This window comes from Anabrus simplex, chromosome 7 (genome assembly GCF_040414725.1).
Source record: "Anabrus simplex isolate iqAnaSimp1 chromosome 7, ASM4041472v1, whole genome shotgun sequence".
NCBI lineage: Eukaryota > Metazoa > Arthropoda > Insecta > Orthoptera > Tettigoniidae > Anabrus > Anabrus simplex.
Window position 1 is genome coordinate 311,694,825 of NC_090271.1, and position 144,179 is coordinate 311,839,003.

The following is a 144,179-nucleotide window of genomic DNA, read 5'->3' on the forward strand; positions in this document are numbered from 1 at the left end:
CATCGCACCAACACAGACAGGTCTTATGACGATGATGGGATAGAAAAGGCCTAGGAGTGGGAAGGAAGCGGCCGTGGCCTTAATTAAGGTACAGCCTCAGCATTTGCCTAGTGTGAAAATGGGAAACCACGGAAAACTATCTTCAGAGCTGTCGACAGTGAGGTTCGAACCCACTATCTCCCGATTACTGGGTACTGGCCGCACATAAGCGACTGCAGCTATCGAGCTCGGTGGTTGGATAAGGAGATATCAGTAGAAGAGTACAAGCGGGAAATGAAAGGGACCTGTTGTAGAACAGAGAAGTCTCTATGAAATGTTAACTTGAACTTTGACATCAAGAAACGTGAGTAAAACTGGGGCCAGTGAGATGAAGTTCCTGAGGAGTATGGTAGGGAAAACAAGGAGAGACAGAGTAGGAAATGTTGAGGTCAGCCAAGAGATAGGGGTACAAGAACTGAGTGATAGGATGGAGAAGAATAAATTTGGATGGTTTGAGCATGTTATGAGGATGGAGGAAGGGAGGATACAAAAACAAGTGTTGGAGGATAAGATAGAAGGAAAGAGGGCAAGAAGCCCAGGGCAAGTTGGATGGACTCGGTCAAGAACAATATGAGAAAAATAAGATTGGACTGGAATACAAATACTGAAGGGGAGTGGTGGAAGGAGAAGCAACGGTGGAGAAGTACCACCAACACTCTGACATGGCAGGAGATGGACAATGTGGAAATGAAAATCATGATGATGATGAAAAATGGTATATTAACTGATAAACGCCAACATGCTGTGAGGCAACACGGGTTCCACTTACAGGAAGTAAGAACTATACCGATGACAGCAAACCGACATCATTTCGATCCAAACCTAAAATATTATTCTGGGAAGTAAAAATCTTGTCCGCCTCTGTGGTGTAGTGGTTAGTGTAATTAGCTGCCATCCTAGAATTCTCGGGTTCGACTCCGGATCTGTCACGAAATTTTCGAAAGTAGTACAAGAGCTGGAACGGGGTTCACTGAGACTCGGGTGGTCAACTGAGTAGAGGGGGTTCGATTATCTCCTCAACCTTCCACGAAGTGGTTTCTCACTTCTCCTCCAGGCAAATGCCGGGATGGTACCTAACTTAAGGCCACGGCCGCTTTCTTCCCTCTTCCCTGTCTATCCCTTCCAATATACCCGTACCTTCGCAAGAACCCTGTTCAGCATAGCAGGTGAGGCTGCCTGGGCAAGGTACTGGTCCTCCTCCCTACGGTATCCCTCGACCAAAAGTGTCACGTTCTAGGACACTGCCCTTGAGGCGGTAGAGGTAGGATCTCTCGCTGAGCCTGAGGGAAAAGCCAGCCCTGGACGCTAAACGAATTATGAAAGAAAAGTTTAGGAATCTATATAAATAATTCGTTATAAATGTTAGGAAGTGCATAAAACAAATGTTATTAAATTCCTTCTTGTGATATAATTTCAAAGTCTATTATTACAGTAGTTGTTCGGCTCTGTGGCTAAATGGTTAGCGGGCTGTCCTTTAGTCCTAGGGTCCTGGGTTCTATTCCTGCCAGGATAGGGGATTTTAACCTTCATTGGTTAATTCCCATAGTTCAGTGTCTGTGTGTTCATGTCGTCTTTATCATTAGAATTCATCATAGGTAAGGCCTAAACTGCATAGACGCGCTGGTCGTCTATACGTTGTCAACTCGAAAGACCTGCACAGAGCCCTTTCGGAGGCCACACACTATTATCATGACTACAAGATTTCATGAGTATTATTTCTTTAACTAGAAACTTTGGAATTATATCAGTGGGAACATTAATGAACAACATGATACACTGCGGGAGGAGCCCACGGGAACATGCTGCTTGCAGTGTAATAAAAATTGTATCTTTCGCGAGAATCCAAACATTTTCAAGTGTGAAAACACAACAAATATAATATTTCTGTCATTCACCGCACCATAAATTTGACATGGATTTGTTCAACAGACTAAACAAAAGTATTTGATGTATTCCGATATTACTTTAATTTTAAATTAACAATAAAAGTAAAATTAATATTTTTATTGTTATCCCTTTAAATCTGTGAATACATCATATGTGTAAAAATTAAATTTTATAACATTTCCTACCTGTAAAAGTAATTGCAATGGGGAGACGAGATACAACGCAGTGACTTAGCTGGTAGGTTTCCGCCTGGATGGCTGACTTTCGGGACCTGTTCCATCCTAGACCGAAATGTTCACTTGAAAGATCACGTGACGTCACGAATGGCATCCGGCCTTATAACTCCTGTGAACATCAAAATGAGCTTCGAGGTTGACCTTGAAAATACCTGCGATAAGCTGAAGAAAGTTGAAAGGTGACTGAAGTCAGGGCCCGGAAGTTTGCGAAAATGTATTTATTAAATTTGGTATGGTGATTATTTCAGTTTAGAAAATATTTTTCTTAACGTTGATTTTGACATTTTTCTGAATCCATTTTGAATTTGTTAAAAAATCAAAATCGGTTTTTATTTTAAATTTCTTTTCTTTTGTGAGACTTGACTTGGAGTATCCCATATTCATTACCAGAACGAGTATCCTAACTGAAATATGAAGACCTCCACTGTGATCGTTATAACATTTTATTTGTCCTGTTAAATTAGGCCACATTTGTACATGAAATGGCATGTAACACTCCTATATAGAGCACTTTCTACAGTTATGTTACAATATACTTCTATCACATGGGTAGTGAAATTATATAGCGGTGAATTCGGGAGGGTGAGGGGGTATATAAAAACCACCAACGGGGACAGGAGGGGGACGGGAACAAAAGTGCGAACACACAATTACAAGGACAATCTCCAAGGCGTCACACACTATTTTCTTCTACATCATTTCCATCATTCCATACTTTTGGGGCAAATTAAATCTGGCCATCATCGAAGTGCTCTGTATCGTAGAGGGTGTGCGGGGAATTATTTCGAATTTGCATGAATAATTTAGGAAGCGTTTCGGCTTAACTATGAATCTAAGGCATGAAATGGTACTATCTGCACTAAAAAAGTAAGGCCAAATTTTGTACAATCATTTTTGTCTTTAATTGTAGCATAAACTGTACATTTTGTGTATTATTTAACCAACTTACGAGTATATAGTCTTACAGGCTACCTTCGTTTGAAGGCAGTATTTCCCAGTAAAATACGAGATTAATTTAATATATCTTGCTATAATTATTTTTTGCTAGGGGTTTTACGTCGTACCGACACAGATAGGTCTTATGGCGACGATGGGATGGGAAAGGCCTGGTGTGAAAATGGGAAACCACGGAAAACCATCTTCAGGGCTGCCGATAGTGGGATTCGAACCTACTATCTCCCAGATGCAAGCTCACAGCCGCGCGCCACTACGCGCACGGCCAACTCGCCCGGTTTGCTATAAATTAACGAAATACATTTAAGGCATTTGAGAAAGGAACGAGATTTGTTGCAAAAATAGACCACAACTTGCCTAGAATGAAACATTCAACACAATTTGTTTTTTTAACTCAAGTTATTGTCGGAGTACAAATGTCATTGAACACAGCTGTTAAACTCAACTCTAAACTTAATTGAACATGAGGATGACAGACTTTTAATGAAATTGTTCCCGCACAGACGCTTTGCAGTTCATAACATTCTCCGAGCTTTATATATATTTCATGTCTGCGGGATTCCCCTGATGCTTATTTAATCTACGGATCACGTCTCTGGCCCATAATCGAATCTCCAATTCACGTTTCAATTTACATTTCGTAGACTGCTTATAAAATATGTCCGGAGCTTCTGTTGCGCGCATTGTCACATACAAGTGGGATTCTTCCTACACGCTATTAGAGAAGTGACATGCCTGTAATTGTTAACGGGTTGAACGCAAATCACACAGCAAAGACCATAACTTACTGCTTTATTCAAAATATCCGAAATTAAAAACATGACATGGAATATGCCTGTAATTTTCTTCGCTCCAGCACTGGGATACTTGGTAATAATCCATGTGTCCCAAAAATGTGTACATCATCATCATCATCATCATCATCATCATCATCATCATCATGTACAAAAGGCGCTCTCCTTACTTCCCTTTATTTCCTGTATTTCATCATGTTCTTCAGGACTTCCAAGTATACTTTTCGGAATCTTCCTCTGCCTTTCTTTTGCGGCACTTTTCCTTCAAAAAATAATTTCATGAACCTAATACGTCTCAGCGGCTGCCATCAAGTTTTATCTAAACAGTATCCTGCTTTCGCCGACCTCTTTTAAAACGCCAAGGTTTGACTTATCAGTCCACCTCGTTTTGGTGATTCATCTCTACAACGAGCGAATTATCCGTACGGTCAGGGCACGTAGATGTCCGCTTACTTTCAGGAGATAGTGTGCTCGAACCCCACTGTCGGCAGCCCTGAAGATGGTTTTCCGTGGTTTCCCATTTTCACGCCAGACAAATGCTGGAGCTGTACCTTAATAAAGCTCATGGCTTCTTCCTTCCCACTTTTAACCCTTTCCTATCCTTTCGTCACCATAAGACCTATCTGTGTCGGTGCGACGAAAAGCCAATTGTAAGAAGAAAGGAAGTAACGAAGTTTCCCCTCCATATCCTCATCTCCAGTGACACTAGTTAACGTCCGTCCTTTTTCCTGCTATCCAGATTTCCTTCAATAATTTATGAACAATAAGTAGAGAACCCGCGTAGCTCCGCAGCATTCGTTATAAATAGGTCAGATAACTCGCCTTGATACGCCTCTCGTAGTCGTGTTGCTTTGCCTGCCCTTTTCAATAGTTTTGTGAATATCTAATAAGAAGCACGTTATTGTATGCCGCAGTTCATAGTCGCAATTCATCCATTCTGACGTCATCATGCCATATATTCGTTGTTTTATCCAGCAGTAGCTAGGATATCATTCGATAGGTGTTCCCAGATAATGTCTAAAGCGTATGTCATGATGGGGTCTGTTTGTAGGCTATGTCGACTTTATCTTAGCAGCACGTAAGTTACTAAGAACGTTCTGCCATCTGTTTGGAAGCTGGGAAAGCTTAGAGAATCAAATAGTATCTTCCGTGATCAGAGGAAATGTATACTCTCTGGCTTGACTTGAAAAGTAGTAATGAAACCTACCTGCATACAATGACATTACTAAGGGTGAAAATCACGTATCAGAAAGTTAATGGGAGTGTTAGTCGCCTAGCAACCTGCTAAGTACAGAATGTATTGCGGGTTAGGGTAAGCCTTCGCCTGCAAGTATTGGAGTCATTATTTAACGATTTGATTTTACGATTACTCGAACTTGACCAAACTTATCAGTGCCCCATGATTCAGCGGAAAGTAATCCGGAGGGAATAAAACAAAAATGAAGCAGATTGGTCAAGTAGAACGAACGGATGGATTTGCCAAAAAAAAAAAAAATTAGTAAACTTTTTAATATAGAGATAGCTTATGTATGTTGGGTATTTAACTCGAAGGCTGGATTGATCCCCAAAAATTCCATTAATAAATGTCTAGGCCTCACTGAAGTGGCACGCTAGGGAAACGAGGTTTGAGATAGTTTCCCGTTGCTTTCCTCGCCGAGCCATAAGTTGCTATTACATATCAGTCTGTGAATCCCACTGTAATTTACGCACCAACCAACCCTATGAGCGACATTTTCACACAAATCATGACACGAACTGGCTGCATGAGGTATCATGTAAAAATTCAATAACTGGGTTGAAAAGAGAAAAGGACGAAAAAGGCTTTCAAAGTCAGGGGGTGTAACAGTGTGCGGCGGGTGAATCAGCCACATTCTGGTGAAATCGGATCTCGGTGTGTGCGGTAAAATTAAATTAAAATAAAATTAATATACTCGACGTGATAACACATACCACGAAGTACAAGCACTGGATAAGTTCCACGATAACTCGACAAGGTACAAAAGGAAAAGGCATGATTTGTTGTGTGTGATTTCCGACAAAAGGGTAGTGTTACGAAAATTTTCGAAAACATTGGGCTGGGAAGACTTGTGAGTAAGGAGACGAGATGTTCTAATAAGCTGGATGTTCCGAAATATCAGTGGAGGAATGGCGTGGAGCGATAGTAGTAAACAAGTAGGACGGAGTGGAGCTTTTAAACTAGAAAATATCAAAATATGAATATAAAGTGCGAATTTAAGACGACAAATTGAGTGAAGAGGAGTTAGGGGATGGAATAATTTATCAAGGGAAACATTCGATAATTTTACAAGTTGTTTGAAATCATTTGAGAAAATATTAGGTAAGAAATTGACAAGGAATCTTCCACCATGGCCCCAATTCTAAACGCAGATTCTATAAAGTAAAGTGAAAGCAATTTTTATATAATTTTTGTGCAAATAAAGTCGTTTCGCTAACTTCTTTTGTCCTTGGTGCTGGGGGTAAAAGTGGGGGTGGGACTGGGGGGGGAAAGGGGCCTGTTTCCACATGCGAGAGTTCTCGCACGGGAATGGCAGTGGCGCTTAATTACACTTTGTCCACTCAAATGGACATGCCGGAAATACAAATAGAATTAAGAAAATTATTATGTTCAACGGTTATATTCCCTTAGAAGTTCGGATATTTTTAATTAATGAGATTTCTTCCACTGGGGAATAAATCAGTTCTGGAAAAGTTAACAAATTTTGTTCCGCCGGAGTTCTTTTCCGTGCCAGTAATTCTACCGATACGAGGCTTTCAAATACCACCGCTCTGAGTCCGGTTAGAACCTGCCTCATTGGTGTCAGAAGGCCAGCCCCTTAACCGTCTGAGCCACTCAGCCCGGTCAAACACCAAGTTAAACATAAAATAGAAAGAGAAAAAACATTCCGTAAATTGCCAAATTCCTAAACGGTCATTTGAGTTTAAAAAAATTATAGCAAGAAAGGCTCCTAAGTACTTACTGCATTTACGGTTCATTCTCACAGGACTGTGTTCATCCTATTACAACTCTTGTACTAGGGCTGGAGGGTGGCCTAAACTAAGACCTAACAATGTTATTGGACTTGCGTCCCAATAGCTGCATTTACGGTTTTCGAAGACGCTGAAATGTCAAAAAATTGGACTCACTGCTTTACATGCCAATGGATATAGTGGCAAGGCACATTCAAATTCCTGGGGGCTGAGTCTAGATAGAAACCAGCTCCTTCAGCTCAGAGAACAAGCAGATTCGGGCTCTTCTAAACAAAGCTAAAATGGATTACATCGCACTGATTCGTGGACAAGGTCAAGTGGCTCGACGACTACAGTCATTGCGGTTGCGAGATCGGTCCTAGAGGAGAGTCCGGTAATTGAAACATCTGAGAGCGCTATTCACGGAGGACTTGTCATGCGAGGTAGAAAAGAACGCCAGGATTCAGGCAGGAAACTGATCTTTCTACAGCTTAACACAACTGCTTCGCTCCAAATGTCTCTCAAAACAGTTCAAGATTCGGTTGTACAAAACCCTAATCCAGCCTTTTGTACTAAATGGCTGTGAGATCTGCAGTATCCGAAATCAGAACTTCAACAAATTTGAGAGAATTTTATTGTGAAAGATCTTCGGTCCAGTGTTGGACGCAAACACGGGTGAATGGAGGATCAGGCACAGTTGTGAGCGAGAGGGTGTGTGCCGAGATTCCATCTCAGTAGGACCATCAGGAGCAAGTGACTGAAATGGGCTGGACATGTGGGAAGGTCGAAGACCAGCGATGGCCACTGAAGTTCCTGGATTTCATCCCTGCAGGAAGGAGACCCCTGGGTAGGCCAAGGAAGGTAGGGTCTTAGCCTCCATAAGGACCTACAACAGTCAGTGATAGATAATATAGACGGGTGGCGACTGGCAGCAATGGATAGAATAAGATGGAGGAGCGGCGTGTGGTCCGTTGGACCTGATCGCTTAAAATAAAATAAACTAATAAACAACGAGCTTTACCAACATTTAGAGAGCATAACTTCAGCCATGAGAAATAGGTGACTTATCTTCTACGGTCACAGACAGAATGGGTATGAAGAGACTGAACTCAGGAATCTTCAACATCCTTTCTATAGGGAAGGGGACAAACGCTAAGTGGACGACACTGGTTCGAAAAGACCTACAATGTTCAAAAATTGATCTCAAGGATTCAACATTGATAAATATAGAATGCTAATCAGAACATCCAACACTCTCCTGTCACTGACAGCTAAAACATTGCGTCCTGGAGTGGGAATGAAGTGGACAAGGGAAAGGGAAGACATCCACGGCGCAAAGATGAAGGGATACTCGGCTATGAAGAAAGGTCACAGAGTTAGAAACCACGTGGTCCAAGGGGATTCCGTGGGTGAATTCTTCATCGACACAAGAAGAAGAAAATAAATGCACTAGTAATAAAACAGGATGGTGCTTTGAGTACAGAGTACGTCGGTATAAAATTACTTTCCTCATTTCCAGCTCTATTTCAAAACTTCGAACATTTTACAAAAAGCAAAAAATGTTTCCATAGTCTGGTTTAAATTTATCATAAGAAAATCAATTTTTTCCTTACATGCATTTTAGTTGTTAGAAATTAAAATTTTGCTATTTAGAAACGTATCGACGTATGTTACTTCATGGTACATTAAAACTGCCTTGATTTATTTAACTAATATTTGCACTGCAAAATGGTCTTTTAATCCCTGGCAAGTTTCAACATGAAAGTCTTCTAATGAAGTGAACAGACACTGAAGTCAGTGTGGAGGACGCACACGAGAAGTCGAGACTATAAGGAGTTAGTGAATATTAATAAACGACCCCTGTTTATTACTAAAGTGAAACACGAGCAATAATTCATGTCGGAGTACTTTGTCTTCCAAACGCTTGTGTCAAAATAAATTTGCAGTCCTAAGGCTCCTGTCTTAACACCCCTTCCTAAATTAAGGAGCAGATATCTCACTTGCTGGCTTCCTTTTATCAGCAGAACGGTGATGGGAGAGGCTAATGTAATTAACAAAATTTCATTTTTGCAAAATGTAGAACTAGAAAAAATGCTTTAGACAATTTTTATAACGTCAAGTATAAACGCGTGTGAATTTTCAGAAGGTATATTCAACTGAGGAGCAGGGGCGTAAGGTTATGGTCTGTCCGGCCCGCGGTGTAGGGGGCAGCGAGCTCGTCTGTCACATGGCGGCCCCGGGTTCGATTCCCGGCCAGGTCAGGGGTTTTTAATTTAAATGATTAATATCCCTGGCCTGAAGACTGGGTGTTATGTGTCGTTATTAACGTCCCTTTCCTCACATTCAACACTCTAGACTTCCGCAACTCGAATTGCAAGCAGGTTCATATCACATGGTGCAAGCAGGGGCAAGCGCCACGAACAAATATCACTTTGAAAAGAAAAAAAAAAGGTTAGGGACTGCAGAGCCTTCAAGGGGCCCCGCAGACTCCGAGCAAGGAAAAAAATATATGTATTTAGCCTAATGTGCACGAAAATCGTCAGAAGATCACATCACGACGAAGTAGCTTGGTTCACAATTCGTACCTGGAGGAATTGCCGTTTGGTTATCTCTACCTTATAATTGTGTTGAGTGTAGCAAGTGTATGCAATGCTCGTCCTAGCCGTATTTCGCAACACTGCGATACTCTCCTCACTAAATACCGGCATCACATTATTTAGAAACAGAATTACAACAATGAAAATTGTTACCGAAATATATTTCATTTTGAAAATGTTACTTTCTTGATGAGTAGTGCATCTGAGATCGTATTATGCACAAATGTTGTTTATCACCTGAGTTTTTCAAAAACTGTGCTCGACAACAATGTATAATTCCAACAATAACTTGGTGCAGCAACAATCAGTCAAGTCAGTTTCGAACGAGCTCTCTTTGTGCGAAGGTAATAATATGGTGAACTTAAAGCATCAATAATAACATGCTTATCAGTTGTGCTGATTGATATTTTTCAAGCTTCATCTGAACAGATTTTGATTTAATTTTGTTCGTATATGTTTCTGTGTTGTCTTTCTTTCTTTCTCTATTTATTTCTTTTTTTCTCTCTTAATCCGTTCACCCTTCAGTGTTGGTTTTTACCTCGGAGAGAGAGATCCCACCTCTACCACCTCAAGGGAAGTGTCCTGGAGCGTGAGATTTTGGGTCTAGGGATACAACTGTGAAGGAGGACCAGTAACTCGCCCAAGAAGAGTGAAGAAAGCGGCCGTGGCCTTAAGTTAGGTAGCATGCCGGCATTTGAGTGTAGAAGTAGTGGGAAATCACAGAAAACCACTTCGAGGATGGCTGAGGAGAGAATCGAACTCACCTCTACTCAGTTGACCTCTCGAGGCTGAGTGGACCCCGTTCCAACCCTCATACCTACCACTTTTCAAATTTCGTGACAGAGCCGGGAATCGAACCCTGGCCTCCAGGGGTGTCAACTAATCACACTTAGCAGTACACCACATAGGCGGTCTTTCTGTGTTGTACTCGAATACATTAACTGTGAATTCAGTATAGGTTACAGAGTGTATTTCTATAATTACTGAAAAATGTATCCAATTTTAAGTGCGGGTACCTAAGTGATTGTTATGCCCCTTAAAACAACAAGCATCATCATCTAAGTGGTGTACGGTTGCGTTCAGCAGCCTAGTCGTTAAACCACGGAGCCAGTCAAATAAAACATGTTAAAAATACCACTTTTTAATAATTTTTTAATAATGTATAAACCATTTTTTATATAATTTGACAATATACATCATTCGTTCTACTTGTTTAATTACATACATTAGTTATTCATGTTTCATTTGTGGGGGCCTGAATTTTATTTTGGTAGGTGGGCCCCTATAACATTCGTGACGCCACTGCTGGGAAGCTTGATTAACTTATTTAGATGATTTATTTGTTTCCATCTTATCCCAACATATCGTCAACCTCTGACCAAACTTTTTCTAGAGTTCTTGTGATATAGCTAGATATAATCTACAGTATATGATGATGGCATTCTCTGAACGCTTCCTACACGTAATTTTCATCTCCAGGACTACGAAGTTGATGTCCAATTAATGATATCAAGAACTATCCAGGCGCTCTTTTGAAAAAGTTAATTTCTAATACATGAAATAATTGAATGATTGCTCATATTCTGTAGTTAATACCATCTCTCTCCGAAGCTGCTCCAAGTAGGTTTATATATCATCATGTACAACCTCACTCCTCTCACCCACATGCATATCTCTGAAACGATGAACTGAAAGTTGTGTGCGCTCATTTCTGTTTATCGGCAAACCATGCATCTTGTGTTTTATCCGTCTAGACTTCTTCATATTATTCAGAATTTCCAGTGTTGGTGAATTTGATATGTTCACTGAAGTGACACTGTCTTCAATAGACATGCATAAATCTGTGGTCGTAGCTTGAAGATTTAGTCCTTCCATCTTTCTGTCTTTAGGGCTTACGTATTAATGATTTCGCTGGGTATGTCTACTTGTTTCAGTTTCTCAATCATTCAGTCAATGAATCAATCATCACTGATCTACATTTAGGTTTTTCACCCAAGTGTAAGATTTCCTAACAATTTTTGCCTAATCTTTTCTTAAATGATTTCAAAGAAAGTGGAAATATATCGGGCATCTCCTTTGGTAAATTATTCTAAAATCTAACTCGTCCTACTATAAACGAATACTTTACTCAACCAGTCCTCTTGAATTCCAAATTTATCATCATATTAACCAATTTTAAGAAATCCATTAAACTTTTTCGTCGACTGATGTCAATGCACACCATCTCTCATGTGACAGTTCGGAATGTACTGCTTAGTAGAGCTCTCACCTCCTTATTTCCATGATTTTCCAGCCCAAAGCTTGCAACATGGTTCTAACAGTACTCTTTAAATGGTAACCACCCAGACCGAATCATGCAACTGTTTCAGAATTGTAGAAGTGTATTTGGAATTTTAAAGTAAAGCAAACTGATTTATAAAAACTGGTAAAGTGAAGTAAGGGTGTGGTGTGGCACCCGGAAACTATAATTTGGTTCATAAAATATTGTGTGATTGCAGATAAAATTAATCTGTTATAAAGGCAAAAAATAATGGGGGAAAATGTATACCAAAATCCAAAAAATCTTCTTCTACTACTGCTTTTACCACTTGTGGGGTCGCGGGTGCGAACCCTATGGCATATGTGGATTCGGCCCAATTTTACGTCCGGACGCCCATCCTGAAGGGATGTGATCACTATTGCTTGTTTCTGTGGTGGTTGGTGGTGGTGTAGTGTATTGTTTGAATATGAATGAGAAAGTGCAGGGACAAACACAAGCAAGTCCGCGAGCCATAAGAATAAATCAGACGCAATTAAAATCCCCGACTCGATCGAGAAACGAACTGAAGGCCATAACGCTCACCATTCAGCCAATGAGTCAGCACAACATCCAACAAATGTGTAAGTTACAAAAAAATGTCTTAACTTAAATATTTTTGTAATATTTTACTTGTAATTTGTCATTATTTTCAAGCGTGAAAATAACGTTGTAGGGGTCCGCTCTGTGTAATTTCGTCTTATTTTCCAATTTTTCAGATTTATATCCGTTTTAGGTCAATTAAAACCCTATCGGTGGTTTTTTAGCTTTCGTGTTTGTTTGTCCGTCTTTCCGTCTGTTCCACCATCACGGCGAAACGACTGGATAGATCTCGATCAAACTTCATATCTAGATTATACTCATCAAGGAGCAGGTTTGTGTATGCATATTGATTAAAAATCACTGAATAGACTGGGGGTTTATACGAAAACCACAACGGGCTTTATTCAATTTTCTCTTCATACTATTGATTTTCTGTAAAATCCGTAGACCATATGTGAAACATCTCTTCAGTTTAAACAATAATTCCATGTACATAATTTCACTTAGTCTTCAAATGACGCAGAAAATTACTACTTTCTGTGGGTTTCATGCTCTGCATTGAGTGACCGATACCCACACAGCCAGACAACGAACGTATCGGTTACCATAGCAACATCGCTGGCTGCTTGCCAGCGGGGAAGTAATGTAATGCCATTCTTTCTCAATTTTGTTCTTCTTTATCGTAATTCACGTGACGTTCTTTTAACATGTCGTGTAAAACATTTGAATACCGGCAAGTAAATTCACATACATCATGAAGAAAATCTGTATCCTATTACAAATTCCCGTGCGAAGAACTGGTACAAATGCTAGCATAGGAATATTTTTCGTAATCATTGTGCCGTCGGATCTGAAAGGGATAGATATGAACCATTTTAACCTATCCGTGATTGAGAGAGTGGAGTGTTGAACCACTCATGAATGCATGAACACAATCCAATCAATCAATCAATCAATCAATCAATCAATCAATCAATCAATCAATCAATCAATCAATCAATCAATCAATCAATCAATCAATCAATCAATCAATCAATCAATCAATCATGCATGTATACAGTCATTCGGTTAATTCATAATGTCTACTGTGAGCTAAGGATACCTCTGCTTAGACTCGCGATATAAATAAATACTTGCACTAATACAAATTAATGTTATTTTTGCTAGTGGTATTACGTCGCAGCGACACAGATAGGTCTTATGGGGACGATGTTACAGGAAAGGCGTAGGAGTTGGAAGGAAGCAGCCGTGAACTTACTTAAGATACAGCCCCAGCATTTGCCTGTTGTGAAAATGGGAAAGCACGTGAAACCATTTTCAGGGCTGCCGACAGTGGGATTCGAACCCACTATCCGCACTAGCCGCCAACGTCTTGGAAAGGTATAGCAATCCAACTGATGAGCCCACTGCTACACTGGGGCGAAACGCTGGTAGTTTCACGATTGAATAGGTCTGAAGAGGTTAAATGATTTTAACAACAGACTTACTTAGCAACACACAATTTTTTTGCAAATCAAACGTACGAGATCAAACTAGTACAAGCACGTAGAGAATACCTCACTGAATTAAGATCACAAAATCTGCAGGATAGAACTGTAACCACGAAAGTTGTCCACACGAGGGGATTTGAGAAAGACGAGAAGAAACCAGCACGACGTACTTGATCGGAGGAACATAAATTACGACAATCGGTGAAAATAAAGAACTATTGGGCATGGAGGAAAGCTCAACAAATGTTTATTATGCGTGCTCCATTCGCGCAGAAGATGAAGGAGAAGAACAACATCGCTCTCTTCCCAGTTCCTGGCTATCCGGAACTAGGCTATGGGATTATTCTGTTCCATTCTGAACTATTTTAATATGCCGCGATCTGTTGCTCAGTCCAGCCTCAATGAAATAACTAACAACGTTTTGAGTGTTCTCTATTTACGTATCTGAGTAACACCTCCAAGTATTGGATCATTATTATGTGTACGGGCAGGATTTGTGGCAGATGAAGCCACTACTCGGCACTGTGCGCCATCTGTTCATTGGCCACTATTTCAAATCACTTTAGTCCTATTGTCATCCATCGTCAATTCACCGCCGATCATTACGCTCTGGTTGGCAAACACAGACTACTACTATCATACTACAACACGAAGTCTGTGCTAAACTCGGTCTCGTGGCAGAAAAGCATGTTAAACAGAGCGTTAACATCATGTTTCCTTTCAATTTGCTCCAGTAGCTACAACATTGGGTTTAGTAATTAATAGATGTTAATTAAACGAAAGAAACTTCTCCAAACGAATTCTGTATTACTGGATTTGTTTTAGAGAATTATTTGTCATTGTACATTACTTGCGGATTAATGAACAAGTGAGCTTCGAAAAATAAGACGATACCCCCTTCAGATGGCGTTAGCTTTAAGGGAATTGTGATATATTTATTCCTAAATTGCAAAAGGATTGTTTAGTATATTTGACGTATTCGCAAGATTTCGGAAGCGAATCCAGGCACAGTCGGTTTTAACGTAGACTTACGTTCGTCCATAACAGGTACGTAGAAAGAAAAAATTTAAGAAGCTTTTAGTGTTTGGGTAGAAGGCCTATATCACCGAGAGTATCTAACTTACGGTTATGTTTAATGTCTCAACTCAATATTCAATATTCTAAAGGCTAATGCCTTGTCGATGCAACCACTCTTTTCTTTCATTGGCTGTTCGTGTCAGTTCCATGTAATTGACACGACCTAACCTCTTCTTGATGTCGTCCAAATACTTCATCCTAGGTCTTCCTCTGCCTATCTTTCCCAGCACTTTCCCTTCAAGTATGTTAGTGATGAAAGTATTGTGTCTGATGATATGTCCAATAAATTTCAATTTTCTGTTTTCCATTTCGTTTAAAAATCTTATCTCTTCTTTAAATTCCCTTAAGACTTCCAGGTTGGTTTTTCTTTCTGTCCAGCTCGTTCTGGTCATTTTCTGTCATATCCACACTGGTTTTTCTTTCCATCCAGCTCGTTCTGGTCATTTTCCGTCATATCCACATTTCAGCAGCTTCAAGTCGATTCCTTTCTAATTTACCCAGAGTCCAACTCTCCTTTCCATACAAATGATTTTGCAAAGGATTTTCTGATATCTATATTCATGTGTGTGCTAGTTAAAATGTTTTTCTTGCACATAAATACCTGTTTTGCCAATGCTATTCTTCTCTTTACTTTCAGGAAGCATCTATTATCCTCTGTTATCATACTACCAAGATAAAAGAATTGTTTGACCTGACGTCATCAATTTTGATATTGGTTTTAATTTCTTTCACATTTTTCCGTACTACCATTACTTTCGTTTTCTGTTTGTTTACATTTAATTTCCATAGTTTAAGAGTGCCTGAGAGGACTTTCAGCATTCTATTCAATTCTTTTCCTGAGTCTGCAATTAATACGAGGTCATCTGCAAATCTGATAAAATGTATCCTTTCACCGTTGATTTTTATTCCCTTTGTCTTCTCCTTCATGATCTGAATAGCTTCCTCAATGAACATATTAAATAAATACGGTGAAAGGGGTCAACCTTGTCTAACTCCTTTCATAATGCTGGCCTTTTCTTCTACCTGATTGATGATTATTTTTGTGCTTTGGTTCAGACACAGTTTATTAATCATTCTTCTATCCTTACAGTCCATCCTATTTTCCTCATAGTTCTAAACAGTAGTTCCCAGTTCACATTGTCAAAAGCTTTTTCTAAGTCAATGAAGGTAAGATATGTCGTTCTGTTCATTTCCATCCTTCTCTCCAATAACATGCGTAAGGTCAGAATCGTTTCTCTCGTTCCTCTGCCTTCTCTAAATCTAAATTGGTCTTCTCCAACATACTTACCTACTTTTCCTTTTATTCTGTTCTTAACTGACAGATAAAAAATAAAAAATAAGCACTGAAAATCTGAAACGTACTTTTTATGAAATAAAGTAAGGCAAAAATGTGTGCTAATATGTGACGTCACACGCTGGAGGAAAGGCCACGTAGGAGGGGGTATATATTTTTGCCAAGGTCATGGACGCTGGGGGATGATTCACCCACTTGTTGTACGCACTCCGGCGGTCTCTTTAGTGTCTGTTCGTTTCTTAGTGTGTAGTCAAATACCAAATGATTTTTAATTATATAATCACGCCGTATTTTAATTGTAATACATGTATAATATTGTTCCTTTGGTGAACGTTTTATTGTATAGTATTGAATCGAAATCTCATAAAATCTATTAATACCCCACTTAAATTGGTAAACGAAATACTCTCACCGAGCTCGATAGCTGAAGTCGCTTAAGTGCGGCCAGTATCCAGAATTCGGGAGATAGTAGGTTCGAACCCCACTGTCGGCAGCCCTGAAAATGGTTTTCAGTGGTTTCCCGTTTTCACACCAGGCAAATGCTGGGTCTGTACCTTCATTAAGTCCACGGCCGCTTCCTTCCCACTCATAGCCCTTCCCTGTCCCATCGTCGCCATAAGACTTATCTGTGTCGGTGCGACGTAAAGCAACTAGCTAGAAATACGCTCCGAGATCATACAAACTTACAATTTTGAAGCTTATTCCTCCCAGTTTTGATGTATATGCTCCTCCCTCTGTGTTGTATCCCAAAAACTAGGATATATTTTGTTGTCTGTGCTTCCTTGCCCCACTCTCTTCTGACTTTAATCGCCGCTCTGTAGTTGTGTTTCATCTTAAAACAACACTCACCACGACATATATCAGGTGCTGTTAGAACGAAAAATGGGAAAATATCCAAGTAATCAAAATCCGAACTGAGCATGAGAGAAGCATATTATTATATTTGTTAAAATGAAGCACCTAATTAGTAGCCTCAACTTAAACCTGTTGCAGTAGTAGCATAAATCCTTTCTGAGTTGGTGGGACGTTAAAACTATAGCACAAAGGAGAGCTACAAAACAAACATCAAGTCGAGAGCGGGATACACACTAAGCATGATATAGTCAACATGCAAATCGAGCGGAAATATTCGAGCGATAAATAGTTGTCAAACATTATGGTGGCAGTATTTGCAAATCTAAAGTCAGTCAGAAAAGAACATGCATGATAGATATAGCAGTGGCTTGTCGGTCTCAGAGGAGTTGTGAGAGTAAAAAAGAAAACATGACAAGCGTTTTTGATGATGTACGGTGTACCACTAATCTGGTCCGTCCGCGCTGATGAGTTAGTCGTGTTCATAATTTATATTCATCATGCTTCATTAGGGAGTCCCTGCTGCACAGACTTGTGCTCTGTCCAGAGTGATACAGATTGGCCTAGTGTTGTACGTTCTAACCGCTATCACACGTCTTCCTTGAACAGGTAATTACCGTGATATAAGAATATATTTTCATTTACTTACTACAGGGAGTTATTTTTTCATTTATTTATTATTTTTATTTTTCTACTTATTTACTACCTGTAGTAGCCGTGGTGGGCAATCATATTACATGTGCAAAGATATCTAAATCCCCAGCTACTTTCCGCCAATATTCAGACAGTCTGTTTTACTCGGGACGTGGCGGTAATTCCATCTATCGGAGATGAGTGGCAGCAGAAGAGACAAAGCACATCAAAACAATGGTCAGTGTAATATCATTGTTGATCAGTTTTATGAGCTTTTGATGTCGTAGGCATTTAAATTTCTTGCGAATCAGGGATATGAGGGAATCTAATATAAAGGGAGTTATTCCTTCTTTCATGAATACCACTTGTCCCTTTACAGATTTTTCTCATTTTTTATAATCATCTTCACACCATTCCTTCTCGATATAGACCAATTACCACGCGGTTTTACACCTTCAGACAATCCTTACAAAACCCATCATCAGTTAACACGACTGAGAAATGTTAGCAATGGTCGGCGTTGGTATGGACGAGGCAACACAAGTGTAAATGCATACATTATATTATGTAGTCGGTTAAGTAAAACTTTATAAGCCATAAATAGTCTGGAAAATTCTATTCTCAATAACTTTTTTCATGGAGGATAGGACCAATAGGAAAAATAAAATAGGTATTCAAAAGTTAAATGTTATTCTCCCTTCCTAAACTCCCATTTTATCCAGCGTGAAAAAAATATTTATATCCTAGACTGAAGAGCATCATTCCCTGACTTTACACACCAATTTTCATTCAATTCTGTTCAGCTATTTTCTCGTGGTTTGGCGTGTTGATATGGACTTAGCAATCAAAGTCGAAATCCATGAATATCTCTGTTATCATAGCCTGTAGGATAAAATTTTTTAAGACATAAATGATCTCAAGTGTCATTCTATATAAATTTAATCATGTAGTATTTATCGATAAGACCACTAATTACATAGATACTTGCGAATTCAAATTTAGGCCTACCCATAAACTACCATTTCACTCACCGCGCACAAAATTATTTCTAGCCGAGATAGTAATGTCCCATTTTCCGGATTTACATACCCATTTTCACTAAATTATCTTCAGCCATTTTGTCGTTATGTGCGTACATACACACAAGACAGACCGACCGACAGATTTGACGGAAAATTAAAAAGTGCATTTCCTTGTTACTGTGGACCGTTCGATACAGAAATACCATTATTTTTAAACTAGAGGACCCGTACTGCTCCACAGAATTCCTTATAAACAGCTCAGATAACTCGTCTTGATATGCCTGTCCTAGTCATGTTCTGTTGCCAGCCCTTTTCAATGGTTTTATGAACATTTACTAAGAAGCCTTTTGTGGTATGCCACAGTTCGTAGTCAGAATTCATCCATCCTGACGTCATCATTTCGTCTGTTTGGTAAAAATCTACACTGACTGACAGTGACAATGAAACACCAAGGAGGAGTGGTTCGAAAGGGATGAAAGTTGGGGAAAAAACAGAGACGGCACGGACAAATAATTGATGTTTATTTCAAACCGATATGCAGGTTACACAATGCGCACGGCATCGACTCAGTAGGATGTAGGACCACCGCGAGCGGCGATGCACGCAGAAACACGTCGAGGTACAGAGTCAATAAGAGTGCGGATGGTGTCCTGAGGGATGGTTCTCCATTCACTGTCAACCATTTGCCACAGTTGGTCGTCCGTACGAGGCTGGGGCAGAGTTTGCAAACGGCGTCCAATGAGATCCCACACGTGTTCGATTGGTGAGAGATCCGGAGAGTACGCTGGCCACGGAAGCATCTGTACACCTCGTAGAGCCTGTTGGGAGATGCGAGCAGTGTGTGGGCGGGCATTATCCTGCTGAAACAGAGCATTGGGCAGCCCCTGAAGGTACGGGAGTGCCACCGGCCGCAGCACATGCTGCACGTAGCGGTGGGCATTTAACGTGCCTTGAATACGCACTAGAGGTGACGTGGAATCATACGCAATAGCGCCCCAAACCATGATGCCGCGTTGTCTAGCGGTAGGGCGCTCCACAGTTACTGCCGGATTTGACCTTTCTCCACGCCGACGCCACACTCGTCTGCGGTGACTATCACTGACAGAACAGAAGCGTGACTCATCGGAGAACACGACGTTCCGCCATTCCCTCATCCAAGTCGCTCTAGCCCGGCACCATGCCAGGCGTGCACGTCTATGCTGTGGAGTCAATGGTAGTCTTCTGACGGACGCCGGGAGTGCAGGCCTCCTTCAACCAATCGACGGGAAATTGTTCTGGTCGATATTGGAATAGCCAGGGTGTCTTGCACATGCTGAAGAATGACGGTTGACGTGGCGTGCGGGGCTGCCACCGCTTGGCGGCGGATGCGCCCATCCTCGCGTGCTGACGTCACTCGGGCTGCGCCTGGACCCCTCGCACGTGCCACATGTCAGTGCGCCAACCATGTTCGCCACAGGAGCTGCACCGTGGACACATCCCTATGGGTATCGGCTGCGATTTGACGAAGCGACCAACCTGCCCTTCTCAGCCCGATCACCATACCCCTCGTAAAGTCGCCTGTCTGCTAGAAATGCCTCCGTTGACGGCGGCCTGGCATTCTTAGCTATACACGTGTCCTGTGGCACACGACAACACGTTCTACAATGACTGTCGGCTGAGAAATCACGGTACGAAGTGGGCCATTCGCCAACGCCGTGTCCCATTTATCGTTCGCTACGTGCGCAGCACAGCGGCGCATTTCACATCATGAGCATACCTCAGTGACGTCAGTCTACCCTGCAATTGGCATAAAGTTCTGACCACTCCTTCTTGGTGTTGCATTTGCTCTGTCAGTCAGTGTATATAGAACGGTTGTCTGTGAGCTCATAGGTTAGTATCGAAGGAGCGTTTTTCCAGGCAGAGGGCTTGTTAAAATATATGGCCTTCACCCTTTCTAGTGTAGCTAGGTTATCCTTCGGTAGGTGTTCCTAGATAATGTCCAAGAAGTATGTCATGATCGAGTCTGTTCGTAGACTTTTCTCTTAGCAGCATGTAAGTTATTAGTAACACTCTACCATCTCTTGAATATATATGGAAGCCGAGAGAGGTTGATACGGATGATGTTAATCTCTATAGAGTAATAAATAAGTTACAAGATTGTGAGCAACTGCAGCGTGACCTCGAAAATGTTGTGAGATGGACAGATGTTGATAAACGGGGTTAAAAGTCAGGTTGTGAGTTTCACAAATGGGTAAAGTCCTCTCAGTTTTAATTACTGTGTTGATGGGGTGAAAGTTCCTTTTGGGGATCATTGTAAGTAACTAGGTGTTAATATAAGGAAAGATCTTCATTGGGGTAATCACATAAATGGGATTGTAAATAAAGGGAGCAGATCTCTGCACATGGTTATGAGGGTGTTTAGGGGTTGTAGTAAGGATGTAAAGGAGAGGGCATATAAGTCTCTGGTAAGACCCCAACTAGAGTATGGTTCCAGTGTATGGGACCCTCACCAGGATTACCTGATTCAAGAACTGGAAAAAATCCAAAGAAAAGCAGCTCGATTAGTTCTGGGTGATTTCCGACAAAAGGGTAGCGTTACAAAAATGTTGCAAAGTTTGCGTTGGGAGGAATTGATAGAAAGAAGAAGAGCTGCTCGACTAAATGGTATGTTCCGAGCTGTCAGCGGAGAGATGGCGTGGAATGACAATAGTAGACGAATACGTTTGAGTGGCGTTTATAAAAGTAGGAAAGATCACAATATGAAGATAAAGTTGGAATTCAAGAGGACAAATTGGGGCAAATATTCATTTTTAGAAAGGAGAATTAGGGATTGGAATAACTTACCAATGGAGACGTTCAATAAATTTCCAACTTCTTTGAAATCATTTAGGAAAAGCCTAGGAAAACAACAGATAGGGAATCTGCCACCTGGGCGACTGCCCTAAATGCAGATCAGTATTGATTTTTTGATTGATTGATTGATTGATTGATTGATTGATTGATTGATTGATTGATTGATTGATTGATTGATTGATTGATTGATTGATTGATTGATTGATTGATTGATTGATTGATTGATTGATTGATTGATTGATTGATTGATTGATTGATTGATTGATTGATTGATTGATTGATTGATTGATTGATTGATTGATTGATTGATTGATTGATTGATTGATTGATTGATTGATTGATTGATTGATTGATTGAGAATTAAAGAGTATCCATCAGGAAATAGAATTCCTCCGTGATCATAGGAAGTGTATACTCGCTGGCTTGACAGGTTGTAATCAAACATGGCTGGATGCAATGGCATTACTAAGGACGAACATCATATATAAGAGTATTAACGAAAGTGTTAGTCGCATAGCAACCTGCTAAGTACAGAATGAATCGCGAGTTAAAGCAAGCCTTCACCTGCAACTATTGGACTGATCACTTAACGATTTGATTTTATGATCACTCAACGTTGGCTCAGATTAGAGACCTATCAGCATCTCATTATTCATCGGCTGGTAATTCCGGAGAGAATAAAAGTAAAATGAAGAAGATCGATCTAGTAGAACGGACGGACGGTCCAATAGTGTCCCATTTCGGTATACATGCATACCATTGATGTGTGAGTAAAGGATTAGATTTACAAGAACGCCCACCAGAGTGTATTCGTGGTTGCACCGTCCTGTTGTCGATAAGTTGTTACCAGTCAACTGCTGAGAGTCAGACAGTTAAACAAGACGTCCAGAGAGGACTACGTACAGCACGAAAAACCCGCGATTCCTCGCAGACGCGTTAGACAAGCTATCCACCAACTGACAGCATTTCACAGAGGTTGCATTGTGGGTGAGCCTTGCTGCTCGTATTGTGCAATTCCCAGGCATGAGAGCCATTCATGTGGCACAGTGGCCCCATGTTGGACTCATTGGGTAGATGAGATCACCCAATCACGTCGTGAAGATTCGGGTCGATCAAGAAACACCACCCCGAGGGAGGCCCGTCGTATGATGGCCAAGCATTTCGGTATCGCATAACTTCAGCACCCGCCATCCACGAACATGTACTGGAGACTCTACAACATGTTGTGAGTTCATGCACAGTGTCTCGACGACTCGCATCCGCCATACTGGAGTCCTACCGCCCCGTGAGTCGGTTGCCATTGACACCAGAATACCAACGCCTGCTTCTTGACTGGTCCCTTGCCCAGGGGGCATGGACAGAGGACGACTGACGTAGCATCATGTCCAGTGATTACTCCCGCTTCTCCATAACCTCCGATGACCATCGTGTGCGATTTTGGTGGCGTCGAGGGCAGAGGGCAGATCCTGCCCATATTGTGGAAAGATACGCAGGCGGAATCCCTGGCATCATGATGTAAGGAGCCACATGATATGCGTTCAGGTAATCACTAAGAGTGCTTTGGAAGACTTTGAGAGCACAGCGATACGTCACAGACATTCTGCGTCCGCACGTCCTACCCCTTATGGTACCCTGGGACAATGTTCCAATGAGATCATTCACGACCACACAAAGCATGTGTCTCTATGGTCTGCCTAGTGCATGTTGAGGTCGTCCCGTAGCCAGCAAAATCCCCGGACCTCTCCATCACTGAACACGTGTGGGATGATATTGGAAGAGGGAGTCCGTCCAAGTAACAACCTGCTGGATCTGGAGGGACAGCTGCAACAACTGTGGACGAACTTGCCTAAGGAGAGGATCCAAAGGCTGTTTGACACCATTTCGATCCGTATATGGGGGTATAATTTGCGACCAGGGGTGTGCGACAGCCTATTGACCTGGCGCCAACCTTCCATCTGTAATTGCTAATGACCCTGTCTCTTTCATCCCATTCAGTTTATTAAAGGCACGTGGTCTTTCAGCATAAGTAGTTTCATTCACATTCAGCTACTCCTTCTGAGTGCTTGACTTTTTTCGCCAGGCAGTGTAGATTCTGAGCAATGTACAGACAGATATCTGTCTTTTAAACAGAGAGATCTTGCCTATCGCTTTTAGTTCCAGAGGTACCCGTGGACGTGTTAGGCTCGACTGGTGCAGGGATTTATACTTGACGCCCATGAGCGACCTTCGTGGCTGGGTGTCAGATAATGAAGTAGGTTCAGAGTGATGTGAATACTGCTCAGGGGTTTAGAATTTTGTACGCAGGGTTTTCGGCACGCAATCTAGTGATTAGAAATTCTACTGTGCCGGTGATGTTCCTATGGTGATCTTTTTACTACCAACGGTATTCGAACCGGCTAACCATGGTGTCATAATTTACGCCATGCCCACCAGCTGGACGATAGGGGTGGTAATAATCTAAAGCAAAAGCTTTAAACGGGTGGGTTGTCGAGAAATGGTAGAGAAAGCAGCGATTGATATTTTAACAGTAGCATGTATCTCAATATTATTTCGTTATCAATGTAGTGTTCAGTCCGACAGCTGATTGTATCCTCAAATAGCACCACGAAATTTTGTACGATTACCAACAAACAAAACCCGATTGTGGTGCCTTAGAAGCATACAAGGCTTCCCGATGAGTGAAGTAGTTTGCTGTGGCTTCCCTGACTGGGCCAGAAATTGTGACCCAAGATAATCCAATTGATATAAAGGGTCATGTCACATACAAACTTATATCTGTAGACATGATGTGGGCTTTTGTGCTTGTTCCGTGTCAAGGAAATAAGGTGACACTCCTTACGTTTCGCAGAGAAATTTTCTGCGCTTCTTCAGAAGAAAATCATTCACGAGGAAGTCTTCTACAACAATCAGGGTTTGTATTTAAGAATGCTTTACAGTTGGAGCTGTAGTGGTACGCTCGTTCGTCAACAGGTGTCTCGCTGTATGCTGGCACAGCGCTCCAAGCGGGAGCTGGCAACAACTTTAAGCTCCAATCACACTGCGTGTGCGTCAGAAGTATCAAAGAGGACATCAGACGAATCAGGGATGAATGTGGTAGAAGGGATAACTAGAAACTAATAAAATGAAAAAAATGAAAGACACAAAAGTAGACTAGAACAGAGCTGAAGATGTATTGTAGAAGTCATCCTCGCGAACAATCGAGATTTTCTTCTGAAGATACGGATCAAAGTTCTGTGCGAAACGTAAACAGTTTCAATCCCAGAAGCCCATATCATGTCTACAAGTCCGGGCCGTGGAAGCATCAGTGCTAACAAGGGTATATCTGTTTGCATTTTCAATTACACATTCTATTTCTGACAGTAACATGTGTCAAATACTTAATTTGATAGAAAGTTTTATCAGACGTTACAGAAAAGTACTTATACAGAAAATTAGATGGTTTTATTTTAAATGCCTACCTATCATAAAGAATAAATTTCTGTAAAACTAACTGATGTTCCCGTGCTTCTCTACGGAATTCTACAATGTATACAAAATTCTAGGTTAGGTAGTGTACACGTTGTGAGCAAGATTGTATTAAATTGCATAGCTCTTAACATTACGGTACCTTAGAAACGCGAAGGGGAATTCACCAAAGGTCTTTTCTTATGTGAAGACTGGCTTAGGGAATTCCCATTGTAATTCTAGGCCCTCTTGTCTACCATCAGTCATAATCAAGTTGGGGAGTTTTCATTATAATGGCACACACTCGCTCTCCACCTGCATTTTTGCATCCTCAGAAAGGCTGTCTTAGTATTTTTCCCAACTGAAATCAACATAGATCAGTACAATAACTCCAGTAGGAATGTCGCGATTAAAAGCAATGCTATCATGTGACATACTCGATCAAATTAAAAACCTCACATTTCCCCACTTTTAACGTACAGTACTACGCTGCCGATCTAACAAACCAAAGTTCCAGAGCTGGAATGACCAGACCGGAGACAGTCGTGATCCGTGAACATTCTTTAACTTCTGGTGGCAGTGGGAGGAGGGGTGAAGGCGGGGGGGGGGGCTGCGAACAGTGTAGAGTCGCAGGGCTTAAACTATGCCCGCTTACTCATCTGTTTAATAGGAGTACCCGATGAGACGGAAAATCTCAATTCACTACACTGGCGACGGAAAATCTATCTGACTTAGAGGCAAATTTTTCCTCCAAGTCAGAGGAGAAACCCACTTTTCACTAATAATTTGGAATAAAATGAATGTAGAATTTAATAAAAGTGAAGAGGAAGAAGTTTTTCTTAAGACACGGCTCTTTTCAGGGTTGACTTTTGAGTTATTTAGTGTATTGTGGTGCTGTAATTTGGAATAGGCCTAAATTGTAATTCTAGACCAAGTCATACTACTACTACTACTACTACTACTACTACTACTACTACTACTACTAAGTGATCCTCTGGCTTAAGTATGCACACGACTCATTCTAGACAGTGCGTCAGAGTAGGGATCGAATAGCTGGAATACTATGGTGAACCAGTGTGATATGTACCGGTACCAGCAGTATCAGAAAATGTATGAACCAGAGGTATGGCATACTAAAGAAGAAGGTTTTCTAACTCTCCAGCTATGTTCCGCCAATATTCAGTCAGGCTGTCATACTCGATACTCAGCAGTAATCCCATCTATCGTGAGTTGAGTAGCAGCATAAGAAACAAAGATTATCACAACAAACGATGGTCAATGTAATGTTATTGTTGATCGATGTAATGCGCTTTCGATCTTGTAGGCCTTCACATTTAGTTTACTTCCGACTCTGAAATACCACTCTTATCATAGTCGGTACGGTAAAACTGAATAAAACATAAATGATAGGGAACTGTATTCTCTATATCTCATGTTCTGTAATACTTTTAGATATGACCAATAACATAAGTATTTAAAAATTAAATTTTAGGCGTTTCCCCTAAACTAAAATTTCGTCCAAGGTTAATAAAAATTGTTTATAGCTTATACTGCATTTTATTATTCCCCAACTCTATATAATGATTTTCATTAAATTCTGTTCACCCTTTTTTCTCGTGGATCGGCATTGATATGGACTTAGCAACAAAAATACAAAGTCACGAATATCTGTGTTATCATAGCCGCTACTTTAAAAATGTATAAGACATAAATGATCGGAAATTTAATTGTATATAACTTTCGTTATGTAGTATTTATCGATACGACCACTAATAACGTAAATATTTGATAATTAAATTTTAGGCTCTCCCCTAAACTACCATTTGACTCAGTGTGAATAAAGTGATTTAAAGCCTAGATCGTAGTAGCTCATCCCCCGACTTTACATACCGATTTTCATTAAATTCTCTTCAGCCGTTTTCTCGTGATGCGTTGAAATGAAATGGCGTATGGCTTTTAGTGCCGGGAGTGTCCGAGGACAAGTTCGGCTCGCCAGATGCAGGTCTTTTGATTTGACGCCTGTAGGCGACCTGAGCGGCTTGATGAGGATGAAATGATGATAAATACGACACATACACCCAGCCCCCGTGTCAGCGAAATTAACCAATTATGGTTAAAATTCCCGACCCTGCCGGAAATAGAACCCGGCACCCCTGTGACCAAAGGCCAGCACGCTAACCATTTAGCCATGGAGCCGGACTCGTGATGCGTTTACATACATACACACACACACACAGACAGACAGACAGACAGAAATTACGGAAAAGTAAAAACGTGCATTTCCTTCTTACTGTGGACATGGCGGATACAGAAATACCATTCTTTTTAAATTCTGAGCAATGTACAGACAAAACTACAGCCCAAAAAGGCCTTGGCCTATCAAGTGACCGCTGCTCAGCCCGAAGGCCTGCAGATTGCGAGATGTCGTTTGGTGAACACGACAAATAATCTCGGCCGTTATTTTCTTGGCTTTCTAGACCGGGGCCGCTATCTCACCGTCAGATAGCTCCTCAATTGTAATTACGTAGGCCGAGTGGACCTCGAGCCAGCCCTCAGATCTAAGTAAAAATCCCTGACCTGGCCGGGAATCGAACCAGGGTCCTCTGGGTAAGAGGCAGGCATCTTACCCCTACACCACGGAGCAGCTACAAAATAGACAGGCTATTCTTTACGTTCTGTGCACACTAAATGATTAGTAAAAGAATCTGAGGTTTTATACTCATGGCATTAGAAACTTTACTCTCATCTGTGGGTTGTTTTGACCTTATCATACTGTAGTAGTCAGGTGATTAAATTCCATCATACTAGTTAAATGTTCATGCAATAATCAACCACTCTATCAGCCTGGTGCGTGCGAATGCAGAATGTCACTTGAAATTCCTCTCCTCAATTAATACGAAATGCATTCATGACAGACTTCACTACGCACAGAATACAGAAGGAGGTCGTTGACCACGAAGCAACAACAATAACAGTTTGTTTTCTATGGGCTCTCATCTAATTGGAGGAGTTGTTTAACGTGTCCCGGAGAAGTGGAATATGCAGGAAGTTAAGCGAGCAAGAGGGGTTAGAGTCTGGTAGCCCCTGAAGCCAGCGCTAAGTTATCCTATTAACAAACTTTGCGAACCCCAATCCTGGTGTTCAGGATTTCCAATGTTACCCACTGGGGGCTTGCAATGCGTCACATCTAGTTTACTTGGTTACCTCTCTCTCCCTCTCGACACAACAACTATGTTCCTTATATAAGCAATCTACTTAATGCGATGGGCCGCCACTTATCACCTACCTGCCGGCCACTTCTCCTTTCCTGCCGTGCTTCCAGTCTGAAAACAAAAGGAAAACCATGAATATTCCATGAATGAATACTAATTTGGATAGTTAAGCTGGTTGACAGGCACAGAAAAATAAAACAGAGCAAGTCACGTCATGTTATGCGATAGTGGAATGAAGTAACACATAATTGAAGAAATAAATACACAGGTAAAATAGCTTTATTATCTCAGAATTCCATCATGATGCTCTGGCTCCATAGCTAACTGGTTAGCGTGCTGATCATTGATTTGGTCACAGGGGTCTCGGGTTCGATTCTCATCAGGGTCGGGAATTGTAACCAACATTGGTTAATTGATCATCATTCACCCTCATCACGATGCGCACATCGCCTACGGGAGTCAAATCAAAAGACCTTCACCTGGCGAGCTGAACTTGTCCTTGTACATTCCCGGCAGTAAATGCCATACGCCAATTGATTTCTTAAGTTTGTTCTTGTCATTAGAAATACTTTTCTTGTAAACTAGATACTCTTTATGTTATATCCACAGCAAATAATTAGTAAAAACCTGAGGATTTTTACTTATGGCATTAGGAAATTTACACAAAACGTGTGCGTTGTTTTACTCGTATGAAAGTAGACTTGAACTGTAATTCATCATCATCATCATCATCATCTGTTTACCCTCCAGGTTCGGTTTTTCCCTCGGACTTAGCGAGGGATCCCACCTCTACCGCCTCAAGGGCAGTGTCCTGGAGCTTCAGACTCTTGGTCGGGGATACGACTGGGGAGTATGACCAGTACCTCGCCCAGGCGGCCTCACCTGCTATGCTGAATAGGGGCCTTGTGGAGGGATGGGAAGATTGGAAGGGATAGGCAAGGAAGAGGGAAGGAAGCGGCCGTGGCCTTAAGTTAGGTACCATCCCGGCATTCGCCTGTAGGAGAAGTGGGAAACCACGGAAAACCACTTCCAGGATGGCTGAGGTGGGAATCGAACCCACCTCTACTCATTTGACCTCCCGAGGCTGAGTGGACCCCGTTCCAGCCCTCGTACCACTTTTCAAATTTCGTGGCAGAGCCGGGAATCGAACCCGGGCCTCCGGGGGTGGCAGCTAATCACGCTAACCACTACACCACAGAGGCGGACCGTGAACTGTAATTCCATTTCTAAATTTGATGTAGATTTTATTTACCATTTCTTACTTCTGCTTCTACCTGGCGTAATTGAATACCTCCCCGTGTATCATCACGCCTCTGTGTTGTGGTGTTATCTTATGTCTTACATTTGAACTTCAAGCTAGTTTACTGTCAGCAGAACTTTGTCCTCAGTACCGAAGAATGGTACATCAGTCAAGATGGTACACAGTGCTTGTGTTGGTTCATCACCAGGTGTAAGGCCATAGTCCGCCTCTGTGGTGTAGTGGTTAGCGTGATTAGCTGCCACCCCCGGAGGTCCGGGTTCGATTCCCGGCTCTGCCACGAAATTTGAAAAGTGGTACGAGGGCTGGAACGGGGTCCACTCAGCCTCGGGAGGTCAACTGAGTAGAGGTGTGTTGGATTCCCACCTCAGCCATCCTAGAAGTGGTTTTCCGTGGTTTCCCACTTCTCCTCCAGGCAAATGCCGGGATGGTACCTAACTTAAGGCCACGGCCGCTTCCTTCCCTCTTCCTTGCCTATCCCTTCCAATCTTCCCATCCCTCCACAAGGCCCCTGTTCAGCACAGCAGGTGAGGCCGCCTGGGCGACGTACTGATCATACTCCCCAGTTGTATCCCCCCGACCAAGAGTCTGAAGCTCCGGAACACTGCCCTTGAGGCGGTAGAGGTGGGATCCCTCGCTAAGTCCGAGGGAAAAAACCGACCCTGGAGGGTAAACAGATGATGATGATGATGAAAATAGCTTTATTATCTCAGAATTCCATCATGATGGTCTGGCTCCATAGCTAACTGGTTAGCGTGCTGATCATTGATTTGGTCACAGGGGTCTCGGGTTCGATTCTCATCAGGGTCGTGAATTTTAACCAACATTGGTTAATTTCGCTGTGTCGTCTTGATCATCATTCACCCTCATCACGATGCGCACGTCGCCTACGGGAGTCAAATCAAAAGACCTTCACCTGGCGAGCCGAACCTGTCCTTGTACATTCCCGCCAGTCAGTAAATGCCATACGCCAATTGATTTCTTAAGTTTGTTCTTGTCATTAGAAATACTTTTCTTGTAAACTAGATACTCTTTATGTTATATCCACAGCAAATAATTAGTAAAAACCTGAGGATTTTTACTTATGGCGTTAGGAAATTTACACAAAATGTGTGCGTTGTTTTACTCGTATGAAAGTAGACTTGAACTGTAATTCCATTTCTAAATTTGATGTGGATTTTATTTACCATTTGTTACTTCTGCTTCTACCTGGCGTAATTGAATACCTCCCCGTGTATCATCACGCCTCTGTGTTGTGGTGTTATCTTATGTCTTACATTTGAACTTCAAGCTAGTTTACTGTCAGCAGAACTTTGTCCTCAGTACTGAAGGATGGTACACAGTGCTTGTGTTGGTTCATCACCAGGTGTAAGGCCATAGTCCGCCTCTGTGGTGCAGTGGTTAGCGTGATTAGCTGCCACCCCCGGAGGTCCGGGTTCGATTCCCGGCTCTGCCACGAAATTTGAAAAGTGGTACGAGGGCTGGAACGGGGTCCACTCAGCCTCGGGAGGTCAACTGAGTAGAGGTGGGTTCGATTCCCACCTCAGCCATCCTGGAAGTGGTTTTCCGTGGTTTCCCACTTCTCCTCCAGGCAAATGCCGGGATGGTACCTCACTTAAGGCCACGGCCGCTTCCTTCCCTCTTCCTTGTCTATCCCTTCCAATCTTCCCCATCCCCCGCAAGGCCCCTGTTCAGCATAGCAGGTGAGGCCGCCTGGGCGAGGTACTGGTCATACTCCCCAGTTGTATCCCCGACCCAAAGTCTGAAACTCCAGAACACTGCCCTTGAGGCGGTAGAGGTGGGATCCCTCGCCGAGTCCGAGGGAAAAGCCAACCCTGGAGGGTGACCAGATTAAGATAGAAGATAAGTAAAGGCCATAGACGAAATAACATTAATATTTTGAAATATTTTCTTGACATGCTATTATTGTTATTATTATTATTATTATTATTATTATTATTATTATTATTATTATTATTATTATTGTGCATGAATGGTCCCTTTCGGAACACACGAGGATTCAGGATGCTTTCATCTGTTGACTGAAGATCCTCTTCCTTTCTTCCGTCCACTTGGTACCTGCTCTTTTTGGTACTTCATTCTCTGGAGTAACTTCCCACTTGTCAAATTTCTTTCTATATATATTTCGATTCAAAATTTCTTCCGGGTGAATTTGTGCGTTCTCCATGTCCGATTTTGTTATTTTTCTTCTTCTTCTTCTTCTTCTTCTTCCACTTCGTTTTGCCTCATGACTGAGGCGTCGTGACTATCATAATATTCAGCCCTCTAGCCGATGAACCATACTCCGCCATTCTTCCCTATCTAATGCTTTCAATGTGGTTGCTCTGAGAGAACTCTGCAGGGGGCCGTTCACCACGTCAATCCATCGCGTTGGTACTCGTCCTCCTTGTCTGGTTCCCTGGACTTTGCCCTCAACAATCAGCTTTTGAAGACTACCATCTGGGCGCATTATATGTCCAAAGTAGCGTACAATCCGCTGAGAGACCTTACACGATAGACGAACTTTTATCCGAAGTTGGTTCAGGATTGATGTGTTCGTGCGATGAGCTGTCCAAGGAATCCTTACCATTTTACTCCAGCACCACATTTCAAAGCTTTCTATCCGTTCACGATCACGTTTGAGGATGGTCCACGTCTCTGCGCCATACAAGAAGACTGAGAAGACTAGAGATTCAACGAGCTTCTTTTTTGTATTGATGGTGATGTTACTATCTTTCCATATCTTCCTCAGACGGTTTATCGCTACCTTTGCTATTTCAATTCTTCGCTTTATTTCATCTTTGGAACCACCAGTATTGGATAGTAAGGAGCCTAGATATACATACATTTTCATTATTATTTTATTTTATTATTATTTTCCAGATGAAATCCTTGCTTGGCTTTTGCCAATTAAAAATGGCAGCGGCACTTTCTCCAACACATAAGTGTACGCGCCGATTCACTCCGCTTCCGTTGACTCAAGAAATGCAAGATTTCTGCTGTACTATTGAGACAATTTGAAAGACTGAATGAATGTATATGTAGAGTATTGTTGAAAAAGGGATATTTTGAACACAAATGTAAAACTACATATCACCCCTTTTCACCCCTTTGAAATCGGAATTTTTAAAATTTTAAATAGTATTTAATATATATGAAAATAAATATCTGAATGAATATAAGTACAATATTTTTCACAGAAATGGAGAAATTCAACAAAAAGTAAGATCCACTTTCACCCCTTTTCACCCCTTTAAAATAGGAATTTGTAAAAATCCTTTCCTAGTGCGCATCTAAGCTACGGTAGGAATACGTCCTCAAATTTTCATGCATTTATCTCCAGTAGATTTTGCTGTGCGTTGATTACCAGTCAGTCAGGACATCTTGCTTTATATATATATATATATATATATATATATATATATATATAGATTACACTAACATTATATGCTATAATTTGTTCCAAGTGCATGTATACGACTTCTATTCTGTGATATACAATTGTAAGAAGTTCGTACAGACGATTTTCAATTGTATCACCCAAATAATACATTATTTTCAAAACCTTAAGTTATAACAATATAATATTATTTAACAGATGAACTCATTTGTACACTTGCATATTATGTAATTAGTTCAAGTAGAGTATACCATGAAATAATCTCCAAAAATAATTTTCCTCCCTCCTGAAAAATTACTGATTTCTGGGTTACATACTTATTACGGGGAGGTCCCTAATTCCGAGGTCCACATTTCGCCACTTCGCTTTCTATAGCTACGGATCTTTGGTGTCAACCAAACACATGTCCTGCAGTAGTGCGTCAATGTATCACTTCCCCACAAACATTTAATTGGAAGTGGCCATGTGCAACTCCTACTCACTACTTTCCAGGTAGATGAAGTAATATATAAAGGAAATAACTTAAGTTCCATAGTAATGGCCATTTCCAACCTGTATCTGTGTAACCTTTAATTACTGTCAGCAAAGGAAAGACGTGAAGGTTACGAGGAAAGTGGAATACAAAGCTTATTACGCAATTTGTTTCGTGGGATAGTGTAACCGTCTTCATATGCAGCTGTCTTTTACTTCCACGAATTAATCCATTCCAGTCTGGTCCTGAATATCCCTCACAAAGGCTCTGAATTGGGCATTTCAAGCGTTAAACAAGTTATTTCTCTCTACCTATAGGAGATATTTGTTGGTCCTTTTTTCTTTGTGCTTGTTTGAGCATCTAGTAATGAAGAATATTGTTTGTTTCACGTCAGGCTAGTACTCGAGATTTTTAAAAACTATCTACTAAGTAAGTACAGTTTTCTCAAGTACTTTTATATTTACCGTTTTGAACATGTAAAATAAGTATTGCGTCCGCCTCTGTGGTGTAGTGGTTAGCGTGATTAGCTGCCACCCCCGGAGGCCCGGGTTCGATTCCCGGCTCTGCCACGAAATTTGAAAAGTGGTACGAAGGCTGGAACGGGGTCCACTCAGCCTCGGGAGGTCAACTGAGTAGAGGTGGGTTCGATTCCCACCTCAGCCATCCTGGAAGTGGTTTTCCGTGGTTTCCCACTTCTCCTCCAGGCGAATGCCGGAATGGTACCTAACTTAAGGCCACGGCCGCTTCCTTCCCTCTTCCTTGCCTATCCTTTCCAATCTTCCCATTCCTCCACAAGGCCCCTGTTCAGCATAGCAGGTGAGGCCGCTGGGCGAGGTACTGGTCATACTCCCCAGTTGTATCCCCCAACCAAGAGTCTGAAGCTCCAGGACACTGCCCCTGAGGCGGTGGAGGTGGGATCCCTCACTAAGGCCGAGGGAAAAACCGAACCTGGAGGGTAAACAGATGATGATGATGATGAAAATAAGTATTGCAGTATATTATAAAACAACAATAAGAATATAAATGATATGACAATAATAATCGTTCAACAATAATAGTAATAACAATGACTGGAAAGAGCCTCCGTGGCTCAGGCGGCCTCTCACCGCTGGCTTCCGTGGTTCAAATCCCGGTCACTCCATATGAGATTTGTGCTGGACAAACCGGAGGAGGGTCAGGATTTCCTCCGGGTTCTCCGCTTTTCCCTGTAATATTTTATTCCAGAAACACTCTCCAGTATCATTTCATTTCATCTGCCATCCATTAATCATCGCCCCAGATGAGTGCGACAAGCTTCGGCATCCGGCACAATTCCTATTCTTGCCGCTAGATTGGGGCTTCATTCATTCCATTCCTGACCCGGTCGAATGACTGGAAGCAGGCTGTGGCTTTTCAACACTAACGAAAATGGGAGTGTTATGAAATGTCATTTATATAGTAGCATACACGTGCGAGAAGTCTCGCATGTGGAAGTCCGCCTGCCCACTCCCACGCCCACTTTCTACACACATCCGTATAAAGAATGAATTTATTTCTGACTTATTAAGCTTCTTTGCATACAACGTTTGACGTAGTACCATTGGTATCAAGTACCATTTAACAGTAACTACCCAGGGGAATTATGCATGCCTTATGCGTTAAAACAAATATAAGTCACCTTTTTCTATAAGAACATCATAGCTCACCTAACCAAGCATAGGTCAAATATATTCGGACACTCAATCACAGGTCGGAAAATAAGACGATCAACAGATTTTCATAACTTGTCAGGCTAAGTTTTGAAGCACTCACTATCTTACCTTACTGCTGATTCCATTCAACATAACACGATAGACCATGCCAAGCTCGGTCCTACAACTGCTAAGACTTGATGAAAAACGTATACTTGAGCACATTCGCATACATCCATAATTTTGGTCATATTGGACACTCTGATTGGGACTGAACAATAACTTATATGCCATCTAGATTGTCGCAGTTCCTCTCAGGGACATTGAAAACTATGGATTCTTCATTAATATCTGGGTGCTAGGGATGTGTAGCCCCTACAGTCGTTTTTAGATAATAAGTCGTATGTGTACCAAGTTTGGTTAAGAGCTATCCTGGAACATACATAGTTTCACCCGTTTGACAGACTGAAAAGCCTTTATTACATATTACATCTGTCATAATTGGTATCAGTGGTCCTAAAAGGATATGAAAATAACAATAAAATGATTTTCAGATATAAGATATTCTCGCAGGAGGGTGTTGCCATATGGCAACGCTGGGTCACACTGGGAAATATTGAGTAAAAAAAAGAAAGACAAGAAGAAATGTTTTGTACAATGTTGTGTTTATTTTTTTAGTAACTGGAAGGGTAAATCACTTAATTTAAGGCATTATCAGTTAATTTGTTAAGGCTTTTAGGCCTTACAATAATGAATAGATCACTGTTTGACTTATTCTATCGATGTAATGGTAACATGTTATTGAGGTCACAATTCTGTTCTTTTTGTAAAGGGATAGTTTACTATTTCTGCGTCCATACTGTAGTTTCTAGTACTCCTTTCATTCCTTGATGTGGTAATTCTCGAAGCATTTGATGCACAGCCCTAGATCACATTTCTTGCAAGCAGTGCGACCGATTGTGGAGCAGTTGTCAGCGGCGCATCTCCTCTTCTTGTCAATGGGAATCGGCCAATGATTTAGTCCATCATAGCGTAGGTATTCTCGAGGTGTTCCGTCAGATTTCCGTCTGCGAGTAGGTAATGGGCCCCTAGGGCCTTCAACAAAGTGGTTGCAATAGTAAACTGCAATTTGACGCCTAAATTCTAGTTGTGGCATACTCGGATGAGCTACTCTATGCAACTGCCACGCGTTGTGCACACATACGTCGATCAACCAAGTGAAGATACTACTCCATCACTTCTTGCCTCGGTTTCCAATGCGATACAGAGACACATTCTGGTCCATGCGATCAGCACCACCCATGTGCTTATTATATTTGCCAATTACATTTGGCCTGTTAATACCTACTTTCTTTCTTTGCTCCTTGGAATAAAGTTGCACTCTAGAAGTGGGATTCATTGAGAATGTGGTAGATGCAAACACAACTGAATTATCGATCCATTTAGTCACATGTATGTCAGTTACTTCCATTTTCACTGAAGTGCAATATCCTCGAGGCTTGTTCTTTAGGGTCTGTTGGTTCTCAAGTGGACAGTTTTTGGGAATTATGTTGTTACGAATAGTATCTGTGCCCGAATAATCTCGTGATTTCAAATAGGCTAGCAACGGAAGGCCGGAAAATAAATTGTCAAAATAAAGTGAGAATGGTAGCTGCTGTACACCAGAGTGAAAATCATCAATCATACTCAACAGTGGAGCTGTAGACCTCCCAATTCTCTCCTCATAAAGTTCATTTGCTCTGGGATGTCTACCTAGATACATTTCGAAATTTATCAGATAACCTGCTGGAGTACATAACGACCGAACATTGTACCCAAAGCGTAATGGTTTAGCTTTTATAAATTGTTTGCAACCGTGACGACCGAAGTATGCTATCATGCTCTTATCGTAGGAAAGGTGCTGTTCAGGGTGAAAATATTTGAGCATATTGGACTTCAAATGGTCTGTGCTGGGTCGAAGTTTCCACATTTTGTCACTGTCATTTTCCGACTTACGGCTGTCTTCAAAATGAAGAAACTGCTGCTTCTTCAGTACTCCAAAGAGTTCTGACACGGGAGTGGTAATTGTAACTTGTCATAAGTAAAATACCGATAAACACTTTGAGTTCATCAGTAGTGATATTTGGATTCGGTTTTCCAAGAAATATGACTCGTGGCAAATATGTTGCAGGGGAACGTCATCTAAAAATTTCTCAAATTGCTCATGTGGTTTCAAGCCAACACAGTCTTCAAAATTAGCAGATGGAAATATTGGTATCATAGCAGAGGAATCATCTTTCACCCACACAAATCTATTATTCTTATTCGAAGGTGGAAGTGAAACGGTAGATATAAGAGGCTGGACTTTCTGCAGGCAACTGCTTGTAAATGATGTGGAAGCTTCAGTGCCTGCAACTTGCAAAGAATGTGCTTGTACGTGAAGGTCTGAATTTTCTAATATGTTCATTACAATTTCTTCATCAAGGCCTATATAATTCTCGTCTGTCGGAACTTGCTGTGACTTTCGCTTCGTTCCTTCAAAGGAATTGATTCTACGACCACTTTTGAGGATTTAATTCAGAGTTTGCTTTCAGTTGACCGGGACACACATTATCTGGTAGACCTGCTTCTTCATCCTCAGCAATATCTTCACCACTCAAAGCACCACTTTCAACTTCAGGAGGCTGGATAAACAACGCTTGAGGTTCTTCATCATCGGACAGTATTTCTTCCAAGTAGTCAAGAGCTTCTTTTAGAGTTAACGGTCTGAAAATATAGAAAACGGCATTAAAAGTGCTATACTTTACAAGCAATCAGTTATTGTGCGCAAACAGTAGTATACAGACCGCTATGGCAATGCTAGGAACAGATAAAAATCGAAATACCCATTATGGCCCAGCGTTGCCATATGGCAACAGCATCATAAATCCTTATATATCTTCACTTTATAGGAGCCAGCATATTTTTAATTTATACTAACGTAATGCTACAACTTTCTAAAGAAAATAGCAATAACCAGAAAGGAAGAATTCCTTGCAGGAATGTAAATATACCAGTTCATGAAATTGTAGTCCTCTTGATTTGACATTTGTTTTTCGCACGCCCACTTTGCGATGTTACTGCACACAAACCACTTCAGTAACTGACAAGACCCTTCAGAATTAACAATACAGGTCCCTATAATGTACAATTCTGACAATGATTTCATGAAAAGTGAATTGTTGAATAGCCAACAAATAAAACAGTCACATGTAACCCAACGTTGCCACATGCCGGGCTAATATAGGTCGTTTATTGTTATTTTTATACTCCGATTTCCATCCCCGCCCAAAGGAGTCCTATGAGTGTCTTATGGTTCGTCCACATCAAAGTTAATAAACAATGTTAACGAAACAAAGTTAATTAACAATCTTAATGAAAACATCTTGCGACTTGATAGTCAATTTTTAGAAGAAATGAGAAATGATCGTATTCCGTGCTACGAATTTGTATGTGCTAATTGCGTTCATTCGCACGTGCGAACCGAAATGTTAACCATGTAACCGAGGTTACGCTATTTGGGCCCTATCCTTAAACATTTTGGACCTGGCAAACTTGCCGTTGAAATTTGTGTCACTGGGAATTTATTTTCAATTTGGCTTCTCCTGTTAATTTCTATGTGACTTAATGTCACATTTTAACATTGTTATTCTCTACGTCTTGAGCGCTAAGCTCCTATTTTCCAAATACTTCATATTATGTATTTCGTCAACTAAGCACGTAATGTGCTCAGTCGTTTCTGCTTTGTGCTGCGCTCTACGGCAGTTCGTCCAACTTGTGGACCTTGTCTCCGACCAATGAGAGCTCAAGGCCATTATTGAGCTGGTGACGGCTTTCTGTAAGCTAGAAGCAGCCGTGACTCGTTGTTTTACTACGACGAAGGAAGGACGCCTTTTGAGTCCACGCCGTGTCCTGACTTTTGGCTTAGTAATCGATCCTGGATAAACTTTTCAGATTCGAGGGTGTTTTCATCCTCAGATTTGTTTTTGTTTTTAAATTAGCTTCGGTTTGGTGATTTAAAGTGAGCTGAGTGGATTCTAATAAGGCTCATTTATTGTGAGTAACGACATGTGGTAAGGTATGTCAATTTACTTCTACAAGATGAATCAAATATTGTCAGTTTTCTTCTTTTCTTAATTCTGGATTTACTTCTAGGCATGTGAATTTGGCTTCTTAAAAGACTATTTCTCCTCACCGTAATATTTAGTGTGCTTGGGGGACTCCTCGAAATTACGTCCATTAACTTCATTTTTTCCCTCTGTTTTGGAAATGATCATCGGGTTTTCAAATGTATCATTAATCTATATTCCCTAAAAGGTCTTGCGTTAATTATCAAGTTAAATAGTTTACTACTATATATTTCTGTCTGCAACACCTTTTAATTATTATTAGTTTTCACAAGATAGCTCTGCCCTCTTAGGTATTTCTTACACTAAACATGTTAAAGAGGTTTAACAACCACGTGAGTTTCCATAAGGGTACTAAAATTTGGGTTTGGTCTCATTCTTAGTATCCACCTTCTGTTTCTCTTTTAATTTTGATGTAACTTAATATTTTTTGGTTTTGTGGTCTATCTGGTTCTCTTTTGTTATTTGCATGTAAACTACTATTGTTGTGTTTCGGCTTTGGGATCGGTCCTTCCCTTTTAATTGTAGCGTGTATTCGTTACCATAGAGATGCTTATGGTCATGATGACTATTGTTCATTGTTAATTGACCAGTTGAGTGTAACTGACTTTCCTGAAGAAGATTTGGATCTTAGTGGTGTAATTACACGTTTATATTCCTCTTAAGTGATATTTGGTGAATTTTCTTCCCTCTCCTGTTTTGATTTTCTTTCCTCTTTTGCGTTGGTTGGTAGCCTATAAATTTTCCATCTTGTGATCGAGATTAAATATTTCCTTGCGGAAACTACGTGGGTGAAATGTAACCCTAAAGAAATCTAACCCTAAAGAAGTGTGACAACAAGAAGACAAAAGAAAAATCTTATTTTGAATGATAATCCATTTAGAATAATTGTAACTAAATTGAGGAAAAAGACATACTAACATTCAAAAAGGTTAATCTGAATTGAATATGAAAAAGGTTACTTAGTTCTAAGAGATGTATTCTTATCTTGTAGTTAATGGCAATAATTTTAATTTTGTTTCATTTATTTAACTTTGTCGGCCGGCCGTGAATAAGATCAATTGTTAATTGAATTATAATTTTAATAGGTTTGCTCTATTTCCCAAACGAGGATGATGGTAATGCCTATTATAACTGGGGGTTTCGGAAATTGACCTGTTAACTTTAACTTAAATTGTTTCCCGATTTAACATTACTTTCTTTTCTTAAAAGATTATTGGTTTTCTTTGGTTAATCTTATCAATTCGATACCGTGACAGGGTTTACTTTGACCCACGGATTATTTGTGACATGCCTACCTGCTTTGAGGTAAGTTTGTTGTCTATTTTCATTTTTATGTTGTGCTTTCGGGGTAGTTTTTGGGCTTCCTAGTCTAGTTATACATTTATTGGCTGATTGGCGGTACCAGGCCAATACAACAAAAACACGAAAAGTTCATGAAAAGTTTAATTCACAAAAGTTAAAGAAATTTGGTCAATCAACAGTACATGAGTTTTTTATTAACACTGTTTATTAACAAATTTAATGAAAAAACTTGGTGTGGACGCACTTTTACACAACAGTATATTTTATTCCAGATAGTAAGTCATATGTGTACCAATTTTGGTTGGCAACTATACCCAAATGTACATGCATAATCTCGCTGCTGTAGAATCCTGGAGCTGACGTTGCCGTGGTTACGGCAGTTCATTTCTTTATCCGATTCCTAGAGCAGGGGTAATGTGGTGCCTATGTCTCCGTAACAGTCCGTTTTAGGGGCTTAAAACATGCTTCTTGGGCCCGTAGGGCTCACCGAGCTTAAAATGAGCTTTGTATCGTCATTGTACGACAAATTCGGTATTTCGCCTATATTAGCCTAATTTTTATATCTCCCTCCGTCGCCCTCCCCTCGAATTGTTTTGAAAATGAAATGCAGCCTATAGGAATCAGGGATAATGTATCTTCCGGTTAGTGAAATAATTTTTACAATTGGTCCAGTAGTTTCTGAGAATGACTTACTTGACTTAATTCCTGTTGTTCCTTGTGGAACATAGGGCATCAACAAAGCATCTCCATCTGATCCTGTTGCCAGCCAACCTCTTCACCTCTCTCCAGGTCTTGCCTTCTTCCTTTGCCTCCATGTGTACAGATCTTCGCCACGTTTGTTTGGGCCTTCCTCTCCTCCTTTAACATTTTACTGAGATTACCCTCCAGATATACACAAAGTCACAAAATTCGCTATCTCTCTCTCTCTCTTTATTATATTAAGTATAGATTTTCCTGTGATGATAATGGCTCGGACGACGATTATCGAAGATACTCAGAGTTATAGGACCAAGACACACGGCAGGAGGGTACCGTCTCCAAACCAGGAAATCCACAGAAAAACTATCTAATATTGCGGCAGACCTCAGAAAAAGAAGGCTAAAATTTTATGGACATGTTAAGAGGCTTCCAGAAACTAAACTAACCCACCAAGTTCTTGAAATAGTTGATAAACTGAAGAATATCCCTTGGATACAATAAACAAAAGCGGACATGAAGAACGCACAAATTCAACCCGAAGAAATTTTGAATCGAAATATATGTAGAAAGAAAATTGACAAGTGGGAAGTAACTCCAGAGAATGAAGTACCAAAAAGAACAGGTACGAAGTGGACGGAAGAAAGGAAGAGGATCTTTAGTCATCAGATGAAAGCATCCTGGATCCTCCGCAAACGAAATGATAAATAAAGCTCCGTATGTTCCGAAAGGGACAATTCACGCATAATAATAAATAATAAATCTATTACACCTCAGGTAATATTAATCATTCCACGTTCATAATCTAATCCGTTCCATAATGGACTACGTTGAGATATATTATAATATGCAATATATTGTGTTTTAGAATGACAAAACTGAAAATATTCTTTAAAGGATAGAAATAAAAACTTGTTGTTGAGCGAAAATTTTGCTGGAATTCAATCACTGAATTTGCCAAGTAGAACAGTTAAGTACATTTCGTCTTCACAGTTCATTGTTGGAAAATCCAAACCCAGTTCATTACGTAAGCATTCTCTTTTTGCTAGTGGCTTTACGTCGCACCGACACAGATAGGTCTTATGGCAACGATGGGACAGGAAAGGGGTAGGACTGGGAAGGAAGCGGCCGTGGCCTTAAATAAGGTACAGCCCCAGCATCTTCCTGGTGTGAAAATGGGAAACCACGGAAAACCATCTTCAGGGCTACCGACAGTGGGGTTCGAACCCACCATCTCCCGAATACTGGATACTGGCCGCACTTAAGCGACTACAGCTATCGAGCTCGGTGCGTAAGCATTTAGGACGTGTTTAAACATGAGGCCAGTTACAGTAGATTTCCGAGCTTGAAAGCCAATACCTCTAACGGGGATATTCCAGTTGAGTTACTAGATATACTTTTATGCTGACATCGTATGACGTGGAGAGGCGATTGTACTTCTTGTCATCTCCCGAAATATGACTACCTGTCCTTGTTTTGATAATGTATATCCGTGGTTTCCCATTTTCACACCCGGTAAATGCTGACACTGTAGTTTCTTCCCCAGCACTAACACCTGTCTGTGCGACTAAAAAAATAAACAGGCCACGAGGTGGCCATCAGCTTGAATTATAAAGCCAGTAAAATTTACGCAAATCATATGAGTTTTACCTACTTTAAAAATCAGGCTTTGATTCAAATACAGAAAGTAAACATGAACACTTTATTTCGAAGTTATACAATCACCGAATAACAGACATAAAATTTATACTAAAATAATATTGTGTCACGTGAAGAATATATCTTGATTCAAGGTATTCGTAAAATCAGCTCTTTAATATAGGGACAGATAAGCTCTACCATTGGCATCTGGTGTTTTAACAATAATCATCACCACAACAAGTTATGAGGATTTAAATTTTAAATTGTAGGACCGGCCATTGAACCTGGAAGGCTAGTTTCTATAGTGACCATCTGAACACGGCCAAGCAGATGTACATTTCATATTTTTAAAACATCTTCATTCACTTCAAATTACTACTTGTATCAGCATGTATCATATAGAGCAGGGATGGCTGGCAGTCTTGTGTCGAACTATAGAAATGTTTTCTCGGCTATGGTTTAGCGTGATAGTGGGCAAATTCGGGGTGGAATATTTGAGTTCATGTACACGACTCATTACACGGCGAGATTATGAAAAATGCACTCATTAGCGAGGGCTGTGTGCCGGATCAATTTACAGAATGTTGGTGAACTAATGCTGTTGCACACACACACTCCCTCTAGTTACTATCCTTACAATAATCTGATACACTGTATAAAATGTAAACAAGGAAAGGAGATATAGATCGTAATTTTGCTCCTTTATAGTTTGAACAAACTTCTCTAAGGTAATAAAGGTATTATCAGAATCTCCGAGGAAGATCATAATTATTATTGTCAACAAAAACATTTGATCCAAGAGTGTAACGGGTGAGGTACGGGCACGTCTGGCAAAACAAAAATTCGCTCTCCCCTACCCCCCAAAATATAAAACCTATGAATAAGTAATGCAAATATAATTAAAACAGCTCGAACTAATGCCATATATTGTCATATTATACAAACAAAGGCATTAATCAATATTATAAGATTATTCAAAAATAATTGTTGGTAGTGCAGTTGGTGGGTAGTATCGGGGGTTAGATCAGCTAATAGTTAGTGACGTAACATAAGATTCAAATAATCAGAATTCCTATATCGCCGCTGCCGGGACAAAACCTCCTATGTGAAATATTTTAGCCTAGAACATTGGCCAGTAAAGTTCTGTCATCTGAGGAGCAATATTGTATGAATACCGTCAATGCATTCTGGCTCTTCATAATGTATGTGTTGCGGGTCAGTATATCTCCAAAAATATTATCACGTAGGAGGTTTTGTCCTGGCAATGACGATATATTATTAACTTATTACCATATTTTATAATAGTAAGGAAGTAACCAATAATATTAACATTAATAACCAAAAAGCAGAGTTGGGGGAAGCGTGTAAAAATCCAAAGGAATCAAGATTTGGGGTACTACTATTAAAATGTTTTCATTCCTCCCCTGAAGGGAAAGGCGGCTCTTAGACGGTGACGCCGTCACTCAGACCGGGAGATTTGTTACGCTGAAAGAGATGCTCGGAGAAGGTGAGAGGATTGGTGGCCGTGGCCTATACTGGAAACAGTCCCGGCATTCACCTTAGTAAAGGAAAATTGAATACCACAGAATTCCATTATCGGGACAGTCGACGGTTGCGGCCCCGCCGAGAGGTTTGGTCCTGTTCCGTCCCCCGAATGCAGAGGCGTAGAGCAACGGTAGAGCCGTGGCCACCCCACTTCTGCTCGGTTGGTCGGTCAGAGGGCAGAGCTGCTCGAGCACTGACCAGCCGTGGCCACCTACGGGCCGAGACCCAGTCTGCATCTACCGACCTTAGGGGGGAAAGGAATCGGTAACGAGATCAATAACAATTGTATTTTGAATAAATTAATTACAAACAATAAGTAGGAAGAGTGATATAATAGCGCAGGAATAAGAACATCAATTAAGACTTGAGAAAAGTATAAACTATGAATAACTTGAAGTGGACACAAAAAATTGATTACATTAAAGACATTTATGATCAAATGATATATCCAGAGTACAATTACACGATATGAAGCACCTAGAAAGAAACCCTATACTGGGGAAGGAAAGGAAAATCACAGGCAGGAACGGGAAACGGTACCTCACTGACGAAGTATTTAGAAAAGTATCACCACATAGAGAAAGAATCTGTAACGCATTGATGTGAAAGAGGCCCGCCTATCCCTTCAGGGTAGGAATGAATATGTTTTAATAGAATTAGTAGTAATGCACACTCAAACATATTACACGTCACCAATACACTATTACACATAAGATCATATATATTGTTATGGATAACTTAAGCATAAATAAAATTTGTAACCTGTAATACACTTATAACAGAGCGACAGAGGAGCTCCAATTGGTGCACCGGCATCGGTACCTCATATACCACCTATCTCTCCGGAGAAATGTGGCGGACGAGCTTGGCAGTCACAGCGAGAGGACGTAGGTGCTTCACGTTGATTCACATCCCTCGCCAGGCGATCTGTACATCCGAAGTACTAGCCAGGCAACTGTACTTGTTAGTACAGCTTCGTCAGGAAGCACTTTTCTTTTTCAGGTTTTTCCTTTTACGAGGGTATGGATGGAATCGCTGTTCATCCCAAGGAGACCGGGCGACTACAACTTCAAGGCTGCGGTGGAGAAATTCCGAGTACGGCTGTACTCGGGCAACCGGTGGGGGAAGCGCACCTACAGGGAGACGATTGCTACAATCGACCTACTTACAGCGATAGCGGAGCACATCGGAGAGAGGATCATCGGGCTCGTCCACGAGGTGGTCACTGGCTGGGTGGTCATCATCCGTCCTAAGGACACAAGCCGCAACCACGCTTACGAGAGACAGGTGTCTCAACACTTCCAGGTTGTCCGACTACCAGAACTCAGAGAACAGCTGGACTACACAGGCAGCCAGTGGCAGCCACACAGAGGTCATAGGGGACGTCTACCGTCGAGACGCAGACTGCCAGGAGGCATAGGAACAAGCAGGTGGGCACGGACCCACGCTTCTTGGCTCGCCCGGAGCCGAGAACCGAGGACGGCGGCGGCGCGACCTTAGTCGAATTGCTGTACTTCACTAAAATCACGCAGACCGACAAGGCCACCAACCAGGAACGTCCACCACGTTCTCGACCCACCCAGGGAAGGCCCACCACCCGGGCACAGACCAGCAAGGCGACCCGGGCCGAAGGCGGCACGGAGATGGACGTCCCAGGGCTTTCAAATGCTGCCACACACAGCCTTGCATGTGCTATCAAAATTTGTCAGGTTTTACATGTAGGCTCTTTCTTCTTTCGCATATGTGGTTTTCTCCTGACCCTTAATACCACACCATAACACCACTCTACCATCACAAACCTTGCCTGTAACGCGTCTGACGTGCAGTCATGTACTCCTGTAGTACCATTCCCACTTCTTCCTACCATCTCTTTTCTCCTTAGAAATTAATAGCATATCACAGGCAATGTAGATTAGTGTCGATTGCCACGCAGAGCGAGCGGGCTTCAGTGCCCGCCCACCGAAAATAACGGAGAAATGTGGCTCATAAGGATAACAAGGACGAGAAGCGACAGATCAAGAAAGGTTTTGGAAAACTAATTCGCCACAAATTGCTGATATTAATACAAAAATGTCAGTCATACTTGGCTCTGATTGGTCAGTTCCAATCGACCATGCCTTCGAGAATTCCTTCAGTGCAGCCAACGCTAGTGCAACTTTGACATCATTAGTTTAAACGGGCGAGTTGTGTCAGAAATTGGTGGAGAAAATAGACGCAAGTTTAAACTAGGTACTAAAGTTAAACGGGTGTTATTTACACCAGGTTAAACTCGATTTGGAGAAAATGCCCCTCAGCTGTTCGAACTTAAACTTGGTTTGATTTTCAGTAACTACATAACAATACTTTGAAACCGATACCGAAGTCTCACTTATAATGATGTCCGGCTCCATCGCTAAATGGTTAGCGTAGGGCCCCGGGTTCGATTCCAGGCAGGCTCAGAAATATTAACCATAATTGGTTAATTTCGCTGGCATGCGGTCGTCATCATATTTTCATCCTCATCACGACGCGCAGGTCGCCTATGGGAGTCAAACCAAAAGACCTGCACCTGCCGAGCCGAACTTGCCCTCGGACACTCCCGGCACTAAAAGCCATACGCAATTTAATTTTTCACTTATAATAATGTATTCGATTACAAAACAGAAAGGTATACGAACAAAATTTGATCAAAATCTGTTGAAATAAAACTTCAAAACAATACGAAACCACACAACTGATAAGCCTGTTACTACCTTCGCTCAGAGAGAGATAATCCTAAACTGAGTTGAATGATTTTTACTACTTTTTGTTGGCATTATACATTGCAGTCGGATGAAGTTGTGACAAAAGTGAAATGTTCAACGAAGTTTCGGCATAGTAAGTACTAGACATCAAGAAAGTATAATTTTATAAATAAAATATGGTAATTTGGTATAAACTTTTATTACTGGAATTATAAGGGCCATTCAAAATGAAACTGAGGCGACAAATTTAAAACCTGTACCGTTATTTCATAAGTAATGCACAGCACTGTTCAGGTACTTGCCCACTGCGAAACAACGCGGTGAATTGACGTCTCGGAAAATTCTTCGCTGTGTTGTGAACCAGTTCCGAACGTAGTGCTTGACATCTGACCATGTAATAATTAAGAAGGGAATTCCTCAAGGCAGTATTATCGGACCTTTAAGTTTACATATATATATAAATGATATGAGTAAAGTAGTGGAGTCAGAGGTAAGGCTTTTTGCGGATGATGCTATTTTCTATAGAGTAATAAATAATTTACAAGATTGTGGGCAACTGCAACGTGACCTCGAAAATGTTGTGAGATGGACAGCAGGCAATGGTGTGTTGAAAAACGGGGTTAAAAGTCAGGTTGTGAGTTTCACAAATAGGAAAAGTCCTCTCAGTTTTAATTACTGCGTTGATGGGGTGAATGTTCCTTTTGGGGATCATTGTAAGTATCTAGGTGTTAAAATAAGGAAAGATCTTCATTGGAGTAATCACATAAATGGGATTGTAAATAAAGGGTACAGATCTCTGCACATGGTTATGAGGGTGTTTAGAGGTTGTAGTAAGGATGTAAAGAAGAGGGCATATGCCTCTGGTAAGACCCCAACTAGAGTATGGTTCCAGTGTATGGGACCCTCACCAGGATTACCTGAATCAAGAACTGCAAAAAAACCAAAGAAAAGCAGCTCGATTTGTTCTGGGTGATTTCCGACAAAAGAGTAGCGTTACAAAAATGTTGCAAAGTTTGGGCTGGGAAGAATTGAGAGAAAGAAGGAGAGCTGCTCGACTAAGTGGTATGTTCCGAGCTGTCAGCGGAGAGATGGCGTGGAATGACATTAGTAGATGAAAAATTTTGAGTGGCCTTTATAAAAGTAGGAAAAATCACAATATGAAGATAAAGTTGGAATTCAAGGGGACACACTGGAGCAAATATTCATTTATAGCAAGAGGAGTTAGGGATTGGAATAACTTACCAAGGGAGATGTTCAATAAATTTCGAATTACTTTGAAATCACTTAGGAAAAGGCTAGTAAAACAACAGATGGGGAATCTGCCATCTGGGAGACTACCCTAAATGCAGACCAGGATTAATTTATTGATTGATTGATGGATGGATGGATGGATGGATGGATGGATGGATGGATGGATGGATGGATGGATGGATGGATGGATGGATGGATGGATGGATGGATGGATGGATGGATGGATGGATGGATGGATGTATGGATGGATGGATGGATGGATGGATGGATGGATGGATGGATGGATGGATGGATGGATGGATGGATGGATGGATGGATGGTCCGAGGTAAATCGTTTGCCTCCCAGAGCCTTATTTTTTCACCTTGGATTCCTTTGTTCGCAGCAATCTGCATGCTTCCACTGGAGACTTTGTCGTTTTTAGTCAGGTTCGAGGTGATGACACCAGGTCTCGTCTCCAGCGACCACTCATGACAGGAACTCATCCCCTTCCTTGACGTAGCGCAGCATTGTTCATTAGAGAGGTCAATTCGACATGCTTCATATGCTGGTTGAATACTATGAGGCACCCATTCGGCGCACATTTAGCGATATTTCAATCTGTCCTTAGTGATGGCGTGAATACTTCCGACGACCACTCCGACCTCTGCGGCAATGGCTGCTACCGTACCTCATAAAGACGGCATCCACCTGCTGGACACCACCATCCGTAATGTGACGTGGTGTTCCAGAACGTGGATCATCGGCCAACGACTTCCGTCCTTCCCTAAACCACTTCTGCCAAGCGTTGATCCTTGCAAAAGACATGCAGTGCTCTCTGTACAATTGTTCCATTCTTCGATGAATTTTCGTTCCCCTCACTCGTTCTGGTGTCGGAAAACGCTCTAAACCCCTTTGCTCCTCTTTTGAAACATCCACTTAATTGTTGTCAGCACGACTGGGTGCAGTGGACGGTCAACGGGTGTGCGTGCTCGCTCTGTCGTCATGTGGTCTGCACCCATGTCCCTCCTGCGGCGAGTTTAGGACCTCAGCGCTCTTATAGAGACCACACCTACTTCCTCAGACAATTGCATTACAATTCTTTCAGCAGTTTTCCTTTTATAGACTCCGCCTCGTTTCTTTTTGAATCGCCCTCATATTTTAAAGTAATTTCATGTTTTGGTTTTCGTCAGTAGCGTCCCGCGGTGTTGCGATAGACGGCATAAGCAAGCGGTTTTCATAGTTGTGCTGTTTACACTGCAGTTATATGTAATCAAATGGCAATTCCTCTGTACACAAATTGTAAAACAAACTATTTTGATTGATTCTACAAAACCGTCCTCTCCATTTCCGTGCAAAGAAGCATTACGCTAGATATTAATCTCATCTTTTGCGAGGAGTCTACGAGGCCCCTTAACGGTTCAGGCCCGCGTGCATTTCAGGACTTGCAGGCCCTAACGTTTCGCCCCTGATTTGGCCCTGCACAAATCACATTGGGCAGTAAGTTTCCTCCACAAATATCGATCGTTTGTGACAGTTTCAGTATCATCCCAGTGTATCAACCGAAGCGTTGTATTATATCGCACGATGTGCCCTGTTTCCTATCAAACGAGTCGATGGAGATACTGAAGGTATTGACGAATAACAGTTTGGTCTTGCGATGCTTCAAAACAGGTCAGTGTTGATAGACTGTACGATAAATGAGTACTCTCTAATATAACTTCACTTTATTGAGTTTGCCAATTCTGTCTACATGCGCGACACACGCACAAGTTGCTCCTGGTTCTTGTCACATCACCAATAATGCTGAGGCAATTTATACAAAAGTTGTGATCCCTCACTTATTATGTGGTCAGCAAATATCAGGACTGTGAACATTTTACATGGAGTTTTATTATAAAATTACTTTTTCTATGGCGTGAGGGCAGATTGCGTTGCATTGCAGTACTGCGAAGTACTAAAAATCACAGAAGAAAGAACCAAAGAAATATACTACTAACTGGGAGTTTGGATCTAAATTTATGGGAAAATAAATACGGGGTTTAGTGCAAATTGCCTAATTTAGTCATTAAACATCATCCATTTAGCATATGAACGCAAGGATATTCATTGTTTGAAAATCATCATCGAAGAGTAGCAATAACGAAGGGTATTTCAGTCTTAAATTCCTCACTGAAATATTTCTCAATGTATATCTATCCCATACCGATAAAAAAATAGTAACAATTCGTTTCTTGAGTTTTACAATAAATTCAATTGCACTGTAAGCCTGCATACGAGTGGATTCAATGTATGTACATTACGGGATGATTTGTAATATGGGCGATACAATGATTTTCAACACGCGATGCCATAAGTTGAGGAGGTGAAAGTGGAAAAGCTGAGACATATATTACATCAGCTAACAGAAATACACATAACAATAAACATGGGTGTTCTAGAACTGTTACATTTTGACTTAGGGCTGACAACCAAACTCGAAAATCCATAGCCACAAAGGGAAATGTCTGGACTGAATTATTTAGGGGCTATACGTTAAGAATTTGGCAATTGAGAACTGGACACTGGAGACATTTGACAATTGAGAGTTGGCGTCTAAAGTCATATAGCAGTTGAAAATTAGACACTGGGGGCATTTGACAACTCAGAGTTTGCCTCTAGAGTCATCTGGCAATTAACAATCGGACACTGGAGGCATTTGGCAATTGAGAGTCGGCATCTAAAGTCATATGGCAATTGAGAGTTGGACACTGGAGACATTTGGCAATTGAGAGTTTGCCTGTAGAGTCATTTGGCAAGTGAGATTTGGACCCTGGAGACATTTGGCAACTCAGAGATCTCCTCTAGAGTCATCTGACAACTGAGAATTGGACACGGGAGGCATTTGGCAATTTAGCATTGGCCTCTAGAGTCATATGGTAGTTGAGATTTGGACACTGGAGGCATCTGACAATTCATAGTTTGCTTCTAGAGTCATCTGGGAATTGAGAATCGGACATTGGAGGCATTTGGCAATTGAGAGGCGGCATCTAAATTCATATGGCAATTGAGAATTGGACTCTGGAGACATTTGGCAATTCAGAGTTGGCCTCTAGAGTCATCTGTCAATTGAGAATTGGGCACTGGAGTCATTCGGCAAGAGTTTGCCTCTAGACTAATTTGGCAATTGAGATTTGGATACTGGAGACATTTCGCAATTGAGAGTTGGCCTCTAGAGTCATATGGAAATTGAGAATTGGATGCTGGAGGCATTTGGCAATTGTGAGTTAGCGTGTAAAGTCATATGCCAATTAAGATTTGGACATTGGAGGCATTTAGCAATTGAGAGGCGGCATCTAAATTCATATGGCTATTGAGAATTGGACTCTGGAGACATTTGGCATTTCAGAGTTTGCCTCTAGAGTCATGTGGCAATTGAGAACTGGACACTGGAGGCATTTGTCAATTGAGAGTTGGCATCCAGAGTCATATGCCAATTGATATTTGGACATTGGAGGCATTTGTTAATTGAGCATTGGCCTTCAGGATCATGTGGAAATTGAGATTTGGACACTGGAGACATTTGGCAATTCATGGTTGGCCTCTAGAGGCATTTCGAAGTTGAGAATTTTGGACTTGGAGGCATTTATCAATTTTGAGTGTGGCACTGGAGTCATTTAGCGATGAGTATAGAAGAACAGCGTGAGATTCAATACGGATATGCTGTTGGGTCGGAGGACTATCTATATTTCCCGACACCATTGTAACCTTGGCAACCAGTATTCGCCTATGTATACTAGGACAGTAGCGTCCTTCTTCCCACTGTGCTTTTTCTTCCTGTAACTAAAAGCTTGAGAACAATCGTATCAGGTGAATCACGTTTTACTCCTTAGTCCAGATTTAAAGTATTACAGCTGGCCAGAAAACATACCCACGGCCTTGGAATAATAGACAAGCACACTGGCTCTACACAATAGGACTGGATAATAATAAAAATAATAATAATAATAATAATAAGCATCATCATCATAATAATAATAGTAAGATTAGTATCATATTTACGAGGTCTTGAATGCCTTTCATTTTGTCACAATTCCTCATCCTTACCATTCATTTGCGCACGCACTAATTTGTCATTCAATTTATCGAAACTCTCTATCTTTCGTGTGGGTTGAGTCAAAGGATGTAACCCGTACATGTCGTAAGAGGCTACTAAGAGGGGAACTACTAAGTAATCTGTACTCGCTCTCTTGTCTTCTAGCCCCCCAAAATATTTTCATCATGCTATGATTTTATGTGTAGCTCTGGAATGCCAAGTTGTACATAGAATGAGTTGGCTTTGTGATTAACGGCGCGCAGCTCGAACCCCATTGTCAGCATCCCTGAAGATGGTTTCCCGTGGTTTCACATTTTCACACCAGGCAAATGCTGGAGCTGTACCTTAATTGAGGGGGTGAGAGGCCAAGGGGTACTAGTCAAATTTTGGAAAAAAAGAGTTAAGTGATGTATGCAAAATTATTGTGCTCAAGAGATACAAGTTCACCTCCACCTGGTGCTGTGATCTGGTAAATGAAAGAAAACAAATTGTCTGTTTTCTTTAGAGGCGAAGAGGTACGTGTGACTTGCCCATCAATGTGTGCTTGTTAATGTAGTCGTATACATTGTTACTGTTTTGAAGTGAAGTTAACATTTGTAGTGCTGATAAGAGAATAAAACAACTGTACTGACCTTTCCATTCATACATATGTTAATATCCTTTTTATACTAAAGTTTTTACGTGATAGAACAATAAGTATGTCATCTTTAAAAAAGTATTCATAACTTCTCAGAAGGTGAGTATTCAAGTATTCTTTTGATATAATTGCCTTGTATTCATTAAAACCTCTTAAGATATTGTCTGTAGGAATTATGATTTAATATTTAAGATGCTATTTTATGCCATAATGACAAAATATAGTTTTCCTATTTTGTTTTGCTACAGACGACACAGATGATGATGATGATAATATGAACCAGAGGTTGATAGTGAAAGTACTTACTCCAGGGAAAACTCTAGTGATCAAGGTAATTTACTATATAGACATAAAACGATCCGTAAACTAAGTTAAGTTTTCACACAAGTTAATAAAGAAACAACAATCACAAATGACATAATTACCCGCAAGTCAGATCGAACTAAGCTGAAGTTTTCTGTGCATTAATCGGTTCCGGATGAAAATGAGGAGTGGGATGATGAAGATCGAAGCGATGGAGGGCACGGGCGTCCTAAAGGGAGTAAAAAGTTTAGGAAGAAGGGAATCGAAAAGGACGCATTTGTGGAAGAGAATAACTTCCTCAAGAAAACGTAACGAAGGCAAAGCGTATGTGGACCGAAATGGAAAGATGCACGAAGAAAAGAAAAGAAAAGAAAAGAAAAGAAAAGAAAAGAAAAGAAAAGAAAAGAAAAGAAAAGAAAGAAAAGGAAGTAACAGTGTTCAATCGCAACTGCCGATTCAAGTGTAACGAAAACATCAGCAAACAAAATAGACAGGAAATATTTCATGAATATTGGGGTCTTCTTAACTGGGACTTAGAGACACCTTAAATTCATCAGTCACTGTCAGTGAGCCAAGTAGAAGGAAAAGAAATGATACAAATAGAAAATATATCAGCTGTCAATTTTTATTGCAGATAAAAGAGTTCGCAAACAGTTCTTTCTGAGGACTCTCGAAGTGTCTATTCAGATAATAACAAACGTGTTACAGAAAAAATCCGCCTCAATTACAAATATTTCTCCCAAGGACAAACTATTCCGTAAACCCCTTCAAAATAATACTGAAGAAATTAAAGTAGCCCTGGTAAAGGAAAAACATTGGAAATTTCCCAAAGTACAGTAGCTATTATCCACGCCAGCAAGCACCTAACAAGAAATATCTCGCTGCTAATCTAAGGCTTAAAGGAATGTATCAGCTTTATAAGGAATTTTGTGACGGGAAGCAAACTGAACCAGTATGGGAATGCTTTTACCGACATATTTTAAACACGTGCTTTAATCACAGCTTCCGTAGACCACATAGAGACGAGTGTGCCACGTGCGATAAGCTGCAAAATACCGTCGACCATGGTTTACCTGACGAAAAAATGTAATGCTCTTGTCGAAAAGGAATTCCGACTACGCAAATCAGAAAGCGCTCGGAAACAAATGTGGATGTACAAAAACTGGTTAAAAATGATCCTACATATGTAGCTATATGTTTTGTCCAGCAGAAGATGCTCCCAACGCCAGTAATAACGTGCTTAAAGGTGTACTACTTCCGACAATTGTGGACTTACAATTTGTGTGCTCATGATTTTGGAACGGGAAATGCTTCTATGTTTATGTGGCACGAAGGCGAGGTTTCCCGGGCATGTCACCAGATCATGTCCTCTCAGTTGAACTTTATTAAAAATTTGCCACCTACCATCACACATCTGACTGCATTTAGTGACAATGCGGCAGTAAAAAAGAAAAATCATTATATAGTGAAAATTTGGCTCTATGCCGTTAACAATACTCACATTCAGACTGCTGATCACAAATTTCTTCCCTCTGGCCATTCATATAACGATTGTGACAAAAAAATTGTCATTACTGAACGGGCTAAGGAACATTCAGATAGGGGCATCTACGTTAAAGCCTGGATTGATATAATTGCAAAGTCATCGAAACTATTTGTTAGTAAAAATGGATGGCGAGGATTTTGTCACATTAGAAGCAATTGAACCTTTGTTTTCAAAAGCTGTTAAGGGATTTCAAGCAATGTAGTGACTGCACTTCAAAAAGGATGAACCATGGACATTGTTCTATAAATGTACATTCAACGAAGATGTAGAATACTTAACATACGACGTGAAAGCTTTAGCAGTTGGAAGAGATGTTCAGATATTGTCACCGTTTACCCACAGATCAACGTTGCCAAAAATTAATGGAAATAAGTTCCAAGATTCACTCAACCTTCTACCGTTCGTTCCTCCTGTACCTCGCAGATACTATAAACAACTGAGTGCCCAAGTCAGTCCACAAGAGCATAGAGACTATCGAAGCTTGCGGAGGAAACACGGAGCAGAAACGAACCAGTTACAGGTCTCGGAACCAACATGTGCAGCAGGAGTTGAAGAACGCATTTTCCCAAAAAGTAGTTACTCACACAATGCAATTGACAGTATCTTTGACAGAGATTCAGATTAAATGAAATGGATCAAGAAATTTATTGCTGATTATATTTTCGTTATTTTTTATCATAAAGTTCATTGATCTGAAGAGAAAATTTTCAGGAATTTACAGTTCCTTTTATAAATTCCAAGAGACAGTTGTCTTGTATTTAACTTTGGTTCACATTACACAGGTAGTAGCCTCCGTGGCTCAGACGGGAGCACGTCGGCCTCTCACCGCTGGATACCGTGGTTAAAATCCCGGTCACTCCATGTGAGATTTGTGCTGGACAAAGCGGAGGCGGGACAGGTTTTTATCCGAGTACTCTGGTTTTCCCTTTCATCTTTAATTCCAGCAACACTCTCCATTCTCATTTCGTAGCATCTATCAGTCATTAATAAATCACTTTGGGAGTGGCGACCCCATCGTACAAATAGCCTATATCTGCTTCATTCATTACATCCCTGACTGGAAAACAGGTTGTAGGTTTTCATTATACAAGTACAGTAGATTTGCGAAGTCATATATTTTTTTACCACCTATCTTTTCAGTTCTCACTTGGAAGCCAAAGGGTACAAGAGTAGAATAATGGGAGAGTTCGGCGGCCGCCACCGCCACCGGGCTCCCAGAGGCCACCTCCACCACCACCACAGCCAGAGGCCTCCCAGATGCCTCCTCCACCACCACCACAGCCAGAGGCCTCCCAGAGGCCTCCTCCACCACCCGCGGGAAATTTGAATTTGTAAACAAAGCTACGTGCATTTTGAAAGCTGTCATCGACAACAACGCATCGCTAACCTCAGTACTGCCATCTTGACGGGCCTAAACCTCAGTAGTACCAACTTAACCTAACTAGCGCGAGGTAAACAAAGCCACGTGCTTTTTTGACAGCTGTCATCCGCCATCTTTAAACCACAGAGCACTGTGCTGCCCTCTTTATCGTAGTAGATGTAAATTCGTCACCTGTCATCGGCAGTGCTGCCATCTTGGCGGGCCTAAACCTTAGTGCTACCAACTTAAACTAACTAGCGCGTGGTAAACAAAGCCACGTGCTTTTTGACAGCCACGTGCTTTTTTGACAGCTGTCATCCGCCATCTTTAAACCACAGAGCACTGTGCTGCCCTCTTTATCGTAGTAGATGTAAATTCGTCACCTGTCATCGGCAGTGCTGCCATCTTGGCGGGCCTAAACCTTAGTGCTACCAACTTAACCTCACTAGCGTGAGATAAACAAATCCACGTGCTTTTTTGACAGCTGTCATCCGCCATCTTTAATCTATAGAGCACAGTGCTGCCCTCTTTAGCTACTTACCTTTGAAATGTGGTGGCGGATAATTTGAAAAATGCTTTCTGACAGCAGCCATCTTTAATCTAGAGAGCACCGTGCTGCCCTCTTTAGCTAGATACCTTTGAAATGTGGTGGCAGGCAATTCCACATGACAGCAGCCATCTTTAATCAAGAGAGGACCGTGCTGCCCTCTATGTGGTGCCGGCAATTTGAAAAATTCTACATGCTCTTGTTTGGAAACAAACTCACGCGCTTTTTTGACAGCCGTCATCCTCCATCTTTAATCAACAGAGCACAGTGCTGCACTCTTTAGCTAGATACCTTTGAAATGTGGTGGCGGCAATTTGAAAATTCTATGTGCTCTTGTTTGGAAACAAAGCCACGTGCTTTTTTGACAGCTGTCATCCGCCATCTTTAATCAATAGAGCACTGTGCTGCTATCATGCGGACAATTTCGTCAGCAGTCATCCGCCATCTTTAATCCACAGAACACCGTGCCGCCCTCTTTATGACATGTAGTAGCGGGCAATTTGAAAAGTTCTGTTAGCTGTCATCCGCCATCTTTAATCAAGAGTGCACCGTGCTGCCATCTTTAGCTAGATACCTTTGAAATGTGGTGGCGGCAAACAGCAGAACGTCGCTAACCTCACTCTTGCCATCTTGATGGGCTTAAACCTTACTGTTGCTACCTTGGTTACACGCTTTTGTGTTAGTTTACTGTTAATCGCTAAGCTGTTCGCATCATCGAAGTAGAGAGTAACAAATGTCGAGTAGATTTAAAGAAGACTCTGTTAGCAGAAGATGAAAGTCCGTCATGGAAAAACCTATGTCTAGGTATATTTGCGAAGAGTGTGGAAAAGCATTTTCCCGAAGCTATCACAGGAGACGTCATGAGATATCATGTAGGACAATTTTTCAATGCAAACATTGTAGAAGAGAGTTCAAGAACGCATACAACGCTCAACGTCATGAAGCCGCGTGTAATGTAGCTTCATCGGGAACAAAATACAAAGAGCTCAACCATATTCCAGCGAACACTGATTTATGTTTAAAAAGTACACCTCTGCGAGAGATTTTTAATTCTTCCTTGTTGTCTAGGCCTGCTGCAAGTTCTGTTACTAAGCACAAACTTCAAGATAAAGAGAGGCAAGATCATGATTATGATAATAAGGATAATGATGTTGATAAAAACAGTAGTAAAGGGAAAGTAGAAGAAGAAGAAAATCTTAATGTTTCATTGCCGTTACAGCTTGATGATTTTACTTCATTTCCTAAGCCTACTACACGTTCTGTCGAATTGCAAACATCTCAAGAAGAGATGCAAGGTAAAGAAGAAGGAAATTTCAACCCTTCATCGCTATCGAAACAAGTTAAGTTTGTACCTAGGAACGCTACTGCTGAAGCACGTATTACATCAAAACAAGTCCCTGCACATCAACTGTCTGCATATAGACTCAAAGTTCACAACAAGCCTCTGTTACCCTATGTAGATATAACGTACTGTAAAGACCCCAACGTACTCGTAAAACGTTTACAACTGCTAAGAGCCTATCATGATGCTGGTTACACACAGTACAAAGAAGATATTTTTGAAATAGAGTATGAATTACGTCGTGTAGGTATTATTAAGTAAGCGCTTACCCTCACCTAAGTCATCCATCTGTAGTATATAGTCGATCGAGTACCTATATTCGTATAGATTATTTCCCAACTTTCTCGCTTCCTTAGGGTGTTATTTCCGCCTCTAGTTGTAGAGCCGGTCTCAAGCCCGGATAAAGAGAGGAGAGGCACCCTAGCCCTTTAGCCCATTAGCCCTTTAGCCCTTTAGCCCATTAGCCCTACAAGGAATGTGCGGTAATCTAATCTTCTTAGAACAAAGATATCCCCTGACATGTTCTAAACACATGTTGTATCGAGTACAGTGTTCGGTTCTACTTATTTAGTGTTCTAAACACTTCAATCAATGTTCCGATCACATGATAAAGTTAACGGCATAGAGTGCAGTGTTCGATTCTTGTCTTGTTATGTTTCTTTAGTGATTTGCAAGTCTAAACATGCATAATGACGTCATCACTGCAGCACGTGCTTACTCTAGCTATCCCGATGCAGGTTTAAACTTGTTCGATAGAGCTATGCCTTGACATAAGAGGAGGCCTTAACAGCTTATTTATAGCCGCTATTGTTTAAAGATAGCTGCTGTTAAGAAAAAGCACGTAGAATTTTTCAAATTACATTTCAAAGGTATGAGGTTTAGTGCTGTAAAGATACCTGCACGATGCAAACCTAGCTTTCTTCATCAGAGCAGCCACCATCTTGTGTGAGCACCTCTAGACCGTATCATAAGGAGCTGTGTATAGTCACCGTCTTGTCGCTGCTACCTTGCGCAAGCACCCCTAGGGCGTCTCATAATAGCAGCAGCCATCTTGTGCAAGCGCTCTTAAGCTGCCTCATAAGAAGCTATGTATATCCCCCATCTTGTAGAATTAGATAGCTGCCAATGCCAAAGGGCCGAAGTAGGGATCGAACCGTCGATCTCATCATTAGACTATGTTTTTTTCTTGTTCCTGATACTGCAAACCTAGGTATCAGGTTTTGCTCTACGATGCACCGTTTTCGAGATATTTAACATTTTGCATTTAAGCCCCAAATTTAATTAATCGAACCTGCACGGCACGTTATACTCTCTACCATAGCTAAACCTGATCATGTTACGAAGACTTGCTTCAATACAAGCTAAAACAGAGCGAATGCCAAAGGGCCTAAGTAGGAACCGAACCGTTGATCACATCATTAGACTATGTTTTTCTTGTTCCTCGTACTGCGAACCGAGGTACTGGGCAGAAATTGTTTTGTCCGTTTTGCTCTACGATGCACCGCTTTCGAGATATTTAACATTTTGCATTTAAGCCCCAAATTTAATTAATCGAACTAGCACGACGCGTTAGCCTCTAAGCTAGCGTTCTTCATAAGAGCAGCAGCCATCTTGCGCAAGCACCCTTAAGGCGTCTCATAAGGAGACGTGTATAGCCGCCATCATGTGTCCGCCATCTTGCGCAAGCATCCTTAGGGAGTCTCTAGCCATCTTGTGCAAGGACCCTTAAGATGCCTCATAAGAGCAACCGCCATCTTGCGCAAGCATCCCTAGGGCATCACATAAGGAGCCATGTATAACCGCCATCTTGCGCAAGCATCCCAAGGGCGTCTCATAGAACCTATGTATAGCGGCCATCTTGCATAAGCACCTTTAAGGAGTCATGTATAGCCAACATCTTGTGCAATTAGCGTCGAGAGATGGCTGCTGTAGAATTTTTCTTTTTTAAATTATCCGCCACCATATTTCAAAGGTATGTACCTAAAGAGTGTAGCACTGAGGTTTGTGATGTAAGATGGCGGATGACAGCTGACAAAAAAGCGCATGAGTTTGTTTACTAAACAGGAGCACGTAGAATTTTTCAATTTGCCGCCACCACATTTCAAAGGTATCTAGCTAAAGATGGCAGCACGGTGCACTCTTGATTAAAGATGGCGGATGACAGCTAACAGAACTTTTCAAATTGCCCGCTACTACATGTCATAAAGAGGGCGGCACGGTGTTCTGTGGATTAAAGATGGCGGATGACTGCTGACGAAATTGTCCGCATGATAGCAGCACAGTGCTCTATTGATTAAAGATGGCGGATGACAGCTGTCAAAAAAGCACGTGGCTTTGTTTCCAAACAAGAGCACATAGAATTTTCAAATTGCCGCCACCACATTTCAAAGGTATCTAGCTAAAGAGTGCAGCACTGTGCTCTGTTGATTAAAGATGGAGGATGACGGCTGTCAAAAAAGCGCGTGAGTTTGTTTCCAAACAAGAGCATGTAGAATTTTTCAAATTGCCGGCACCACATAGAGGGCAGCACGGTCCTCTCTTGATTAAAGATGGCTGCTGTCATGTGGAATTGCCTGCCACCACATTTCAAAGGTATCTAGCTAAAGAGGGCAGCACGGTGCTCTCTAGATTAAAGATGGCTGCTGTCAGAAAGCATTTTTCAAATTATCCGCCACCACATTTCAAAGGTAAGTAGCTAAAGAGGGCAGCACTGTGCTCTATAGATTAAAGATGGCGGATGACAGCTGTCAAAAAAGCACGTGGATTTGTTTATCTCACGCTAGTGAGGTTAAGTTGGTAGCACTAAGGTTTAGGCCCGCCAAGATGGCAGCACTGCCGATGACAGGTGACGAATTTACATCTACTACGATAAAGAGGGCAGCACAGTGCTCTGTGGTTTAAAGATGGCGGATGGCAGCTGTCAAAAAAGCATGTGGTTTTGTTTACCTCGCGCTAGTTAGGTTAAGTTGGTACTACTGAGGTTTAGGCCCGTCAAATGGCAGTACTGAGGTTAGCGATGCGTTGTTGTCTGTCAAAAAGCACGTGGCTGTCAAAAACACGTGACTTTGTTTACCTCGCGCTAGTTAGGTTAAGTTGGCACTACTGAGGTTTAGGCCCGTCAAGATGGCAGTACTGAGGTTAGCGATGCGTTGTTGTCGATGACAGCTGTCAAGAAGCACGTGGCTTTGTTTACAAATTCAAATTTCCCGCGGGTGGTGGAGGAGACCTCTGGGAGGCCTCTGGCTGTGGTGGTGGTGGTGGAGGAGGCATCTGGGAGGCCTCTGGCTGTGGTGGTGGTGGAGGAGACCTCTGGGAGGCCTCTGGCTGTGGTGGTGGTGGAGGAGACCTCTGGGAGGCCTCTGGCTCTGGTGGTGGTGGAGGAGGCATCTGGGAGGCCTCTGGCTGTGGTGGTGGTGGAGGTGGCCTCTGGGAGCCCGGTGGCGGTGGCGGCCGCCGAACTCTCCCATTATACTACTTACAAGTGATACCTTTTTGGGAGAAAGAAGACGAGCTGCTCGACTAAGTGGTATGTTCCGAGCTGTCAGCGGAGAGATGACCGTAGAATGATAGTAGTAGACGAATAACTTTTAAAAGTAGCAAAGATCACAATATGAAGATAATGTTGTAATTCAAGAGGACAAAGCGGGGCAACTATGAATTTATAGGAAGGGGAGTTAGGGATTGGATTAACTTACCAAGGAAGATGTTCAATAAATTTCCAATTTCTTAGAAATGCTTTAAGAAAGGGCTAGGAAAACAACAGATAGGGCATCTGCAACCTGGGCGACTGTCCTAAATGCAGATCAGGATTGATTGATTGATTGATTGATTGATTGATTGATTGATTGATTGATTGATTGATTGATTGATTGATTGATTGATTGATTGATTGATTGATTGATTGATTGATTGATTGATTGATTGATTGATTGATTGATTGATTGATTGATTGATGGAACTTTTTGCTACAGTAACAATAGACACAGACACATAAAACACTATCTTAACATGATATACAGTATAAACAATATTTCCGTATGAATGTGTGGAATTAATTATACAATTTAAACTTTAATCTCAATTTTCTCAAAAGTAACTTTCTGTCACCTGTACCCCTTGGCCTCTCACCCCCTCAATTTATGCCAAGGCCACTTCCTTCCTACTCCTAGCCCTTTCCCATCCCATCGTCGCCGTAAGACCTATCTGTGGCGGTACGACGTGAATTCAATATTGTAAAATGTTTCAAGAAACAAAGGAAAATAAGGTAAGCTCTCAGTTTAGGTGACTGGTGTAATAGTGAGCATAGTCACGGGACTTTCAGTTTGAATTCGTACCACTGTTACATCTCATTTCAAAAATCCTCCATGCATTAGGCTGGATTCGAACCGCGGCCACGTTGGTAAGATGCCAGAGGCGATTTCACTTTCTGGTCCGTTTGAAGAATACCAGCACCCTAATTCGGGTCCTTGTACTACTTACGGGGATAAAGAATCTCACATAGAGATCTTAAATTATTTTAGATTACTCCTCGTGAAACGGTAGTTTTCCTTCTCTTATTTGGAAAATCTGGGTTAGATTCTCGATTCGTTGAAATATTTCATAACGTAATTTTAAGGTTTTTCAGTGTGTTGAAAACACTAGTTGTAACATATATAACACTATAACATACCTGAAAATACTACGCACTATTAAACAAAGAATGATTTGTTTCGTTCTGCAGGAACATCCCCAGATTTTATGAAATCACTTTAAATCATGTGTATTTGATAGGACCTTCGTTTGTTACATGCCAGTGAATATGCCGAAACGAAGCTGACGTATTTGAGCACATTTGAATACCACCGGACTGAACCAGGATCGAACCTGCAAAGCTGGGGTCAGAATGCTAGCGCCTCAACCGTCTGTGCCACTCACCTTGCCATTATTATTATTATTATTATTATTATTATTATTATTATTATTATTATTATTATTATTATTATTCAATCTCAGCTGCCTTGGGCACACGTTTTATTTGACAGCATGTATGTTAAGCTGTCTGTGTATCGTTTCATACATTCCGCTCTACTACATTACATGTGAACCGAGCCGCATTCCTCTTGGGTGACCTATTACAGTGTTTTAATTTTTTTATAAACATTAAATGTATCACTCAAGATCTCTTACGTGTTCCGAGCCGGGCTGAGTGGCTCATTCGGTTGAGGTGCTGGCCCCAACTTGGCAGGTTCGATCCTCGCTCAGTCCGATGGTATTCGAAGGTGTTCAAATATGTCAGCTTCGTGTCGGTAGAATTATTGGCACGTAAAATAACTCCTCCGGGACGAAATTCCGGCATCTCGGCGTCTCCAAAAACTTTAAAATTAGTTAGTAGAACGTAAAGCCAATAACATTGCTATCGTTTTCCAAATCTCTTTTTCCGCCTTTCTCTACGAGGTTTGAATATGTGGTCATAGGGTTCGGAAGCTGACTGATCTTCAGGAGCTATATGCCGCTTTCTGTTTGGAGAACCATTCTGGTGATTAGAAGGAACATAATCTGTGGAGCAAAGTCAAGACTATGGTTTGTTAGCGTGGCACGTGGAGTTTCAGTCGCCCTATGCGTGCCGGTAATTGACTGTAGGACTCGGCTCCATTTGTATGCTGATGTTAGTGTTGGGCTGGGCACTTCACCGGGGGGCGTGCTACGGGTGTGGGTAGGGGTGGACAGGTACTCCCATTATCGCTACACAGGGGAGTGTGCTGTTATCTAAACCCACTATTGGAAGGGTTTTGCAATGTGCTAGCCTGATTATAAAGTGACAAGCCTAACCTCCAGCTGACGCAGAGAAAGCACGTGCTTTTGATACTGGAGAACATACGATGTCCTCTGGAGGGTGCATGCTTGTGTTTCTGTGGTGAAAGGGATCGATTGTAACTCCAGTGTAAACACCTATACACAAACGTGATAGGTATAGTGTCCAAGAACACATCAAGTAATTATTTTTCTTCGTCTTTTGTTGTAAATGAATTCTTTGGAGGATGTGTTTCCATTATTTTTTATTATTATTATTATTATTATTATTATTATTATTATTATTATTATTATTATTATCATTATTATTATTATTATTGCTTCTTTACGCCCATTCATAGAGCGCGCTGGAACTTGTCTATTGGCTTGATGACTTTCGCCTTCCTATTCTTCCAAAATCTCTTCATGATCCTACTGTTTTGCTACTTCCATTCTTCTGACTACTTTGTACGAGTCCTGCTGCTATTTTTTACCAAAAATGTACGTTTATTTACTGAGGTCCTGAAGACTTTGCGATTTTTCATTATGTCTTCCCTGATGTTCAATTCATTCTGGTCCCCTCTTGTTTCCTCCAACCAATTTATTGTCCTTTTTGGGGAATTTACTACATTGAATAAGTCCTCTGTGAGTCTGTTATTCTCTCTCTCCAGTCGTTCCACTCATGACTGAGTATCGTGACCCAAGGACTTTGTTGTTTCTTTTATAAGGTGATACCATTCTATACGTACTTGCGTTTTCCGGACAGTAACTCTCCATGGTAAGCCCATGATCTCTCTTACTTGATCAACCCATCTTTTTGCGACCCGTCCTCGTGTCCTTGTACCAGAAACTTTTCCTTGGAAAATTAATTTTTCCAGATTGTCATCCTCTCTTCTCATAATGTGACCAACGAATTGCAGGATTCTCTGGTACACAACTTGGCATAAACTTTCTTGTATTCCAATTTCCCGGATGACAGAATCATTTGTTCGCCTGGCTGTCCACGGTATTCGCAACATCCTTCTCCAACACCACATTTCAAATGCGTTGATTCGGTTCCTGTCTTTAGCTTTTATGGTCCAAGTTTAGCATCCATACAGGAAGATCGAGAACACAAGCGAATGGACTAATCTTTTCTTCGTATTCATAGATATTGCTCTATCTAGCCAGATCTTCTTTAATTTTGCCATAGCTGTACGTCCTAGAATGATGCGACGTTTGATTTCTTTTTCGCAGCTACTTTTATCCTCGATTATTGAAACTGACAGACTCTTTGGAGATTGTTAAGGTGCTGTGGCAGCTGAATTTATGCACCTTTGTTGACAATCATTAGTTTTGTCTTGTTCCAATTAATTTCCATGCCAGGTTTGTGACTTTCCTGTTGTACACGATCCATTATCTTGACAAGCTCCTGTACACTGCTGGCTACAAGTGTGGTGTCGTCTGCAAAACGGAGGTTATTAATTCTCTTCCCACCAATCGAAAATTCTCCTTCCCAACTGTCGAGGGTATGCCTCATGATATATTCACCATAGATGTTAAACAATTGAGGTGATAAGATGCATCCTTGTCTCACACCTTTGGATACTTTGAAACGTGTTGATAGATCACCATCAACTCTGACTTTGGCCAAGCTGTTATCGTATAAGCCTTTTATAAGTGAAATGAGATGAGATGGAATTCCCATTTCCTCTAGAACACAACACAACTTCGGCCACAAAACACAATCGAAGGCCTTTTGGTAGTCAATGAAGCACAGAAACAAAGGAATGTTGAATTCATGTGCCTTTTAAACCAACTGACGTATATTTAGAATCTGTTCCCTAGTTCCTGTTCCCTTGATAAAGCCAGCCTATTCTGATGGGAGCTGATATATAATGTAAGGTTTCAAACGTTAATTTATGATTTGCAATAATATTTTACTTGTATGTGATATTAGTGAGATGGTTCGATAATTCCCGCAGTTCCTTGTTGATCCTTTTTTGTGAAGTGGAATGAAGATGGAAATGAGCCAGTCTTGTGGCCATACACCACTGTCCCATATCTTGTTACAGATGAAGTGCATTAGACGTACCCCTTCTTCTCCCATTTCCTTAATCATTTCCCCAGTGATGCCATCACTTCCTGGTGCTTTATGATTCTTCAGGTTTTTAATTGCATCTTCTACTTCACTCCTCAATACTGAAGACTCTGGTTCAGAGTTAGATTGATTAGGGTTGTACGTTTTGCAAACATTCCTGGTGGTCGCATCTTCATATAGATTTTCAAAGTATCTTTTCCACCTTTCAATGGCCAGTTGTTTCTCTCCAATGAGGGTATCATCTTCATCTTCCCCAACCCATGAACGGGGATTGAAGTCACGGGTAATTTTCTTTACCTTCATAAAGAGATCACGAGGTTGACAGTGCTGTTTATGCAGTTCAATCTCTTCACAGATTTCATTAATTTGGTTTGCCTTATCAAGTCTACACTGCTTTCGAATTTTCCGAGATAGTGATGCGTGCATTTTAAAATATTCATCAGTTTCATAATTGTTTCTTTTTAGCTGTTTCCTTTCCTCTATTAGGCTCAAAGTTTTGGAGCTTAACCATGGCTTCCTAGGAAATGAATTCTGCCCATGTATTTCCTTGCTTGCACTCACAGCAGTCTTCAAGTTGTTCCATACCGAATCTGCAGTGTCTGTGGGAAGCTACATAGAGCTCTGTCATCAAATTTCATTTCCCGTACCTTTGTTGTAGTTTTGAGTTTTAGTCGCATTCTCATGATAACGATAACATGGTCTGAACCACATTCAGCACCAGGGTAACTTCTGCTGTTTAAAACAGATGACTTCCAACGACTTCTGATCAGGATAAAATCAATTTGATTTCGTACCCTGTCTCCAGGGGATATCCACGTATATCGGCGGCGAGGGTGATGTTGAAAGAGTGTATTGGTAACAACCATTTCCTTATCTATACAGAATTGCAGAAGACGCTCTCCTCTGTCATTTCTAGTCCCAAGCCCATATGGACCAACATGTACACTAAGGTGGTTATCGGATGACGTGTCACCAATCTTAGCATTGAAGTCACCTTGAATGATGAGAACTTCTCTTTGAGGAATGTTATCAATAAAGCATTCTAATTGACTGTAGAATTCGTCTATCTCATCTTCAGGGGCAGCAGATGTTGGTGCATACACCTGTACAATATTTAATTTACAATGTGTTGAATTTATCTTGATGGAAATAATTCTATCATTAACTAGATAGTATCCAATGACTGCGCTACACAACTTCTGTGGAACGACGACCGCTACACCATTTCGACTTTGATGATTATGTCCGGAGAAATATACTGTCTTACCATTGGTAGTGGTGAAATGCCCAGCACCTTTCCAGTGTGTATCACACAGTCCCAAGATCTTCACACCATATGGTGCCATTTCTCTCTCAACAATTGATAGTTTGCCACATAATATCTCTATGAGAAGTGAACATCTTTGATTAGAGGCTTCTCTCAACCCTGCCCCCCCCCCGGAGATCCGATTGGGTACTTGAAACTCCGGAATTATATTTAATAGTAGGTACGAACATTTAGAATTGGGCAAAGCCATTGGGTTGTCTTGGGAAAGGTAATGAGGTGGGTTCCCGTGTCCTTCCTCATATCAACTAGGCCGCTCCTAACATGGAGGTAATATGCTGTTCAGTGCAGAAGCCTCACTTTACTTATCTTAAAGATGGCTGACAATATGGGTCGGCTGCGTGACCTAGGCAACGCTAAGAATGCTAAACAGAGTGCCAATCTTCATCATAGTTTCTATGGTAGCAAAGACAAAAGAAGCAAAATGGGTGAAAGTGAGGGCAAAGATGTTAGCCAAACATAACGAGTGGCTATCTAGGTAGTGTTGTCTATGGAACTATTGTAGCAGTTAACAAGATGGCTGACACTTACTGCACAAAATTTATAATAAATATTACACTAAAAACACTATCAAATGGGAGTATATTCTTTGGACAACACTAACAGAAATTCGGCACCCAAAATAAGCCACAAATATTCCTCAGAAGCTACGAAAGAAGTGCAGGCTTTCTGTATAGGAGGATGTAAGACGCAGCACTGTTACACACTACCTACACCACGTAAGATTGTGTCCAAAACTTGCAAACGTCTTCCCCATACAGTATTGATGAAACTATACGTGTACCTACAGAGGTCTGCAGTTCGCCTTTTGATCTAAATTCCATTTTCTTGTATGGGGCCAAAAAATGTTCTAAGAATTGTACCGTATTGCTTTTCAATTTCGGCAATTTTAGAATTATTATTATTATTATTATTATTATTATTATTATTATTATTATTATTATTATTATTATTATTATTATTATTATTATTATTATTATTATTATTATTATTCCTTCGTTATGCCCATTCATAGAGCGCGTTTGAACTTGATAGTTGGTTTGATGGTTTGTGCCTTCTTATCCTCCCAAAATCTCTTCATGAATGCACTGTGTTGCATCTTGCGTTCTGTCGACCACTTCCTACCAGTTGTCTTTTTTGGTTTCTCCCTAAATTTATGATTAGCTACTTTGGTTCTAAAAGCTCCACGATTTTCCATGATGTCGTCTGTAATATTTATTTCTTGGAGGTCCGCCTTAGTTTCTTCTAGCCATTTTATTTTGACCTTCTTTGAGTTGATTACTTTGAATAATCTTTTAGTTAGTCTGTCGCTGTTCATTCTGTAGATATGGCCATAGAAATTAAGGCGCCTTTTCCGTACAGCATCAGTAAATCTGTCGGTGAAGGAGTAGAGGTCCGCTGTTTTCCTCTTAATCCACATTCCATTTTCTCTCGTAGGACCATACATTTTCCTGAGAATTTTCCGCTCCTGCTTTTCAATTTCTGTAATTTTAGAGTGACCACCTAAGCATATGGTTTCTGAGGCATATAAAGCTTCGGGCAATACAACTGTCTTGTAGTGTCGTAATTTTGCATTACGCGATATGACTCTTTTGTTGTAGTAATTCCACGTCAGTCTGTATGCCTTATGTAGTTTGGTGTTTCTTTCTACATTGGCACTACTGTCTAATCCTGATGGTAGTATATTTTCTACAAGGTATTTGAAGGAGGGCACCTGTGAAATTGTGCCGTTTTCCATCTCTAGCGGAGTTCTTTTGCTATTTTGACGTAGATTTTCCATGTACTTGGTTTTCTCGTAGGATATCTGAAGGCCTGCCTTTGATGCTATATTGTGTAGTCTCTGTATGGCATACCTTGTTTCATCCTTGGTCTTAGTAATGATTGCGAGATCATCAGCAAATGCTAAACATTTCACATTGACCTTGCTTCCCAAATTTCCGATGTTCACACCCTTGATATCCTTTTCCCACTCTCTAATAACTTTGTCTAGAACTAAGTTAAACAGAATAGGGGAGATGCTGTCACCTTGACGAACGCCCGTACATATTTCAAAAGGCTCAGAGATTTCTCCAAGGAATTTCACTTTAGAGGTCGTACTCGTGAGGGTCTGCTGGATAAGTGCTCTGGTCTTCTTGTCCACTCTGAGTTCTTCTAGGGTATCAAATACTGTCTGTCTGTCCACAGAGTCATACGCCTTCTTAAAATCCACAAAGGTGACGATCGTGCTGGCACTTCGGCGAATCCTTAATATCGTATTATTATTATTATTATTATTATTATTATTATTATTATTATTATTATTATTATTATTATTATTATTATTATTGTTATTATTATTATTATTATTATTATTATTATTATTATTATTATTATTATTATTATTATTATTATTATTATTCATCGTGATTACTCTAAGGACCGTGAGATATCAACTGCTTGCTTTCTTGCGGGTCCACCAGGTTTTCATCCTTTCGGAGTGTGCTTTCTTTCATGAATCAGAATAGACATGCTTCAGTCGAGTTGGGACTTCTGCTTAGCGAACCTCTGTAAGTTTGTGTTTGAGTGGTGCTCGGAGTTGAATGTCTGTTTCTGTGATTACATATTTTAAATGATCCTTATAGATCATCACCACACAAGGAGGAATCGTGTTGAGACTTCTGAAGTACGATAACAAAGGTTTACAGATTCATTCTGCTGGATTTTTGAAGAGATGAGCGTATAAAATTATCCTTCTTTCTCGGATTACGCTTGAAATCTTTTCGGTCTAGGTGTATATTTCTAAGTTGCTCCTAAGGCTGTAAACACCATCTTTGAAGTTTGGACCAAGAATTTTTCGAATGATCCTCCGTTCTTTAATTGCCAGTTTTTCAAGCAGACTGTGCGTTCGAAATGTTAAGCATTCTGCTGCATATAGTGCTTCAGGTCTAATTACAGTTTGATAATATCTAATTTTTGCATTTCGAGAGATAATGTATGTTATATATGTTTTGAGTGAGTCAGAAGGCTGTTTCAAACTTGTTGACACGCATTAAGATGGCAAACTTCTCAGAATTGTTGGATTCAACCCGTTATCAAGTATTTGAATCTTTCCACTTTCACTATTCTACCGTGAATAGCCAGAAGATGTGGTGGGCATGTATGATGTTATAAATGAAGTGGATTTTGGTGTAGGAGATTTTGAGGCCAATCTGAACTGCGCATTCATGCAGGTAATTGATTTACTGAGTAACTAGTTCAGGAGAGGAAGTAAGTAGAGCGAAGATATATGCAAAAGCGAGGCAATGATTATTATTATTATTATTATTATTATTATTATTATTATTATTATTTACTGACTTCTTTTATATGGTATTACTCAGGCTGTGAAGCCTGCTGTTATGCCAAACCATATTATATATGCTACATTGTAGAAACTATAGAGTCTTAAGTTTCATAATTACATATAGTTAATTATGAAATTCAACTTTAATAGCTATATACGATAGGTGAATTTCTGAGAGTTGCCATAAAGAAACATTACATTATATACCAATTTCTTAATTCTATGTACCATTTACAACATCTACTATGTATGTCTCTAATTATAGCGGAACTGAATTCGAGGAGCATATGGTTGCAAGTATGAATGAGTTTTCATAACTTCTCGTGCGGTAAATTGGGAAGCTCAGCAGGGAAGAGGTTTCTCATCTTGTAGGTATCCTGTTTGGGAATGACACCTATTTAAGATCTGTTCTCAGATAACTTGGTGTGTCAGTATCGAAGATGTTGTGGACAAATAAGACTGAGTGAAGGATTAGTCTCTCTGACAAATTTAACCATGAGAGCTGTTCACACAAGGTGATAAATATGAGAATACCTGAGCATATTTAATACAAAACGGACGCATGTAATACAAGCCTGCTGATGTATAGCGTTAAGTGTGGTGTGAAGTAGTTTTATATTATGTCAACATAATCGAAGATGGGTAGAATAAAGCTCTGAACAAGTAGCTTCCTCGTATATAGTAGGAGATCCCGTAGGAAGTGCAAAGAAAAGAATACTCGTTGGCAAATTTTCGTGGTGTGCTCCGTCCAGTTTAAGTAGTTATCAGAAATACGGTGGGGGGGGGTATTCTGCCCGAAGGCAGGTCCGAACCTCCGCAGAGGTGTGCCTGAATCGGAGTTTATGTACCGTAGGTGGCCAGTTCCTTTCCGCTCCTCCATTCCCTTACACCCCACCAATAGCGCGTGGCAACCCAACCAAATCTTGACCACGGCCAATGTTGCTTAACTTCGGAGATCTCACGGGATACAGTGTTTCAACACGGGTACGGCCGTTGGCTTATCAGAAATAAGGCCAAGGTTATTTACAGTCTCGTTTACTTTTATTGGTGTTGCGTGGAATAGGCCTAGGATTGGATAAATGCTAACACATGTCAGTTTGTTATGATTATTTTTGGATCCTATTATGATTGTTTGAGATTTATTCGTCCTCGTGGTGCAATGGCCAGTTTTAGGAGATATGGTTGTATATGTCAATATATATATAAAATAACATATCCTGAGTGACTGACTGATTGATTGACTCATCGTCGTCGATTCAAAACTACTGGTAATACCGGATTGAAATTTTGGGGATACAATTGTAGGTGCTCACTAAGGAAGGATTTTTGGATATTCCGTCGCTAAAGGGGTAAATTTTTTAAACGAGTGTTTCTATATCTCAATAACGTAACCGTTTAAAGGCGTAAAAGTTAGTATTTGGAATCTCCTTCAAAAATAAGGAAAGACATGTATTTTGTTTTCGGAAAATCCTCTTAAAGTGGTTGAAAAAGGTGAAAAGGCGGTTGAATACCTTTTATGAAGATACTTATGTCTCAAGAACTGAAGTTGTTACAGTCATGAAAATTGGTATTTGGAATCTCCATTAAAATTAAAGACGTATTTTTTTGTTTTTGGAAAATCAACTTAAGGGAAGGTGAACAGGAGTGACAAAGGGGCTGAATTTTCAAAATGAGTATATCTACAGTATATCTCAAAGACGTAACATGTTGCAGACGTGAGAATTGGTATTTGGAATCTCCTGTGCAAGAAAAGGAACATACATAGCTTGTTTTCTGAAAATCCACATAAGGGGAAGTGTTAAATGGAGATGAATTTTAAAATAAGCATATCTATATACGAGTTCCGTCTGTACATTGTTCAGAACTGAAATGAATGGTATTTCTGTATCGGACGAGTCCACATTAACAAGGAAATGCGCTTTTCTGTCATGTCTGTCTGTCTGTCTGTCTGTCTGTCTGTCTGTCTGTCTGTCTGTCTGTCTGTCTGTCTGTCTGTCTGTCTGTCTGTCTGTCTGTCTGTCTGTCTGTCTGTCTGTCTGTCTGTCTGTCTGCATGTATGTACGCGTATTACGAGAAACCGGTTGATGTAAATTTAATGAAAATCGGTATGTAAAGTCAGGGAATGGACCACTACAATCATTTTATTCACGCTGAGTGATATGGTAGTTTAGGGAAGGCCTAAAATGTTATTATCAAATGTACATCTTATTAGTGGTCCTATTGATAAATAGTACATAACTAAAGTTATATAGAATTAAATTTCCGATCATTTATGTATTTTACAGTTTTACCGTAATGGCTGTGATAACAGAGATATTCATTAATTTGTATTTGTGTTACCATGTTCATATCAACGCCGAGCCACGAGAAAACGAGTAAATAAAGACAGGAACTCGGGTAGTTAATGTTACTATTACAATACTGTCTAACATGAAATCTCATCTTTCGTAATTTCACTGTGAAAGACGGGTGGAAACAAGCTTTCGTGCACTCTAGGAATTAATTCAATGTCTTTATTAATTTCATTCTACAGGCTGAGCAATATTTAAGTACAGACTAAAATAGGGAGTGAAGAAAACAGCGGCTGATTATATGGGGATGGTGTAGTGGATGAGACCGCATCCCATACATTCAGCTTACGACTTAAATGAAAACGGAAATGAATTGAAAAGGCTTGGAAATTCTCATCAGAGCGTTGTCTTGGTATGAGTCTAGCCCGCGTTCCTTCTCCTTTTTACTTCTCCAGCTCACTTGCTTCCTTTCTTTATATTCCGACCTCTAGCCTGAAAGCGGACCACGTGACCGGGAAGGGAGATCAGGAAGAAAGAGGACAAATTAAAACTATAAATTTTCATAACGTATTCTGATGGTGCCGCGAAGGGCGGGGAGAGAGGCCGTGGGTGATTAGCTGGGTCCACACAATAAACTTAGAACCATGCTTGTTTGTTGGAGCTACGACAATTAAGATCGCTCACATTCCCTTTCTTCTTACTTTAACTTAATTTATTTTGTCGGAAGGAACACAACAGTATAAACTTGAGCTGTCTCTAGCTCGCCTTCCAATCTGGCAAGCCTGCCACGTAACCTGAAACTTGAGTTACAGAGTAATCTTGATCCCACCCCAGGATAAACACGGGCAAGGTAGTGGCTTTATTTTGATTGCTAAAAGGATATTCATGACTTCTCTCTCGTCCTCTCATTTCCTCTTTAGCCTCTTAAAGTAACTTTTTCTTCATATCTGTACTTTGAAAAGTTCGTGGTGAACGTGACTCAGTAACGATTGTAACAAAAATCAATACTGTCAACATCCAGACTTTCCCTATTATGTCCTATGAATCAGAGGGTTGGACTTCACGCACCACTGACCACCACTGTGACGGGGCATTTGAAATGTGGTGCTGGTGAAGTATGGTTGGCATTCCGTAGACAGCACAGAGAACTACACGAGAGAGATTGCTTACATGATCTGCAATCCAATTTTTATGTTCTTTGGCATAACGCTCGTGGCTCCCAATTGGAGAAGATGCAGTCCATGGAAAGTCCAGCGAGAAGCGAAGACGTGGCTGGGAGCCAGACAACGTCAACATATTCTCCTGAGGATTATTTTCGACCGTCGAAAAGTCGAGGTCTAGTTGTGCCCCTGTTCAATGAGGTAGGTTTCTCCATTTGTTAAAGTTAGCCACTCACTTTTACTTGAATGTCCTTCTTAATATTAACAAGTATTATAACTGCAATTTAATATAAGAAAAGACAGATATTGAAATTAATACATCCCCATTTACTAATTACCATAATAACGTCGTAAATAAAAACGTCTAGTTTACAAACATGAAATAAGTTTAAAAAAGCATGTATGATGAATTTATTACTTAATGGTTTGATGGGGTGAAAGTTCCTTATGGGGATAACTGTTAGTACCTAGATGTTAATAGAAGGAATTATCTTCATTGGGGTAATCTCATAAAGGGTATTGTAAATAAATGGTACAAATCTCTGCACATAGTTATGAGGGTATTTAAGGATTGTAGTAAGGATGTAAAGGAGAGGGGATCAAAGTCTCTGGTAAGACCCCAACTAGAGTATGTTTCCAATGAATGGGGCCCTCACCAAAATTACTTGATTCAGGAACTGGAAAAAATGTAAACCAAAGCAGATCGATTTTTTCTGTATGATTTCCGACAAATAGTAGTGTCACGAAAATGTTACGAAGTTAGGGCTGGGAAGACTTGAGAGAAAGGAGACGAGCTGCTCGATTAAATGGAATGATCTGAGCTGTCAGGGGTGTGGAATGGCATTAGTAGACGAATAAGTATTTTTGGTGTTTTTAAAAGTATGTAAGATCGTAATATGAGGATAAAGTTGGAATTCATGGGGGCACTTATTGGTTTATAGGAAGAGGAGTTAGGGATTGAAATAATTTACGAAGGGAGATGTTCAAAAATTTCCAAATCCTTTGCAATTATTTAAGAAAAGGCTAGGTGAAAAGAAGCAGATAGGGAATATGCCACCTGGGCGACTGCCATAAATGCAGACCAGTAGTGATTGATTGATTGATTGATTGATTGATTGATTGATTGATTGATTGATTGATTGATTGATTGATTGATTGATTGATTGATTGATTGATTGATTGATTGATTGATTGATTGATTGATTGATTGATTGATTGATTGATTGATTGATTGATCCTAACCTAGTTTTGAGTACAGACTCTGCATCGCATTTGAAACTTATTGTAACTGGTTTCCGAAAGTTGTAACAAGTGGGAGCAGTTCCATTGGGGCAATACCACCTACACTCCGAGCTGACCATGGACCCAACTCAACACCCCCCCAGGGAGCCGATCTCGTATAGACCTTGCTCAGTACTAACCTGGATCAAGCGACCAGGCTGGCTCAGCACCACATTCAATGGCTACAAGCATTGTAAATGGCATTAAATCAATTGCCTTTACATAGTAGGTGAGGTATTATTATTATTATTATTATTATTATTATTATTATTATTATTATTATTATTATTATTATTATTAGGGTCTTGATTAGTTAAGACAAATGCTGCGTAGTTGGGTGGCCTGGACATACGGGAGCACCTAACCATTATTTCCTGGATTTGTTGACCGAGTTCACTCCCTCTCATAGCAATCAGCTCCTGAGTTAACCTCACGAGCCTCAATTAATCCTGTTCCAGCTCCCTGTCCAGGACTAAAGCCTCTAATCAAATAGCATCTTAAATGATGTCAGGAGATACCCGACTAGGAACCGGGAAATTTGAAACCATGATCTAGACTAACGCTGCTGGGCACAGTAATTTTTGTTTGGCCATTAAGACAATACTGAACATTGTAGCAGTTCACAACTCTGTCTGCCAGTAAAAATAGGTTACTCACAAATGTTTATTAATAATATAACGGTTTTAACATGCAAAGAGACAAGTCAAGCTCGCAGAATCTCTCTCTAGAATTGATTAAGTGAATGCCCTGTTGAGGTATACGGTTTTTACGTACTCATTCGCAGTATGCTGTCAGAGGCCATCTGACAAGTTAAAATGCAGAATTCTATTTAATAGCACTTTTTATCCTTTTATAACATACGGTTCACATTCAAAACTCATCGATGAGAACAGTGTTCAGTATAAAATTCATTCGCAGGTTGTAGGGAGACAATAATCATACGGTTAGCGGACGCCTGATGCTATAGGCAGAGAACAACGTTCAAGTGTCCTGCGGGATGCCTAGATCAGACATTAGCTTGAGCGCCGTGAAACCATCCTGATTTGCTCTGTCTACGACATCCGTGCATGACTGTGCCGTTTCATAACTACCTTGTAGATTCTCTGAATGATTGTAATTACAACAGTTAATGAGAATGTACGAAATAAAACTTAAATACAGAATCAATGGTAATGAAAATAGTAATGATTCTTCTCCTTCTTCTGGTGCGTTTTCACATTAGTCTGGTGATCAGCAAGGAGCAATTATCCCTATTTAATAATGATTTTTATGAAAAACCTAGAAGTACAACTAAGGATAACATATCAAAAAATAATCAATATATAGAGGCTATGCGTTTTAATTTAATAAATAAATATTCTTCATAAATATATATATTTAAATAATTTCGGATTTTTTCAAAGGGATATTTTTAGTTTGCAGTTTTAAGGACTTTGTTCGTTTGTTTGTTTGTTTGTTTGTGTTTGTTTGTTTGTTTGTTTGTTTGTTTGTTTTTTTGTTTGTTTGTTTGTTTGTTTGTTTGTTTGTTTGTTTGTTTGTTTGTTTGTTTGTTTGTTTGTTTGTTTGTTTGTTTGTTTGGAAAATGATTTGGAACTCATGACAAATGACACCTCACACCACGTGAAGTGCAGAGCTACACTAATCTTTTATTGTTCTCGTGGGATCATGGTTTTTAGTACCTCAAGATGGCAGTAGTATTACATCATACTGTGATATAATACCTACGTCAGACTCTTATTGATAGATACATTGGTCTTTTACGAATGGTTTTTTCAACATTGTCGTCCCACGTTTTCTTTATAAATATTATTTTGATTTGAATAGTTTATAGTACTGTTCCTAAACAACAGAGGTATTCTACGTCGAAGAATATTGCATTCTGTAGGATTTAACACTGTTGTACAGATGACCATTTTTATTCTGTACTTTACATCTCTACGATATACGCTGAACACGAACAAGTACGTAAAAGAGTTATTTCAAGTATATCATGAATTGTTTGTGCTTGCGATAATTAAGAAGCATGCTAATAATATAACAGCTAACAAAGTTGGTTATGCAAGTGGAGTTTACAGACAAAAATAACAATGAAGTGCGTGAATTCAATTTCCTCTTCAATTTTGAAATTCGGGTATTTCAATTATATGTTACACTTTTCATTTTACTGAATTCGTTTGTTTGATTGTTATTACCGGTACTCATTCATTTATGTGGCCATAATTTAATTTTTCAACGTTATACAAAACAGAGTATCTGATCAATTCAATTTCAGTGAATACAGTAATATTACACAAAATAAATTCAATATTGTAAATTTCCTCCATTCACTGTTCACGTTGCATTTTGGTGATTGTTTGTGAATGTCGAAATGATTCAGGTTTTCTGCCTAGTCAAAATGCCTGCAGGGGGAAAAATAAACTGTAAAACTCATTAAACAAAGGATAGAGCAAGGGTAGATGTTTCACGCTGGAATGTTAATCGTGGTGGTGGTGGTGAACACTGGGCAACCATCCTCTATTAACACTAACACTGGTCGACGATGTTTTCTTCACAAAATATCTGATTTGTGAATCTAGTGCGTTTTGTCGTACTGAATTCAGATTTGTAGTCAGAATTTTTCCATCAGGCACAGTCATTTTTTGACAGAAACTTCTAAAAATTTTATTTTAGCATTCTCTGTTACCTGTCATGGGAAGAAACCTTTATCTCATATGTATCGATTTCATTCAAGGTGAATTTAAGAAAATTTTATGTAATATCATGCTGAAGCACCAAAAGACAAGACTCGGCAGGTTCAGTCCTGCTTTTACATGCTAAGACCTCTTAATCTAGCATTGTTTAGTGTTAGTGTTGAGCAGATTTGAGCGTGTTAGTGTGAATATCACTAGTGAAATATTTCCTTCCTTCCTGTTTACAGTGTATTGTGTATGTTACGTTTTAGTGTTTTGTTTTTCCTCATAACAAGAATGTGTGTAAATCATGCAGATATTTTTTTGCTATATTTGTGATGAGTTGACATATCACGCGTATTGTGAAAGAGTGTTATGAACTTCACTTGGGCTGTTAACTGGATGAAAAAATGGTACACATCATTTGAAAGGAATGGAACGATCATCGAAAGGATTGTTATTTAAAGGAATCACATCTAAATGAAAGTATACTGTTACGTATCCGAATATTCCGTCTGCAGTGTGGCCATTCTTACACAATGAAGAGTTCCCTGTACAAATAATAAAAAATTCAAATGAACATGTCACAAAAATCCTGCCTGATAGGGAAAAACTGAAATGATATTTGAATTCAGCATGAAAACCAATTCTAGAATATCTTATTTTAATTCTGGTGAAAGAAAACAGGTTCATTTTTGTCGACCAGTGTAACCAAGGGAGGTCGGATAGAAAGGATGAAAGTGAGGAACCTTACTGAAGTAAGTCGTAGCAATACCTGACACAATTAGAGGAACTTACCACGTTCCCAAGTACCCCTTACCCACTTCAGTCACCTCTTACAGCAGGCAGGGATACTGTACACATATTCTACCGCCCCCTCCCACAGGGGAAGATGTGTAACACGCACAGCAACAATGGAAAGCTCTTCGACTTTGGTACTACTACGAATAATAATAAAAACCTGTGGCGTAACAGTCCCGAAGGGCCTTGGATATAGGCACGAATATTTCGCATTAATTTATGTTCGATTTCACGAATAGGAAACAATTTTTCGCGTCATTTAGCGAAATAGTGCTGACCCCATTGCTTTAATTTCGCTTTAAAACTTTCCTAAAATTATTCTTAAGAAGTTTATTTCATGATATTTGTGAATTATTTATGTGAAGGATAGATAAATTAAGATAATCAATATTAATAATATTAATTATGAAGATTTCATAACAAATTACCCTCTCACCCTACATGGCCATACCTTTCACCATGCATGCCCATATCTTCTTCTTCTTCTTCTTCTTCTTCTTCTTCTTCTTCTCTCGTTTCATCCTGTTTGGTCCGGCTCCAAGGCCAAATGGTTAGCGTGCTGGCCTTTCGTCACAGGGGTCTCGGGTTCCACTCCCGGCAGGGTCGGGAAATTTAACCATCATTGGTTGATTTCGCTGGCACGGGGGCTGGATGTATGTGTCGTCTCCATCATCATTTAATCTTTATCACTACGCGCGGGTCGCCTACGAGAGTCAAATCGAAAGACCTGCACCTGGCGAGCCGAACTTGTCCTTGGACACTCCCGGCACTAAAAGCCATTCGCCATCACATTATCACCCTCTTTGGTGTACATAGATCCAAGCACTTCTTTGTGTGTTGTTTATATTTTAATGCCCAGTATTTCTACATTCTTTCTGATCTTCATGTCCTCTCGTCTTCCGAGGTTTCTCTTTTAATGTAGATTTGTCTTGGAACTTTACATTTTCGTCTTTAGTTATTACTTTAGCTGTTCGATCGAATAATACATTTTCTGTAATTTTTAATTCTTCTAGTCTTTTTTAAGTTTCTTTAAACCAGTTGTGTTTTGCTTTGCGGTATTGAGAGAAGTCAAAGATTTGTTTGGTTAATCTATTCCGAGAAGATGACCGTAAAAGTCTATTCTTCTTTCTCGCACATTATCTGAAAGTTCTTCAGTTTTCTTGTAGAGCGTTTCATTCATGATGTATGTTATCTTATTGTCCTGAAATTTTGGTCCTATGATCTTTCTTTAAATTTTCCTTTCTCTTAGCTCGAGATTCCAATCTGGCCGTTAAAATTCATGTTTAGAATTTCTGCTGCGTATAATGCTTCTGGTTTAATCTCTGTTTAATAATGTTTAATTTTGGATCCTCATGAAAGAGATTTCTTATTGTATGTATCTTTTGTTAGTTAGGAGGCCAATTCAAGGTTATTTTTCTTGGATTCCATTGCTTTGCATTTCACAGCATTCCAACTAATCCATTCTCCCGTATATTTGAAATATTTTACTACTTCAAACTGTTGTTACTGAACCTTGAGGTATTTATGTGGGTGTTTATTGTTTAGTAATTTCTTTGGAGAACAAGATGTGAGGAATGATTTTAGCTGCTTGTTTCTCTAGTTCAAGTATTTTCTCCCTTGCTTCCTCCATTGTTTCAGCAAACAAGGCCATATCATCTGCGAAATCAATAAAATTGAGTTTAAGTTTCTTCTTCTTGCAACCCAGTCTAATTTCACTCTTTATATTTTTGTTCCATTCTCGAACTACTTTCTCAAGCGCACAGATTAACAACAACAGTGAGATCCCGTCTCCTTGTCGTACTCCTGTTATATGGTCCTATCATTAAGGGATATTATAGAATATGAATACGAATACATACTTCTGTCGGAATGAGAAATTGTTATTCTGTCTTCTGTTTCCCTTCACGTACGTGATTTTGGAATACATTTTTAAGATTGTTATTTTTCATCAATTTCTCTGCATTTTCGCTCGTGTCACGTGTCCTCGGCGCCTTAATTTGCTGTAATTCGAGAAACAGAATCACTGATTTCTTAAGCAGAATCTTATGATTCGTTAAGATATCTCAAAATCACTTCAAAATATTTTTTGTCGCGTTTATCGTTAAAGCGATAAAATCACGCCAAGCAACCGCTGCTCAGCATGAAGGCCCGCAGACTAGGAGGTGTCATGTGGTCAGTATGACGAATCCCTTCAGCCGTTATTCTTGGCTCTCTTAGCCGAGGCGCTGCGTCACCGTCAGATAGCTCTCCTCAATTGCAATCACGTAGGCTGAGTGGACCTCGAACCAGCCCTCACATTCAGGTAAAAACCTGACCTGACTGGGAAAAGAACATGGCGTCTCCGGGTAAGAGGCAGGCACGCTACCCTTATGCCGTGGGGCTGACCTCAAATTTTAAAACAAGTTATTTTGAAACCATCAGTAAAACTACGGAGAAACCCCATTATTGCAATTGTTTCAACGGCCCAAATTACACGGCATGCAAAGGTTTTATACGTCCCCCTCTGTGTTGTAGTGGTTAGTGTGTTTAACTGCCACGCCCGGAGGCCCGGGTTCGATTCCCGCCTCTGCCACGAAATGTGAAAAGTGGTACGAGGGCTGGAACAGGGTCCACTCAACCTCGGAAGGTCTGCTGAGTAGAGGCGCGTTCAATTCCCACCTCAGCCATCTTCGAAGAATTTTTCCGTGGTTTCCCACTTCTCCTCCAGGCAAATCCTGCGATGGTACCTAACTTTAGGCCACGTCCGCTTCCTTCCCTCTTCCTTGTCTACCCCTTCCAATCTTCCCACTCCCCCGCAAGACCCCTGCTCAGCATAGCAGGTGAAGTCGCCAGGGCGAGGTACTGGATATCCTCCCAAGTTGTATCACCCGACCCAGAGTCTGAAGCTCCAGGACACTGCCCTTGAGGCGGTAGAGGTGGGATCCCTCGCTGAGTCCAAGGGAAAAACCGACCCTGGTGGGTAAACAGATAAAAAAGAAAAAGCAAAAATTTAATTCAAAACTAACTAATGTGCGAAGCGTTTAAAATTGATGAATGAAACTATGTTATAACTTACCTATATATTTCATCACTACTTGCAAAATCTATACACCCTCCTGACTCTAATAAATACTTCACAGTACACTTACTTGTCACAATTTAAGCTTACAAATAAGAAGAATATTATCGGTCCATATTACATGGGCTTACCTTACTACTTTGCTAGTTGCTTTACGTTGCACCGACACAGTTAGGTTCGAACCCCTTGTCTCCCGGATGCAAGCTCACAACTGTGCGCGCTTACCCTACTACTACTCACAGGGATCGATGGCTACAGTCGTGTCAGTGCGGCCAATACCCAGTATTCGGGAGATAGTGGCTTCGAACCCCACTGCTGGCAGCCCTGATGGTGGTTTTCTGTGTTTCCCGTTTCACACCAGGCAAATGCTGGGGCTGTACCTTAATTGAGGCCACGGTCACTTCCTTCCCATTCCTAGCCCTTTCCTCTACCATCGTCGCTATAAGACCTGCCTGTGTCGGTGCGACGTAAAGCAACTTGGAAAGAAAAATAAACTACTGCTACTAAACGTACCGAGCGAGTTGGCTGTGCGGTTAGGGGCGAGTAGCTATGAGTTTACATTCGGGAGATAGTGGGTTCGAATCTCACCATCGGCATCACTGAAGATGTTTTCCAATTATTTTCCAATTTGACACCAGGCAAATGCTGAGGCTGTACATTAATTAAGGCCTCGGCCGCTTCCTTAATTACATTGGGCAATAAAACACATAACTCACAACACAACACGAAAGACAGCTGGCAAGTCCGAAACGGGTCTTACCCACAATTTACACACATGTCATCCACTACTTGACGGTTCTCAGCCATCTGATGAAGTCGGTTTGAACAAAACTTGTCCAATGTGCCTTTTAGCAAGCAAGCGAAATTTCTCAAATTGGCCTCTTCTAATATATTCTGTACTACCATCAAGGAAATTGAAGTTTAAAACTCACCCCATGGTACATTATATGACGCTTACATGACCCATGCTCTACAATCAGTTTCCTAGGTACTGCAATTCTATTTAAAGTAGTTTGTGGTCTAATGGCCAGTCGAGGATCTGGAGTGAATCTCTACAAGTCCGTCCCATATTCGTGCCACTTCTTGCGCTGCGAACTTCCCATCTCATCTTGTTGTGAAACTGTCTTGCACCGCTAAACCACACATTTCCCGATGGGATAGGGAAGGGCTAGGAGTAGGTAGGAAGCGGTCGTGACCTTAAGTAAGGTACAACCCTAGAATTTGCCGGGTGTGCAAATAGGGAACCACGGATAAAAATCTCCAGGGCTGCCGACGGTGGAATTCGACCCCACCATGTCCCGAATGCAAGCCCTTGTATACATTTACACTCCTAATTGTGTGACACGTAACATTGCTAGTAAACCTTTGGGAATATTTTTTGCTAATCGCTTTACGTCGCACCGACATAGATACGTCTTATGGCGACGATGGGACAGGAGAGGGCTAGGAGTGGGAAGGAAGAGGCCGTGGCCTTAATTAAGGTACAGCCCAAGCATTTGCCTGGTGTGAAAATGGGAAACCACGGGAAACCATTTTCAGGGCTGCCGACAGTGGGGTTCGAACCCACTATCTCCCGAATACTGGATACTGGCCGCTCTTAAGCGACTGCAGCTATCGAGCTCGGTCTTTGGAAATATTAATGAACAACATGATACATTGCAGGCGTAGCCCACGGGTAACTGCTGGTGTATGTAGAAAATGTTTTCTAAATCTATGTTTAAAATTGTGTGTTATTAACAATATTTATGTTGCTTTAAAATAATACTGTCTAAAAAGATAAGGTAAGGTAAGGGTGTGTTCTGCCCGAAGGCAGGTCCGAACCTCCGCAGAGGTGTACCTGAGCCGAAGATTACGTACGGTAGGGTGGCCCGTTCCTTTCCGCTCCTCCATTCCCTTAACCCCCACCAACAGCGCGTGGCAACCCATCCACTTCTCGACCACGCCCAATGTCGCTTAACCTCGGAGATCTCATGGGATCTGGTGTTTCAACACGGCTAAGGCCGTTGGCTGTTTAAAAAAACACCTAGAAATGATTTCATCAAATTGTGTTTTAGTGTACGTAGAAGGTTTCTTTTGAATTCCTGACACTAGCACAGATTTAACCTTGGCTTCTTCACTTCTCAAGCTAATGTGTTGCGCTGTGTGACACTTTAAACTCCTTCATAGTATAAAGAACGGATCAATTAACCCCACGTTGGTATGAAGATAGATAAAGATCTAATAACAAATACGACAAGAAGAAAGAGTACGCGTTCAAATAGCATTGATAATTGTTTTAAATAAACATGAATTAGCAGTTTCCCGCTGCCTCCGCCCACAATGTACAAATTATGGTGTTGTTCGTTACTATCCTCACCGATGTATTTGCAAAGTTTCGAGTTAATGAAATAAAGAACATACTCTGCTGTGGTAATAGAATGTAACATTATGTCAACAACACACTTGAAAATACATCACACAAAGAAATTGAATTAAACGTTCCTTGGAACAACACTACGCGCTGAATTGTTGAAAAGTCCTTGAAAGATCTTCGTCAATGAGACAAATGTACTCATAACTTTTCTCAGAATCTACCAATTTAAGCAGTTATTACCTCAAAAGAAAGCGCTTGATCCACTGAGTGCTTTTAGACCAAAACGAACTGCGAACCTCAATTAGAACGAAAAATTTAATTGCTTCAATGAGAAGAAAAATGTTGAAGAAATGGGACGTCAAATTAAATGTTCACTCATAAAGTTCCTCAGAATCAACCAATTGGAATAGTTGAGAGATGAAATGAAAGATCTTGATCAGCTGAGTGTTCTTAGATCAAAACGAACTCCGTATCTCAATTAGAGCCAAGGATATGATAGCTTCAAAGAGACAAAAAATTGAAAAAATCAAATAATTTGAGGAAGGCGAAAGTTATGTGATTTATAGTGCCTGATGACAAATCCGTGCATGAATACCTTTCAGTTAAATAAATGAAGACAATCGACCGGATATAATGGCCGTACTGACTGACTTTAGTTTTCATCAATTTTTTTAATATATAGATTATTCGGTCAATTTGAATTCGGATTTCACATTAAAACTGTTAACATCATGAAAGGTTGTTTCTTGCCCTTAGTCTTCCTGTTTGTTTTTCACTGTGGTATTTACGCTAAGCGAAGAATCATCCCATTAACATTCTCCTTACGTGGGACCAATCAATTCAGGACACCATTCCGGACTGGGAATCGTGTTAACACGCAACTGATTGCCAACATTCAATGATCTCTGCGATGAACTGGACAAAGAAAATAGGGAAAGAAACGTCCATGACAGTCAAAAGCAGAACATCTCTAGTAAAGTATGGGAAACCATTTCAGGGATTGCTGGCGAGTAAAGTCTCAGCCTATACTTATCTTGAGTCCAGAGACTTACTACAAAGCAACCAGCCAGTAGGCTGTCTATAATAATAATAATAATAATAATAATAATAATAATAATAATAATAATAATAATAATAATAATAATAATAATAATAATAATAATAATAATAATAATAATAATATCCAACAACAGACGGAAGCAATCCACGACGTGGAAGAACTCCATAAAATGCACCCAAAACAGGACACAAAATTTCTTACGAAAAGACAAAGTATATGGAAGGGGCTAAAACAGGTTTCAATAGTCAACCGTTGATCACCAAATATGGAAATATCGCTCAAGTAGACAAATTCAAGTATCTGGGTGAAATTATTGAATCTGCAGGGATAAATCAGCAAGCTAATAAAGAAAGAATTGCAAAACTTCAAAGAGCGCACAATAAGAGATACAATAAAAGATGTATATCAAAAAGATCAAAATTACGAAATTATAACACAGTATTGCCATTGATGCTTTCACGCCCTTACTTATAGACATGATACTGTATAGACTTTTGGGCTTATGCTGTGTCAAGAAAATAAGGTGAAATTCCTTACGTTTCGCAGAGAACTGTTCTCTGCGTCATCAGAAGAAAATCTGCACAGTCCACGAGAAAGGCTTCTTAAACAATGACTTTCTGAAATTTAGATGTTATATTATAAGTGGAAATGGTACGTTCATTCATCACCAGATGGCCCCCCGGACGTGGCACAGCGCTAGCGTTCGAAGCGGAAGCTGACCGGACCATCAGAATCAGTCTAAGAGGGTCACATATGGCACTGACAGGTGTATGACATTGACACAAGCTTGGAATGAAACATCTGGCGATGAGTAACGTACGGATTTTCAAAACACCGAGACGAAATAACAATACTGGCTATCAATTAATTAATACCTGGTTGCCAGCCATGAAGGATTTGGTAGGTAGTTCCCTTCCCTGTCACTTCACTATTCACTTAATGAAGTGTACTTATGTTTTGTATTTATTTCAGGCTAAATTTGAGCAGCAGCAGCAGCAGCAGAAATCTGCAGCTGAAGACATTGCTAGTGAAGCTAGGAGTAATAAGTCCAGCAGCAACAATAAGCAAATGCTTATTTCTTCCATAGTTTGTAATCCCGAAGATTACTTTAACTTTCGCCTGCGCGTGATGTTTGTGGTGCCTTCAAACGTACTAACCAATCCGACCATGAAACATTTCTCGAAAGACATCAATAGCTAGATCCACGAAGCAAAACCTAAAATATAAATAATTAAGCATATAAGAATCCTAAAATGAATGTACATACCACTAAAAATCCAGAGCGTAGTTATGGTGCTCATCATTCATCCAGGAGCCGAGAATATTATTAAAATATACATTTTATCAATAAAATACAGAAGGCAAAATGGGACAAAATAGTTAATCCGGGTACAAAATCCCTAATAATGGATAGAAATGGCAACAAGTGTGACTAAAATTCTACACATGCTGGTAATATATTAACAGATTTCCTCTTTGAGTGAACTCATACTGCGGAGAGCTGTATCGATACAGGTGGAGCGGCACCTCAGAGCGAGGCATTCATTAGTGTATTATTCTCAAGTGGCCTAAGAAGGAACCAGGTTGCAGCCAAAGCACTTCTTGCCAATAAAATGTACCATTAACAGGATTGCGTATTTGCATAATCCAGCTATCTGCTAGTTTATCTGCAGTCTGCAACTTCTACCTTAGCCCTTCCTATCTTCACAATTACCGAACTTTGCTTGAAACTCCATTCACCGGCAAGGAGCGACAGTTTCACACTGTACACCAACACGTTATCGCCCGGAGATTAGACCGGGCATTTCACTCCATTATCCGATACCTTTCCACCTCCCCATTCCCCTGAGCAGCCTCTCCTCCAAACCGATTAACATACAAAGAACATCACATTTCGTTGTGCATAAGATGATTTTCATTTCGCATCCTGGAAATTAGCAGGGTGAAATGAGTGTTTTCATTGGCTAGCTGACAGGGGCACGACAACAATTGAACCGATTATTTCAGAAACCAGTCAAGCGCCAAATCTGCCATTTTTGGGAAAATGAAAAAAACTGTCTAGCATCAGAAAAAATGTTATGGTAGTGGTTTTCTTATTTTAGCATTAGAGTGTTATACCTTTTAATACTTTCTATCTAAGGAAAAATATTTTGTGCTCATTAAATATGCTGTAAAGAATCCGAAATATTTTCCACTTAACTGGTTTCTGAAATAAACGAGTGTTGCAAACATATTCTTATGAGATAATTCTTGAATTTTGAAAAGATTTTGTCATAAAACCCATATTTGTGGAAATAGAAAATATTTTAATAGGTTTCGACTACATTGCTGATAAAAATGTGATTATTAAAAGGATGAAATCAGCAATGCCTGCTCATCACAGGACAGGAGGTATTCAGTCCTCATAAATAAACTCCACAGCACATTCTGTCTCTGTAGTAGGCCATTGTAAAATGCTGTCATAAGTGCTCATATCCCATCAGGTAAGGTTTCAAGGCATTTAGGTCACGTATTTTCTTAATATTGGTGGGCACCTAAAACAAACAATGACAAAGAATAATGTAGGGCTCAGACCAGGTACTTCCTTGCCCGAGTAAGAAATATAACCTTCTCCTTTTACCCTTGCAATCCGAATAATATCACGCGTGTGAGTTACTTTGTCCTCGTTTCGTTTTAGATACGGGTGGTCTTCTGAACTTTCAGACATATCACTACGATTATAAAACACTGCACTAAACAAAAGAAACACTTTTTGAATACGTTGTTCACAAAACTATGAACATGGGATTCCAGAAACACAACAATGACAACATAAACAGCTGAACAGCTGGCTATTCTGGATTCAGAGCAGCCGGCAAGGTGCAGCACATCACAAATGTACCTGCAGTTTACTGCAGAAACCAGCCAAGCGGTGTCACTTAACTGGTTTCTGAACTGAATAAGAAATTCAACATAATGCCTGACCGTGATAGGAGGACGTTTCTTGACTGTTTTCAGCACGAAAATGTGCGTATACACTCTTAGTAATATATTCTGCCATTAACTCATTTTTTTTCATTTTTGGGCACTTGACTACTTTCTGAAATAATCGATTCAATTGTTGTTTATATTTTTTTAATAATTTCAGTAGCTGATGACCAATTTCGGCGGTGATCAGTGTGTTTCCATCGGAGAAATAAAATCCTCAGGGAAGCAAGTTGAGACACGGATGGTTCAGATTTCCTCTTCTGTTTTTACTCTATATTAACGATCTTCTCCTTACACAGCTTTTTAAAGAGCTGTGAGATCGCGGGTGCAAACCGGTCTTCACATATTGATTTGACCCTGTTTTAAGGCCGGATACCCTTCCTGACACCAACCCTATGGAAGGATGTAATCACTATTGCATGTTTCTGTGGTGGTTGGTGGTGTGAAGTGTTCTGTCAATGTGAAGAGAAGATTTTAGGGACAAACATAAACACCCAGTTACCGAACCAAACCAAAATGATAATAATGCAATTAAAACCCCGACCCGGGACCCTCTGAACCGAAGGACTCAACGCTGAACACTAGGCCAAGGAATCGGACTTTCTTCTTCCTCTTTATTGTTATTATTATTTGAAATAAATCCAAGTACATGTGACGGAATCTTGATATTAGTCGTGTTTAAAGTTCTTATGCAATCTGGGAAACTCTGATACATAATCATCATTAAGCGAAGAAATTGTCACATAAATTAGTGAGAACCTCAGCCAGAAATGACCTTCAAATTTGCATAAAACTCGACGTTGACTTTTAAGGAAAAATAATGAGTAGAAATATCATAGGACTGGGAAGTAAAATTCCATTCCTACCTTAAACTATCCGAGTGCATAAAAGTATCAACACAGGGCTCCACAAAAATATATCCCAACGTACACGAACACATCAAAAATATCCGCTCCATATGACACACTGCCCGATGGCCTAACTGGGATTTCCACCTGCACGGAACAAAATTTACCCACTAAGCACACCACAAATCTAAGCAAAATGCACTAACTCTAATATATTATATTAATGGCATGATTATTAATGTAGTCACCTAATAAATTATGCTTAATTAATCATTGGTTATTAGCCTCCTATAATTTTCCCTTCCAACACTCACAAACTTGCACGTTTGATCTTATTTGATGACTTAACATTACAGTGAATATAAATCTGCATAAGTACCTCACATTTAATTAAATTAAATGGGTAATTAATCGTTGGGATTTCTTCTTCTTATTAACATGTTAGATTGTTAATGCCGCTCCGGTGGTGTAGTGGTTAGTGCGACTATCTGCCACCTCCGGAGGCCTGGGTTCGATTCCCGGCTCTGCCACGAAATTTGAAAAGTGGTACGAGGGCTGGAATGGGGTACACTCAGCTTCGGGAGGTCAACTGAGTAGAGGTGTGTTCAATACACTCCTCCGCCATCCTGGAAGTGGTTTTCCGTGATTTTCCACTTCTCCTCCAGGCAAATGTTGGGATTTTACCTAACTTAAGGCCACGGCCGCTTCCTTCTCTTTTCCTTGTCTGTCCCTTCCAATCTTCCCATCCCCCACCAAGGACCCTGTTCAGCATAGCAGGTGAGGCCGCCTGGGCGAGGTACTGGTCATTCTCTGCAGTTGTATCCTCCGACCCAATGTCTAACGCTCCAGGACACTGCCCTTGAGGCGGAAGAGGTGGGATCTCTCCCTGAGTCCTAGGGAAAAACCAACCTTGGAGGACAAACAGACTAAGAGAAAGAAAGAACCTACATCATCATGGGGAATGAGACGCTGAAAGATACATATTTTTCTTTAAAAGAGTACGGACGTCGTGGCCATGGTAGATTCATTTAATTTTTCTTGTACACACAAGAATTTAGGTGGTACCAATTTCAGCTGTTATAACCTTCCCATTTTCTCAATAGCGCTGTGAATGGCAGACAGAATTAGGTATCTTTTATATACTCCAGAACAGGAGATATTACGTATTATTCAATGATAGGATAATCAAGTAGAGGAATCAGAGGAGTGGATCATCGCAAGCAAGTGTGCTATCACCAACAATATTCCATTATTTGACACCATTTTCTCCTGCTTTACTCATTAATTTAAGTCTAAGCTGATATCGTTATTACTTTTACATCCTACAAATTGCCTTTATGGTTGTCGGAGATGCTGAGTTTGCAAAATTCTCTCCGCAGAGATTCTTCTATGTGCCAAAAATTCTACTGACACGAGGCTGCCATATTTGAGCACTTTCAACCAACAAGGAACTGAGCCGGGATCGAAACCACGAACTGATGATGAGACATCCAAACGCCCTATCTCCTGAATCACTCAGTCTGGCTGAACAATAACTAGGCTACCATATGACAGTCTATAATAAACATTCACAGTTTTTGGGCTAATAATTGTTTTCTGTTCTGCCGCAAGCAAGCAAGCGAGCAAGCCAACAAGGACGGTGTTTGATGATGTAGGTGTAGAATGCAGTCTTCTTCGCTCTCCCTAGCTGTTGGGTCGGAAAGCCCTCGTGTGATTTATGTGGCTGTATTTACGTAAAGACTTTCTGTTTATCCCAGCCATCCCTCACGGCGACCTTAGCTCGTGGTTTTCATCAACACTTGCGCCCGCCGACAGCGCCCTTGTTCCCAGTGATGGAGCTAATCTCTGAGCCGTAATAAGGCTGCCCGCTTTAGTTAAGACCTGCTCTCTATCTGCTCCAGTTGGGTCTGTTCACACCAACACATCTCCTTCACTTCTCGAATAACAAAGTCTAAAGTAGCAACAAACTTCTAATTGGACACCTCTACACAGGTTTGACTTCAGTTCTACCTTTGCGCGAGATTCTCATTCTCTTGAGTTTCATGACGTAATGTAGATTAATATTCATTAATACTGATACAAGAGTGTGTATTCCTGATGACAGCATGCTCTTTAGACTGCATGACTTCCATACTATCTTGTCTAACGAACTCTTTGCACTTAAACACGTTATGTTAAAGATTTTACAAATAAACTATTCCAATTCCTGACTCCAAAAGTGCATTAACTGAATTAGAAACTCTACATCGACCCACAACCTCACAAAGGAAATTCAGTTCCTGGTTCAATAAACGAAGAACGTAGGACAACATGTTACCACAATGTGGATACCTTCACGCACGAGAATCCAAGGTAATGAGTCTGCTGATCAGGCAGCGAAAGAAGCTACGAAGCATCCACTGAATGACCCAAAAACACCTATACCGCATAGCGACATGGTCACACATGTTAAAAATTGTTATGCCAACAATTGAAGATGGACTGACTGACCACTTCAAAAAGCAAACTCCATGAAATAACATCCAGTTCCATAACACAATACCCAGTTAAGAAACTTTTCAGGCAAGGTCAGGTTTTAATATCACAACCGAGGATAGGACACGCAAAGCTAACACAGAGTTATCTTCCAAAAAAAGAGCAACATCCCATCTGCAGTGTATGCAACTCGCCATTGACAATCAAGCATATAATTACTCAATGTCAACTGTACAATAAGTGGCAAAAGTATCACAGTAATCCAAATGAACTCCAAAAGGCACTAAACTCTCCTTCACCAGCCTTCCAAATTATTAAATTTTTAAAAGATTCTTGTAAACATATTTTTTTTTCAGATTGTTCGTTCAACGTAAGTTTTTTGTTTATGAAAATTATAAATTGTTTTAATATTTATACATTTATGTAAGTCACAGCATGACCATCGAGTTAAAGCGACTATCAAATTTTAAAATAAAAATAAGAAAGAATGTGTATTAAGTACGAAGAAAACGTCTTGCAATCTTAGAGATAATAATTAATTAGTAGAGTAAACATGGTTAATGCTGTGGGTTACTGTAGTCACGTCCTAGTTCGTGAATCATGGGCAACGGCCGAGTGGCCTAGTAAGTGGCCCTGAGAGTCAGGATACTAGTTGCTAGGGAATGGGAGTGGACGTTTCGGACATATTCTGAGTCCTGACCCTCCTTGTGCTCAGGCGGCTAGGACTATACAATCAACCGGTGGTCCATAACCCGTTAGAGGAGAGATCCTCACTTGGACTATGTGTAAGTAGGGTAGCATCCTCCTTCATGAATTAACCGAGCTCAGAACATTTTAAGCAAGCCTCGGACCTATGGGAGTAATGGAATCCCACTCCCATTTGAAAGGCGAGGGACTAGTTGAAAACAACTTGGCGAACAAAATGGAATTCGATGAGGAGCTATCAATATTAATGGGGCTTATGGAAGAAAGTTAGTAGAACTGGCTGAGTCAGCTAAGAGGATGCATCTGGATGTGCTAGGAGTAAGTGAAATTCGGGTAAGGGGAGATAACGAGGAAGAGATTGGAGATTATATAGTGTATTTGACAGGCGTTAAAAAGGGAAGGGCAGAGTATGGGGTAGGGTTGTTTATCAGGAATACCATTGCACGCAACATAGTTCCTGTTAGACACGTAAATAAGCGAATGATGTGGGTAGATTTGTCAGTTGGAGGAACTAGGACGAGAATTGTCTCAGTGTATTCTCCATGTGAGGATGCATATGAGAATGAAGTTGACAAGCTTTATGAAGCATTGAGTGACATTGTGGTCAGGGTCAACAGAAAGGATAGAACAGTGCTAATGGGCGATATCAAAGCGGGAGTTGGAAATATACCTGAAGTATACGAAAGGGTGATTCGTAAATGTGGGGAATATATGGAAGCTAATGGGAATGGGAAGCGTTTGCTGGATTTCTATGCTAGTATGGGATTAGCAGTTACGAATACATTCTTCAAGCATAAGGCTATTCACCGCTACACATGGGAGGCTAGGGGTAGCAGGTCCATAATAGACTATATCTTAAACGACTTCAAATTCAGGAAATCTGTTAGGAATGTACGAGTTTCGATGATAAAGACCACTATATGATCTGTAGTGAACTAAGTATCTCTAGGCATAGGGCAGAGAAAATGAAATCTGTCTGCTAACGAATACGGGTAGAAAATCTCCAGAACGACGAAATTAGACAGAAGTACATGGATATGATTAGTGAAAAGTTTCGAACAGTAGACAGTAAGCAGGTTCAGGAAATAGAAAAAGAATGGATGGCATACAGGGAAGCTGTAGTAGAAACAGCAAGGGAATGCCTACGAAGAACTGTGTGTAAAGATGGGAAAAGGCGAACATATTGGTGGAATGATGAAGTGAGAGCAGCCTGTAAACGTAAAAAGAAGGCTTATCAGAAATGGCTCCAAACAAGGGCCGTGGCAGACTGGGATTTGTACGTATATGAAAGAAACAGAGCGAAACAAAGAGTTGTTGGATCCAAAAAGAAGTCGTGGGATGATTTCGGTATTAATTTGGAAAGGCTAGGTTATGCAGCAGGGAAACCTTTCTGGACAGTAATAAAGAATCTTAGGAAGGGGGGGGGGATGGAAATGAACAGTGTTTTGAGTGATTCAGGTGAACTCATAATAGATCGCAGGGAATCACTGGAGAGGTGGAGGGAATATTTTGAACATCTTACTCAACGTAAAAGGAAATCTTCCTGGTGGTATTGCGAACAGCCAAGATCAAGGGGAGGAGGAAAATGATGTTGGTTAAATTACGCTTGAGGAAGTAGAAAGAATGGTAAATAAATTCCATTGTCATAAAGCAGCAGGAATAGATGAAATTAGACCTGAAATGGTGAAGTATAGTGGGAAGGCAGGGATGGCTTCATAGAGTAGAAAGATTAGCGTGAAGTGTTGGTAAGGTACCTTCAGATTGGATAAGAGCAGTAATTGCACCCATCTATAAGCAAGGGAACAGGAAGTATTGGCACAACTATCGATTTATCTCATTGTTTAGTGTACCAGGCAAAGCATTCACTGGCATCTTGGAAGGGAGAGTGCGGTTACTGGTTGAGAGGAAGTTGGATGAAAACCAGTGTGGTTTCAGACCACAGAGAGGCTGTGATGATCAGATTTTCAGTATGCGCCAGGTAACTGAAATATACTACGAGAGGAATAGGTAGTTGTGTTTATGTTTCGTAGATCTAGAGAGAGCATATGACAGGGTACCGGGAGAAAAGGTGTTCGCCACACTGGGCTACTATGAAATTAAAGGTAGATTATTAAAATTAATCAAAGGCATATATATTGACAATTGGGCTTCAGTGAGAATTGATGGTAGAATGAGTTCTTGGTTCAGGGTACTTACAGTTGTTAGACAAGGCTGTAATCTTTCCCCTTTGTTGTTCGTAGTTTACATGGATCATCTGCTGAAAGGTATAAAGTGGCAGGGAGGGATTCAGTTAGGTGGATATATAGCAAGCAGTCTGGCCTATGCTGACGACTTGGTCATGGCAGATTGTGCCGAAAGCCTGCAGTCTAATATCTCGGAACTTGGAAATAGGTGCAATGAGTATGGTATGAAAATTAGCCTTTCTAAGACTAAATTGATGTCAGTAGGTAAGAAATTAAACAGAATTGAATGTCAGATTGGTGATACAAAGCTAGGACAGGTGAATAATTTCAAGTATTTAGGTTGCGTGTTCTCCCAGGATGGTAATATTATAAGTGAGATTAAATCAAGGTGTAGTAAATCTAATGCAGTGAGCTCGGAGTTGTGATCAACAGTATTCTGTAAGAAGGAAGCCAGCTCGCAGATGAAACTATCCTTACATCGGTCTGTTTTCAGACCAACTTTTCTTTACGGGAGCAAAAGCTGGGTGGACTCGGGGCACCTTATTCATAAGTTAGAAGTAACACACATTCAAGTTGCGAGAATGATTGCTGGTATAAACAGGTGGGAACAATGGAAGGAGGGTACTCAGAATGAGGAGATAAAGGCTAATTTAGGAATGAATTCGATGGATGAAGCTGTACGCATAAACCAGCTTCGGTTTTGGGGTCATGTGAGGAGAATGGAGGAGGATAGGTTACCTAGGAGAATAATGGACTCAGTTTTGGAGAGTAAGAGAAGTAGAGGTAGACCAAGACGACGATGGTTAGACTCAGTTTCCAACGATTTAAAAATAAGAAGTATAGAACTAAATAAGGCCACAGCACTAGTTGCAAATATAGGATTATTGCGTTTAGTAAATTCGCAGAGGCTTGCAGACTGAACGCCGAAAGGCATAACAGTCTATAATGATAATGTATGTATATAGTAGAGTAAATGCTCACTATTTCAGACTTAGCGCGATAAAACTTGGTCCAAATTACAGAAATGCTTTCAAAAAAACATTTCTTCGAAGATATAATAAGGGATATAAAACGGTATTACAGTATGTATACAATGAATATGATGATCAAGTAATTACTGCGTATTATTATTTGAACTATTGTATAGTACAGTGAAAAATGAAAATCTACAACCTGTTTTCCAGTCTTTGACCGGGTCAGGGATGTAATGGATGAGCCATGTATAGGCTATTAGTACAATGGGGTCGCCACTCCCAAGGTGATTTGTGAAGGACAGATAAATGCTATGAAATGATTACGGGGAGTTTTGCTGGAATGAAAGATGACAGGAAAACCGGTGTACCCGGAGAAAAACCTGTCCCACCTCCGCTTTGTCCAGCACAAATCTCACATGGAGTGACCGGGATTTGAACCACGGTACCCAGTGATGAGAGGCCGACGCGCTGCCATCTGAGCCACGGAGGTCTTTGTATAGTAAAGTATCAATCAATTTTAACATATAACACAATATTTTGAGAAAACCGCAATACTAACGCCTATGTGTTATACATAAAAAGAAAGGTCTCGATGTTAGGATTACTAAATATAGATTATTTATTTCATTAAGTCCTTTATTTGCGTAAAATAGTCATTTATTAAAAAATTCGATGCTTAGGTCATTTCAGTTAACTGAATTCGCCAGTAGATGGCTCTATGAAAGATTTCTCCTCTGATCATTTTCTGCCATCCCGATAGAGGGCTCAATGAAAGTTATCTATGCAGATTTTTCTATGTTAGTCCGATAGAAGGCCCTGTGGAAACATGTTAACGCCAAAATATAAGCTGTTGCTCAATGTTGGTTCTAATAAACGATGTGTAACAAAATTATGAAATTACAGGTGCTTCCAAGAATCAGGTAATTTATCTACGTCGGACTGATTTGGTGTCTACTGACAGTAACCTGTCTTTCAAATTTAAAAGGAGGCAGTTCCTGTTACGTCTTGCTTTCGCAATGACCATTAACAATGCACACGGAGAAAGGTTTGAAAAAATAGGTATTTATTTCAGCCATGATCAGTTATATGTGGCATTTTTTAGCATTAGCAGGGAGGGATGTCAACATTTATGACTACATCATATCAGAGTCAGTTCCCCGATACTGGAGGGTATTTATAAGAAACATAATTTACAACGGAATATTAAAATCAGTCAGTAAATGCAATAATTTACGGTGAATTGTAGGCTACTTTATTAAAGTGATTAAAACATGAGTGATATTCACTTTTAGTCTGTGTTCACTAATAGGCCACTAGCATATAACATATAAAGCAGAATGTCAGTCCATCCAAATTGACCAAGATTGGCGTTGAATACACACACCTCGGTCGATTGGTGACAGTCCCAGTAAACGTTATAATCGTATATATAATGTGACGCGTAAATATTTTACGTTATAGCTAATTTTTATTATTTGTTTAAAAGTATCAACTACACCAAGGCGACTCGGACTGCCACAAGGAAATACGTTAATGCGAAACTAAATCATATCAAACTAAGACGTAAAATATACACATAACAATATTTCTAAATCTACAAAAAATTATAAACAGTCAACCAATATCACATTAAAATTGAGAAAGGTTAGAATAATTGCTTCAAACAAGTAATAAAAATGCTAAAAGTAATACGTGTGAATGAGAAAATGGCCAAAATGACCGAGATTGTGGATGTATGTGTGTGCAGTATTCTCAACCCAACTTCGTACTAATACAAATTACTATCTCGAAACGATACTGGAGGGGTAAGACATTCCTAGCTATCATAGGGGAGGGAATAACATGAAGAGATAACTAGTCTATCACGCTTAGTACCAAGGTTAGGATTAGTGGAATCCTTTACCTTCCAAGCCTCCATGGGCCTTCATGGCCAACACGGGATTGCTTTTCTTTTTAGTGAACAACTTCTATATTAAATCGAATGATAAAAAAGCGTGTAAATATAAAATAAATATCATGCATATTTTTTCTATAGTATCGATCTCTTGTGCGACTCTGACAGCCAACCAATATACAAATAAGTTGTCAAAATAAATAAAATTTCCGGGAGCAGTGATGGATTGCATTTCCACATAATAAACATTAAGTATTTATTTTTAAAACGCATCTCATTTTTCTAAAATTAGTTCCGCATTTGCCGCAGGAAATACGTAGTTGTGAAGGTCTTACTTCCTTAGCCATCTGCCGCCTGCCATGGAACTATTACTAACTTAATGTTGATCTGTCGTAAAGAAGATATTATTGCCCTCCTTTTAGTACCAAATTTACCTGTCTTTGTTCGTAATTGGTATGTTTTACGTCGCATTAAATTTGCCTATGCTATGACCATTAACAAATTGCAAGGTCAGACATTGCACGCTTGTACTTGCCCAATCGTGTATTATCGAAAGGACAACTTTATGTAGCTTTGAGTTATAGGTTTCTCAAATATTGACTTACTCAAGCTTTAATATAGGCTGTTTGAGAAAGTTTTCTGTACTTAAATAACGCTCCGGTTCCACCCAACTGTTATTTCCCTTCTCAAATCTATTAAAGTGTCGATTATTATTATTATTATTATTATTATTATTATTATTATTATTATTATTATTATTATTATTATTTATATGTATATATATAATTCTCTGGGGCCATCAAAGACCACGTTAAGTCTTGTTGCATTAGACACTGAACTTGGCCTTCTTTAGAGCCCAAATTTCCCTCATTCTTTGTGAGTGGGCCTGCTTACGCTCGTCTGTCCAAGGGGCACCGTGTCTTCTTTTCGGTTGCTCGTCTCGGTTTAGCCCGTTCGTCAATACTCTCTTGCGGAAGAGATCTCTGTTAAGGGCCTCTTCAGCTGAGATATGTAGCATTTGCAGGTCTTATTTGATATTTCTAAATCAGGGAATTGTCGTTTTGGGGTTTGAATCAAAAAAGTGAAAGATTTCTTTATTTAACTTTCTTCCGTCCATTCTTTTCAGATGACCGTAAAATCGTGCCCATCTTTTTCTGATTGTGTCGGTAATTTTCTCTATTTTGCTGTAGACTTCCTTGTTGGATCTCTTTTGATGGATTCCATTTCTGTACTTTGATCCCAAGATTCCTCTCACAATTTTGCGTTCTCTTTTCTCCAGTTCTTCAAGGAGTCCTTTGTTGGCATTTAGAGACAGGGTTTCGGCTGCATATAGAACTACTGGCTTCACAACTGTTTCATAATGACGTATCTTGGTGTTTTGGGACAGGCATTTTTTGTTGTAGATTGTGCGGGATGTTTGGTAGGCTATTTCCAGTTTGCGTACTCGCTCCTGAAGTGCTTCTTTGTCCAGTCCATTTTTCATGATGATCTCACCCAGGTATTTAAATTTGTCTACTCGGGTGATGTCCCCGTATTTTGTATGGAGTTTTGGTGGAGCATCTTTGATGTTAGTCATTACTTCTGTTTTCTCAAACGATATCTGCAAACCAGTTTGTTCGGCAATTTCCTTTAAAATTTCAACTTGAGCTCTAGCGGTTTCTATGTCGTTTGAGAGAACAGCAATATCATCGGCAAATGCTAAGCAGTCTGTTGCGATCCCCTTGGATTTGGTTCCTATCCTCAATGGACTGTAGTTGGTTTCCTGTAATCTCACCCGCCAGGTTCTGATGATCTTTTCAAGAACACAGTTGAAGAGTATCGGGGATAGCCCATCACCTTGTCTGACTCCTGTTTTGATGTCAAAGGAATGCGAGAGACATCCGTGGAACTTCACCTTGGATTTTGTATCGGTCAGGGTGGCTCTAATTAATGCCAGCAGTTTCAAATCAACTCCAAATTCATTTAAGATGTTTAGCAGGACTTCCCGGTCAATGGAGTCGTACGCTTTCTTAAAGTCCACAAAGACAGACACATACTGCTTGGACCTTAGTGTACAATATATGATGATCGTTTTGAGATTTTGGATCTGTTCAGCTGTTGAGCGACCTTTTCTGAACCCTCCTTGGTATTCACCTATTTGATGTTCGACTTGTGCTTCCAAACGCTCCAGGATGGCAAGTGATAGAATTTTGTAAGTCACGGGTAGCAAAGATATTCCTTTGTAGTTGTTGATGTTCTTCATGCTGCCTTTTATGTGTAATGGATGTATCAAAGCTATTTTCCAATCTTCGGGTAGGGTTCCTTGTTCCAAATTTTCTTCTATTTGCTTTTGCAAGATATCAAGTGATTCCTCTGGGGCATATTTCCATAGTTCTGCTACTACTGAGTCTTCCCCCGGCGCTTTGTTATTTTTGAGACGGGCAATGTGGCGCTTGATTTCATCTCTGTCGGGTGGTCTGGAATCTGGGTACCTGAGTAAGGGTTCCTTGGTCTCAATGGCGCTTTGTGGTTTAGAGCAATTAAGTAAATTCTTGAAGTAATCTGCCAGAATGCTGCAATTTTCTTCATTTGACGTCGCCAGTGTGCCGTCCTTTCGCTCAAAGCATAGAGATGGTGGTTTATAGCCAGTGAGTTTGCGTTTGAAGGCTCTGTAGTACTCTCTGCTTTCATTCTTCCTAAAGTTTTGTTCTATCTTTTCAATGCGAGATTTTTCGTATTTACGTTTCTCAGTTCTGAACACCCTAGCTGCTTGGGCACGTTGGGTTTTATAGGTTTCCCAATCATTTTCTGATTTCGTAGAGTAGTACTGTTTCCACGCATTGAGTCTTTCTTGGAGGACTGATTCGTAGGTACTATTCCACCAGGCATGCTTTTTGCTTCTATTGATTTCTGCAATGTCTTTGGCGGCCTCAACAAGGAGACTTTTGGCGTTGTTAAAGTCACAGTAACTTGGTCTAGCCTTCTCCTGGAATTCCTCGACCCTTTGCCGAAGTTTATCATTGTCGAAGCGTGTGATCTGTTTGGTTGTCTTCCTTGTGTTTGCGGGAATTGCTTTGAATTTGATAAGAGACATATAATGATCTGAGGCCACATTGATGCCTTTCTTTACCTTGACATTCATAATCTCAGGACTGTTTCTCCTGGAGATTGCAACATGATCAATTTGGAACTCTCCGAGAGCTTGGACGGGAGAACGCCAAGTCATTTGCTTTCTGTGTAGATGGCGAAAGTGGGTCGACATGACCTGCAGGTTGTGATTTTCGTAAATGGATACCAGTCTTTTGCCGTTGGGATTGGTTCTTTTGTGAGCAGGGTAATTTCCTATAACTCTCTTGTACTTCTGTTCACGACCTAGTTGGGCATTGAAGTCACCCAAAAGAAGCTTGACATGGTGTTTGGGGATTTTGTTTAATTTTTCATTCAGTAGGCCCCAGAAATTATCAACTTCGTGTGGATCAGACTTGTTCTTATCGTTTGTAGGAGCATGTGCGTTAACTAGGGCGTAGGTTTTGTTCGCGCATTTAATTGTGAGTATAGACAATCTGTCATTCACAGGTTCGAAATTTGCAACCGATTGAAGGATCTTGGTTCTAACAGCAAACGCGGTTCCAAGCATCACAGCTCCATTGAGGATTCCTCTTTGCGCTTTGCTCTTGAAAAATCGGTAGCCTTCGGATTCAAAAATCTCTTCATCTGGGTACCTTGTTTCCTGTAGGGCCATTATGGTAATCTGATTTTCGTGAAGAACTTTGGTGAGGGTTTTCAGCTTGCCAGTTTGTGTAAGTGAATTTATGTTGAAAGTTGCTAGAAAGGTTTTAGATTTTGGCCTGAGTTTTTGACTCTTCGGGGTACACCGAGACGCTCCGACTCGTCTCTTGCATGATATCGAGTCTCCCCCAGAATCCGAACGAGACTCGTGCGCCGTGGCATTCACGACGAGGGATTTATCCGAAGATTTACCCCCTGGGGTATGTTTCTTGAAATGTTGTGCCATCATGCTTTTTGACTTGACTTTGCTTTGGACGGGTACCCATCCTTTTACAACTAGGGTTGTTAGCCCTAGAGGTTGCCTCAAGATGTTTTCTGGCTTCTGGTCATTTACCAGTCTTCGCCGTAACCCTGGCAAGGGACCAGTTTTTTTTCACGGTAGTATTTTATTTTCCTACTACCCTCTGACTCTGCTGGTGGCAGAGCCAGCGAGCTTCCCCAATTCCAATGGGACGCGCCCGATGGAGGTAACCGGTAAATCCCCACACGGGTATTATTATTATTATTATTATTATTATTATTATTATTATTATTATTATTATTATTATTATTATTATTATTATTATTATTATTTCGGATATTCCGTGACTCACAGTGAAATAGGAAGCGCCTGAGTTGGATGGTTGGAGACGGGATTACTTAGAGCAACGTTTAGCATAACAAATTTGGAAATTTTATTTCTTTCCTTTCAAAAATTTGAGAGATAGAAATTTAATAGTATCACAAAGAACAGTTGAAAATATTAACAACGCGATCGTCAGCTCCAACAGTGCCTTGGACTTAGAAGTCCTAAATCAGGTACAATATAACTTAGGGAAAAGCTCCCAGTCAATAAATTACATATGAAAGAGCATATTTGGTCCTGACAGGTACAATATTATGAAGGAGCATAGTTGCTCCGAACAGGTACAATATATACCAGTCTCAGATCAAATAAACAAGAGGCTATCCTCAATCAGGCAATCAGTTGCTTTCCACAATCTTAATTACATACGGCAACACATACGTGACCCCACTTCAAAGTGTTCCTACGCAGTTGTCTCATATTGGGTTAACTATTGTAAGGTTCCACAATAAGTTTAATTACCGTCCCCAAAAGGAACCGAAACGAAGACATAATTATCTTAAGAATTACGAGTAAAATACCCAGGGGCATATTTACTCATACTACAACGCCTTATAAATAAAAAGGAAAGGTTGCACAAAACAGGCCATTAACAAAAGGCAAGGAGGCGAAACACCAGCACTCCTTAAGGACATTTCAGGAAAGTCGAGACCTAAGTCGGCTAAGGCCCAATGACACAGAGGCCAATCCCATACTTAAATGGGCAACTAAACGTGGAACAATTTATAGCCTAGACAAGATTTTTAGAATTTACAGGTTGAAAACTTTAGTCACCCGACTCGAAGGTTGAAGGGGAGACAACTGAGGGTCACCACTCGTGCTCCCCCATATTTCCCAGTAGGGAATAGAAATACAGTCAGAAGAATGTGCAGAAGGTCATACATTTCAACCACCAAAAGACTAAATTACATTAAGAAATCGGCTGAAAACTTCCCCTAGATCTACCCGTAGGCACGATTACATGTTTACGTAAATTCTGCCATTGCCTTGTAGCGCTGGATCTTCTTCAGGCCGGCCGCGTCCTGCCTCCTAGCCACCTCTGGCCTCCGTCATGTCCCTCTCTCAAGAAATGGAGCAATGCAGACAAGACGGCCCTAAAATGCCCTCCTAATATATTTCCATAGGGAAAAGTTCCAGAGTAAATTAAAAACCCATATGTTCATAGATAGAATTGCCATACACACCGCTGTGATTGATTGTCTAGAGAACTTATTTACAGGCACGTGATAGATTACAATAGAGGAGAAAGCAGCTGAAGTATTGACAACTTCGGTACATTAAAAAAATCCGCGGAAAAAAATGTTTACCAATAACAAATATGAAATTTCCTAAGCTATTAGCTTGTGTCTAGTCATTAGATGTCGCTAACAAATAGATGGTAGAGCCGTCCAACCGTCGAAGAAGAAAGTTTTTGACATTTTTAATACTTTCGTGTCTGCTGGTATATATGGCCGTAGGGAAGGCCTGCAATTTAAGTAGCTGGGGAAGGTGTACCCCTGGTAGAATTATTATTATTATTATTATCATTGTTTTTACCGTGTTTTTGTGGCTCGCAGAGAGGTAAAAGATGGTGTGGGCTTGAAACTACGACATCAGAAATTGGATTATAACTTTAAATGAAGGTTATATTTCTTTTAGAATTTCAAATTTAACAATTGTTTTCACTGAGTGAACATAACAACATGACAGGTGCAAATAGTAGTCTTGAAACAATAACTGGAAAACCCAAGATTAAGGAATTTTACAGATTGGGGCTTCTAGCCCTTAGTTTACAATTCTGAGATACCGGATCCAGTTTACAAAATTTTGCATAATCTCAATGTTTAGACAAGAATCAGAATACACCAATTTAAGAGATCTTTGCTCCAACAAATTTTTCGCCTTCCAGAGGCGCACCTTAATATGCAGTTGAATTTATAAAACACAGAAAAGAGCTTACATGCGCTCCAACTTTAGTAGATTTTTTACAGCCCGTTCAAGGCAACATTACACAAAACCTTACGATCTCTGGTCTCTCGAGACACAATTTATGAAATTTATTTTACACAGGAGTATACATCACCCAACCTACTGGACCTTTGTGGAAAATAAGAACAGGTTAAATGAATGGCTCGAACAAAAAATTGAATGGAGGCGTACACTTGCGCTCCTAAATAATGAAGTATTAAAATCCTAACCGGGCTCTCGGCCCGATGACATAGGAGCTAATCCCAAGCTACCGAGGTGACTCGAATGAAAGTTAATACATTGCAGGAAAGAAAACAGTTACGAAATCGTAGTCACCTCAAACCATGTTGAAGGGGAACTCGAGAGGGTAACACACACTCTATCCCCGATTTACAGTAAAAGACTTTATGAAAATTTTACATTAGACGAACGAAAATTTATATTTTTAGAAAAGGTTGGTTACATAGTTAGAAGTTCGGACCTTCCCCTCGGATAAAATTTGCGGAGACGGCTAAGAAGATAGAATATTGGTGGCCATTACCTTGCTATTGTTCTGCCTGCCGAAGAATGAGGCGCCCCGCCTCCTGTCTTAACACACACACTCAGAGAGACGATGATATATGAGACAACGTAGTCAGCAAATCATCCGCTTATATACCCGCGGGGACGGTTCTGGAGGATTCTGGACTAATCCGGACACACCCTCTCAATTTTATTGGCAAATTCAGAAGTTACGAACAAGAAGCCTGTGATAGGCTGAATAATAATTACAGAAAATCCTTGTTGGCCAGATTCAAAACTGGCGGAATGAGAAAGAAGTGTTGCAAACTTTGAAATATATACAAAACAAATGAAAGTTAATTTACTTGAGAAAACTCATAAACACAAAATTTCTTTCAATAACAACTTCTTTTACCTTTCACCAGAGTGCATGACCACAGTTTTTGGTAGTGACATCTATGGAGAAATGTCCAAACTTCTTGATGTACAAAACCAAAGTAAATCCAATCAGTTTAGGAAACTTCACAATAACACAGTTACTCCATGCTTCAATGGTGACATTTTCAGGTCAATGTCCCAGCTTCATACGGTCGGTGTTTCAACGTTTTGTTCGATAGAGGAGTTCATTATGGCGCTTCTTTTGAATGTGCCGAGTTGAGGTGTACCTCCTGGTACAATTATTATTATTATTATTATTATTATTATTATTATTATTATTATTATTATTATTATTATTAGGTTAAAATGAGCCTCCGTGGCTCATATGGTAGCGTGACGGCCTCTCACTACTGGGTTCCATGGTTCAAATCTCGGTCACTCCATGTGAAATTTGTGCTGGGCAACGTGGAGACGGGAAAGGTTCATCCGCTATCATGCGCACAGTTAATCGGCGATCGTTTGTGATTAATATCCTCATCTTCTGAATGTTTTCGTCACTAACGGCGGTCGCCGGTTTCCGCTACCGGGGTTGTCAGAAACACTTTCCCGGCCTCCTCGAAAAGGGGCGAACCACTCGTACTCCACTTCAAGGACAGTGCTTGGTCTTCATTAACACGTACCAGCATCGCATGCGTTTCTTTCGTTGTCTTGCCAAGCTTAAAACAAAACTCTACATTGATTTTTGGTCGTTCATGTTCCTGTTGGCAGTTCAGAACCAACGCACTAAACACGCACTGTGTTAAACAAGTTTTACACGGCACCCACACGATGCTCAACTGAACACAATTGGGAGCAGGTGGTCAAAACCTGCTGCTACGCAGGTGGAGCGTTGTGTGTCGCCAGTGTTGCCGGATCGGCCGTTCTAACTTCATTCACCGAACTTCATTGTCACAGGTTGTATTTTCTCTCCATCGAATTGCTTGTTCTAGTCTTGAAGTTGTTACTGTTGTGTTGTAAGTCATAGTGTAAAAATTTTGAAATACTTAAGGCACACTTGAACTTGTATATGAAGGTGTTGTAATGCTAAGCTAGTAGTAAGCTCAACCTATTGAATTATGTGGTAAACACTGGAAATACTTAAGTTGTGTGGGAATTTCTATGTAATGATGCTGTATTTAGAATGTTAAACCTACCGAGCTCGATAGTTGCAGTCGCTTAAGTGCGGCCAGTATCCAGTATTCGGGGGATAGTAGGCTCGAACCCCACTGTCGGCAGCCTTGAAAATGGTTTTCTGTGGTTTCCCATTTTCACACCAGGCAAATGCTGGGGCTGTACCTTAATTAAGGCCACGGCCGCTTCCTTCCCACTCCTAGGCCTTTTCTATACCATCGTCGCCGTAAGACTTATCTGTGTCGGTGCGACGTAAAACAACTAGCAAAAAAATATTAAACTAATCATATTTCTTGTAATATATTTTCCATGGAATTGCTTGTTTACTCTCATTGTTGTTGTTGTTGTTGTTGTTGCTGTTGCTGTTGTTGTGCTGTGAGTTATAGTGCCAAATTTTTAAATACTTAAGGTACGTGTGAATTTGTATGTGTTGTAATTCTTTACTTACATGTTGCACTGACGTAGATAGGTCTTATGGGGACGATGGGACAGGAAATGTCTAGGAGTAGGATGGAAGTGGCCCTGGCCTTAATTAAGGTACATCCCTAGCATTTGCCTGGTGTGAAAATTTAAAACCACAGGAAACCATCTTCAGGACTGCCGACAGTGGGGTCCGAACCCACTATCTCCCTTATACTCGATACTGGCCGCACATAAGTGATTGCAGCTATTGAGCTCGGTAAGTGCTAAGGTAGTAATAAACTCAAGCTATACAGTAGTATTGTCAGCCACAGTATTAAGCACTGGAAATACGTAACTTGTGTGTTAATTTGTGCATAGTGATACTGGATTTAGAATGTTAAACTAGTATTATTGCTTTTAATATTTCCTTTCTTTTTGTTGTTGTTGTTGTTGTTGTTGTTGAATAATTATGTTTTAACTTTATTTTATTATCACACTACTGTTGTAGATCATTGCAACCGGGATATTCCCCAATTTCGATGCATTTGTTAATAATAATAATAATAATAATAATAATAATAATAATAATAATGTTGTAGGCCTACATGCTACATTTCATACATCGAAATGCTAAAATGTCGAAAGCTATATTAACTAATTCGGTACAAAAACGACGGCCTCTTTCTTAACAAAGTTGTCTGCCTTTTCTTACAGCTGAGTAAAGGTGGTGGTGGTGGTGATTATTGTTTTAAGAGGAAATACAACTAGGCAACCATCCTTTATATAACACTAACCAGATAGAAAAAATGGAAGGGGTCCGACGCTTCGAAAAATGAATGTATCGGCCAAAGGAAGACAAGGGCCATGAAGATTATGAAAATGAAAGACTCCCTAGGTCTCCATACGTAATACCGTCGGGGTCTGAAAAGAACAAGAGTTGACCAAGGGAGGTCGGATAGGATAGATGAAAGTGAGGAGCCTGGCACAAGTAAGTGGAAGCAATGCTAGGACTCAGCTGAGAGCCGAGTGGTCGCCAACCCACGCTCCAAAGTTCAGAGGCCCTGGGGACCCTTTTAGTCGCCTCTCACGACAGGCAGGGGATACCTTGGGTGTTATTCTACCGCTCCCACCCACAGGGGGAGCTGAGTAAAGGTAATACAAACTAAATTGTGCATGTCGAGAATAATAATATACCGTTCACCTTACAGACATAGGTTGTAACACGGGAACAATTGAGAGCTTTGCGTACGGTTTGTCATTTCTACTGCCCTATAAAAGTGAATCTGTCTGAAATGTGGTGCGGTGCCAGCCGCTAGAGGGCGATAATATGAGAACAATGAATAAAATATTTGTTAGTTTTCTCGCTGGTTGCTGTTTCTTTCTCCTCTTGTTCTTGCTGTGAGTTGAGATCGCCCCCGCAGTCTGTCTTGATCGGTAAAAGCGTCACGCTCCCAATAATGGCGTATTACCGAATTGGCCCCCGCTGCCTCGTGCCGTCCCGGCGCTCCCCTCGGCGCCGTCCTGCTGCGTCAGTCACTCTGCACTCGTGACTGGAAGCCCCAGCGGGGTGGTTCTCTTGCTGACCGCCTTCAGCCTATAAAACGAGCTAATGCACTTGGGTAATGTGTAGGCTCTTACTAGAACAAAACAAGCTTTTACACTGGTAAACACTCCCCATACTGGATACTCTTCATCACTGTTTCACTTTCGTTTTATGGTGAGCTCTCGTCATTGCTTTCCCTAAAGTTCTCCTAAAAACGTTTAGGCTCCACCGTTGACCATATAAAATATCCACAGTTCTAGACCTTCAGGCAAGCAACTCAAAGTTGAAAATATCCTAGGAATGAGAGCTGCGAATTTTAGGTAAATATAATGTAATAAAGTACGAGAATACATTCTTTATTTATTTCTAAAATAATCTTATTAAAATCAATCAAAGGCAGTGAGAATTGACAGTAGAATTACTTCTTGGTTCAAGGTACTCACAGGGGATAGGCAAGGCTGTAACATTTCACCTTTATTCTTCATAGTATACATGGATTATCTGCTGAAAGGTATTAAGTGACAGAGAGGTGTTCAGTTAGCACTCTGGCCTATGCTGACAACTTGGTCTCAAAGGAAGAGCCAGTTGCAATGAGTAAGGTATGAAAATTACTTGAGAACTGAATCTCAGGTTGGGAATACAAAGCTTGAACAGGTAGATAATTTCAAGTATTTGAGACTTGTGCTCTCTCAGGATGGCAGTATAGTAAGCGAGAATGAATCAAGGTGCAGTAAAGCTAATGCAGTGAGCTCGCAGATGCGATCAATAGTATTCTTCAAGAGGGAAGTCAGCTCCTGAACGAAACTATCTTTATATCGGTCTGTTTTCGGGCCAACTTTGCTCTATGGGAATGAAGGGTAGGTGTTCACATGTTAGAAGTAACAGGCATGAAAGTAGCGAGAATGATTGCTGATGCAAGCAGGTGGGAACAATTGCGAGAGGGTACTCGGAATAAGGAGAAAGAGCTAATTTAGGATGAACTCGGTGGATGGAGCTGTACGCATAAACCGGCTTCGGTGGTGGGGTCATATGAGGCGAATGGAGGAGGACAGGTTACCTAGGAGAATACTGAACTCTGTTATGTGGGGTAAGAGAAGTAGAGGGAGAGCAAGACGAGGATGGTTAGACTCAGTTTCCAACGATTTAAATATAGGTGATAAAGAACTAAACGAGGATTGCGGCGGCGATTAATAAATTCACAGAGGCTCGTAGACTGAACGCTGAAAGACAAAACTTTCCACAATGAAGATGTATGTATGTCCTAAAAATTGCAACCTTTAACTTAATCATCGTTATCCAGTCGATTAGATTATCAGTTAGCCTTTTTCTACGACTACAAGCGCTAATGTGAGTCAATGCAGAGTTTCAATGAAGACCCTATCACTACATTAAGTGTGGACATTTAAAAAAGTCAAGAACACCTGAGGCTATTGAGAAAAGGAGCACATTACGGAAGGAATAATGTAAATAAGTTAAAATCTTACGATCACAGGAATAGAAGAGTCTTGGAGGGGCGTGCCAATCCAACTGACGAGCCCAAATGGCACGTCTGGGTGAAACTTTGCAAATGCACACGGCCTAACCACCCAAAAGCTGGTTCTATTCCTGTGATCGTAAAATAATTTTGGCTATTATTTGAATAAAAAAGGAAACCAGTAAATAGATAAGCAATTTTAGGTTCTTTTCGCCAGAACTGCATTTAGGCCGGAAGCGATTTTCGAAATGTGTTTGTTTAGTTAATAGAGCTATCCACGACTCATAATCTGAAACCTTTCCTAGCCCTTAGCCCTTCAACTTTCGGCAAAATTGAAGTAATTGCTTATTTTTTTATTTTTCGTACTGTAGGGACCCCTGCTTTGTCTGCTAAGATTTCAACATTAAAATATTTCACATAGTTCTCATCCCTACTGAAGGTTCTCGCATACCGGCACTACGATTTAATATAGAAGTTTAAAGACGACAACAGTTATTTATGTTGAGTTTGTAACTTGGAATTAGCACTCCACAAGTCGAGAATAGATTACATCCTCAGTAACTCCTGCTTATCGTAAGAGACCTAAATATATGTGGTGACTCTCTGGGAGTAGGGAGAGTTAGACGGTCGATCCCGCATTCCCCAGCTGAATCAGATTTTTCTTCCACTGAATTGTCCACTTTCAATTTTTAGTCTTTATGTTCCCTTAGTCAACGCTTGATTTCTTGCTACACCTGGTAGTTTTCATTTTCAAGCCTTTCTTGGCCTTCTCATTTCCTTTTATCATAATTTGAAGAATATGTCACTTTTTTTACAAGTTACTTTACGTCGCACCGACACAGAGAAGGCTTATGGCTTATGGGGTAGAAAAGGACTAGGAGTGGGAGGGAAGCGGCCATGGTCTTAATATAAGGTACAGCGCCAGCATATATGCTTCGTATGAAAATGGGAAACCACGGAAAAACATCTTCAGGGCTTCCGACAATGGGGTTCGGACCCACTATCTCCCGAATGAATACTCTTATCTACGTGACCCAAAATGCACAGCCAATTGATCAGTGATAGGTCATCTTTTCTCTCATAATTAAAGATGATGCGATTATCTTCTATAGAAATCATTGACAAAATATATGTTGAAATATGTGTAAGTAATTTCATATAACAATAATAATAAAAATTATAACAATAACAATTATAATAATAATAATATCGTATTAGCCACTGTCTGCAGACATCTTGAGTTGAGGCCATTTAGGCTGCCTGAGAATTGAATTTGACGTTATCTTTTGCTCTTTTAGATGGCAGGGGAATTGGAACTCGATTGGGCGATTTACGGTTGAGTTTTAATATATTTTGTCGGGTAAACACAAAATTGTCACCGGAGATATTTTACGTTCCCCTATCTCCTATCATACAGCATGGATTGCCTCATGGACTTTTCTTTGTCCTTCAAAATTGTGACTACCTTTTCCAACTCTGAGGGAGAGAGAGTGGTGGTGGTAGTGATTATTGTTTTAAGAAGAAATACAACTAGGCAACCATTCTCTGTATAACATTCATCAGATAGAATAACGGAAGGGCTCCGACATGTCGAAAAATGAAGGTATCGGCCAAAGGAAGACATGGGCCACGAGGGGCGTGGACATAAGACTCCCTAGTCCTCGTGTCGTCGGGGTCTAAAATGAACGAGAGTTGACGAAGCGAGGTAGGATAGGATAGATGAAAGAGAGGAGCCGGCAAAAGTAAGTGGAAGTTATGTCAGGACTCAGCTAAGGGCTTCGTGATCACCAAACCACGTTTCCAAGTTAAGAACCTCATGTGCCCCTATTCGTCACCTTTATGACAGGCGGGGATTACCGTGGATGTTATTCTACCGCCGTTACCGGGCGAGTTGGCCGTGCGTGTAGAGGCGCGCGGCTGTGAGCTTGCATCCGGGAGATAGTAGGTTCGAATCCCACTATCGGCAGCCCTGAAGATGGTTTTCCGTAGTTCCCCATTTTCACACCAGGCAAATGCTGGGGTGTACCTTAATTAAGGCCACGGCCGCTTCCTTCCAACTCCTAGGCCTTTCCTCTCCCATCATCGCCATAAGACCTATATGTGTCGGTGCGACGTAAAGCCCCTAGCAAAAAAATAATTCTACCGCCTCCACCCACAGGGCGATTGGGAGGGAGAACTTGAGAGGACTGGTATTAGAATTCCCGTGGAGATGGGAAATATAACAATACAGTGTGCTTTGCCTCACATAAGAGGCGACTCCTCCTTCCTCCCAGGGGAACTCTTCTGGTGAGCGTAGGGTATCGAACACATGTCCCCTTGCTGTGACAGGAATTGCGTCAAGCTCCTCACTCTCATCATTATTATCCGATGTCTGTATGTCACATCATGTATTTAGTTAACTGCGGCTTTTAGTGCCGGCAGTGTCCCAGGATTTGTACGGTTCGCGTGGTGCAGGGCGATCTGCGGGTGTGAGGCGATGATTATAATGATGATGAGGTATCGTGAATGTGAAACACGGTGCCGGCACAAAGCCTACTCCTGTCGAATAGCACCAAGGAGTCTGCTAATGTCGTAACGTCCCCATGTGACAGACTAATCACCTTCAACATTGTCGTGTTGGAATTGAATACAGGCTCTTGGCACGCAGACTAGCGATTAGAAATTGTATACCGCCACCTGTCCTACCCTGCCGGACAACATTCTGATGGCTGTTTCCTTTTCCAGGAACGGGACTCTGAACGGCTAAACATGGTTGAAGGCAGTAGACTACGACGAAGAAAAGCAAGAAGATGGTTGGACCAGGCGAAGAAGATCACTGGCCTTCGTCTTCAGATCATTTTGGAAAGCTTAAAATCGCTCTGGATGGAGGCACCTCGTCAAAGCTACAACGCAGAAATGATAGAGTTACGAGGTCCGCGCAAAACCAAGTAATTATGATAATGACTTTAACGATCATGGCCTTCAGGCGGGCATTGTATTATATTTTCACGCTTTGCACAGCATTCCCTTTCGTCTTCATCATTCTTCTTATTCTCCTACGATAAATTTAAGAGTATATGGCTTTTTATCTTTATACTAATAAATCAATAAATCAACGTACAAATTAGGGCGGAGTTGGAATTTAATTTTCAACTAACCATAACACTCTTGTCTATAGTTCCCGATTGAAAAGCTAAAGAGATTACTTGCCATGTTCAAACTATGTTCACCGATATGCAAATGATATACAGTAGATTACTGGTAGCAGTGTTGAAACACCGGATCCCGTGAGATCTCCGAAGTTAAGCAACATTGGGCGTGGCCGGAAGTTGGATGGGTTGCCACGCGCTGTTGGTGGGCGGTAAGGGAATGGAGGAGCGGAAAGGAACTGGCCATACTACCGCACGTAAACTCCGGCTCAGGAACACCTCTGCGGAGGTTCAGACCTGCCTTCGGGCAGAATAACCCTTACCTTACTGGTAAGATTTCCCTCAGGAAATAAAAACATGTACTGTTTTGTCAGATACGTGAAACTTGGGACAATTTAGTCTTCAGCCCATTTTATCTCCGTGAATCCTTACACACAGACCAGGAATAACAGTCGGATATTCTGAAGACGCAAAGCAAATTTCTCTGCGAAACGTGAAGAATTTCCCCTTACTTTCTTGACACGGCATAAGCCCAAAAAGCCTATAATATGTCTATAGGAATAATAAAGTTTGGGAGCATATCGTATTCATCTAAATAATTTCGTCTATGCGATATCATTGGAAACAGATTTAATATAGTCATTCCTGACATTCTGCTCAATTAGAGACCACCACACAGTTAAGACTCTAGGCAGCCTGGCCTATATCGTAAAGCTCTGCTCGGTTCACCGGGAAGGATGTGGGTTCGATTCCCCGTCAGGAAGTCTAAAATTTTAAGAAGCGAGATTTCCACTTCCGGAGATGCACATGGCCTTGAGGTTCACTCAGCCTGCACGAAAAATGAGTAGCAGATTAATTCTTGGGGAAAAGGTTAACCACCCTCTACACCACCAAGTGCCGCAGTTACGGGTAGTGGAAGCCTTTACGCTACACTTTCAATGCCTTCATGGCCTGTACGCAGATGAATTTGATTTTTTGTTTTGAGTACTGTATGAACATATCTTCAATATTGATCCTTACTAAAAGCTGCATTTATAGAATTTATAGAATTAGACCACGTTTACCACCCGTATATTATGTCGTTGGAAATTTTTCTGTAGATTTCTGTATATCTTCAGAACAAAAGAAAAAAAAAAGGCCGAAGACGACTGCGCAGAAAACAGCTCAAATCGTTCTAGCTAGGTTATCAGAAATTAAATGTTGATTTCTTTTTTTTTTTCTTAACGTCGCACCGACACAGATATATCTTATGGCGACGATGGGATAGGAAAGGCCTAGGAATGAGAAGGAAGTGGCCGTATCCTTAATTAAGGCACAGCCCCAGCATTTGCCTGGTTTGAAAATGGGAAACCACGGAAAACCATCTTCAGGGCTGCCGACAGTGGGGCTCGAACCCTCGAACCCACTATATCCCGATTACTGGATACTGGTCGCACTTAAGCGACTGCAGCTATCGAGCTCGGTAATAAGTTGATTTAAGTGTATAATAATAATAATGGCTTGTGGCCTCGGAAGAGACCTGGTGCAGATCTTTCGATTTGACGTCGTATAGACGACCGAGGAATCGAACCGGGGACCCCATGGATCAAAGGTCTGGACTCCAACAATTTAGTCATGGAGCCGCACATTTAATTGCAAGAAAATATATTATCATCAGCACATAATAAATGTTGACCTTAAGAATTTTAATATATTTTTTTTACAAGTGTAATGCTCTGTACAATCCCTTGAATTAGGCAGACCATCTACAGAATAGTGAGCACTTTATGTACAGAGCGAGTCCCACAAGTGTTGCCGCCTATCGTGCACTCCACCTGTCGGTCAACGAGAGCGCGGTTGCCGTCACCCACTATCTCCCGTACCGAGCTCGATAGCTGCAGTCGCTTAAGTGCGGCCAGTATCCAGTAATCGGGAGATAGTGGGTTCGAGCCCCACTGTCGGCAGCTCTGAAGATGGTTTTCCGTGGTTTCCCATTTTCACACCAGGCAAATGCCGGGGCTGTACCTTAATTAAGGCCAGGGCCGCTTCCTTCCACTTCCTAGGCTTTTCCTGTCCCATCGTCGCCATAAGACATATCTGTGTCGGTGCGACGTAAAGCAAATAGAAAAAGAAAAAGAACTATCTCCCGTATGTAAGCTGACAGCTACGAGCCCCAAACCACGTTACCACTCGCAACGTCATATTGGAAATAAGGTTCTCATATGAATAGGAATGTGTTGGAACAAGCTCAAATACGTACTCTCTGAATGAGAAGATTTAATCACATACTTTTAGCATCTTCGACCCCGGGGCCCTCTGGACCGAGAACCTCAATGCTGACCATTCAGCCAAGCAGTACGACTGTCTACAACATAAGATCACGCTTATTATTATTATTATTATTATTATTATTATTATTATTATTATTATTATTATTATTATTATTATTATTATTATTATTATTATTATTTCATACGTTTACCTTCCAGAGTTGGTTTCTCCTTCGGACTCAGCGAGGGACCAAACTTCCACCGCCTCGATGGCAGTGTCCTGGAGCGTGAGACATTTCATCGGGGCGGCCTCACTGGCGATGATAAACAAGGGCCTTCAGAGTGATGGATAGATTGGCAGGGATAAACAAGGAAGAGGGAAGGAAGTGGCCATGGCCTTGAGTTAGGTACTATACCGGCATTTGCCTGGAGAAGAAGTGGGAAACCACGGAAAACCACTCCGATGATGGATGAAGACGGGATCGAAACCCCTCTACCTACTCAGCTGACCTCCCGAGGGTGGGTGGACCCCGTCCCAGTCCGCGTACCTCAATTAAAATTTCATGGCAGAGCCGGAAATCGAACACGAGCCTCCGGGCCGTAGCAGCTAAACTCACTAACCACTACACTACACAGGCGAACTAGGATCAGATATTTGAGGAATATGTTTGAGAACTTACGCTAACCCTAATTCACCCAGAGTGAATAAAAATATTATAGCATTGAATCCAGATTTTTGAGCCATCTCCCCAAACGTTAAATACTGGTAACAGTTCAGTTCTATTTAGCAGTTTTCTCGTGATATGACAGAGAGACAGAAATGACAGGAAGAAATGCATTTCCTTTTTATTCTGGACATAATTGACGCACAAATATGAGTTTTTGAAAACTATGAAAATTATGAACAATTTACTAACAGAATAACACATGTACAACTGTTTTCTGAGTCTATGTTGATGGTAGCACTAACCCGTAGCTAGCACCCATCTTGGTCGTGGCTGCTACCCAAATCGTCTTTGTCGAATTAGAGTAGTAGATTCTCCTCTGTGCGACAAAGACCAAGAGGAAATTAACGACCTTTTTTTTTGCTATTTGTTTTACGTCGCACCGACACAGGTAGGTCTTATGATGACGATGGAAGAGGAAAGGCCTAGGAATGGGAAGGAAACGGCCGTGGCCTTCATTAAGGTACAGCCTCAGTATTTGCCTGGTGTGAAAATGGGAAACCACGGAAAACCAGTTTCAGGGCTGCCGACAGTGGGATTCGAACCTCCTATCTCTGGACACTGGCCGCACTTAAGCGACTGCAGCTATCGAGGTCGGTCTTAACATAACCAGAACAACAATTGGAGATATAATAAGACGATACAAAAATGAAGACAGAATTGATTCAATTCCCCAGACAGGCAGACCAAGAAGGCTGACACAACGAGAGGAGCGGTTGTGCTTCAGAATGGAAAACGAAATCCTAAATTTAGTGCTCCGAAACTGGCAGCAGCTGTTGTAGAGGAGTGTGGAAAGAAAGTGGGTACTGATACCGTGCGAATAGCACTGCGAAGGAATTAGTTCTTTCGGAGAAGAGCTAGGAGGAAACCATACATTAGTGCAGTAAATAAAAACAAGCGGCTAGAGTTCGCAAAAACCTTCGTACGCAAACCCAGTGCTTGGTGGGAGGATGTGTTATTTGTTGATGAGTCAAAGTTCAAAGCCTTCGGGTCCGATGGAAAGCAATTTTTTGTGTGGCGGAAACGTCACGAGGAACTGAGAACAAGCAATTTACAAACAACGGTAAAACAATTGCGGAGGAAGAGCAATCGTGTAGGGATGTGTAGCATCGAACGGGGTTTGTGCACTGAGTTTAATTGAAGATACTTCGACAAGAAAGGGGGTATTTGGCTATCCTCAAAAACAATTTGCGACAAGAACTTGGTATAGAGTGAACTTTTAAGTTCTACCAAGACATCGACCTCAAGCACAAGTCGTAACTTGTCAGGGAGTGGCTGTTGTACAACTGCCTGAAGGTCTTAAAACTCCACCACAATCACCCGACCTGAACCCCGTCGAGAAGGTATGGAGTCGAATGAAGGCAGCTCTGCAATTGTGGCGGCCAAGTTCCTTCAGAGACTTGAAGAGGAGACTGCTACAAGAATGGGCGGCATTAAGCCCTGATTATATCAAGAAAGTTATCGCCAGTACGCCGAATCGACTGGAATAGGTACTAAAACATCAAGGTGGACATACAAGTACTGAATGTGTAACATTGTTGTGAATTATGCGAGTTTATGTTGCTTTTTGTATAGTGGCCGAATATTTTTGAGGTGGCACTGGAATTAAACGTTATCACTACAGTGTAAGAATAACTACCCAATAAAAGGGTGTGAAAAATCAGACTGACCGAATATTTATGGGAGTAACTGTAATTTACGTAGCACTTGCCCAATTTTTACATATGACTAATCTGAAGATCCGAATGAGATATTTATCGCCTAAGATTCTTTTGCGTGTGCTGTGAAGTGAATAAAATGCGCTGTATTTCTTAATGTTGAGATATTTTATCTGTCGCATATATTTCAGATATAACGTTCTTTTGTATATAGTATGTAGGTTTATTTTATGTGTTTATTCAAGATGTTTTGCTGGCTTCATGGCTCCTTGCCGAATGTCATTTTTTAAACAACCTTAGCTATGTGTATGTACTGTAGAAACGGAATACTTGGGTCCCTACTTGAAACACAGTATCTCGCGCGAAAGCTGTGAGTATATCTATAGGTGAGCTCAGAGATGAAGCTCACTAAATCCTAATCAGGCTGAGTTGCGATGCTTGAGGAAGTATAAATTGACAGCGGATATGGGGTGGAAGATAGAGGAGCTCTCCGTGCTCAGTAATAGTTGTGTTGCCGTATTTTTGTGGAACAGGCCATGAACACGCGTGGCCCATTGAAACCAATAACGCCCCGCTCGGCTGCCCTTATCGGCTATGGCTGAGCGAGCCACACCGGCTTCTAATGACATCCATAAATGCGAGCCGACTGGAACCTTAGCCGATAGCAACACAATGGAGCCGGAGGAATCCGACCTCATATTGAGGCAATAACGAGGGCTTCCCAGATGACCTCTACAAGTCACTTCGGACTGCTTCAAAGGAGAACCGCGCGCGCACACACACTCATTGATAATGCTTCAACGGTGAAGAAAATTACTTCACTCACTTTAAGGATTATAAAAATACCAGAGCAGCTTTTCTAAAGCCATTATTCTCGCTACAGGACACAGAGGCAAAACGTCAATCAATCAATTATAAAATCAATCAATCAATCAATCAATCAATCAATCAATCAATCAATCAATCAATCAATCAATCAATCAATCAATCAATCAATCAATCAGCACTTACCTGCATTTCAGACAGTCACCCAGGTATCGGATTCCCTATCTGCTGGTTTACCTACTCTTTTCTTAAATAACTGCAAAGAATTTGCAAAATTTTTGGAACACGTTTCTTTCCTTATCAATTTGGTTTTTCCCTCGGACTCAGCGAGGTATCCCACCTTAAGGGCAGTGTCCTGGAGCGTGAATCTTGGGTCGGGGAGATAAAATTGGGAACCTGTACCTCGCCCAGGCGGCCTCACTTGCTATGCTTAACTGGGTTTTCTGGGGGATGGGAAGATTAATTAGGTACTATCCCAACATTTCAAGGAGGAGAAGTGGGAAACTACGGAAAACTACTTGGAGGATGACCGAGATGGGAATCAAACCCACCTCTACTCAGTTGACCTCCCGAGGCTGAATGGACCCCGTTCCAGCCCTCGTACCACTTTTCAAATTTTGGGGCAGAGCGGGGATCGAACCCGGACCTCACAGGGTGGCAGATAATCACACTAACCACTACACCACAGAGACGAACACCGGAGATAGGTACAAATACTTTTATCCTTGGTATTGGTAGGGCCCTGAATACATATGACGCCAAAATGATGTCCTATTTAAAACATAATAAAAATAATAAATACAAAATGAATTTGAAGATAAAATAGCTTTACTGTTTGTTATATCTCTTCTTCTTGATATTATAAAATTATTATCATTTTACTAGACCTATTTACGATTGACTTTAAACAGATAGGTCTTATGGCGATGATGGGACAGGAAAAGGCTAGGAGTGGGAAGGAAGCGGTCGTGGCGTTAATTAAAGTACAGCCCCAGCATTTGTCTGGTGTAAAAATGGGAAATCACGGAAAACCATCATCACGGCTGCCGATAGTGTGGTTCGAGCCCACTATCTGCCAGATGCAAGCTCACAGCTGCGCGCCCCTAACCGCAAGGCCAACTCGCCCGGTATTATTATTATTATTATTATTATTATTATTATTATTATTATTATTATTATTGAGCCTCCGTGGCTCAGACGGCAGCGCAGCGTCGGCCTCTCACCGCTGGATACCGTGGTTCAAATCCCGGTCACTCCATGTGAAATTTGTGCTGGACAAAGCGGAGGCGGGACAGTTTTTTCTCCGGGTACTCCGGTTTTCCCTGTCAACTTTCATTCCATCAACTCTCTCCATTCTCATTTCGTAGCATTTATCAGTCATTAATAAATCACCTTGGGAGTGCCGATCCCATCGTAATAATAGCCTATATATGGTTCATTCATTACATCCCTGACCCGGTCAAAGATTGGAAAACAGGTTGTAGGTTTTCATTATTATTATTATTATTATTATTATTATTATTATTATTATTATTATTATTATTATTATTATTAGTCTCTTAGTTCTACTCCGATTTCTGTTACATGGACATTAGTCGTCCCTTCTTCTCTAGCTCAGATTTTCTTGTGGTTCCGGTATTCGAATCCGTGCGCAGCTGTCGACCAGCTGACACTCTACGTCACCGCTCGAGACCCTGAATAAGCAAGTGGGCCGGGTGAGAATGCAGTCCGTCGTCCAACGGCTAGCTTCAGCTTAATTCAGAAGCGCAGATGATGCTCTGTATAAGCAGCTTACTGAACAGGTGGACTGAAGCTAGTTCGTGAAGTTTCTACCTCTAGACTCGCTGACATCTCTCCAAACTTTACATTCTCAAATCTTCAGGTCTTGAATGACCACCTAGACTTAGGATGTCAGTTGCTATGCAATATTTCTCCCTTAGCGAGTCTTCATTTAGTTTATGTTCTGGCAACGTGTAAATATTGTATATATCTCTAGTGTTGTAGTAATCTGTTTGCGTGACAAAACCGTCCGTTCTGAGAAAAGACTTTTTCTTCAGCAGAAGCTGGACTTTCAGTTTAAGGTGCTGTCGTGACACAGGCTTTGCCACGACGAGAATGATAAATAATCAGATTGACTTCCTCCGAGCGGTAATGAGGGATTGTTCAATGGGCCTGGGAGATTTGCTACGTGTGAAGAGACGAAGTCCTCTATTTCCCAAAACCTTCCTTTATTAGCAGACTGATGAGTATGTATAATTATATACAGTATTTACAATCTCCTTCCTAGCTTCCAATGACGCTGACATAGAAGACTTGGCGTGGTCGAAGTATTGAAGTGAATACTCTAAGTCCACACTTGGACCTTATTATTATTATCGGAGACCTGACTGACAGGGCTTCCGCCCGCACTTCTAGCCGACTTGTTCCAAAAAGCCTCGATCAGGGTGTGTACCCCTGTTTTATACCTTCACTAACTTTCGCCTCCCTTCGAGAAGGCCATCGAAGTTTCCATCCTATGGAGAATGTCCTCAGACACACGAAAACGGAATTGCCTCTTCCGTTCACTCGCTACCCACCTTTTCTGAAGATATACTACGCACCTTTAGCAGGGTGCAGCTTATGATTCACCTACTTCGACCAAGCCTTACTTCTAATTACACAACTTGTGGCTCACAGCTTTTGGTGTGCCTTCAACTCTTAAATCTTGTATGATTCTTAATTTACTTATATCAGCATTATAATTATGATTCCTTGGCCTTGTTGCCATTACATAGTCATTACTATTAACTTATAATTTCCCTTATAATATTAACGTATATCTCAGCGACACCATTCCTCCTACGTCCCGGTCATGGGTTCGATCCTCGGAAGAATGAGTCCTGAGCTCCAATCTGGGGCTGACACGACACTTCCCCCCTTTGGGGAAAAATGAATGCAATACCTCTGCATTCATTTTTTACTCTTACTCTTACATCCTGTTAGAGTCTCCATGCTCTTGTTCGTGGGTGCGCTGTGCCAAGTTATCTCTGATACTTGCTCTACCTGTAGTAGGGCGTTCGTGTAACTCTAATCCCGACAGCGATCCTGAGTGGCTGAGGGCCCTTTCAGCCAGTCGAGGATGCTGAAAATGGACAGTAATGTCCTCATCAGAGACCTTAGCTCTGTGGTCATTAGCGATCACATTCTGAAAAATACATAAGTTGGGACAGCGCTCTCTACTATCTTCTATGCATTTACTTAAAGGTCTACACCTTCTACAGCAACCACAACAGTAACAACAACAGCAACAGACTATTATAAGTACTGCAAACAAAATAATACCAGTTACAATTTGATATACACTTGTATACTGTTGGGTCATTTGCATTTTAAATTCCTTTTCTTTCTGCATTACCAGTGCTTCTACATCTTCAGTCTTATGACTGGCTAACCTTAGGTCGCTTATATGATTCAGTAAGCTTCCTACTGTAACCCTATTTAATTCTGGTACATCCTCTAATTTGATCTCACTGTCTAATTGTTCACAACAATCATATATTAACATTACTTCTGGCACTAAGTCTTTCCTTGTTGTCGTATTCACTGAACCTGCACTCTGAATTTTACTTGTGGGACTGTAAACTGTACACAAGTCTGTGAATTGTATTATTCCCACACCATTTAAACTTATATCACTGGTAATATCCTGACAAACACTGGTGACCTTAGTTTCATGAGGCGATACAAAAATATACATGTTATCATCAATAGGTATCCATAAGAGTTCATAAATCGACATCACACTTTTCTTGCAGTCTTCTGGAATAAAGCTAACACCAGTTAACAACTTGACAATACAACTACCCTTTGACATTACATTATTAATAGGAAAAATTGCCTTGCATAATCTCTGTCCATTGTCAGTCCACTTGCATTGTTTCACTTGTTCATCACTTAATTCTACATATGTCTGTCTTTCTTGATCAACTAATACATACTGTTTTTCATTAGATATATACACAAAATGGTTTGGATTACTCTTCATGGGAGAGGGGAAAGGTATACAATGGTACAAATTGTACTTTATTTTGTTAGTAAGAGGGGTGCGTAAAATATACACCAAGGTATCTCGAGTTATATATACACTCACTGATGATATTTTTAGAATCAAGTACCCATAAGTGACTTGCAAATCATATGGCAGATCATAACCCTTAGGGAAATCTCTTTGGGCCTTCTTATATGCCCTTACTAGATCATCGGGGCTTAACACTTGGACACTCACCGTGCCTGTCTGAGAACTTACAATACTATCTAATAAGATCTGATAATGCTCGTGCAATTGCATCAGAAATCCTTGCAATTCAATTAAGTGTTTATTTAATGATATTTGCATTTCTGATTGTCTAAAAGCCTCATTTATACCCGTTGTTTCATTCTGAATGTAACTCTTAAGTTGCTCAAAGTTTTCACTTAGCTTGAGTTCATTTGCTGTGATGTCATACAGGGTATTATTGACAGATTGCAAAGTTGACTTTACAACTAACATTTGACTTTTTGCTACTTGTATCATGGACAATTGTTCCTGTTCTAGTTCCTTAATTTTGCCCTCGTAATACATTGCATCACTGTCATCGAGCGTACCAAATAACGTCTTTGCGATGGTACCAATTGCATTTATTAACCCGCGCTTGCTTCGTTTCCCGTTGCCTTCCGGTGTTTCGATCCTAGTGATTTTCCTAATTAAATCTTTAATCCCTTGAATCCTTTGAAATTGTTGCTCTACTAACATTATCTCATGTTCGCACTTAATATGTACTTCCTTTTCTATCTGAATACAGAGGGTTTTAGTCTTCTGTAAATTTCTACGGGCTATCACAAATAGATCTGCCAAACGTGTAAGGTTAATATAAGTAACCAGTTTCCATTCTACAGTGTATAATTGTACTTCTCCTTGATAATCAAAATAGACTCCGGCTGTATTCTCGTACCGTTTCATCTTGAAATCCAATTGACTGGTGGGTATGGACACCCCTAGCAACATAACTGCGACGACCAGCATTCTCCAGGTCGTGCGGTCTGTCATCCCTTCCATTCCCCTCGTTCGTTCACCTCCCTGTAAGGTAAACAGCGACTTTCACTTTCTTGTCACTCTCCCTTACACACTATACTGTTAGGTGTTGTGGAACCTACCCTCAACTGTTTATCTGTACCTGAATACACACTTAATGTGACTGACTGTCTTACTGTAACGTTTGTCTTCTCATAATTATGCTCTGTACTAGTCTACTAGTATACTCGTGAGCAATTTAAATAAATCTACGAATTCTTTTTCGTAACTGATATCTCTGTAAAACTTCACTCTTGGGCAGCTCTAACAAAATTTTAGAGCCATCATTAGCCCATTCAAAAATTCTCTCCCTGTTTGACGTACCTGCGTCACTTCTCCTTATCCTTACGGTCAGATGAAAGGCATCATTGGCAATTAAGAAATTTGAATAGCGTCTGTTAAAGACTGCAGAGGATTTACCTCAAGGAATGGTTACAGAAGTTAAAATTAAATACAGGTATGAATCTACCGAAGTGATCTTTATGGAATTGTACTCCGTACCTTTGGAGTCACATCTCACGGGACAGTTTTCAACGTGGTGAGAAAATTCCCTTCAGTGGATTCTGTTCCCACGAGAATCACACTGCTATGGAAAATCACCGGCCTAATGGTGATATTTCCCAGGCAGGATCCGCCTCACTGGGTTCCATGCCTCACTCAGGACGCCCGTATTCGTGCATAAAGGACTAAATACAAGGCCATTCCCTAAGTGGAACCTTTAGTCGCCTCCTACGACAGACAGGTTTGAGTCGTGGTGTTATTCTGGCTGTGTAACTGTATGGGAAGAAGAGTACCAAAGTGTAGACTGTTGTTTGCGTAAATCCCCGACACCACACGGGGTTATCCTCATGATAACGACCTTCAATTAGATATCATATGGATTACATAAAACATTTATCTGTGAAATTTTTCTGTACCATAATGAATTTCGTTTCAGTGGAACTAAGCTTGGCTTCACGCCCTTTCTGATTTTAATAATTACAAGCAGATCTCATTTATTTTACATACGACGCTACCTAATTTACTCATTTAATTTCTAGTGACAGTAAGTGAAGGCTTTTCAGAACGTGCATATAGCAAGTGTAGATAATTTTAATCCTCATTAAGAACTCGAATTCTCTCCATATTCAGTTTGAACCCTGCGGTTCATTTTGACGAGTTGATATCTGGACATACAGTCTCGTCACCTGTAGTCTTTCTGACGGGTACTTAGGACGTACTCACCATGGTACTCCCGTGCCAAAATTCCTAGGTTCCTCTCTTACATAGGTTAAAATTTCTAGTACTTTCCTGATTTCGACGCGACCTGACAGAGTATTTCAACTAACTCTATCAGCGGTACACGATAATCCACAATGCCGTTGGAGTGAGGGAAGTGTAACTCACTGCGACCTAAATAGGAACTATTACCTTACATTCTTCTCTAATTAATGTACATTTTTAATCTATTCTGGTGCACGATAATTTGTCTACCACGCTTGTTTACCTGTAACGTGCAATTCACTCCCGATACCTTAGTAATCTTATAAGGACCTTGATACGGTGGAGAAAGTTTCTTTGAACGTCCCCGTCGTAGGGCATCGTTACGTAACAACACGAGATCTCCTACTTTGAATGAAACTTCATTCTTAGCCTTATCATAGTATTCCTTATCTCGTTCTTTGGTTTTAATTAACGTCTTTCTAGCTATTTCATGGCTCTCTTGCAGTTGTCTGGTTAACTGCTCCAAGACATTCTGGCATTCATTATAATTTGGCTCTGGTTTCCTTTGAAGAACACCAGGGATATTTGCCTTTCGCCCAAATATTAACTCAAATGGTGTATAACTTGTGCTAGTGTGCTTGGTCGTATTATACACAAACATTGCCATAGGAAGATAACCATCCCAGTCATCTTGTGAACTGCATACATAATGTCTTAAATATTCTGAGAGCACCCTATGAGAGCGTTCCAAACTACCGTTAGATTGCGGTCGAAATGCCGCTGTATGGACCTTCTTGATTCGCAATATTCTACATAACTTCTTAAAAACATCTGACATAAAATTTGCACCTTGATCTGTCAGTATAATATTTGGTATACCGAATATACTAATTACTCTATTAATCAGAGTTCGTGCTATGGTTTCTGCACTTTGGTCCGGCATAGCACTCGCAATTAAATACTTAGACAGCTGGTCTTGACAGGTGAGTATGTACCTGTTTCCTGCTTCCGTTACATTTAAAGGTCCTACCACATCTAGTGCTATTTTCTCAAAGACTGCTTTCGGAGTATCTGTGATCTCCATCTTTGCCCTTACTTCAGGCCCGGTAATCTTATTCTTTTGACACGATGGGCATGAGCGTATATACCTTTCTACATCCTTTTGCATCCCTTCCCATTGATAATGGTCTTTTATCCGGGCATACGTTCTGGATATGCCCTGATGGCCTGATACTAATGACTCATGACATTCCTTAATAATCTCTAATTTCTCTTGTTCTGTTAGCTCCGGGCTAGCGTTCCTAGCCTCTTTGGTTACATCCTCACTATCACTACCTTCTTCGCTTCCACTCTCAGGCTCTGTCACCTCTGCCGTGGCGTCCTCGGATTCAGAGCTGAGTCTCCGTGGTTGCACATTATTATCTGAGCTAGCAGATGCTCCTAAGGGGTCATTAGCTTCACGCTCCTCATTACTAGTCTCTTGGTTATTATCACTAGATTTAACTACTCGCACTTTCTGATCAGGCTCTTCGTTTCTAACTGGAATTCTACTTAAGGCATCTGCGTTGCAGTTACGCTTGCCTTCCTTGTACACTATCTCAAAGTCGTACTCTGCTAATTTCAATCGGAATTTAATTAATCTAGAGGATGGGTCTTGGACATTAAATACCCATTTCAAAGGCTTATGATCTGTTACTACCGTAAAATGCCTGCCGAACAAATACGGCCTAAAATACTTCACACTCCAAACAATTGCTAGTAATTCTTTCTCTGTCACAGAATAATTCTTCTCGGCCTTATTTAAAGTCCTGCTAGCGTAAGCTATCGGCAAATCCTTACCTATCTGTCCTTGTGACAGCACTGCTCCTAAGGCCTCATTACTAGCGTCTGTGGTCAATATGAAGGGTTTCTCAAAGTCTGGGTACTGCAATATTGGTTTCTCTGTTAACTTTTTCTTTAAGATCTGGAATGCCTGCTCTTGCTTATCCGTCCATTCGTACGGTACTTCCTTCTTAAGCAGCTCGTACAGTGGTTTCGCTATCTTACTATAGTTCGGAATAAACCTACGATAATAGCCTGACAAGCCTAGAAATCCTTTCAGCTGTTTCGTAGTGGTAGGCTGAGGATATTCTCTTACTGCTTGAACCTTTCGATCATCAGGTTGAACACCGCCCTTAGTAATTACATGTCCTAAGAAAGCTACCTCCGTTCTTAGAAATTCGCATTTATCTGGACCTAATTTGAGATTTACCTCTCTCAATCTCTGAAAAACATCACGTAATCTCTGATTGTGGTCCTCTACAGAGCTAGCATACACAATCAAATCATCCATATACGCCAAACATTTAATGCCTTCTAAGCCTGCTAGTGCTGTTTTCATCAAACGCGTAAAAGTTGCTGGCGCGTCTCGAAGTCCCATAGCTAATCTCTTGTATTCATAGTGCCTCCCTAAGGCAGAAAATGCTGTCTTTTCTCTGTCCTCAGGCTTCAGCAATACCTGATGGTATCCACTGGCCAGATCCATAGTGGAAAAATACTTCGCTTTTCCTAGGGCATCTAATATTTCAGAAATTAATGGAATAGGATACGTAGTTCCTATGGTGACGTCGTTCAAAAGTCTGTAGTCCACTACGACCCTCCACTTCTGCTTACCAGAAGCATCTAATTTCTTTGGGACTAAAAGGATGGGACTAGACCATGGGGAAGTCGAAGGAGTAATAATATCATCCTGTAACATCTGATTTATCTGACGACCTATCTCTTCTTTCTGAGCCTCGGGTAACCTATATTGCCTCACATGAATTGGAGGTTGATCTACGCGTGTGGGGATAGCATGTTGAAGTATATTCGTATGCGTTAATTTATCCCCTTCTAAGTGAAAAATATCCTGATAAGCCATGCAGATAGCGTAAATTTTCTCCCAGTCTTGGGGAGCTAAGTGATCTACTCTAAGCAGCTCCCGTATTCGCTGCGTTCGAGATTTACCTTCCTGATTATGATTATTATTATCATCCCTCTGCGCGATCGGCCTCTTGGCCTGACTATCGCCCTTTACAGCTATGGTTTCTTCAACCTTGTGTACCTCCGCTGTATTTTCGCTTTCTACATCCAGTAACTTAACTACTGGGCTTTTTAATCGCCACTCCCTGTCAGTAGTGTTCAACATACTAACGAGTGCGACATAATCCTTGGCTTTCGTTAAACACTCAGCTAGGTATACACCTGGCTTTACTTCCTGCCGCTCTATCAAGCCTTCGGCTGACGGTTTGTCTACTTCTATGGCTACGATTTTCTCCACTCTTGGTTCGAGCACCACCCACATATCCTCTTTCGCCCCTAGTGGGTATCTTTTTCCTGCTATCACAGCATAGCCTTCCTTATAATTTAAGACGCTGTCTCTTAACACGTCCTTTCCAATTATACCGTCTTGTTTCAAATTAAAGTCGTTGTCCACTACATGGAAGTCTGGACATCTACCACCAACGGGAATTCGAACTTTTCCTTTGGTTTGCTTCGAACCTTTCGTTATGCCTCTTAACTTCAGAATTTCCTTGCGGTTAACCCAAGCACCGTAAGGAACACTACCTTCCTTAATAAGAGAGACATCACTTCCTGTGTCGATTAAAAATCTTAAGGCATCCTTACGCCCGGTTACCGTTATTAATACGGTACCCTCTTCATGCTGTCTGACCTTACTGGGACTAATGGTCTTATGGGAGATCTCAAGCGTCCCTGACTTGTCTCCCTTATCTAGTTTAAAGCCTCTCTCTCGGTTTTAAACCAGCATTCTTTAGCTGAATGCGACCATCGCCTACAAATTCTACATCGCGTCTTTTCGCGTGTTCTATCACGGGAATTATTATTATTATTACCGTTACAACTTTGAACATTCCTAGTCTGTCTTCTAGGCAAGAACTCTGTTCTACCTTTGGGCTCGCTATCGCATCTGGTGCGACACTGCCACTGTAGGTGGCCAACCTTGCCGCAAGCGTAACAACGCCTGAATTCCGGCTTCGAATTTCTACGTGGGCACTCTGCCTTTTTGTGCCCTCTTTCATTACACTTAAAGCATTTCGGTCCCACCTTATTCGCGCTCTGTTGGTAACCAGAGGTGCGCACTATGTTCACCTCGTTACCGGTCTTACCGGTCTCTCTATTTCTGTTTTGGTTAGCTAATTTCTTTCTACACTGCCGTGCCCAATGGCCTGGCTTTCCGCAATAATTACATTTTATCTCTCCTGCGGCGTTTCTTCGAGGAGTAAGGGATTCCTTTGTCTTAGAACTCTGATTCTTCTGCTTACAATCTCTAGCTATATGTCCCTCCTTATTACAATTAAAGCATATTAGCAGCACCTTGTTATAATGGGGAGATTTACTAAGTTTTTGCGCCCCTTGCGTGGCCTTGCCTTGCCACCGACCCTTCGTGTAGCTTACCGGCTGGGTGTGCGCGCCTTCTTTTCTAGAAGCCGTACTATTCCTGAGGAGTGCCTCTCTCTCCTTCTGGGAATTAATCATGGCTTCTTCTTGTCTAGCAATAGCTACAGCCGCCTCAAAAGTTTGAGGGCTACGATCCTGTAGCTTACCCTGTATTCGCGCTGTATGAATCCCCTGAGTGAAAGCCGCTATCGCGATTTTCACTAGCATTCTGCGCTGCCCTATACGATATTCTATTGGTTCATTCTCCAGGATAGCGTTTCGAAACATCAACGCCATTTCTTCAATTCTATGGGCCCACTCGGCCACGGTTTCTTTCGGTCCCTGGCTTTTTTGGAACAATTGACACAAATACAAGTCAAAAGTGCCCTGTTTTCCATAATATTCCCAAAGAGCTTCCTTAGCTCTTTCCCAGTTGATTATGTCACCTCTAGATAAGAACTTTTCGCGAGCAGAACCCGTAATCTTTGTCAAAATATATTTAAAGAATAACGGTTGGTCCCTATCCTTGATCATACTCTGTGCGGCATCCACATTAGCAATAAACTCACGCAATTGCTCTGGTTTAGCACCACTAAATTCATGACCTATTAACCGATATCCCTCAGTAACTGACACGTATAAATGTCCATCCTGTGCATCCCCAGCACTATCATAGTCAGAAACATTATCTGGCACATCATTGGGTACATTGGAATCTGCCATATTTACAACACTTGTGGGTACTTACCACTGCCCGAATATCTGCTGTCTTCTCTCGGTGTCTCGGCGTTGAGCTCCTCCAGGTGCCTCCTGCTGCTCTCCTGTCCTGATGTCCGCTTCCTTCTGCGTAGGCTGGAACGGTAGGCCTCTCGTCTGCTGCTCTGGACCGGATCTGCGAATCTTCTTGCTTGAGCTAGCCTCTTCTGCGTGGCTCTTAAAAATCTGTCTCTTCACTGAGGCGGAATCGAACCCAGTACCCCGCAGCTGCACACCAGTTTCGTTTTTCCTGTCGTGACACAGGCTTTGCCACGACGAGAATGATAAATAATCAGATTGACTTCCTCCGAGCGGTAATGAGGGATTGTTCAATGGGCCTGGGAGATTTGCTACGTGTGAAGAGACGAAGTCCTCTATTTCCCAAAACCTTCCTTTATTAGCAGACTGATGAGTATGTATAATTATATACAGTATTTACAATCTCCTTCCTAGCTTCCAATGACGCTGACATAGAAGACTTGGCGTGGTCGAAGTATTGAAGTGAATACTCTAAGTCCACACTTGGACCTTATTATTATTATCGGAGACCTGACTGACAGGGCTTCCGCCCGCACTTCTAGCCGACTTGTTCCAAAAAGCCTCGATCAGGGTGTGTACCCCTGTTTTATACCTTCACTAACTTTCGCCTCCCTTCGAGAAGGCCATCGAAGTTTCCATCCTATGGAGAATGTCCTCAGACACACGAAAACGGAATTGCCTCTTCCGTTCACTCGCTACCCACCTTTTCTGAAGATATACTACGCACCTTTAGCAGGGTGCAGCTTATGATTCACCTACTTCGACCAAGCCTTACTTCTAATTACACAACTTGTGGCTCACAGCTTTTGGTGTGCCTTCAACTCTTAAATCTTGTATGATTCTTAATTTACTTATATCAGCATTATAATTATGATTCCTTGGCCTTGTTGCCATTACATAGTCATTACTATTAACTTATAATTTCCCTTATAATATTAACGTATATCTCAGCGACACCATTCCTCCTACGTCCCGGTCATGGGTTCGATCCTCGGAAGAATGAGTCCTGAGCTCCAATCTGGGGCTGACACGACAGTGCAAGTGGCACATATTTCACAATACTGTATCATTCCAGTTCTCCCTTAATAAAATCTTGTTTCGTGTGTGTGAAGTAATTCTTAATACACAATATTTTTCTTTCCTGCGCTGATAGAGCACTTTTGAAATACTATACAAACACCCTGTAGACTGGATACTCCACTACGTTGGACACATTTTTTAAGAACGTTAGGTGTCCAGCTTAGTGGGGTTTCAAAATACTAGGGCTGCACAGGGGTAATAATAGCTACATTTAATTATGGACATACACCTACGACAAGACTTAACCTGGATAGGGAATCTGTTTGAATTACTCTCGTTTAATAACACATTGATATCTAAAACCGAAATGCTTCCCCTGTAGAAGCTACAAAGGGAGTACGATCAAGGTTTTAGTTTATATTTTTGAATGTTTACCTGTGTTATAACGCCAGGGAGAAAGAGCTCAGTTAATCCGAAGCACAAGCGTACAAGCACATCTCCATCTGGGAATAAAGTCGTAAAAAAAATGGTGCACCCATTTATTAGAGAATTAAGTTATCACGTATGTGTGAAGGTGACAGTTAACCTAGGAGGTAAGCCTGGCCGGCAGCCTTTGAGCACGCTCCGGGTGTAAGTCTATCGCCGGGGTCGTACAGCACGCGTGACCAGGTCCCGCACTTCCCAGAACAAACAATGAAACCTCTCCCGCTCACAGCTGATGGACGAGGAATCGATGGAAGCTCACAGTTTTAACAATACATCTCTCTTCAGTTTCACTAGATTTATATAAGCACCTCCACTGCCTGTTAAACGAATAAGTCTCAACAATCTGGACCAAGATTTTCTTCATAACGCGAGTGTGAGTAACGGATACGTAACTCCGCAGCACTGGCTTTGTACGTTCGTTGTAACTTGATTGCTAGCACCTAGTCTCACAGACCCAAGTATATTTTTAACATAGTATTCTAACAAAAACATGTTTGCATTATTTTAACACTTTAAAGGGTTTATCGTGGTTTCCAATTGTGTATACTTTGAAGCCTTTGAAATGTGGGCCCACCGGACGATGGTCAGGATTTCGTGGGTTGCTCGACTCACGAACCAAGTAATACTCAGAAGGATAAGGGTAAGTCGAGAACTCATTCGAAAAACAAAGCGCTGATTTTTTTTACCTTCCGCCTCTGTGGTATAGTGGTTAGTGTGATTAGCTGCCACCCCCGGAGTCTCAGGTTCGATTCCCGGCTATGTCACGAAATTTGGATTGTGGTACGATGATTGGAACGGGGTCCACTCAACCTCGGCAGTTCCACTGAGTACAGGGGGCTCCGATTCCCACACCAGCCATCCTGGAAAAGGTTTTCTGTGGTTTCCCGTTTCTTTCCCAGTCAAATGCCGGAAGAGTACCTAACTTAAGGTGACGGCCGCTTCCTTCCCTCTTTTTTGTCTGTCCATTCCATTCTTCCCATCCCCCAATAAGCCTCATGTTCAGCATAGCTGGTCTAGGCGAGGAACTGGTCCTTTTTCCCAGCTGTATCTCCGATCAATTGTCTCATGCTCCAGGACACTGCGTTTGAGGAAGCAGACGTGGGTTCCCTCGTTGAGTCCGTTGGAAGAACCAGGTTTTCAACCCATAATTTCCTTACCAAGTATAAAACTATGTTGCATGGATCTGTGAGACAAAGCGCCAATGCCGCAGGGTTTAACTGACAAAATTTCTGGAACGAAAGTACAGGGCATTACAGATTTACTGTAATGCATTTATTAACTTATATCTGTTTAAATCGTGTACTGTCCAGGGCTGGTTTTTTCCCCGAACTCATCGAGGGCAGTGTTCTGGAGCGTGAAACATTTGGTCAGGGATACAGTTGGGGAGGAGGACCTGTACCGCACCCAGGCGACCTCACCTGCTATGATTAACATGGGCCTTGTGGGGGATGGGAAGATTGGACGAGATAGGGAAGGAAGAGGGAAGGAAGCGACCGTTGCCTTAAGTTAAGTACCATTCCGGCAATTGCCTTGAGAAGAAGTTTGATCACCCGAGGCCGAGTGGACCCCGTTTCAATCCACGTACTACTTTTCAAATTTCGTTGGAGAGTCGGAAACGAACCCGGGCCTCCGGGGGTTGCGGCTAATCTCACTAACCATTACATCACATAGGTGAACCGATCTAATTTATATGTTCCTTTAATGAGGTGTGAATTTTCTTCAGCAGTCCTCTTTCCTTTCAACGTCAAAAATAGCTCAACACAATTATACACACAATTTGGTTAGGTTACGAGGCATGCTCTGAACATGCCTCAGCGGAGGTGACCCCTTTCTTTTCACGAAGCTACAACTTATTGTTTGAAAGAAATGCCTATTCCACAGAAGCATTAGTGCCCGGTAAACACAGCATGAAGTCAACAGCTAACCGAACGTTGTAGAGATATAAATTGTGTGAACATTTCCACTCACAGTTGTCTTTTCAGAGTTTTACTTCGATACTTCACCACGTTTCTTCTACTTCTATAATTTTATATTCAGTTTTAAGCATTGTTTCATCGAATTTGTGCACAAGGATTTTCAGATAATTATTGGGTATTTTCCGTAACCTAGAAAAAGTTATTTTTTTTTGCTATTTGTTTTACGTCGCACCGACACAGATATGCCGTATGGCGACGATGGGATAGGAAAGGCCTAGGAATGGGAAGGAAGCGACCGTGGCCTTAATTAAGGTACAGCCTGGTGTGAAAATGGGAAACCAGGGAAAACCATCTTCAGGGCTGCCGACAGTGGGGTTCGAACCTACTATCTCCCGATTACTGGATACTGGCCGCACTTAAGCGACTGCAGCTATCGAGCTCGGTAAAAGTTATTTCAATGGTTCAAAAAAAGTTGGAGTACTTTTTCTACTACGTGTCAATCACAACTGTCTCGTTCTACTGCAATCAAGTAAATCTACATATTCCACATCAGTAAACCCGGAGAACTCTTGGAGTTATCCTTTCAGTGCACGGTTGCCAAATTACCCGTTATAAAAATGAGGGGGCCTTTTGATGTCTCGACAAATGTTTCCTGGACATCAGAGAGTACTTGCGATGAGTTCCACCATGTAGGGAACACTATGGGTCTACGTTACCTAGGAACAGTACCATTTTGTACGGAACACCAGCGATTAGAACTATCACGTGCGGAGGAGCGCGCGCTTGCTTAGAGAAGTATCTAGCGCAAGTAGGTGTCGTGCGCTATGCTGGAATTTGTTCGTTGCACTGTGGATCAGAATCAATCAATACTGATCTGCTTTTAGGGCAGTCGCCCAGGTAGCAGATTCCCTATCTGTTGCTTTCCTAGCCTTTTCCTAAATGATTTCAAAGAAATTGGAAATTTATTGAACATCTTCCTTGGTAAGTTATTCCAATCCCTAACTCCCCTTCCTATAAATGAATATTTGCCCCAGTTTGTCCTCTTGAATTCCAGCTTTATCTTCATATTGTGATCTTTCCTACTTTTTTAAACGCCATTCAAACTTATTCGTCTACTAATGTCATTCCATGCCAACTCTCCGCGGACAGCTCGGAACATACCACTTAGTCGAGCAGCTCTTCTTCTTTCTCTCAATTCTTCCCAACCCAAAACATTGCAACATTTTTGTAACGCTACTCTTTTGTCGGAAATCACTCAGACAAATCGAGCTGCTTTTCTTTGGATTTTTTCCAGTTCTTGAATCAGGTAATCCTGGTGAGGGTCCCATACACTGGAACCATACTCTAGTTGGGGTCTTACCAGAGACTTATATGCACTCTCCTTTACATCCTTACTACAACCCCTAAACACCCTCATAACCATGTGCAGAGATCGGTACCCTTTATTTACAATCCCATTTATGTGATTACCCCAATGAAGATCTTTCCTTATATTAACACCTAGATACTTACAATGATCCCCAAAAGGAACTTTCACCCCATCAACGCAGTAATTAAAAGTGAGAGGACTTTTCCTATTTGTGAAACTCACAACCTGACTTTTAACCCCGTTTATCAACATACCATTGCCTGCTGTCCATCTCACAATAGGTCTGCGTTACCTATGAGCAGTACCACTTTATGAAAAACACCATGGGTCAACTTTGCCTCTATATCATGGACACCACAGGTTTGAGCATTGCCCATGATCAGTACCGATATGTGAGAAACACCATGAGTATACGTAGCCTTTGATTAGTTCCACTATATGAGGAACACCATGGGAATACCTGCACCTGTGATTAGTCCTACGAAGTGAGGAACACCATGGGTCTGCGTTGTTTGTGAGTAGTGTCCTTATGTGCCAAAACTCCATGGGTTTGTGCTACTTGCGAGTGGCGCCATTGTGTATGATATACCTTGCGTCAACATTACCCGTGGTTAGTACCCCCATGCGAGGAACACCATGAGTCTACATTACCTATGATTAGTATCACTATAGGAGGAATACCATGGTTTTGCTTTACCAGTGATTAATAGTATTATGAGGGGTCGGTGACCTAGCAGTTAGGCTTCTTTAAACCGAGCTCGATAGCTGCAGTCGCTTAATTGCGACCAGTATCCAGTATTCGGGAGATAGTAGGTTCGAACCCCACTGTCGGCAGCCCTGAAAATGGTTTTCCGTGGTTTCCCATTTTCACACCAGACAAATGCTGCGGCTGTACCTTAATTAATTAAGGCCACGGCCGCTTCCTTCCAATTCCTAGCCATTTCCTGTCCCATCGTCGCCATAAGACCTATCTGTGTCGGTGCGACGTAAAGCAAGTAGCAAAAAAAAAAAAGGCTTCTTTAAAACAATCATCATCATCATTATCATCGCTTCCTTCTCACTCACAGCCCTTTTCTAGCCCATCGTCGCCATAAGACCTCTCCGTTTCAGTGCGACATAAAACATATTGTACCAAAAATGAAAAAATCGGAAAAAATAATTGTTTGGCGGTAGACAGCTGGTGATTATAACGTACCCGGTAGTCATAAACCGGTTTGGTCATTGAAGTCACGAGCTAAATAGTTCACATAATCAGTCCAGATTTGCGCGATCCGGATAAACGATGTTGTATTGTATCTAGATTTAAGTCCAGTCTTTAAATATCGAATTCTTCGGCCAAAGTCGAATTTGAGATATTAAGGTCTACGTTCAAAGGTTTCACCTGTGATCTACCAACGCAGGTAATGTGATAAATTACGGAGAAAAGGGAGCAAGTCATACGGCTTGTTGAGGTGGAAGGAAAGGATTTTATATTTCTTCTTTCGTAAATGGCATCCATTAGCTTAATCATAATACCTTCAAAACTTCTGAGCTTGTATCAGGCAGGCTAATTACTGCTGAGGCCATGTTAAGTGAAAAGCACACCTCGTAATTGGGCTGATGTAATGCGATTGGCTCTTTCGTTATTATGGTCAAATAAGCACTAATTTCGTCCTAACGTTCCATTGGAATTTGTACATCTAGTGGGATTTGCTTCTCTTGGCCGAAAAAATCAGCCAACATGCATCGCACATTAGCGCGGAACATAGGCACGCATGCACGCACGCACACGCGGGGAGAACGAGGCAAACAAATTAATAACGTGTTACGCAGTGAGGTGTATTGTTAGCGACATAAGTACAACAGTAGAATAATGATGAATAAAAATGTATATCTTACCCCCTCGTTCATTAATGTAGTTGCACTGGAATGGAGTGGTTCTAGCAAGTATGAAGTAGTTTATGAATATATTAAAAGAGTTTACTAAAACAGCTTTGGCAAATCCATACGTCCGTTCTACTGGACCAATCTGATTCACCTTTGTTTCATTCTCTCCGGAATTATCTTTCGGCGAATCATCAGACATTAATATGTCTCTAAGTTCTGCCAGCTTTGAGTAATCATAAAATCAAATCATTAAATGGTCACTCCAACAATTGCAGGCGAAGGCTTACCCTAACTCGCAGACTTTGGAATTCCCTGCCTGTCAGTGTCAAAAATACCACCTCATTACTTCAATTTAAGACTGCTTGCCGAGACTACATGCTGAATGCAGCTGACTAACTTGTATGACTGTATGATCGAAAGAATGTGAGTTAGAGACGTGTAATGTATTTTTGTGCAGGTTATTATTTCTTTCTTAACCTGTTTATTGTCCAGGGTTGGCTTTTCCCTCGGACATAGCGAGGGATCCCACATCTACCACCTCAAGGGCAGTGTCCTGGAGCTTCAGACATTGGATCGGGGAATACAACTGGGGAGAATGATCAGTACCTCGCCGAGGCGGCCTCACCTGCTATACTGAACAGGGGCCTTGGTGGGGGATGGGAAGATTGGAAGGGATAGACAAGGAAGAGGGAAGGAAGCGGCCATGGCCTTAAGTTAGGTACCACCCCGGCATTTGCCTGGAGGAGAAGTGGGAAACCACGGAAAACCACTTCCAGGATGGCTGAGGTGGGAATCGAACCCACCTCTACCCAGTTGACCTCCCGAGGCTGAGTGGACCCCGTTCCAGCCCTCGTATCACTTTTCAAATTTCGTGGCGGACGGGTTATTATTTACTGTATAATATTATGAACTCAAACTCTGCCCGCAGTGCTGTATCACTACAGTGGTTGAGTGGAAGAGAGGACCAAGAGCCCTAACTTCGCCACATACAAACGCATAATAAATAAATAAATAAATAAATAAATAAATAAATAAATAAATAAATAAATAAATAAATAAATAAATAAATATTAAATAAATAAATAAATTCTGTACATAGCACGTTGCTAAACGACTAACACTAATACGTGATTTTCATCCTTAGTAATATCATTGCATTCAGCCATGTTTGATTACTACCTTTCAAGCCTGAGAGTATACACTTCCTCTGGCCTTGGAAGAATATAATTCTGTGCTAAATATTCTTTGATTCTCTCACCTTCCCCAGCTTCAAAATACACTCAACAGATGGCAGAACTTTTCTAATAAATTACATGCTGCTAATAGAAAACCGACGTACGTACTGACGGGAAGGTATCAAGTCGACTAGCCTTCTGTATGGCCATTTATCACTAATAAAGCGCAGTGGGCGTCTACTTACCCGTACCAGTGTTCAGCCATGGTCAAATGTATGTTGCACTATATCGGGCTGGTTCGTTTGTAAATGTTAAGCTGCAGATACGGCCGAATGATTGAAGAACAATGAGTGTTGTATGGAGTGGCTGCCTGGCCGAGGTGGTAAAGGCATGCTCGGTTCGCCCGGAAATACGTGGGTTCGAATCCCCGCCAGGAAGTCGTAAAATTTAGGAAACAAGATTACCACTTCCGGAGGTGCATATGACCCTGAGGTTCACTCAGCCTGTACCAAAAATGACTGCCAGATTAATTCCTGAGAGCAAAGGCGGCCGGGCGTAGTGCTAACCACTCTACCCCATCACGTGCCGAGGTTAACAATGGTGGAAGCCTTTACCTTTCACTCCTCCAGGGGCCTTCATGGCCTGTACGGAGGTGGCTTTGCTTTGCTTTGAGTACTGTATGGAAAGAAGTGTTATAAACTACATACATTACGAATGATTGAGGTGTTAAGTACCAATATTAAATGTTCATAAAATCATTGAAAAGGGCAGGCAGAGCAATATGACTACGACGGACATATCGAGACGAGTTATCTGACCTATTTATAAGGAATGTTGCGGAGCAGCAGGGTCCAATTGTTGGGTATACAATTTGCTTCACCCTTTATCCAATTCCTAAATTCCAATAAAGAGTTGAAAATACGATGTAACATAATCTCTTGTATTGATATCTGGGTCATCAGTTTCCATGTTACCGTATCATGTACCGACTTTTACATTTCTACATAACCACTACATATTACATCTATTCTAATCCGTTTGTTATACTCATAGCTTGGTCTACCCCTTCCGTTCTTACCACCTATCCTTCCCTCTAAAGCTCACTGAAGAAGTCCTGGGTGTCTTCCTCTGGCCAGATTTCACCAAATTGTTCCGCCCTCAACAATTTGAGGTAGTATTCCTTCATTCGACCTATCCTCCTCACCTTCAGCGCTCTTCTGTAACACCAGATGGCTCTATTTTCCTTGTTTCTGAGGTATTTATCATTCATATTTCACTTCCGTAAAATATCACGCTCCAGAAGAAAGTCTTCAAAAAATTTTATATCGGTGTTCGAAGTGAGCAAATTTCTTTTCTTAAGAAATACAGTATCTTTCTTGCTTGTGCGAATATGTATTTTATGTCCTCTTTACTTCTCCTATCGATAGTTGTTCCAGTAGCCAAGTAACAATATTAACCCACTTCCTTTGAAACTTAATTTGCTTAGCTAATATTTCCTACATTGCTTGACTTCGCTCGACTGCACTCCATTATTTTGCATTCAGTTTATTTTGTTATCCTTCTCCAAGACTGTGTGGTCATACCAGTCTCAGAAATTTCTAGAAATCTTCTTCAGACTCGTGTCCAGATAAAGTAGCAATATCATTGGTAAAACTCAGAGTTTTTATTTCCTGACCTTGGATTGTGATTCCCTCTCCAAATTTCTCTTTGATTTCCTTTACCACCTGTTCTATATAAATATTGCAAAAGAAAGAGGAATAATTTATGTGTTAGATATGATACGGCACCTTGGCTCAATGATCGAATTAGAGGCCTCCTCTTCATTAGGTTTCAGGTTCGGTTACCGGCCAAGTCAGGGATTTAATTCACCTCTAGTTAATTCCTATGTCTCGGAGACCGGGTGTATGTGCCTGTGTCAACACATTCCTCCTCATACACACACAACAGACCGCACTACCAACCACCGGAGGGGGTTCAAACTCGGCAGAGGTAGTCGAAATTTTGAAGGCTGGGAAAACATCCATTCGATTCCCCGTGTCATATAATGTCGGCATGTGAAAGATTTTTGGTGACACATTTGGTGTTCAGCTGTTAAAATCAATTTAACAAACTCACTCATAGGTCGCCTAAGGTATAACCGTTTTATTTTGCCAACTGGTCGAGTAAAAAGGACAGTAAAATTGATATTGATGAGCAAGCAACCTAGATGGCGGCAAAATTAAAAAGCCTCATGACGGTAGTTGAGACCATACAATTATTATTATTATTATTATTATTATTATTATTATTATTATTATTATTATTATTATTATTATTATTATTCCGAGGTATCTGTGGAACAGCAGAGGTGAAAGAAGGTGCGGGGATGAACAGGTCTCTAAATACGAAATTAAAGTTAAGATAAAATTTAACAAGGTTATATTTCCTTAGGAAAATCAAGAAATAACAAGAATGGCAGGTACAGAGTAGCAAGGCAACAAATGTACAATTACAGTATTCACAGGATTTGGGCTTCGAGCCCCGGATTCACAATTCTTGAGCAATTAGCCCAACTTTACCCAAAAACAAGATTCGACAAAGGGGCAGAAGACCCCAATCATGTTCAGGAGCACTTGCTCCCAATTACAAAATAAAGCCTCCTCGAGGCATCCAAAATCAATTTCAAAAGAGCAACCCGCTCTTAAGTTCCAGCCTATCAAAGGCCACACCAAACTCCACCTTCAAGTTGTCCTCCCAGGACATGAAAACAGGGATAAAATACCCAACCTACTGAGGCCTATTAAGTAAAGAAACAGGTTAATTACCTGGCCTCTAAAATACCAATTTGAGAGGAGGCGAAGCTGCACTCCTAATACATTTTGTTTAAAACCTACTTGGCACTAGGCCGTTAATGCAAGGGCTAATCCCATACTAAAGAGGTGACTTATATGAGAACACAATTTACATTACGCTAGACTGGAAGAAACGGTTGAGAAAATAAGTTCACTTCAAAGCAATATGAGTGGGAGCTCGAGAGGGTTAAGCATTCTCTATCCCAATTTATAGTTTAAACAGATAGAATTGATACCGAGTGTCTTTACATTTTAAGGGAAAGTTACATGGTAAAAGGCTTCGGACCTGCCCCGAGAGTTAAACTGCTGAGCTAGCAAGAAAATAAGTTATTAAACGGCCATTACCTTGTGGATGAACTGCTGCCCGAAGAAAGAGGCGCTTCCCGCCCCCTGCTACGTACTTTACACACTGAAAGATGTTACTGAAGTGGCGCGGAGTCCCGAAAATCAGCAGTTTATAAACCCTCGCGGAAAGTTCGAGGCGTTTCAGGAATGAGAACACCCTCCCACAAGAATTTTATTGGCTAAGCAAGAAAACCCCTACACAAGATGAAGAAGAAACACATTATTGGTGGAAAATTAATTCGAGAAATTCGGGATTGGTAAATTCAAAACAAGGGGAAAGAAAGGGTTAATATTGCCAACTTAAACAATGACTGAAGGAAATTTAACAAAGAACAAACTTATGAATTCAAAATTTCTCTAAAAACATAGTTCTTTCACTTCGCACTAGGGTGCACAATTGTAGTTCTTCAGTAGTACCATCTGGAAGAGAATGTCCACACTTCTTACTACAGGCAAAACAAAAATAAATCGAAAACGACCCAGTTCAGAAACTTCAAAATTTCCAAGTAGTGACATCTTCTGAGGAACTTGAAAATTAACACAGTAGATAAAGTTCAGGCTTCCTCCAGTAGAGGAGTTTCAACTGGCGCAAAGTTTGAATTAGCGGCGTGTGGGTGTACCACACGCTACAATTATTATTATTATTATTATTATTATTATTATTATTATTATTATTATTATTATTATTATTATATAATTCGCTGGGGCCATCAAGGACCACGTTAAGTCTTGTTGCATTTGACACTGAACTTGGCCTTCTTTAGAGCCCAAATTTCCCTCATTCTTTGTGAGTTGGCCTGCTTACGCGCCTCTGTCCAAGGGGCACCGTGTCTTCTTTTCGGTTGCTCGTCTCGGTTTAGTCCGTTCGTCAATATTTTCTTGCGGAAGATATCTCTGTTAAGGGCGTCTTCAGCTGAGATATGTAACAATTGCAGGTCTTCTTTGGTATTTCTAAACCAGGGAATTGTGGTTTTGGGGTTTGAATCAAAAAAGTAAAAGATTTCTTTAGTTAACTTTCTTCCGTCCATTCTTTTCAGATGACCGTAAAATCGTGCCCGTCTTTTTCTGATTATGTCGGTAATTTTCTCTATTTTGCCGCAGACTTCCTTGTTGGACCTCTTTTGATGGATTCCATTTCTGTACTTTGATCCCAAGATTCCTCTCACAATTTTGCCTTCTCTTTTCTCCAGTTCTTCAATGAGTCCTTTGTTGGCATTTAGAGACAGGGTTTCGGCTGCCTATAGAACTACTGGTTTCAGAATTGTTTCATAGTGACGTATCTTAGTGTTTTGGGAAAGGCATTCTTTGTTGTAGATTGTGCGGGATGTTTGGTAGGCTATTTCCCGTTTGCGTACTCGCTCCAGAAGTGCTTCTTTGTCCAGTCCATTTTCGTGATGATCTCACCCAGGTATTTGAATTTGTCTACTCGGGTGATGTCCCCGTATTTTCTATGGAGTTTTGGTGGAGCATCTTTGATGTTAGTCATTACTTCTGTTTTCTCAAACGATATCTGCAAACCAGTTTGTTCGGCAATTTCCTTTAAAATTTCAACTTGAGCTCTGGCGGTTTCTATGTCGTTTGAGAGAACAGCAATATGATCGGCAAATGCTAAGCAGTCTGTTGCGATCGCCTTGGATTTGGTTCCTATTCTCAACAGACTGTAGTTGGTTTCCTGTAATCTCACCCGCCAGGTTCTGATGATCTTTTCAAGAACACAGTTGAAGAGTATCGGGGATAGCCCATCACCTTGTCGGACTCCTGTTTTGATGTCAAAGGAATGCGAGAGACATCCGTGGAACTTCACCTTGGATTTTGTATCGGTCAGGGTGGCTCTAATTAATGCCAGCAGTTTCAAATCAACTCCAAATTCATTTAAGATGTTTAGCAGGACTTCCCGGTCAATGGGGTCGTACGCTTTCTTAAAGTCCACAAAGACAGACGCATACTGCTTGGACCTTAGAGTACAATATCGGATGATCGTTTTGAGAATTTGGATCTGTTCAGCTGTTGAGCGACCTTTTCTGAACCCTCCCTGGTATTCACCTATTTGATGTTCCACTTGCGCTTCCAAACGCTCCAGGATGGCAAGTGATATAATTTTGTAAGTCACGGGTAGCAAAGATATTCCTCTGTAGTTGTTGATGTTCTTCATGCTGCCTTTTTTTGTGTAACGGATGGATCAAAGCTATTTTCCAATCTTCGGGTAGGGTCTCCTTGTTCCAAATTTCTTCTATTTGCTTTTGCAAGATATCAAGTGATTCCTCTGGGGCATTTCTCCATAGTTCTGCTACTACTGAGTCTTCCCCCGGCGCTTTGTTATTTTTCAGACGGGCAATGTGGCGCTTGATTTCATCTCTGTCGGGTGGTCCGGAATCTGGGTACCTGAGTAAGGGTTCCTTGGTCTCAATGGCGCCTCGCGGTTTAGAGCAATTAAGTAAATTCTTGAAGTAATCTGCCAGAATGCTGCAATTTTCTTCATTTGACGTCGCCAGTGTGCCGTCCTTTCGCTGAAAGCATAGAGATGGTGGTTTATAGCCAGTGCGTTTGCGTTTGAAGACTCTGTAGTACTCTCTGCTTTCATTCTTCCTAAAGTTTTGTTCTATCTTTTCAATGAGAGATTTTTCGTATTTACGTTTCTCAGTTCTGAACACCCTAACTGCTTGGGCACGTTGGGTTTTGTAGGTTTCCCAATCATTTTCTGATTTCGTAGAGTAGTACTGTTTCCACGCATTGAGGCTTTCTTGGAGTACTGATTCGCAGGTACTATTCCACCAGGCATGCTTTTTGCTTCTCTTGATTTCTGCAACATCTTTGGCGGCCTCAACAAGGAGACTTTTGGCGTTGTTAAAGTCACAGTCATTTGGTCTAGCCTTCTCCTGGAACTCCTCGACCCTTTGCCGAAGTTTATCATTGTCGAAGCGTGTGATCTGTTTGGTTGTCTTCCTTGTGTTTGCGGGAATTGGTTTGAATTTGATAAGAGACATATAATGATCTGAGGCCACATTGATGCCTTTCTTTACCTTGACATTCATAATATCAGGGCTGTTTCTTCTGAAGACTGCAACATGATCAATTTGCAACTCTCCGAGAGCTTGGACGGGAGAACGCCAAGTCATTTGCTTTCTGGGTAGATGGCGAATGTGGGTCGACATGACCTGCAGGTTGTGATTTTCGCAAATGGACACCATTCTTTTGCCGTTGGAATTGGTTCTTTTGTGAGCAGGGTAATTTCCTGTAACTTTCTTGTACTTCTTTTCACGACCTAGTTGGGCATTGAAGTCACCCAAAACAAGCTTGACATGGTGTTTGGGGATTTTATTTAATTTTTCATCCAGTAGGTCCCAGAAATTATCAACTTCGTCTGGATCAGACTTGTTCTTATCGTTTGTAGGAGCATGTGCGTTAACTAGGGCGTAGGTTTTGTTCGCGCATTTAATTGTGAGTATAGACGATCTGTCTTTCACAGGTTCGAAATTTGCAACCGATTTAAGGATCTTGGTTCTAACAGCAAACGCGGTTCCAAGCATCACAGCTCCATTGAGGATTCCTCTTTGCGCTTTTCTCTTGAAAAATCGGTAGCCTTCGGATTCAAAAATCTCTTCATCTGGGTACCTTGTTTCCTGTAGGGCCATTATGGATATCTGATTTTCGTGAAGAGCTTTGGTGAGGGTTTTCAGCTTGCCAGTTTTTGTAAGTGAATTTATGTTGAAAGTTGCTAGTTAGGTTTTAGATTTTGGTCTGAGTTTTTGACTCTTCGGGGTACACCGAGACGCTCCGACTCGTCTCTTGCATGATGTCGAGTCTCCCCCGGAATCCGAACGAGACTCGTGCGCCGTGGCGTTCACGACGAGGGATTTATCCGAAGATTTACCCCCTGGGGTATGCTTCTTGAAATGTTGTGCCATCATGCTTTTTGACTTGACTTTGCTTTGGACGGGTACCCATCCTTTTACAACTAGGGTTTTTAGCCCTAGAGGTTGCCTCAATATGTTTTCTGGC